This window comes from Anas acuta, chromosome 25 (genome assembly GCF_963932015.1).
Source record: "Anas acuta chromosome 25, bAnaAcu1.1, whole genome shotgun sequence".
In the NCBI taxonomy this organism is placed as follows: Eukaryota; Metazoa; Chordata; class Aves; order Anseriformes; family Anatidae; genus Anas; species Anas acuta.
The window spans coordinates 4,280,602-4,421,641 of record NC_089003.1 but is presented as its reverse complement, the minus strand read 5'-3'; the positions used below and the strand labels follow the sequence as shown (position 1 = coordinate 4,421,641).

The window sequence follows — 141,040 nt, the reverse complement described above, 5'->3', positions numbered from 1 at the left end:
TTAAGCTCTCTTCCAATCCAAATATATGATTCTATGCCTCCCATAAGACCATGACGACATTGCCTTTGATTTTCACTTAACAATTTCAGTGGACCAGCTATGTTGGATGAGAAGCAAAAGCCTGCCTACAAACTAGATGATCCAGCAGTATACACAATGTCCCTTTGTGAGGAAGCAATCAACTCATTCAAAGGCAGCGATGGAAGAGGGGAGGCAGTCGTGCCTCCAGGGAGGCAGCATCAACGTTCAAAGTTCAACTATAAACTGAAATCTTGAATTAACATGCTTGCAACCGTTTTGACTCTCTGCATCAGAATCTCAAGTCCATTAATAATTCTAGAAAGTCTCAACACCTACCAGATTATTTCTCAAAAAATAAAAAAAAAAAAAAAGAAAAAAAGGAAAGAAAATAAGAAAGATTTTTAAGAGTAACTTCATAGCACAACTGATCTGATTCCTTTACACAGCTTGGTTCTCCTCTAAATGATTCCATTCAGTAATTAGTATCACCCTATGGCTTTTTTGATGGAAGAAAATTTCTTAAAGATTACTGATTATATATTATGCTCTTACATAATGTACATCATGGAGTTGCTCCTAAGAGAACTTTATTAACAAACAAAACAACAACAGCAACAAAAACAGTTTTATTTACTTCAAAATACTTAACTATTTCTTTATTATATTTTTCCACACGTAAGAATGTATTTGGTGACCAGCTTCCACACTGAGCTTCTGATCTCCTTGTTACACAGGGTATAGATTATGGGATTAGTCAGGGGGAAGATGACTGTATGGAAAAGAGCAACAACCTTTTCCATTGGGACAGCTTGGAAGGGTAAGACATAGATATACATAGCTGGGCCACACATGACAAAAACCACAATGATGTGGGAAACACAGGTGGAGGCAATTTTGCTCTTTGCCTTGGAGGGCTGTGTCCGGAGCTTCAGCAGCAGGACAGCGTAGGAGATGAGCAGAAGTGCAGAACACATGACAATGACAACTCCATTGTTGAGAAATATCAAAAGTTCCACTATGTGAGTATCAGCACAGGCCAATTTAACCAGCTGATGGACATCACAGAAGAAGTTGTCCAGGATGTTGGGGCCACAGAAGGGGAGAGCAATGGTAAGAGCAAATAGAGTGATGCCATGGATGAAGCCCCCTGCCCATGAAGCTCCAACCAGGACATAGCACGCTGCCTTGTTCACAAGCCTGGTGTAGTGAAAAGGTTTGCAAATGGCTACATAACGGTCATAGGCCATGGCCACGAGCAGGAAAGCTTCAGCTGCTCCCAGGAAGTGGAGGAAGAAAAGCTGGGCCATGCAAGCATTATAGCAGATTGTCTTCTGGTGTGAGAAAAAGTCAGCCAACATTTTAGGTGGGGTCACGCAACAGTAACAGATGTCCAAGAATGCCAAATTGGCCAGGAAAAAATACATGGGTGTTCCCAGTTGGGACTCTCCTTGAATTGTGAGAATGATAAGGACGTTGCCTGGGAGAATTATCATATAGAACAGCAGGAAGAAGAAGAAGAGAATCATCTGGACTTTGTGGGTTTGAGAAAATCCTAACAGAACAAACTCTTTAACTACTGTGTTGTTCTCATACTCCATTTGGACTCTGTAAAACCCTGAAAAACAGTAATCAAAGAAAAATGAACAAATACCAGTGTAAATATACTAAAATATTTAATCAACTTCAGGTATACTTAGACTGCCTAATAAGCACATCCTTTGACCATTGCCTAGTTTTAAGGCACTTCTTATGGTGAAATACTTGAAAGCTAGTGATTGAGATTCCCATTAACCTGGGCATTGTACTGGAAATATAAACTGAAAACATCCACACGTCATCAGGTATTCCACATTTTCTCTACACCCCGTGAACGGGCACCAGGATTAAGCGTAAGTCATAAAGTATCAGTCCAGTCTCCTATAGTAAGCTATTTTTTGTGGTTTACAGTGTAATTGTCTATCTGAACTACTCCTGTATACATCCTTTCCAAATGACAAAAGTAGGCCCTTCCAGGGTACTATACAATTCATTCTAATGTAGAAAGTCAAACAAGTCTAGATGAATTGCACTCCAATAACTCAGTAAACCTAACAATCACATCCACGGATTATGAAAGAAAGCTAAGTATAGATCACTCATATCTGAAGTGTATTACAATTGAACAATTTAAAATCACTTTACAGTCAATGATATCCATACAACCAGCCCAAGGAATAAAGAATTCCATCATAATTTTTTTCAATTCAAGCACTTTTTAAAAGAATATATTTTCCTCAATTGTCTTTCAAGGGAGCCGAGATCACATACTGACTTCCATCTTTCCTCAAAGAAATCCCTCAGCAGTGTCTAATTTTCCAAAGAAATCATCAGACCATTGGAACCATGAAGAAAATTCAATTATCTAAATATCTCTCTGAAATTAATCCACCAAGAATTGACTTGAAGAGAGATTTTGAAAACATATTGAGCTTTTCCATGGAATGTGTCAAGTCATTTAAATTTCCATACATTTTGAATGAAATTGTGGATTTCAACTCCTCTCTCACAAAGACAGACATTAAAAAAAAAAAAAAAAAAAAAAAGAACTGTCAACTTTAGTTAAATAGAAAGACTTGTAAAATAAGTTCTGTCATTCCTCCCAATTCCAGTTCTGTTTCTTCTGCGTCAGAAGAAAGTTACATGAAATTTTGTCTCCCTTTCTTCTCTAATAGCTTTCTTTCGTTTTGCTGCAAAGATGGTATGTTTGTATGCATGACTATGTCTGCCTGTTACTGCATTAATTACAATAAAATAATGAAATAAAGGAATATAAGGAAGGAAAAAAGAGAGAAAAATACCCTTTAAGACACTTTTTGATGTTTCTGTCAAATATCAAAATTTCTCATCAAGCCTTGAAATAAACAAACCAAAACAACAACAACAACAACAACAACAACAAAAAACACATTATTGACATTTTGGGTTTTCTTTATTTCCTCTTTTGCTACATGGACAGTTGAAAGGCTCATTGTGCTAGATGTGTGTATAAATAGGTCGATAATTGTCCACTATTTAATTTCTCAGCTACCTGCAAATCCATGCCGACAGGCATCTGGAGCTAAGTGTCTCTTTGCCTCACTTTAAATTTCCTCTCATTGATTTGGTCGGCTCTGGAACTAACCTAACAACCCTTCCCATCCCATCACGTGTCAGGAAGATTCCTGTAGGAATCTATTGCTCCACACTGCTGTCCTTTATCTGACCCCACACACCCATCCAATGCAGTAACACTCACCTCTGCTTGCCTATAGATACATCTGTGGTTGCACTTGACTTTCATGACTTCACATCTCTACCACCTAGGTTGCTCATCCCTAACTGGTGTAGAAGCAACTGAAGCTACATCCTCTTGTGCCATTTTATGTGCTCTGCTCTGCAGTTTCAGATCTAATAGATCTGACAGCACTGAATACTATGTTCAACTGTTTGAATTCTGCTTTACATGTCTACCTCAGACTTGCATTTTTTTCTTTGGACAGATCAAAATTATAGATAATCTCTGAATTTATTCCTTGGTTCTGACTGGCATTCTTGAACCTAAATGTCTGTGAAACTACAGTTCTCACCCTTCTTGTCATCCACCGTTCAAGGCAGAATGTCCTTCCTCCTCAGGCAAGGTTAGCAGTCAACATCCCCATACTGGGAGGAGAACAGTATTGCCTGTAATTCTTTTCTTCCTTATTGGTTGTGATAGTTCATTGATTTGGGGTAATTCTCACTGACATCAATTTTATGCAAGACAGCTAAAACCTGAACACCCCTAATTCTTCCGTCTCTTATCTACTGTTTTCCCAAGTGCTTCCCAGGTACCAACAGATCTCCAGCTACCAAATTCTTAGCTTCTCTCCAAGCTGTGACTTTATTTCTGAAGCAATCCCAGCTTTAAAATCCTACAAAAGCTAAAATGCATAAAAGCTTCAATACATTATCTCACTTTCAGGATCTCTGTTGGTAGTCCATCATCTCCGCTTGAAGTCTTCTTTCTCTTCCTCTCCCCCACACTCCTATGTTTAGCACTGCTGTGCATGCACCACAGGTTCGGTTCTGTTAAATTCCATGCCCGTTTTCAGTGATTTTTTCCCTGTCTGCTTGTCAGCACTAGCATGACAGAATGCAACCGGATTGCCTATGACCTTAGATGCTTCACTCACCTCCTGCTGATAAAGGATGAATGGTGCATGCCAGAGGATGAAGAAGATTTTGTTTCTTTGCATCCTCTGTATGTTACTTTCTTTGTCTCTTTAAGAGACAACTGGGGCTGCAGGTGGATTCTTGTTCCAAGTGTGGAGGTTACACAATTATAGAAAGCAGCCATTCTTCCAGAGTGCTAACTGAGATGCCCAGGGGTCTTAATAAAAGCCCTAAGGTATGTGATTATTTAAGAGCAGGAACGAGTGATAGTCCTCTGGCTTGAGCAAGCTCAGTAGCCTCTCTGTGATGTCGTGAATGTGGGTTCAAGGTAGGCAGCAAACCTCTTGAGAGATTGTGTGGGTGGCAAATAGGTCCCTCAGTGCCTCTCAGAGAGGAATCTCCAATTACCAAGAGCTAAACTTAGCGAGGGATTCAAAGAATAATACGAAGAGGTTCTATAGGTACATTGGCCACAGAAGAAAGACTAAGGGGAGTGTACCACCTCTGACAAATGAAGACAGAGATCTGGTAATGACAGATGTGGAGAAGGCAGAGATACTTGACAATTTCTTTGCCTCGGTGTCTTTACTAATGGTCAGGCTTCCCATATCTCTTGAGTCCCGAACCTCTAGGCAGGGGCTGGGAATATTCCTGAGGGAATTGGCTGATGTAGTTGTCAAGCCTGTCTCCATCATATTTGAAAAATCAAGGCACTCAGGCCAAAGTTCCCAGTGACTGGAAAAAGGGAAATATCACTCTCATTTTTATAAATGGTATAAAGGAAGAGCTGGGGAACTATAGACCAGTAGTTGCTCTCCTCTCCTACTTTTGTAGCCCTTCTCTGGACATGCTCCAAGGTCTCAATGTCCTTCTTGTAGTGAGGAGCCCAACACTGAACACTATTCAAGGTGTGGCCTCACCAGAGCAGATCACATCCCTGGTCCCACTGGCTACACTATTCCTGATACAAGTGAGGATGCCGGTGGCCTTCTTCGCCACCTGGGCACACTGCTGGCTCATGGTCAAGCAAGCATCAATCAGCACCCTCAGATCCTTTTCCTCTGCACATCTTTTGAGCCACTTTGCCCCAAGCCTGTAGCGTTACATTAGGTTGTTGGGACCAAAGTGCAGGACCCGCCACTTAGACTTGTTGAGCCTCATCCCATTGGCCTCTGCCCATTGATCCAACCTGTTCAGGTCCCTCTGCAGGGCCATCCCGTCCTCCAGCAGATTGACATTTCCCCCCAGCTTGGTGTTGTCTACAAACTTACTTGGGGGTGCACTCAATTCCCTCTTCCAAATCATCAGTAAAGATATTAAAGATATAATCTGGGTGACTCGTACTGTAATACTGCTGATGTGGCATATAGCAACCATAGTGGTGATGGCATATTGTATTATATAGCAATTAACATAATACAATTCAAATCATTGGTTTTTCTCAACTGAAATTAACTCCCTTTGAGCAAAATATGGGGCTTCCCCATGCTTACGCATTACCATCAAGAGCACCCAGGTACTTGAGCAAAAGCAGTCCCACAAATGGGTTTGCCTTTACCTGAGGCAGGAATAACCCAGACTGTCTTCCCCAGTAAGTTTTTTATACAGGGCTATTATCTCCTTCTACGCTGCATAAGAGTTTTGAGTGTGCAAAGACAGTTTGGTTGGCAGATACCCTAGTGTTGAGTAACCAGGTGGCCTTTCCAAGTGTCCATGGTCAGGCCTCAAGGAGCCTATCCACATGCTGGCCTGTATATTCCTGACTCCAAAACTCTAGGGGATGACTTGGGGTCTCCCTTGGTACTTTCTGAAAGATGTCGCAGGTGGGGACATTCTTCCCCAGCTGCAGTGTAGAGCATGTTTTTTAGATTATTGTCCTTCCTGGACTGGCCCAATGGCTACAGCATGATGAATATCCTGATTAATTTGTTCTAAGGCTTGTTGTTGGTCAGGGCCCAATTTGAAATTGTTCTTCTTCTGGGTCACTTGATAGAGACAACATACAATCAGACTGTAGTTTGGAATTTGCGTTCTCCAAAAACCCACAAAGTCTAAGAAAGCTTTTCTTAGGCCAAAAAATCCTAAGAAAGCTGTTTCCTTTTTGCTAGCTGGTGGAGACATAGCTGTTATTTTGTTGATCATATCCACTGGAATTTGACAATATCCAATTTGCCATTTATTTCTAAAAACCGGATCTGCTTTGCAGGTCCCTTGATATCACTTTGGTCTATAGCAAAACCAGCTTTCAGAAGGACTTGGGAGTATTTTCTTCCCTTTCTCAAATACTCCTTCTGCTGTATCGTCCCACTTGATGATGTCATCAATGTATTGCAGGTGCTCTGGAGCTTCCCCCTGTTCCAGTGCAGCCTGGATCAGTCTATGGCAAATGGTAGGGCTGTATTTCCACCCTGGGGCAGTTGATTCCAGGTGTACTGGACACCACTCCAAGTGAAAGCCACATGTGGCCTGCACTCTGCTGCTAAAGGGATTGCGAAAAAATGCATTAGCAATATTAGCTGTTCTTCAGCCCTCTTCAGTCCCATAACAGAAGGGTCTTCTGAGAGACTGGGCAAGGTAGACAGCTGTTTAATTTCCTCTGTCTCCAAGGCAGCTATGCCAAAAGCCCACTAGTACCCTTTGGCATCCTTAAAATACCATACCACGAGGTAGTCTATGACAAAGATGCACCAGAGCCTCCAGACTTGTCACCAAGTGCTTTTGCCACTCAATTCCTGTTAGACTCACCTCAGCCTCCAATGCAACCAGCTGTCCCTGTCACTCCAGTAACAAAGATGGGTTCTGCCCCTTTCTAACTTGATGGCATTAAGTTACACAGTGTATTAGTGTCCACTAGAGCCTAATACTTCTGTGGGTCTGATGTGCCAAGCCTTTGAATCCACACAGTCCAATAAACCTGATTGCTCCTTTCCTCTGCCTGGCTGGAGGCAGGGCCCTTCCAATCAGTTGTGGTCACTGTGTTGAAATTCATTACTCACGTCATGTAAATGTGGATCAAATGTCCCTTCATTGAAGCCAGGAGTAAACTCAACTCATCTGTTCTGGAGATCTGCTCACTGGATACTGGAGCAGTCATTTTCTTAGCAGTCCCTTTTTCAGTCCCTTTTTCCATTGTTTTTCCTTGTAATTTGTGTATCTATGTGTTAGTGTTGAGGTAGATTTTCCATTCCACTTCCTCATGTCCTCCCTGTGGTTGCACAGGTAAAACCACAGCATGGCACATGGTGTGTACCCGCTATGTCCTCTCTTGGGCAGAGGAGCACTTGCTCCTAATAGGTGAGACACTGGTTCATATAGATAAGGATTAGGGCATAACTCTTTGATTTGCTGGACCTCTTGGGAAAGTTTCCTCACAGCTGAGACACAGGCCCATAGAGCGGAAGAGAGGCTTTCTTCATACTTCTGAAGTTGGACAGACAATGCATCCACCTTGTGTTCCTCTCCATCTTTCCAGGTTATTACTGCCAATGAGTTGGCATACAAAAAGAAATGAAAAAGAAGGAAACAAACAAACAAAAAACCATCATTTGGACATGTTGGAATCAATAGTTCATGTATGGGAGTTAGAGACATGAATCCAACCATAAGCTGCTGCCTAGGTCTATTTTGGCTACATCCTGTGAAGCTATGATCTACTAAATGGCACAATTTGACCAGAACGTCTGTTCTTTATGAAGGAGACAGGATGACATGTGTGAGTGAGGTAGACTGTAGCAAAATCAATAGCTGTGTTTCTTAGACACAAAAAAACAGTATTTATTATTAGAGGTGAAATTCTGATTTACGCTAGCTGAAGACCAATCTCACTATCAACCACATAAGTTCCTGTTTGTGTGAGCTATTCATTTGGGGTTTGTTTCATGCACATGTGGCATATAGAAACAAGGAGCAGGAGAGGTGAGTTCAGGGAACATGATATATTGCTGGTAGAGTCTAATGGGTGGGCTCATATAAACAATGTTTAGAATTAATGGATGAATTATTTTGAATGTTTATTTCATCTTGGAGCACAATCTGAATCATCTTTAAAAGAGGCAAAAGTAAAATCTGTAGCCATTTGAAAGGCATGTTCCGTTGAAGTGATTCAGGCTGATCACTCTAGTGTTACTGTATTAGAGTAAATAATCTTTTTACAAAATAAAACAAAAAGTCACTTTAGATCTTACCTTGCCCGTTTTGGAAATAAAATTAAAAAAATCAAAATTTCTAACTCATTTCATAGAGGTAAAAGTAGATCAGCTTTCAGAAGCAAAGTTAGCTGAAGCTTAAATGAAGTTTCCTTAACTTTGTTTCTCCAGCGTTTTAATTAGGCTTCCAATGTTGCACAGGGAAGTTAATTTCCCTGGGCACATCTAAACAACAACAACAAAAAAATGCTAAATATAATTAACCATTTTGCCATTAGTTAGTTGTTGTGAAGATTCTGAAGTCAGGCAAACAAGATGAGATGCCCTGAGATGGCTTATGTTACCTTTCTCTTTAAAAAGCAAACTAAAAAATTAATGTTTTGTAGGCCAGTCAGCAGAGTTTGCATTTCATTCTGTCAGTGTTCCTCATCCAATCTTTCCTTCCTTCCTTCCTTCCTTCCTTCCTTCCTTCCTTCCTTCCTTCCTTCCTTCCTTCCTTCCTTCCTTCCTTCCTTCCTTCCTTCCTTCCTTCCTTCCTTCCTTCCTTCCTTCCTTCCTTCCTTCCTTCCTTCCTTTTTCAAGGCTGCTCTGTGTTCTAGCCATGTATGTATATTTGTACATACATATGGTGTGTAGGTTTGTTCTGTGTGTGTGTGCCAACTGGAGATAGATGTTCAGCCTTGGTTCTGGCTGGTCCTGGAGACATGGAGCTGCATCAGCCTCATCTTCATTGCTAACACGATGTATTTATCTGTAATACAAAGAGGTGTCCTATGGAGTTATTTTTTTTCCCTTCTAAAAAACATCTTGCAGTGCAGCTCAAGCTCACTGCTTAAGACTGGCTGTGTTTATGTTACGATCAGTTAAGCTAGACCTCTCTCAGAGACCAATAAAGCATCTTAAAATGTAATTGTTATTATTACATGCTGAAGTGCCTGAACCATTACCCAGAAGGTTTGAAACATGAATGCCAAAGTGCCATTGTTACATGCAATAAGGTAAGGTCATCTAGGAATGTTTGAGAGTGCAGCAAAAGCCAGGATAGCTTTACAGATTATTTCTGGTGAAAAAAAAGTCAAAGTTTATGTGGTGTCAACCTTACTACCAATAGAAAACAGAAAATGGAGTGAGCTCTCCTCAGAACTGCACCAGTCTTCAGAACATCCTGAAGAGGTTGGATTTGAAGCAAGAGTAAACCCAGATGAGTAATCACAGGAGGTACCGAGGGCAAATTGTACAGGTAACTTAATTGGCAAAGTGAAGATATTTCCTAAGGAGGCAAAAATTAAAAAAAAAACAAGGCGGTGAAGTAACAATAGAAACAACCCTTTCCGTTCCCGTACACTAGACAAAGAATAGCTTGTCTCCTAGACTAGGCCTGGAAAAATATGAGCACCAGCTCCCTTACTCCTTTTCTGATCAATGGATATTACTCCCCTTTTGAAATTGTATCAGCAGCTGTGGTGATTCATCTGACCAGTTTGGGACAACAATAATGAGATAAATTCTGCTTATAGATAACTATCTTGTCCCACTGCTTACAGATAGGAACTGGATGATATGTGTAGACTTAGTCAATTAAATTTTAGGCAGCTATGTTTAAGTGAGATGAATCCTATTATCCTATCTGTCTACATTATGCTACCTAGCAGATCTCATTGCCTGGAAAAAAAAAAAATCTTATTTGTTTGCTTGCATGCTTGCACGCTTGCTCACTCCTAATTAAAGTGTCTAAATGCTTAAATTTATGTGGAATACACCCCCTTCACTCATGCGTTAAAGCAGCCAATCACATACTCAATTATGACAGTTTTACTAAGCAACTACCTGTTGCAGTGCTGCAATCACTGACAAGCCCTTAGTTGAAATTATTCAGAAACTCATCGGAGATAGACATTAAGATTGTATAGTCTAAGGAGAAAGCAATACTACTGAACTTGATTTCATTTACTTTGGGGTAAACACCTGAAAGGTCTTTTTAAAGCTGTGCTGTGAAAAGAATTGTTTCTTTGTGTTTAGTGTGAAATCAGTGTAGACAACTAGCTAAGATGAATCTTGTAAATTGCAACTATCAAAATTTGGATAGACAATTTGCATCTTTAAAGAGAAGGGTAAAACCCTGAGACTAGCTCTTTTATACTGAGCATGCATACTGAAGAAACACTTCTGTTTTTCCAAAAGGTACAAGTAACACTGAGAACACATACCTTGTAGATTCTACAATATTTTTAAAGCCTCTGAAGATATTTATATATATTTTTTTTTTATTTTAGTGTATGTCACATGAAAGTGAAGTGTTATCTGCAACAATCTTTTTACCCACTGGCAGGAAGCTTGAGCCTCCACCAAACTGCACAAGGAATAACAGACATCTTTAGAATACAACTGGCTCTTGTGTATCTGAAGAATCCATACCTCACGTCATCTTTGCTGATTTCAAAGCTAGCTATTCCAAGAAGTTTCCCATCACAACTCTTCATCATCCATACCACAGACAAGGATTCAGGCCACTTTTGGAGAAGAAGAAACTCCAGAATCTGCTAGGTATGTCATTTTACCTGCCTATTGACATGCGAAAAAGGATCAAAGTATTTCTCTAACTTTTCTGAGGTCTTCTTGGTGTGATTAAAAAAGTAGCTATATTGCAATACGGGAAATAAATACAGCAGGTCTGCAGTTGCATGCAGAGTCATTAGAATGAGGGAATAAATGAAGAAGATGAAGAAGGGAGGAAGGGAAAAAGGGAGGAAGGGAAGAAGGGAGGAAGGAAGGGAGGGAGGAAGGAAGGGAGGGAGGAAGGAAAAAAGGAATGAAGGAGGAAAGGAGGGAAAGAAGGAAGGAGGACACATCTGTGGAAATTCAACTTGAATCCCACACATAGACTGAACATTTGGAACATGGACAGCTGAAAGAATAAGTTTTCTTTTATGGAGAGTATTTTGATGGTCTAGTTTTTGTTTGAATTTACTGACCAAAGCCCAACGATGGAATTCAGCTGACTAAACACATATATCTATGCTATATGAGATCTCCTGGTGATACACGCCAGCTATCTCTAGAACAGCATGATGCCAAGGTTTTACATAGATACTATGTCACATCTCCCAGTTCTGTGATTATATCTGGATTACCTAGGGATATCTAAAATGACACTGAGCACTTACATTTAGTCAAATCATGCCCACCTACTTTAACTATAGCAAAAGCTTAGAAGTGTAGTTTACATGAAGATGGATAAAATGCAGATATGCAAAATTAGGTGCCAAAATTCTGAATTGAAACCTGCATTTAGAGTCAAATGACATGAATCCTATGGCCGATCATTTTCAAGGATGTACTGGAAGACTTTGTAGGAAGAGGACTTCTAGAGATTAAAACTGCAGTGCAAGAAAAGCTAAAGAAATACAATGGCCTATCACATTTGAGGCAGAACAATAGAATAGCTAATAGACTACTCTTAGTAAGTATATTTATGAATAATAACTACTTCACCTAATCTTCTCTCTGTTGGTTGCATCCTATAGGGTAGTAATGGAGCTGGAGAATTGCACCACCACTGTGAAAAATATTTTCTTTGTTGGTTTTACTGAAAGTGCCACGTTACAGTATGTACTTTTTGCAACTTTCCTCATAATTTACACAATGACTTGGCTTGGAAATGTCACTATCATCACCACAGTAATCATAGATCAAGAGCTTCACAAGCCTATGTACTTTTTTCTAGGAAATTTAGCCCTCACAGACCTCAGCGAATCCTCAGTGACTCTGCCCAAGATGCTATGGGACTTCCTGTCTGAGTATAAGTCCATTAGTTTTGGAGGATGCATTGCACAGATTTTCTTCTTCCATTTCACAGGAGGTGCTGTGGCTTTCCTCCTCACAGTGATGACTCTGGATCGGTATGTGGCTGTTCATAAACCTTTGCAGTACTTAAATATCATGAATCACAATGTTTGCCTTGGCCTGGTTGCAGGAGCATGGATAGGGGGATTTGTTCATTCTATTGTGCAGGTAGCACTGATCATTCAGTTGCCATTCTGTGGACCAAATTTACTAGACAATTTCTACTGCGATTTCCCACAGGTAATCAAACTAGCCTGTACAGATATCTATGCGGTTGAGTTGCTCATGGTTTCCAACAGCGGACTGCTTATGATCCTCATATTTATTGTCCTGATTGTGTCACATGTTGTCATCTTGGTCAAAATCAGGGCACATATCACACAAGGGAAGCACAAAGCCTTTTCCACTTGTGGAGCCCAAGTTGCAGTGGTGAGCATCCATTTTGTACCCTGCATCTTCATCTATGCATGGCCATTCAAAAAGTTTGTGGCGGACAAAGCCATGTCGTCTCTTTATACTATCATCACCCCAATGCTGAATCCCGTAATCTACACATTAAGGAACACAGAGATGAAGAATGCCATCAAGAAATTTCTCAACAATGTCTTTCTCAGAATGAGAAATTCACAACTGTCATTCCTTTCTTAGATGGTTGTTTTCTTTTACAGAGAAATGTAAAAGCGAAGTTAGATAATGTGTTAATAACTGATTTTTGCTTTAGAAGAAGAATCATAGAATCATAGAAAGAAATTTAAATAACAATTGATGCAAGACTAAGATGCTGTCTCTGAAGGTAACAGCTGATAGGAAATCAAAGTGGTTGTAGACTAATAAAGCAATGAACCTGTATGAAAACTGAAAATCAACAACACGAATTAAACCAATGAAAACATCCCTTGTCCATTACAGTAGTTCATTTTACTAAGGTTCCAGTTATTTTTTAAGTTTCTATTTTTAAAAAATTCTAGGGAACTTATATATGGTTGTTCCAGATTTGTTTTTTGTTTGTTTCTTTGTTTTCGTTTTGATTTTCTTTTCATGTGGACTATTTGTGATCAGATGAAAAAATGCAGAACATAAGACTTGACAATAAGCATGAAAATATTTTTGATTGCTTTTGAAAGCATGTTCTATTTCAAAATTTTCAAAATCTCCAAACTTTCTTTTAAGAAATATTCTTTGTTCAGATCAATGCATTGCGTGAAATATTGGTAATTTATCGTTATCACAATAATATAGTAGTCCAGGAAATTAAGGAGTGATGAACACAGAACAAAGCTATTGCATAAGAATGGGAAAGTCTTACTCATTTAATATACAGGTATTTACCGCAATTTAGTTTAGTTTAATTTAGTTTATGCCACTGTGTTCCATCACAGAAGAGGCAAAGGTTCATCACAGACTTATTCAGATTTTAGGATTTTTCGCTGGGTACTTGAAGACCTGGACAGCCAGTGTGCTGTGGTTTAACCCAGCCAGCAGCTAAGTACCACACAGATAAAACTCATGGGTTGAGATAAAGACAGTTTAATAGGAAAGAAAATGGGGGAGAGGGGGAAGAATACAAAAAACAAGTGATACGCAACACAGTTTCTCGCTAACACCCAACTCATGCCAAACCTGTCCCCAGATAATGGTAGCCCCCTTGGTCAACTCCCTGCAGTTTTATCGCTCAGTGTGGTGTCATATGGTATGGAACACCCCTCTGCTCAGTTTGGGTCAGCTGTCTTGGCTGCGTCCCCTCACAATTTCTTGTGGATTCTAAGCTTCCTCACTACCAGGGCAGTATGAGAGGCTGAAAAGCCCTTGGCTTAGGGTAAGAACTGCTTAGCCACAACTGAAACACCAGTGTCTTACCAGCATTATTTTCCTCCTACATCCAAAACATGGCACCATAGCAGCCACTATGAAGAAAATTAACTCTGTCCTAGCCAAAACCAGGGCAATATCCACCTCTTATTCTATACCATTTATGTCATGGTCAGGTGTCACAGTTTCCAAAACATTCTCATTAATCATCACCGCCTTTCCAGCCTTTTGATATATACACACAGATATCCCTTGGTCTACGACCTATCCCTCTGTGGTTCAGCCCTCTATGCAAGGGCTGTAGCTTTCATGACTTTGGGCTCCATCAGACATAAAGGTCTTTCAGGGTAGAAGAGGTGGTGTGTGGTGTTAAATTTTTGCATGCAGAGACCAGCTCTGGTGCAATACTACGATACTTCTCCAGCTGTATCATTGCTGCACTTTACTTCCATCAAAATTCATTCTTCTTTGGTTTGCTCTTGCCTGAGGCAAGAATAACCAAGACTGTCTTTGTCAGCGTGTAGTTTGTTGTTGTTGTTTGTTTGCTTGTTTTGTTTTTATGTGCATTACAGGGACTTTATCCCATTCTACGTTAAATAAAACTTTGACTGGGCAGGGTCAGATCAACCGGCAGATTTCCTAGCGTTGACTGAGCAGGTGGCTTTTTCCAAATGCATATTCCAGTGTCTGAATGTCCCAGCACCCATTGCTCTTAGTGTAGTCTTTAACAGTCCATTGTATTTTTCCATTTTTTCCAGAGGCTTGTGCATGACAGGGGATGTGATATACCCACTCAATGCCGTAATCTTTGATACTGGTGTCTTTGAGGTTGTTTCAGAAATGAATTCTGATGTCTCAGTTCTTTCTGGGGGTAACATGTCATTGTAAAACTTGCCTTTCAAGTTTTTTTTTCTCTTTCAAGGGAAGGGAAGGGAAGGGAAGGGAAGGGAAGGGAAGGGAAGGGAAGGGAAGGGAAGGGAAGGGAAGGGAAGGGAAGGGAAGGGAAGGGAAGGGAAGGGAAGGGAAGGGAAGGGAAGGGAAGGGAAGGGAAGGGAAGGGAAGGGAAGGGAAGGGAAGGGAAGGGAAGGGAAGGGAAGGGAAGGGAAGGGAAGGGAAGGGAAGGGAAGGGAAGGGAAGGGAAGGGAAGGGAAGGGAAGGGAAGGGAAGGGAAGGGAAGGGAAGGGAAGGGAAGGGAAGGGGAGGGGAGGGGAGGGGAGGGGAGGGGAGGATTCAAAGTTAAAAAGTAGGTAAGACTGAAGATTCAAAATAATTAGCTAGAAATGAATGAAATGTCAGCTACAGCCCCTAAAAGCATCCAGTCCAAATAGACAAAGACAGCAGACTAGATCAGTGGTTAAGGTAGGGCTAAAACAAAGCTTTCTCTCCCATAGTTATATCACATGAATCACACATCTTTTGACGTTTTCAGCTATTTTTCACACCCTCTTGGTTAACAATGATCATCAACTCTTTCAGGATGCACAATTCATAGCATTAAACATGTAAAACATGATATGCTTAAGTCTGAAGAAGTCACTCTGATGCCCCTTTACAGACAAGTAAGAGAAGTTTGCCACTCAAAATAGCATTTAATCTACTATTAGAAGTATGGAATTGGCTCGCTCCCTCCCATTGTCTACAGAGGGAGCCTCAAGTTCAGATCAACCAACTTCTACAGTTCCAAAGTCATCTGAAATACATCCCACCCAAAAGGGAAATAGGGATTTCAAGAGAGTCTACTTAAACTCGGAGTAAATGATGACTCAGAGGTAGTTCAGATGTTCTCTTGGCCAAGAAACAAACCAAACCAAACCAAACCAACAAAAATGTAAGCTTTGTGAGGGGACACTGCAATGTAAGCTGGCCGTAGGCATCATCGGTCCAATACTGTCTGTAATGTAAGAAGAAAAAAAAAAAGGAAATTCTTCTAGTGAAAATCACCTAACCCGTTTTGGAGACACTGTACGGCAGGGCTGCCGAAGGTAAGACACTTACTTCAAAATGCCTATTGTTATTATACAAAGGAAGTACTAAGGAAGTACTAAGACCAAAAAGAAGTATTAAGACCAAAACTTGTAAGTCCTCATAGATACTAAAAAAGAAGTACACAAAGTAAGAGTTGTTCTTCACAGGTGTTTTTCATTAGGTAATAAAACACTAACCTATCAGTAAAGCAATGACTGCCACGAGTTTAATTAACTTTAATTAAAAGCTAAACCAAGGCAATAGGTTAAAACTTTGTACCAAGGCAATAGGTTAAAACTTTGTAAATGATCAAAGAGCTTAGGCAGATTCTACTTCAGCTACTTGGACCTCAAAAGTTAAGAAAAGTATTGTAAATACGTGTCCTTACAGTCTAAGGGTAACTTTTAAAGTTCTTCTCTATTCTGAGTAGGCTATATTGAGGTCTCTCTCAAAACTGGAACTTCAGTAATGTACTATTCTTTCATTTCCATGCCAATAGAAACAATGAAAACCACAAAGATTCCCTTCAAATACATTAGATTTTTAAATGCCTGAAGATATTAAGAGTTCCCTTATTTTATATATAAATTAAAATCATCTGTGGCTCCCACGTCCACAACTTTGACTTCCTTGTTCATGTTAGAAAACCCACAGACAAAAGGGCAGCAAAAGGGTAAGATACAGCAGACAGAGAAATTGGATTAAGTATTTACAAAAGGTGGCTGAATCATGACAGGGTTGTGAGCATTGCTCTTGTTTTGATAATGTATTATTCCCTTTTGTTGTGATCTCTTGACAAGGTCCCTATATGTATTGTGGAAAATGTACTTCCGCACCACTCTCTCCATATAAGGATACACTTCTGCCACCAAAGAACATTCTGTGCCTTGAGATTCACTAGTGTAGTCCAATGCTGGGTTCCCCCCTAGGTAACAGAACTTGAGCCTGGAGAATGCAGAGTTAATGACCATTTGCTCTGCTGTGGCAGTCTAATCTCTTCTCTCTCTTTCTCTCAGTTTCCCCTTCTGGGCAGTAACAAAACATGAAGCTGCCACAGTTGGCACAGTACTGCATAGTGCTCCATCTGCATCACACACATAGAGGCACTCTTCAGGATAATGAATCAATGTGACTAATGAGGCAGACAGCACTGAACTTCACTCTTTATGCCGTATTGTTGTTCTCTGTGGGTATCTTTATTATCCCTTCTTTCGTTAACAGAAAAATAGACAAAGGCTACTTGGTTTTGCTTTGTTGTATTCATTTTCTTTCTTTCTTTCCTTCTTTCCTTCCTTCCTTCCTTCCTTCCTTCCTTCCTTCTTTCTTTCTTTCTTTCTTTCTTTCTTTCTTTCTTTCTTTCTTTCTTTCTTTCTTTCTTTCTTTCTTCTTTCTTTCTTTCTTTCTTTCTTTCTTTCTTTCTTTCTTTCTTTCTTTCTTTCTTTCTTTCTTTCTTTCTTTCTTTCTTTCGTCAGTGTTTTCGTTGCCAGCTGGGCTTTGTCTTTAGTGCAGGGAATTCCCATGGAACCATTTGGGACCACTAACCTGACATCTGGGGGAGCACATGTTCTTGGCAATTAACCCTACGCCTGTAAAGAAGCAAACCCTTAAATACCAACTACTAATAGTTGTATGTTTGGGTCAGTCTCCCACACTATGAAACTTAGTGAACACCAGTGTTACACTCTTACAGCACACACAGCAATTGCTTCTTTGTTCTGCAAAGCCATCTCCAGAGTGGTAACCCTCAATCCAATGCCTCCCCAGGGATTCCCAGAGGCTCCTTGCTTCAGTAACTGGCTGAAATGCTCTGATCTCATTGCAGTGACTACTCCTCTGACACCCTGTCCATTTGATTCCTCCCAGATGAAGCCAGCAGAAAGACCAGAACTAGGAAACCATACTCTTCTGACAGAATTTGTCCTCTCTGGATTGTCCAACCACCCAGAACTGCAGAACCTGCTGTTCTTCACATTCCTGCTTGACTTATACATTCACTATCACTGGAAATCTTCTCTTCTTCATTGCCACAGTGCATCCCAACCTCCACATGCCCATGTACTTCTTCCTCCGGGTCTTATCCTTCCTGGATGTTTCTACAGCATCCATTGTTGTTCCCAAGATGTTAGTAAACTTCCTGTCAGAGGAGAGGAGAATTTCCTATGTGGGCTGTGCCACACAACTCTACTTTGTGATTTTCTTAGGAGCTACCGAATGCTACCTGTTGGCAGCCATGGCCTATGACCACTATGTGGCCATATGCAACCCCCTTAGATATGCAATCATCATGAACAGCAGAGCTTGTTTTTTCCTAGTCCTGCTGTCATGTGCTAGTGGTAATGTTGTGTCTGTGGTGCAGACAGTTTGGGTGTTCACATTGCCATTTTGTGGGCCCCAACAAGATTAACTACTTCTTCTGTGATATTCCCCCAATCATTATGCTCTCCTGCACTGACACCTCCTTCTATGAGAAACAGACAATACAGCCACAGTGCTGGTCATCTTTACACCGTTTTGTCTCATCCTGGTATCCTATGCCTGCATCATCTCCAGCATTCTGAAGATTTCCTCTGCAGAGGGAAGATGCAAGACTTTCTCCACCTGCTTTTCACACCTTATTGTTGTAACACTGTATTATGGTAGTGGGACCTTGATTTACTTACAGCCCAAGTCCAGTAATTCACAAGGACACTAAGAAAATCATAGCTCTCTTTTACACAGTCATAATTCCCTACATTAAACCCCTTGATTTACAGCCTGAGGAACAAAGAAGTGAAAGGAGCACTAGTCAAAATTATAGCTGAGCTGAGTAAGATATAAACTTATGCTGCTTGAAAGGAATCTTTCTTCTCCTCTGCATATTTGGATTGTATGTTCTTTTATGTTCAACTGTTTTTAAATGTCCTGACAACTTGAAACACTAGGAAATTGGATGTATCTCAAAGTGCACTCAGGAAGTTTTTGCTTCTTTTGTCCAATATGAGTGTATATGAAACTTACTAATTCAGTATTCATAATGCATCACCTTGTATCAGATGCTAGAGATGAAGATTTTTCTCTCTATTTTTTTTTTTTTGAATTTTATTGCTTTATGAAAGAAATATTCTTTATTTCATAGATAAACAAAAATTCTCCACCCCCCACATGCTCCCAGCATCTTGTAATAGATCATACAATCATTCAGGTTGGAAAAGACCTCTAAGATCATCTAGTCCAACCTTTAACTTAGTACTAAAGTCCACCACTAAACCATACTACTGAGGTTTGTATCTACACGTTTCTTGAAGACCTCCAAGGATGGTGACTCAACCACTTTCGTGGATAGCCTATTCCAATGATGCACAACCCTTGCAGTAGGTAAATTTCTCCTAATATCCAATATAAACCTTCCCTGGCACAGCTTGAGTTCATTTCCCCTCATCTTACCACTTGGGGCTTGGGTAATGAGCATCGCATTATTTGACAGGGGAGGAAAGGGAAGAGAGAAGAAAAAACAATACTTGTTTTGAGAAGAGAAAAGAGAAGAGAAGAAAGAGAAGAGAAGGAGAAGAGAAGAGAAGAGAAGAGAAGAGAAGAGAAGAGAAGAGAAGAGAAGAGAAGAGAAGAGAAGAGAAGAGAAGAGAAGAGAAGAGAAGAGAAGAGAAGAGAAGAGAAGAGAAGAGAAGAGAAGAGAAGAGAAGAGAAGAGAAGAGAAGAGAAGAGAAGAGAAGAGAAGAGAAGAGAAGAGAAGAGAAGAGAAGAGAAGAGAAGAGAAGAGAAGAGAAGAGAAGAGAAGAGAAGAGGAACACAGTAAAGTCACTGTAGCAGAGACTGCAATGCGTCTTAGACAATTATCTTGCTACCCAGGCCATACTGTCATTTGTATTTTGCATCTCTCTGCTACTTGTTCTTTATGCCATGGATAATAGCTTTGGGCAAAGTGACTGAGAGGTTTGTAGAAGCAATTGCAGATATGTGACTCCAGGACATTAGAGTATTCATTCAGGAGGAGGGAAGAAAACAGCCCTAGCTTTCTCAGAGGGGGAAGGAAACTGGAATCAGTCTCATCCACGGTCAATGAATGCTCTAAGTCCATAAGTGATGACTGTATGTGCCATTTTACCTGGTAAATCAGGGCATCTTGGCCAGATTTCCCGTAATTCTTCTGCCTCATATTTTTGTACACCACACAAAGTTTCTCTTTGAACAAACTCCAGAAACCAAGACACATCATTTAGTCTTCCAAGAGCAAGTAATGTGTTATTTCCAAGAGCAAAATGTATTATTTGATTGATTTTCAAAAAGTACCGTAACGGGAAAGAAGAAACCTGTTGGGATTCATCTCCTCTGAGCTTTGTGTGTTGCCTTGTAGGGACAAATATTAGAGACAAGCATGATTGTAGGTCTATAAGCTGCCACGTTTAGCAGTACAGATATTGTTGATCACCTGGTCAAAGCTAAGGGTTTTAAACTGACCCTAACTCATGGGACTGCATGGGGAAGCTGATGTGTCAGAGCTGATGTGTGGAGACATTACAGATTGTCACTCCGCAGAGGCAGCTGCCAGAAACTCCAACAAGTGGAATAGAACCTTACATGCTCCTCCCAGGTGGGTCACAGATTTGAGTTGTTATATTACCTTATATACACCTTATCAGCTTATTCTACCAATATCTGGCCCACCAATAATCATAGGATCTTGTCATGGTCCTCTTCTTGGGTCACTTTTTTCAGGTATATTTAGCCAGTGTTGAGAGTCTGCTAGCAAAAATATGTTGTTTAAAAGAATAAAACAATTGTTTATTGTTTAATGCATACAAAAGATTATTGGAATGTACCAAGCTCTAAGGCTAAGCATTTGTGTGTTTTTCACTTCTGGCAAAGCACCCAAAGAGCCTTGGATGGCCAAGCAGGAATCCGTCAGGAAGGGAAGTAGAAGTCCCATAAATCCTGATGGCAGCTGCAAAGGTGTCTGAGTCATCAAGAGATGTGTGGGACTGCAATGCTTACTAGCATTTAAACAGAGAATTACTGAAGTTGGAAGGAAGCTCTTAAGATCTCTAGTCCAACTCACTCACTCAAAGTAAGTCAACTACAGCAGTATGCTGAGGGTCTTGCCTAGTTCAGTTCTGAACATCTTCAAGGATGGAGACACCACAGCACCTCCTGGCAACCTGTTCCATTGTTTGACTACCTCTGAAGTTAGAATGTTTTTCTTACATGTAATCAGAATTTCCTGTATTTTACCTTGTTCCCATTGCGTCTCATCCTATCACTGGATGCCAATGAGTAGAGTATAGCTCCATCTGCTATGATCCATATTATTTACTTTTTTGTCATTCAGTTGTATGCACTCAACATAGCCCAAATACTCGATCATGGATGAGTTTCATACGTTGCAACTGCAAGCCCAGCAGCAGAACTTCTGTATGGTGCATCTAGTGGGGAATTAAAATCTCTTTCCCATAGCTCAGAAACAGAAAGCCAACAGAAAGTATGGTACAAACACCATCTTAAAATGATGGACCCTGTCTGTCATTTTCAGTGCCAACTTACTATTTCCTTGGCAGCAAGAATCCACTGCTGCAGGATGGGAGCAACTTAGCGCACTTTGGTGACTCCAGCCCGCAATTAAAATAGACTTTGCCTTGGGGAACAACGAGGTCTAAGTGGTCCTCAAAACAGTACCCCACCTCTGGATATAGGCTCACCCATTACCGAGCCATTTCCAGCTTTGGCAATCAATTCTCTGTGGGTGTGTGCCTTCAAGCAAGCTCAGCAATGTCTACAAGAAAGATCCAAGATGCCCATGTCTTCTTCCAAGGCTTCTTCACTGCTCCAAAATTGGCTCCCTACCTGTATCCTGTTGGACCCAATGAGGCATGTTGGCAAAGCAAAAGGTGTAGTGGGTTTAGGTGGCAAGGTTTTGGTAGCAGGGGGGCCATAGGGGTGGTTTCTGTGAGAAGGATCTAGAAGCTGCCCCATGTTTGGTAAGGGCCCCACTGCTGACCAGAGCTGAGCCAATAAGCGATGTTGTTTTGCACCTCTGTTAGAGCATATTTAAGACAGGAAAAAAAGAAAACAAAACACTACGCCACACAGCAGCTGGGAGAGTGAGAGGAATGAACAGCCTTGCAGGTACCAAGGTCAGTGAAGAAGGAGGGGGAGAGGTGCTCCAGGTGCCGGAGCAGAAGTCCCCTGTGGCCTGTGGTGAAGACCATGGTGAAGCAGGATGTCCCCCTGCAGCCCATGGAGTACCACGGTGGAGAAGCGTTCCAAGCTGCAGCCCATGGAGGAGACCACGGTGGAGCAGGTGGACCTGCACCGATGGAGGCTGCCGCCTGTGGAAGACCCCTGCCGGAGCAGATTCTGGGCCGGACCTGTAGCCCGTGGAGAGGAGACCACGCAGGAGCAGGTGATCTGGCAGGAGCTGCTGCCCGTGGGGGAGCCAAGTTGGAGCAGTTTTCTCCTGAGGGATGGACCCCGTGGTACGGACCCATATCTGGAAGAGCTGCTGCCTGTGGGAAGCCCATGCCGGATCAGTTCATCAAGGACTGTATCCTGTGGGTGGGACCCTACAGCACAGGGGATGAGAGTGACCGAGAAGGAATGGCAGAGAAGAAGTGCTGTAGACTGACCATAACCCCCATTCCCCAGTTCCCCTGCGCCGCTCGGGGGGAGGAGGTGGAAGAGGGTGGAAGGGGGGGGGGGGGGGGGGGGGGGGAAGGTGCTCTTGGTTTCTTTCCTTTGTTTCTCACTTCTCTAGCTTGTTAGTAATGAGCAATAAATCTTACTATCTCCCTATGCCGAGTCTATTTTGCCCATTACAATAATTACTGTGTGATCTTCTTGTCCTTATCTCAACCTTTGAGCCCTTTTCATCATATTTTCTCCCCATTCCTCTTTGAGGAGGGGGAGTGAGAGAGTGGCTGTGGTGGAGCTCAGCTGCTCACTCGAGCGGAACCAAAACAAAAGGCAGAGAAGAGCGTCAGGAAGGCCAGCTGATGAACTTGTTTGAAGTACTTGTGTGGGTGCAGGGTAAACTGAGGTGGCCATTTGGAGACACTACCTGATCAGCACCCACTTTTGCTTCTGGCTGTGGGGTGCTTCCTGAGGGGAACACATGAGCCTGCCCCCATCCCCTGAGCCCAGTCCCTCAGCAGAGTGGGCAGTACTGGGCAGACACCCCACCCTGTGCATCGCTGCTGTAGGTTGCTCCCTGATAGCCCTGGCTGTACACAACAAGCCTTTTGCAAGTGGCATCCCTGGCTTGGAGTCCCCGGAAGGTGGCCAACACATTACATGGTCTCTGTCAGTGCCTTTCCTGGCCTCTTTCCTCCATCCAGGCCCAAAAAGCACTTCCCATTCAGATACCCCATGGCCTTGTTTTCTTTATGGCTCCACTGACATCTCAGAACAGCCCAAAGACCCTGAGCATCCATACACCCAGTGCCTTCCACCCATCCCAACAGGCAGGGCTGGTAGTATCTCCAGTCCCCCTAGCCCATCCCATCAGGAAGGACTGGCAGCATCTTCAGTTCCCAGCCCTGAGTGCACATTTGTCTGCATTCCAGGCAGCCACACAGGCACTGTAACAGGGAACTCAGTTCCTATCTGTCCCTCCCACTTCCTGCAGATATCAGCCCTCCTCCTCCTCCTCCTCTTCCTCCTCCTCCTGCTGCAGCTAACAGTGTTCAGTCACAGAACCATTCCTGTGTCTGTCTGCTCGTTGGTCCTGCTGCAGCATCCTGTTCCATGGTGAGTGTGTGCCTCTATATCCATCCTTACATCTGTTCCATGCACATGCGCACGTTTGTTTGTGCTTGCTGTACTGCTGCAAAGGTTAGGAAGCTTCTCCATGTCTGTCTGTTTTTTATTGCTCATTCCTGCCAGGCTGAGGGGCATGGAACTTGTGTTGCTGTTCATTTCTGTTGCTCTGTGCAATGAGTCTCTCCATTTCTTGTTACTTACAGGGCTTTTGCATGAGACTAAGAACAACTTATGCCCTCAGTGAGAGTGCAGAAATAGAACTGGTTTGAGTAAGTTAGTTTAAATGTTGTCTATATATTTAGGCTCTTCATGGCTGAGGACAGAAAGTGTGCAAGCTAAGATTCAAATTGCCAATGAGCCATACACGCAGTGATCATGAGATCATACACACAGAGATCATGATATTCATAAATTCATATTAACACAGAATAAGTGAATAAGCATACATATTTTGTTACTAGATTTCTTAAAATTGGTTGCTGATAAAACAAAATTTCTACTATGATCACAGAATTATATCCTTAGTCAGATCTTTACTAATTTAGCAGCACTCAGTTTTATCAAATAGAAATGGTCTTCACAGGAATCCCTCTGACAATGGGGTCCTCCAGCAACTGGAGGTTTATCCATGTACAGCTTAAAGAAACTGGCAACAAGGATGGCCGACTGGAGACAGGGGTCTCTGGCAACACCAGGGACAAAGATGATGTGTATATGAGAGTATCGCTTTCTTATATGAGTAAGGTGCAGACACTTATACCTACCCTTACTTTTTGTGGTGAATGGTCCCTGATGGCAGGTTTGGACATAGTCATTTTCCTTCCTTTCTTCTTTTCTACTTTTGTCATTCTGTACTTTTGCTATGTGAAGACCCCAAACCCAGATGAAAAACTGTCTGATTTTTATGAGGTCCTTTCAAATTTACATGTGTTAAAATCCCCTTAACTTGGTAACTGTTTGGGGCAGTACTGGCAGAGAATACAAGACTGCCATTAATGCTGAGCTGAGTCAGGGTTGCTGGAGGCTCTCCATCTCCTGGGAACAAAAGGGTGGTTCCCAAAACCGTTCCCTCAGAAATCTCACCATGACTGCAGATGATCATCAAGAGCTAACAGTTCTGAGCTCTGTCTAGGTGCTGCATCATTATGCCTGGAATGGAACTGCATGGTCATGCATCACATCTTCCTGGCTGAGAGCTTAGAATGACTTTGCAAGACAGTTCATCCCCTTCCCGCTCTCACCCTGCTTGTGTTAACATTCATGTTTACTCCTGGGACAATGGGATGGATTTCCATTCATTAGGCTGACTTCTGCTCCTGTATGTAGGACAGTCATAGCCCATTGCGTATTACACCATCTGCCCAGTGTTACAAGCAGAGCACATGGGAGACACTCATCCCTCCCACCCCCGCACGCCCCAGCCTCTCAGCCTTCACTGTGAGCCGTGCTGCAGACGGGTCCCCCCTTGCCTGGTCTCATTTGCAAGGAGGGGGGACACAATTCAGCAAGATGCCTCTTCCTCATCGACTGGGGAGAGGCGAGCAGGGCCGATGCCCCAGTGCTCCAAGCTTCCTTTCAGCCCCTCTCCTTTGCCTTTGTCATCTCCAATGGCCAGATAGAAATGCTGTTGCCATACTTGTCCACCTACCCCGCTCTCCACTCCTTATCCCAGGGTCACCAAGGTCTCCAATCCCCATTCTCCCCAACAAGAAGCTCATACCTCAGAGGTGCCCAAGCCACCCCGCCCTTCCTCCCCACTGTTTGCAACCTGTCACCCAGGTGCTACTGCACAGGCAGCTCAGGCAGAGCCACTTTAGCTCCAAATATCCCTGTGGCTTCTTCAAGCACTTAGGTACCAACCAAACACAGTGCAAATTTTCCTTCTTTACACCTTACTCCTTGAAATGAGTTAATACTTCAGCTGGACTGGAACATTGAGGCACTTCCTTTTCCCTTGCCAAAAGCACCAGGGAAGTCCCCTGAGCAAATAAATGCCTTTCACCTGCCCCCACACTTTCATGCAGGCTAGCTGGGCACTCATTCTGTCTTCCTCCTTTTTCCAGAAAGGCATTTCTCACTGGGATCTGATGCCTGCATCAAATGTTTTGCACCAGGATTTGCTGGTTTACTATGATCCCATTAAAAAGGACACTCAGATGCTGTAAAATATCATTTAAAATGACATTCTATGTTGTAGGACAGTAAAGAAATATGAGACATATAGAAAGAGGATAGCATAGATAATCACATCCCCATCAATGTTGGGAACCCCAGGCTGTGCAACATCAAATGATGATCTACCTGATCAGCATGCAATATGTTACAGTGAGCAGGCTACAGTGTCAGCCCTGTTACAGTGATCTGGCTGAGGTTGTCTTGCAGCCAAGGCATTTGTGCAGCCCAGCACAATCCCGAAGGTGAAGCCAGATGTGCAGCACAACACAGAGCAGGCCTGTGCTTCCTCAGGTTAACTATTGTGTGGACCACCAACTCCTTCGTGTGTGAGGATTCTCCAGCCAAGATCACTACGGCACATTCTGGGTATTTACCATAAGCATGCGCTAGGTGATGCTCCTTGCCCACTTAACCATCACTCAGCCACCTACTGGCAATCCTGAACAAACCTACAGGACAAAGCAGCCAATAAATGCAGTGCCAATTCTTCTACTGTGTGGTGGTTTTACCGTACTGGGCAGCTAAACCCCACAACCGCTCTCTCACTCCCCCTCCTTTAGATGAGGAGGGGGAGAAGTAAAGCGAAGAACAACTCACGGGTTGAGATAAGGATAATTTAATTAAAGGGAAATAATTATAATAGTTAAATAAAGACTACCATGAACTAACAATTTAACTAAGGGGAAAATAAAAAGGGAAAGGGGAAAGGGAGGGGAAAAAAAGGAAAATAAAAAGAAGGGAGGAAAACAAACAAACAAAATAAATGAAGGCTATATGGAAGTGCAGAGGAAAGAAATTACTCTCTACTTCCCACAAATGAGCGATGATTGACCACGTCCTTGAAGCAAGGCCTCAACGCACGCAGCCGGTGTTCGAGAGCAGGACCGACGTCTTCCAAACGAGAGCCCACCCCTCCCCTCTTCTTCCTGTTTCCCCCTTTTATTGCTGAGTGTGACATCACATGGTATGGAATATCCCTTTGATTGGTTTAGGCCAGCTGCCCTGGTGATGTTTCTCTCCTCACCTTTTGCCCACCCCCTAGGAGGGTTAGAGAAAGGCCTAATACTGTGCCACTGCTGCTCAGCAGCAGACACAACACTGGTGTGATAACACTGCTGTTCCAGCTACAAGTACAGCGTACGGCACTGTATGGGCTGCTGCTGGGAAAGTTAACATTCCAGCCAGACCCAATACATACTGATACGAAAAAGGACATCTGCTATGATATGACATCACTTGGGGAGCGTATGAAGCATTTTCTGTTACTGGAAAATGTGAAGCATTAGGTAATGAAGAAAGAAACTTGGGACTCTATGAAGAACATGCTTAATGATCTTTAACAGCTTACATAAACCACGGCACATTGGTGTTATAATCACAGCAATAACAAGTACATTTAGGTCAGTTAAGTCTGATGAAATCTGTCAGCATGTGACTACAATCTAACTGTGCTGTGATTAATTCTGATAATTGTCAGTGAATACCTACCAGAAATGTAGCTGCACACAATCATGGTTACTGATAGCAGTATAATGTTGAAGGTATGCAGACCTTTTCACATTCCTTTAGGACAAGCATTTGCACATCCCTGAGATCTACTAACCTGCTGAGGTCCACAGGACCTGTGTATTAGCCCTTGGAGTCAACATTCACAGCACAAGGGCTTCAAGATCCTCCCTCCTGACATGTTGAGCAGGCCCGGAGAAGATGTTTGCATCATGTTTTGCATTAAGAAGAAAAAAAAAAAAAAATAGCACTCAGACTTTGTAAAGTATCATTTAATATGCTCTTTATTAAAGCTAACCCAAAAGAGAGGATGGTACAGAAAATGTTACCTTTCTTCGATGCTGGGAACTAGAAGCTGTAAAGCAGCTAGGGAAGGGGGAGAAAAAGAAACAGAAACAGTAAGTCCGCGCGGAAGCACAGAGAGAAGGAAAAAAATTATTCTCTACTTCCTATCAACGAGTGGTGTTTGGCCATGTCCTGCAAAGCAGGGCCTCAAAACGCGTAGTGGTTGTTCAGGAGGAACAGCCCTCTCCCCCACGAGAGCCCCCCTTTTATTGCTGAGTGTGACATCAGGTGTTATGGAATATCCCTTCGATTGGTTTAGGTCAGCTTTCCTGGCGATGTCCCCTCCCCATCCTTTGCACACCCCCAGCCTGCTGGCTCTTGGGGCCTTGGAAGGAGTACTGATGCTGTGCCAGCACTATGCAGCAATAGACACAACACCGGAGTGATACCAGTGTTGTTCCAGCTATGAGTGCAGAGCACAGCACTGTGTGGGCTGCTGCAGGGAAAGGTGACTCCATCCCAGACAGACCCAACACATCAGGTTAACTAATATGTGGATCAACAGCTCCTCTGTGTGCAATGTTCACTTGGTCAAGATTGCTGCGTACTTACAGCAATTTACTAGACCCACTAGTTTACAGTGTGTTCTTCACTGGTAATTTTCTTCCTAATGACACCACATAGACCCTGATCTGTCTTTTATCTCCTCTAAATTCAATGGCCTGTAGCTTTCTGTACTTCCTCAATTTCTTCAGGCAGATTGTTTATCATCCTTGCTAAGCCAGTTCTGTCTTTTTGAAGAGTCAGTTGAAACTGACCCAGAAGCAGCCACTTTGTCCTTATTCTGGAGCTTTCCTATTAGTGATGTTATTATATTATACATCACATGGACTAATAATTAATTATATACGCTCATGCAGCAATTCTGCAAGCAATGGTTAACTTCTGCCATTCCATAATCAAAGTTAAATATAGTTGTGCTGGATCATGATTTAATTCTATGCTCTAATGGTCCCTCTTTCATTTCCTGTGAATCCAAGATTTACATCTCCTCATACACACTTTCCAAGCTGTCTTTCTCCTGCCTGATAGCAAAAGGAACTCTGTCCTTAACACTTGTGAAGAGCATGCTGGGAATAACTTCAGGCCTAGTAACTGGACTGTTGAAGTCTAAGCAAATACCCTTCATGGAACAACTTCATGGGGTAACCCAACTGTTTTGTTGGAGGGAACTGTCTTAGGACAAGCTCTCACTGAGAACCTGTGCCTCTTCTTCCAGTAAGTATGGAGCCCCTGAATGGAATCTGAACACTGACTGATGTGTGTTCAGCCCTGCTTTCTCTCTGATAGTACTTTCTTTCACAAATATTCTCTCTCCTAAGGGCTCTTTGTGAAGGGAGGGGAAGAGAAAACCAACAACATAGCATGGAGAAAGAATGGGAAAATGTTGGCATTTGGGAGCACACCTGATTCTAGGTGCTTTGATTCCTCCTCCCTCTCTTTTTGCAGACTGTGCTTAGGAAAACCTTCATTGCTGATGGTGACAGATCAGCATCTGCACAAACTGATGTGCTGGTGTATTTGTCCAGCTTGGAGACCTGCTACACTTCCACCACAATGCTCAGGCTGCTGGCCAGCTTCCTGACTGGGGACTGGACCACCTCTGCTCAGGGCTGTTTGGCTAAGCTCTATTTCTTTAGCTCTCTTACAGCTTCTTAGTGCTGCTAGCTGGCAACCGTGTCCTACCATTGGTACTTGGTCAAACTGATATCAAAACAAAAGGACATATGTTTTCTCCCTTTTGATAGAGCAATGGAGCAAAATTTGAAATGCATTATGAGCAGATAGGTCTAACCTTTGCTATGATTAGTTATATAGGAGGAAGTTTAGAAACATTGTATTACTTAGCCAGCTTCATCTGTAAGCAAATACAGACTTGAACCTCAAAGTGAAGGCAAGATGATGCAGGCCTGGAGGATGTGTCAAAAGAAGATGAGATGAGGACTAATGCTATGCATATGTTCTTGGATGGGTAAATGACTAAGCTCAGTATATGCAGGCCGAACATGAAATAATAAGAAAAGAAAGAACAAGATGTCTAGCTCATGCACAAGAGCCAGGTCCAAGCAGCGAACACAGTGAGGAAGACTATTGATGTCCACCAGAAAACCCTAAAAGACCACCGGTAGAAACAAATGTGCATGTTTCAGGGACATTTGAATATTTTAATGACTTCTGAGATGATGATAATTATCCAATAGAAATCTAATGATTTCTAATGATATCTAATGATTTTGAATGATGATCTAAAGTTTTGGTAGTGGGGGGCTGCACAGGTGGCCTCTGTGAGAAGAGTCCAGAAGCTGCCCAGTGTTAGATAAGGGCCAGTTTCATTAGCCCCAGAGGGACCCAACCCTGGCCAGAGTGGAGCCAATAATCGATGTTGTTTGTGCCTTTGTAAGAACAGATTTAAGAAAGGGATAATCTGCTGCACACAGCAGCTGGGAGTGAGAGGACTGAGAAACATAGAATCCTAGAATATCCTGAGTTGGAAGGGACCCATAAGGATCATCAAGTCCAACTCCTGGTGCTACACAGGTGTGCCCAAAAGTTTAGACCATGTGACTAAGTGCACAGTCCAATCGCTTTTTAAATTCAGACAGGCTTGGTGCAGTGACTGTACCCTGAGGAGCCTGTTCCAGTGTGCAACCACCCTCTCGGTGAAGAACCTCTTCCTGATGTCCAGCCTAAATTTCCCCTGCCTCAGCTTAACACCATTCCTGCGGGTCCTATCACTGGTGTTTACAGAGAATAGGTCACCTGCCTCTCCACTCCCCCTCGAGAGGAAGCTGTAGACCACAATGAGGTCCCCCTCAGCCTCCTCTTCTCCAGGCTGAACAGGCCCAGTGCCCTCAGCCGCTCCTCATACGTCTTCCCCTCTAGGCCCTTCACCATCTTCATTGCCCTCCTCTGGACACTCTCCAACAGTTTAATGTCCTTATTGTACTGTGGTGCCCAGAACTGCACACAGTATTCGAGGTGAGGTCGGACCAGGCATAATTTTACCATAATTTTACCATAATTTTACCAGGCACTGACATGAGACTGACAGCCCTGTAATTGCTAGGTCTTACCCTTCTTGAAAACTGGGACAACATTTGCCAGCTTCCAGTCCACTGGGACCTCTCCAGATTCCCAAGATCATTGAAAAATAATTGAGAGAGGACCTGTGATGACATCAGCTGGCTCTTTAAGCACCCTGGGATGGATCCCATCCAGACCCATGGACTTGTATGGATCCAGGTGGAGTAGCAAATTCCGCACACGTTCAGGGTCGGTTGGGTTTTTGTTATTCCCACCGTCATGGTCCTCCCACTCAGGGCAACCAGGGTCCCGAAGCCCACCATCAGCATTGAAGACAGAGGTGAAGAAGGCATTAAATGTCTCTGCTTTGCATATGTCATTGTCTGTGAGGAGACCTTCCCCGTCAAGTAGCGGATCTACTACATCCCTGAAGACACCAAGGTCAGTGAAGGAGAGCAGGAGGTGCTCCAGGAGCTGGAACAAAGTTCCCCTGCGGCCTGTGGAGAGGCCCCTGCTGGAGCAGGCTGTCCCCCTGCAGCCCATGGGTCCCACAGCAGAGCAGATCTACATGCTGCAGACCGTGGAGAACGGGGTCCCACCATGGGTTCCACAGTGGGGCAGGGGATTTGGGGTGTGCTGCCACCCATGGGGGACTCACGCTGGAGCAGTCTGCTTCAGACAGGTGGACCCTGTGGTACAGACCCATATTGGAACAGTTCTTGAAGAGCTGCTGCCTGTGGGAAGCCCACACAGGATCAGTTCAGGAAGATGGCATCCCATGTGAGGGACCCCATGTGGAGCAGGGACAGAGTGACTGTGAAGGAGTAGCAGAGATGAAGTGCTATATAGTGACTGCAGCCCCCATTTCCCCATTCCCCTGCGCCACTCAGGGGGAGGAATTGGAAGAGGGTGGATGAGGGGAAGGTATTTTTTTTAGTTTCTCATTCCTCTGTTTTGTTAGTAATAGGTCATAAATTTCTCTAGCCTACCTATGCTGAGTCTGTTTTGCCTGTCACAATAATTACTGAATGCTTGCCATGTCCTTATCTCAGCCCTTAGGCCCTTTTCATCTTATGTTCTCCCTCTTTCCCTTTGAGGAGGGATAGTGAGAGAGCAGTTGAGGTGGAGCTTAGCTGTCCAGCTGGGTAAAACCACCACAGACTCATCTTCCCCCCACTGGCCTGGATGGCCATCCTTGCATCCAACCACAAATTCCATCCTCCTGCCCAACTTCCCATACATTCATATTTTTCTGCCATTCACTCCTCCTGCCACTAAATACTGCCCTCTTCAACCAACAGCTTTGCCACTCTCCTCCCACAAATCCATATATGCATCCACCCATCTGCCCAGACTATGTTTCATCTGCTCTTTGTCCACCCCTCCTCTGTCCATTTCTTCCTGTCATTGGTGCTGGTTTCCTCCATGTGCAGTTGCCATCGCTCAGGCCCAAACCCATGCTCTGCCTTGTTTCTCAGTCTCTGACCATTATTTCTGCCACCTTCCCTTCCCTGTCTAGTGTAAATTAAGTGCACACACACACACCCCTTGAGGCAACAGATTTTTTGGACATCTGCAGTTCCTATTGCAGGCCTCTCTCCTACCAATCTACTACCAGGCTAGTGAAAAACAATCTTGAGATAAGGATATGAGGAAGCAAGAGTCATCTTGTACACTGGTGGGAGCTTCCTGTCTTAGAGGAAGGGAAGATGGAGGTGCCCAGTTTCTTTCATGAGGTCCTCATAACTCACTTTATGCTCTTTCCCACACAGAACCTGTCTTCAACCTCAACCTTCAAGTCAAGATGAGGCCAAGTGGCATGCTGAGAAAGCGTCGTATGTACAGGGGTGAGTTGGGGCCAGGAGTGTGGTGTCTGTGAACAGTGGGGAGGATTTTTACTGGAAAATCAATGTGGAAAGGAACTGATTTCTTGAATGGTTGAGAGGGAAGCACATATCTTTGTGTTCTGGGAACTCAGAGGCATGCCCTGTAGTCAGTATTTACTTTTTCTGAGTTGCATAGGAAAAAAGAGGTTGCTGTACATGTGATTCATTTCACCCATAGTGCTTAGGGCTTTCCAGGGAAGCCATCAAGAAATGGGACGATGATGTGGACCTCCTGTGACTACTTTTTATGTTATGCTATGGTCCCTCCTTCCTTTTCAGTAGTGCAAAATGAGTCGTATACGCACTTAAGTTAATCTCTCTGGAACATTAGTCTCAAAACAGGAGGTAGGACTTGCTTCTTGTCTCTGAGATACAGCATGAAGGTTTGAAGAGCTGCAGAGAATTTCCTGCCATTTGCATGAAGCTTGCTGTGGGGTTATCTCCACATATATCTCCATATATTGAAGGACAGACTTGTCACAGTGCCATGATAGGTCTGAATTAAGGTGAAGCATGGAACAATTAGGTGATCTGAGGTCTATGTGAGACAGAACGGGGCTTAGAGAGATGAGGAAATGTGGTCCAAGTGACACATACTGGCAGCCTTAGAGACCTTTCATTGCTGTTTGTCAGCTTTTGCAAATTGTATTTCTGTGGCAAGTTTGGACACACAAATGTTGCCTATTGCTAGCAGACACTTTAAATGTAAAATACTCTACAGTCAACCAGTGAGTCTGACAACTGTTATGTCTTCCTCAGGATTATTTGACAGGGGAATATGGTTCTTTTCAATATGTCAAGAAATACAGCTGGAATCTGTGGCAGTAAATGTAAACATCCAGGACTTTGTGGCTGATGTGGAGTCTAAGCTGTTTTTCCGCAATAAGCAGCAAGTCTCTGAGGAGATCATGTTCGTCTTTCCTGTGGACCCTGACACTGTTGTATACACCTTCTATGCTACAATGGGGGACACCCGTATTGAAGCAATGCTCTGGGACAAGGAGGAGGTACTCTGATTCTTTGGGGGGGAGTGGGGGTGGGGGATTGATGGGGCAGGGAGAGGGGTTCAGGTTGAAGTGAAGTGTGGAAGTGAGAGAATAAAATTCTGCTGAGACCTCAGTAACACATTTTTCTCGCTTTGTGGTAGGCCCAGAAGCTGCACAAAGCCACTTCAGGCATGGAGAATTTGAGATACCTGCAAGATCAGCCAGATATTTGGGGTCCAGTGTTTGCCTGTTTCTTGGGGACCCTGCCTCCTAACAGGGATGTGGCCATCAACCTGTGCTATATCCAGGAGCTGCCGCTGCATACTGATGGAGCTGCCTTGTTTTGCTGGTCACGATACCTTCTCCCCCAACATATGCACTTTAGTGAGTGATCCCACGGGTGCCTATACCAGGGAGGAGCACACTCCTCCTCACCATCTCTGTGGGGCAGGACCCCATAGCTGCACACATGCCACACCTATAGAATCTGAAAATAACCCCTCATACCTCACAGCCAGAAGCCCCCCAGGTCTCCCCACATATTCCACAGCAAAAGAACCCCACAAATTCCTATACAGTCCACACTGTGAGACTACAGATCCCCCCATACAAGCATTGCAGTGAGAAAATCTCAGATTCCACATCTGACCCACCACCACCACCCATGACAGATAGTACTCCACAATCACTGTCTGCTGCCCAAATTCTCTCCTTTCACTTTCTCACATCTTTTTGTCCCTACAGACTGGCAGATTTCTGAGGACGAGATACTGGAAAACCTGCACTTTAGAATCTGCCTGCAGTCAGCCTGTGGTGTGTCTCATGTAGACATTAACAGCAGCCACACCCCTCTGCAATACACAGCTCCAGATCAGACATCTGCTGAGGTATGGCCCTGTCAGATGCCAGAGTCCCAAAGTGGCAAAGTAGGGAAGGGTCTGTGATGTACTGATGATACTAAGGACTCCTTGGTCCTTTTATTTGGTTCTCTTTCCTCCCCACACCCTACTTGTCCTCAGGTTTCCTTGAAATCAACACCTTGGCACTTTGATGATTTGCAATTGCTTGTGTATTATAAAGGGCCTCACAATCTCAGTGCTGTGGTGGAGAGCAGAGATCCCAAAGCTGCACCTGGTGAGTGTGGATGGCAGACTGGGCACCAGGGAGACTGGGGAAATCTGAGGAATTTTCAGGCAATAGCTTCATCAAATTAGAGAATCACAGAATATCACAAGTTGGAAGGGTCCCACTTGGATCATGAAGTCCAAATCATGGTTTCACTCAGGATTACCTAAGGTTAAACCATATGCCTAAGAGAATTTTCCAAATGCTTCTCAAAGTCCAACAGGTGTGGTGCTATGACCGCTTCCCAGGGCAGCCTGTTCCAGTGCCCGATTGCTCTCTCAGTGAAGAACCCTTTCCTAATATTCAATCTGAACCTCTCTGGACACAGCTTTATACTATTCCCCAGGTCCTGCCATTGGTCACCAAAGAGAAGAGATCTGCACTTTCTCCTCTACTCCCCTTCATGAGGAAGCTGTAGGCCACAGTGAGGTCTCCCCTCAGTCTACTCTTCTCTAGAACAAACCAACCAACCGACTTCAGCTGCTCCTCATAAGTCTCCCCCTCTAGACCCATCTAGAATTTGGCACTTGGTCTTGTTAAAGGTCATGTTGTTGGTGATTGCCTAGCCCTCTAATTTGTTAAGATCTCTTTGAAAGGCCTCTCTATCCTTGAGGGAGTCAACAGTTCCTTCTAAGTTAATATCATAGGTTGGAGCTAAGGGCAATATGTAGGACAAAAGCAAAGAGACAGAGAAGGGGGTTCCAACCTAAAAATGCTCCTTGCTTCTCCCCCATGCTCCAGGATCCCTGCTGGGAGACCCTGTGGTGATGGTGACACTGAAGCCCAGCATTCCTGAAGTGGTGCCCAGTACAGGCCAACTTGGGGAATTCCTCTTTCTCATAGACTGCAGCCTCTTCCAGGATGCACAGGTACCATCTGAGGAGGTCTTCAGTGTGGACTTTTCACAATACTTCTGCTCAGGTGGTGGGGATAGAGGCAAGCTGCTTCGTGGGAGTGGATGTTCTGCCTAGCTTTCCCATCTAAGCTCTTCCCATCGTTCTGTCTGTCCCTAGAACACACTGCTCTTCCTCCTCAAGAGTTTGCCTGTGGGCTGCTATTTCAACATCTACAGTTTTGGGGCCACTTTCAAAGCCTTCTATCCGTGAGTTGGGGGTGATGTTGCGGCAGGGCCAAGGGGCAAGTTGAGTATGACTCTTCTAAGTGAAACTAGGGACAAGCTCTAGCTGGATGGCAGCTGTTGGGTTGGATCTGTTAGAGGCACTGATAGAGTAAGTTCTCCTTTCAGGCTGCTTCTAGAACACTGGTAGTGAGGTAGGGCTTTCCTGGGAAGTGGTCATGTGGGGATAGCTGTGGACCAGGTTCTCTCCCTCTGACATTCTGCTTGCTCTCCCATAGGCAAAGTGTGGAATACACGCAAGAAAGCATGGACAATGCTGTGAGACGCCTCTCTTCCATCTGCCCTGATCTAGGGGGCTGTGACCTCTTGGGCCTCCTAAAGTCAATCTACAGCACACCACTCCTTCATGAGCATCCCCGCCAGGTATCAGGGCACAAAGTGTAACGGGGAAGTGAAAGAATGTAAACAGTGGGGCAAAGGCAGATTTCAGTATGCATCATGAGTCATGCTGCTGGCGCTTGCATTGAGAGTTGCCATGTAGGGGGGCATTCTAATGTCAGAACGTGACACCGTCATTGGGGAGAGCAGCTTAGGAGGGCTTCTGTGGAATTTGCCTTTGGAGAAAGTGGATATTCCTTGTGGCGTGCCACTTTGTACTAGCAGATGTCTTGGTGTTCCTGAAAGGAAACACACAATCTCTTTCCCTCCCTCTTTCAAGGTGGAAGAGGGTAAGGCTGCCTGCATTTTAGGACAGTGTCTTTCCTCTGTGAGGGTTCACAGCCCTAAAAATCTTTGTTTCCCCTCCTGTCTGCCTCAGCTCTTCATATTCATCCAGAGGAAGATCTCCAGTGAAGAGGAAGCTATCATGGCTGAGGTCCACCGCTACCGTGATGACCAACGGTAATGGGGGAGCCCTGTTCCTGTCCCCCAACATGGTCACTTGCCCTGACTGTCAGTCTTTCAAAAATTCTCTCAGGTCCTAGTCTGTCCTACATCTTCTCTTTGGTGGAACTTCAGCAATGACCTCCACACACACTTTCCTTACCTCACTAAGACTGCCTATACTCTTCTTGTAGTGGGCCTTCTCTCACAATTTTTCCAGGCTGTTCTCAGCACTTTTCTTTTTCCCCTCACCATGCAATACCTCAGTATGCTCTGAGGGCCCAAAATCCATTCCCATGACCTCTATACCCAAAAAAAGTTTAACCTCTCCCTACACAGCAGGCAAACTCTCTCACTCCAGGGTGAGAGAATGCTGAATCACAGTTTCATTCCTACAATTAAAAACAGTCTTACCTTTCCTTTATACCAATCTTGCCATTCTTACCTCTCACCTTTGTCCACTCTCTAACCTTTCTCTCTTTTCTTGTACAGGTGTTTCTGTTTTCCTGTTAACAGCTGTGACAGCTTCAAACTTTGCCAGGCCATTTCCCTGGAGACGAAGGGTGAATGTGTGTGCATCCACTCCAAACTGGACATGACATCTGAGGTAACTCCCCAGGCACCTGTGCTTCCAGCATTCCCACTGCTCTATACAGCACTTCCAATGGTTCTCCTAGATATGCAAGGCGATCCAAATGCCATCATCCACGCCAACTCAGAGACCCCCTCCAGCAGTCTGTGCTCTCTGTGTCCCCTCACCAGGCAGTGAAATGCCTGCAGCAGGCCCTGAAGCCTCTGGCAAGTGAGATCTCACTGCACTGGGACCTTCCACCAGGCCTGGAGGTGACAATGATTAGAAAAGCTCCCGAGTCGATCTTCCAGGGACATCAGAGCATCATCTATGCCCAGATCCATGGACAAGCACAGGTGAGAGATCAGATCCAGGAGCAAGGCTTTCTGGAAGGTATAGGAAACACTCCCAGTTTCATGTTCTCAACACAGGGAGTTGTTCACCTCTACTAGACCTGGGAAAGACCAGTGTTATGTCTCTGTGAACCCTGTCTTTTCCCTCCGAGATGCCACTGCCTCTGCTCCAACTACGGACATCTATCTACTACTTTAGCAGAGCAGAGATGGACGCTAAGTGGCCAGCCTCCCTGTGCTTTGCAGATAAACTTTTCTGTCTGATTCTTTCCCTTGTGTCCCCAGGATCCAGAGGCAGATGTGGCAGCTGTGACCCTAAAGTACCTTGTAGGCAGTCAGTCCTTCGATTACACACTCAGGTTCTCACTGCTCCCATCAGCAGATGACAGGTGAGAGGATAACATAATGGCCCACAAAGACAAAGGGATATTATCAAGGTCTCAAGGAGGGACAACAGGTGTCCTTTGCTTGCATACCTTGAGATGGGAAGACAATATAGGTTTCCAGTGCTCCCAACTTATCTCCTCTGCCTTGACATGGGGAGAGGATTTGGGTGACCATTGCCCCACTGCCCCCTCATCTTTACTCCTGCTGCTCCTCCACAGCAGCCTTGGTTGAGGGAAACACTGTTGACGTAGTCTACCTAGACTTCAGCGAGGCCTTTGACATGGTCTCCCACAATATTCTCCTGGAGAAGGTGGAAGCCCATGGATTGGACAGGTACGCTTTTTGCTGGGTTAAAAACTGGCTGGACGGCTGGGCCCAGAGAGTGGTGGTGAACAGATTGAAATCCAGCTGGTGACTGGTCACCAGTGATGTTCCCCAGGGGTCAGTGTTGGGGTCCATCCTCTTTAATATCTTTATTAATGATTTGGATGAGGGAATTAAGTGCACCCTCAGTAAGTCTGCAGACAACACCAAGCTGGGGAGAAGCGACAATCTGCTGCAGGGCAGGAAGGCCCTGCAGAGAGACCTGGACAGGTCAGATCAGTGGGCAGAGGATAATGGGATGATGTTCAACAAGTCTAAGTGGTGGGTCCTGCACTTTGGTCCCAACAACCTCATGCAGCATTACAGGCTTGGGGCAGAGTGGTTCAAAAGCTGTGCAGAAGAAAAGGATCTGAGGGCGCCGATTGATGCTCGCCTGACCATGAGCCGGCAGTGTGCCCAGGTGGCCAAGAAGGCCACTGGCATCCTCGCTTGTATCAGGAATAATGTAGCCAGTGGGACCAGGGATGTGATCTGTATTCTGCTCTGGTGAGGCCACACCTTGAATAGTGTTCAGTGTTGGGCTCCTTGCTACAAGAAGGACATTGAGACCCTGGAGCATGTCCAGAGAAGGGCTACAAAGCTGGTGAAGGGTCTGGAGCACAAGTCTTATGAGGAGCAGCTGAGGGAACTAGGGTTGTTCAGTCTGAAGAAGAGGAGGCTCGGGGGAGATCTTACTGCTTCTCTACAGCTACCTGAAAGGAAGGTGTGGGGAGCTGGGTGTTGGCCTCTTCTTGCAGATAGCCAGTGATAGGACAAGAGGGAATGGCCTCAAGTTGCACCAGGGGAGGTTTAGGTTGGAAGTGAGGAGACATTTCTTCTCAGAAAGAGTAGTCAGGCATTGGGATGGGTTGCCCAGGGAGGTGGTGGCGTCACTGTCCCTGGGGGTTTTTAAGGAAAGGTTGGACATAGTGCTTAGGGACATGGCTTAGTGTAGCTTTTTTGAAATTCTTTTGCAAACACAGATGCAGAACCCTGGTAATCGTTTCTTTCACTCAGATTTTGGAAAAATGAGATTTGAAACACTCTTAGTGCAAGTCCTAGGAAACCTGACCAGGGATCCCAGTTGTGTTTCCTTGGTTCTGATAGTCCCTGGAAATGAGTGCTGGGACTCATTTGTCGCTTTAACACCGTCTCTGGGAGTGTTTAAGGAAAGGTTGGACGTGGTGCTTAAGGACATGATTTAGTGGGCAATATTGGTGGTAGGGGGATGGTTGGACCAGATGATCTTGGAGGTCTTTTCCAACCTTAATCGTTCTATGATTCTATGATCTCATCCCCCTACCCACAGTGGAAACAAGGACTAACCCCCTTTCTCTGCAGGCTGCCTGTGCACCGTATGGCCATGATGCATCTGCTGTGGAAACTGTCCCGGGATGGGACAAGCAGGTCAGAGAAGGACATCTGGCAGAATGCAGTTACGTTCAGCCTCAGCCTGGGGGTCCAATCCCCCTTCACATCCAGCATAGCTGTACGCATGGAACTGATGGATACCTGGCACCATGGTAAGGCCAAGAATAGTGGGGATAGGATTGTAAGGGGAAAGTGGAACTTGCTGGTCTGATGCCTCCTCACCATCACCAGCCCCATATCCTGTGGGCCTGAATAACCGTTTGCCTATCTCTTAAATACATTAGTCTAACCCTCACTCCCCATCTTCCTGCCTCTCTCTCAGATTCTTTGCCTCTAGACTCCCCTATGCTGCTTCCTCCCTCTCACAACCTGGTTCCCTGCCAGCTTCTCTGGTGTGGCTTCAGGCCTGTGTGGTTCAACTCCACCAAGTTTTGGATGGTCCAAAAGTTCCAGTTCTGTCTTGAGATGCTTCATCCCAAAGCCTCTGATGCTGTAGTACTGACCAAGCTCTCATCCCCCCGTAAAGGTAAGTAGAAAATTCTCAACTGTGGATCCTCGGATGTGTTGCATAACAGTTGAACTCTCCTTTCAGTATTTATTTTCTCACCAGACTTCCTGATTATCACTGTGCTGGTGACGGATGGAGAAATAGGCAAAGCAAATTTGCCCTTAGTGCATTGGAAGCCTCAGTCCAGACAGAACATGAAAGGAAGAGACTGCTGTCTAGGTCTTGAGCTGAAGAGAGAGGCTAGTGCTTCTCTCTGGTGCTGGGGCAGAAGTGCCCTCCTCTGTGAGAGGTATACTCTAGACAAGGCCTGGAGCTGCTATCTGAAGGAACGAAAAGTAAAGAGCACACTGCACACCATCAGGGTGAATGAAGAGGAGATTGCTGTGGTCTTTGTGGAAAGTCTGCAGAGAGAAGATTTTGAGTGACCTGAAGCAAGGACATCTGGAATTCACAGTCAGAATGGAGAAAGCTGGAGGCTTGTGACTTCTGGCACCAATAGGAAGGCTCCTGCTCAACCTGCAGACCTGCAGCTCCAGAATAAGTATAGTGCCCAGGCACTGGTGAGAACAAACTAGGACTTTCAGCGGAGGCATCCAGAGTCAGCTGAGCCTGACTCTAGTGTCCAAACAGAAAGAAAAGGCATGTGAATTACTGGAAACTCTCTCATTACGATAAAGGCATTGATACACTAGAATGAATCTAGAGGAAGGCCACTAAAATGAGGGGGCTGAACTACATGGCATGCAAAAAGAAGTTGAAGGAACTCGTTTTGTTATTAAGGATACCTTATTTTTGTCTATAATTACCTGACTGGAGGAAGATCCAAAGAATACAGAGACTTGGAGGTACATGGCCTTAGGATAAGAGGCAATTGATACAAGTTGGAACAAGGGAAATATTGAATGGGTATAAGGAAGTTTTTGTTTTGTTTTGTTTTGTTTTAAATCATAATAACCAAGAACTGTTGGAATCCTCAACCTTGGAGATGTTCATGATAAGTTCCTGGGTAAGCTGATCGAAATGAAAACTTCCTTGAATTATGGCATTGGACTAGATGACCTCCAGAGATTCCTGCCAACCTAAATTACATTGTATACATTTAGGCTAGCTTTACATGATCCCTGGTTCTGCCCCCAACTTCTTTGTTCCCCAATACTTCTTCTGCCCATAAAAGCTGTTAATTCTGCTGCAGAACTTGGACATGCCTAGAACATTAATATCCTATGGTCTGTGCTTGACCCTCCTCACCTTCACACTCACGTATTGCAGTGCTGTTGTAGCTTCAAAGAAGTCTTATATCCCAGAATGTGGAAAGGAGCAGCTCATGTTGAGACTGGGTTCAAGAATTGATGGTGGAGAAGGATGAAGTGAGGTTTTAAATGCTGTATAATCATAGAATGGTTTGGATTGGAAGGAACCTTTAATGATCATAGAATCATTTAGGTTGGAAAAGACCTATAAGATCAGCAGTGTCAGTATACCTGTGGGGGACTGGGAAAATTTGAGGGTGCTCTGGGAGTTCTGGAAAAGTCCAGGATGCCTTTGGAGGTCTGGGAAAACTTTGGAAAGCCCAGAAAGGATGTAGGACAGTTGAGGATATCTGGAGAAGGTAGAATTTAAGGTTACTAACCATTGCTTATTTCATAGGAGCTATGTGAATATTTCTGTCTTCCAGAGCAGGAATCTCCTCCTGAAGAGCTGGTGATGGAGGAACCACCACCATTTCACATAAGTTGGGACTGGAAAATTTCACCGTTGTCAACAAGACTGTGTGACTTCTCCAGTCTCAGGGCAGTAGTGGCACTCCAGAAAGCAAATGGCTCATGGGACCTGACCTCAGCCCTGACCTCAGCCTTGGGGCTCAGCAAGGCTGAAGTTAAGGGCCAAAGGCCCAGTAAGGTAAGCAGATCAGGGGCGGGTGGGGGGAAATATCATGAGCTGAACTTTTATCTTCTCCAAGTTTCCAGTCTGAGCTGAACCAGCAGGAGAAGATCAGAACAGTCAGGATATTGAGGCTGTCTGCTTGTAGAAAGGAGAGATGTAATCAACACAGGTATCTGGGAACTTTCTTGCACTGAGGATTTCAGAAGCTCAGAGAGTTTGTGTGTGTGTATAGTCCTCCTTTCAGGCAAAGATTTGTCCAAAGGTTTGTGCTATTTTAGGTTTGGTCTTTCTTTTCCCCCTGACTGTTCCATTTTCCTCCACAGCATGTGAAGCCAACTGCCTGGGCCACAGTGTTGGCCTTAGTCTGGTTGCACCGGTATAAATGGAGGGTATCTTGGTCAGAACTTCTGGAGGCCAAGTCTTGTAGGTGGCTACGGGACCAAACTGGTAAGTAGATTTTGCTAGGAGGAGTCATACTCTAGGCATTTCCCACAAACTTGCACAGCAAACAGCCATGTTCTTCTTTCCCTGTGCTCCTGTGTGGCAGTCTATGAGACTGTCAGTACACACTGTCTTCCCTTTCTGAGTTGTGTCCATCCTCTACCTTTTCTCTCTACTTGCAGAGATCCATCTGGATGAATGTCTGGAAGCAGCAAATTCCCTCTTAGGTTGCTTGGTAGAGCCCATCAGCTTCAGGATGTGAACTTCCCCATACTACTGGGAGTGAGCAAAAAGTTGGTCAGGGAAGCAGCCAGGATTAGTGACCTAAACTGTCTGAAAGGATATTCAATATCATTAATACAATGCTAAAAATAAAATATGAAAAGGAGAAAGGGAGGGGAGAGGAGAAGAGAGGGCAGGGCAGGGCAGGGCAGGGGGAGGGGGAAACTGGGGCAAGTTGAGGCTGGGGTAGGGAACATTGTCTTCCAGAGAAGGCATTGCTTAGAGATTGGATGGGCATCAGTTTACTTGTAGGAGATGGTGAGTGCCTTTGCATCAGAACTGGTTGCCTACGCATTATTTGTTTTTTCCCCTCTTTTCTTCATTTATTAAAGTGTCTATATCTTGACATGAGTCCTCTTGCTTTTGCTCTTTTGTGTGCACCTGATCCTTCAACCAATAGCCCCAAAGCCCTAAAGTCCCTTTCGGTCACTTTTGGTCTTCTCTTTTCTATCTTATCAGTGCCAACATGAAAAACCAATAAAGGGTAATAATCAGAGGGATGTACCAGGTGAGCAGCTTTCCAAGTGATGTCTCTTACCAGAGCCCCAGGGAGACAACAGATTTGCCTATAGGTTGGGTCTGGATGGCAAATCAGGCCTTCCATTCCCTTCAGAAGGGAGTCCCCTATGACAGTAACCCTTCTTTTTTTTTCTTGGTGGGAGTTGTTGTGATGTGGGGCATAGATTGACTTGCCCTTGGCAACTCCCCCAATGTGGATGGACCTTTGTCCACATTGCCATTTGCTTGCCCATTAAGTTCCAGAGCCTCATAACTGTTGTGTAGGGGCACCTGGGAAGGTGAGGTAGGCAACAGGGGGGTTCACCTGCTGTGCTGAACAAGAACCTGCTTTCACTCACCTGGTTCTTAGGTCACATTCCTCTGCCTAGTGGCAAGGGGGTAGGGGAGTCTTCATTTCTTGTGTAGTGGCTGGCTGAGCACTACCCTTCTCCCCCCCCCCCCTCAAGTCAATCTCTTTTTCTCTCTGATGCTCCTCAGCCTGCCCACTTCCTCCCCAGTCTCTGCCAGCAGGTGAAGCTATTCTTCAACTTCCTCCCACAGCTGTGTTCGCTACTGCCATCCTGTACTGACATAAGAGTAGGGCACACCCAGCAGCCTGACACCAGGGTGACAGCATATTCCCCCCGGAGCTCATGGAAGAGAAAAAAATCATCTAATTATTACTGAAAAATAGAAACCACATCTGGCTTATACTATAAGTCCCTTATACTATATGTCCCTTAAACACTGTCCCTGGGAGTGTTTAAGGAAAGGTTGGACGTGGTGCTTAAGGACATGATTTAGTGGGTGATGTTGGTGGTAGGGGACCAGATGATCTTGGAGGTCTTTTCAGACCTTTATCATTCTATGATTCTATGATCACGTCCCTTCACCTGTTGCCCTTCTTTAAGCAGGGATATATGACCTTCAGCCCAAACCTAATCTATGCTATGATTCCATGATTTTGTGATTCTAAGTGTCTCCCGAGTAAGAAAACAGAGACCAATGTCTTATAGCTTGATAACAGTCTCATGTTTGAACTCTGCCTCAATACATTGCATGGAAGAACTGAGCTCATACAGTTTAGATGAAAAAGCTAAAGAACAAACTTCATCAAAACTTGTCTAGGCAGATATAAATGCTGGTTCTTGACAATGATATTTTAGGCACATAAATGGAATGCATAAGGTCCTACCCAAAGGCAATACATACAGAAATCTGTCTTGCACGTCTTACTCAATGCCCACATCATCATAACACCACATATTTTGAAAAGTTGGGAGGAGGTATTTTAATCCCCAGAGGAAATGTAAAACTTGATTAAGTGGATGTGTGACTGCAGTAGGTTAGACATACACACTTTGCAACTCTTTTTAAGCCTCATTTATTTCTACCTGGTTTAGCTATAAAGAAAATAAACATACTGGTCGGGGGAAGTACAGATGTCGGTGCATTCAAGTTTCCCGTTTTCATTCCTAGATATTTTTTCCCCTGACTAATTGTATGCTGTGACCAACAAAGGTGAAGCTATCCTAAAGTATGGACTCATACACTGACAGTGTGGTTGCCTTGACTTACAGCTCCTGGTAAAAGTATAGGAGGTGCTTTTCTTTTCTTACCAGACTTTCAAAAAAATTGTAACCTGATCTGTCCTTGCTGGTATAGGTGACAGAGGTACAAGCCCTTTTTGGTCTTGGCTCAGCAAACCATGTTGAGAATATGCAGTTCCATTGCAAAACAGCACTGAAGATGTTTAGCATGTCAGTTATCAAATGCATAAGGATTTGCAAAATGCTTCTCTGTTGTGGCAAGCTGCGCATCTGCCTGTCTCTGTGTGTGTGTTGACAACTCATTGCCAACAAAACCTTTGTTTTCATAGTGTTTGGATACTCTTTACCACTGATCTGGCAAGCAAACATGCGTAAACCAAAATCCATGGAGTACTAGCTTAAGCACATCTACATACCACAACGAAGATGCCTGAATTCCAACTGGAACTCGTTCAAAAGAAATTATTCTGAGTTTAATGAAATAGCATTTTTCCTGTAGTGCTATTGTTGATTTACCAACCTGGTTACACATAATCACACAGAATTGTTCATGTTTGACAGGCTCTCTTGAGATCCTGTAATCCAACCCACTGCATAAACGGGGTCAGCTCAAACAAGCTGTCCAGAACCTTGTCTGATTGGGGTTTCAGTATCTCCACAGATGGAGAATCCACAGGTTGTCTGGGCAACCTGTTTCCGTGTCTGACCAACCTCTCACTAAAACATTTTTTCTTGAGCTCAGATTCAATTTCCTAATTCTTTAAACTCGGTCTGAACAAAAGAAAACACAGGAAAACACTAGTAAATTAAACACAGGACAGCTCTGAGGACTTTGACATTTTTTAATATCACAGGCATACTCGTCTAATGCCAGGATGTTATAGGCAATATTATTTGACTGGGACTATTCAGTGCACCATGGGACAAAGTCAAATACTTCTGCTATTGTGAACAATCTATAGGTCAGATATTTAATATTTGATCAGTTTTAAATTTTATACACAAGAAATGCAGAAAAATGAGCAGGTGAGAAATACAGAGTCATAAATTCATTATTCTGCACAGAAGAGAAAACAATCAAACAAACAAAAACTACCTTTGCATTCAGAACTTGTTTGTATGAGAGGAAGATAGAAGCCGTTGTATCTCTTGCAAAATTCTCTTACGATTATTGGACACATTCAGCTTTGCTTTTGCAAGGAGATCTTTGATGTTAGTCTCGGAGTAGGACATGTTAAAAGTAGAGAAATTACTTCTGTATTCTTCAATTTTATCTAGAAAACAGAAAACACTGTGTAAGTAAATGCCAAATATAAAGCTACAAGATCATCCAAGAAAAGCACGGACTTGTGGAAAATATTAATCCCTGAAGACCCACAAGTTTCACATAAAAAAATTTTATCACATTAAGATAATGCTGGAGCCAGCAACATGAGAAAGCAGAAGTTCAATCACAATTTCAGAGCTACTTATTCGATCACCAGCTTTATCAGTTATCTAAGAGAGAGAGATAAATCTGCACCAACCTGTTCCTCATCAGTAACTATAAGGGAAACAGTAATAAATATCCCCAATTTGGATAGTCTAGCTTCTAAATGTGATATCTCCTCAACTTCTTTTTAATGGGACGTCCACAATTTAATTAAAATGATCACAGAATCACAGTGGCCGAGGTTGCAATGAACCTCTGAAGACCATTTAGTCCAACCCCCCTGCTGAGCAAGATCACCTAGAGCACACTGCACAGGATGGCATCCAGGTAGTTTTTAAATATTTCCAGAGAAGGAGATTCCACAACCTCTCTGGGCAACCTGTTCCAGCGCTCTCTCACCTTCACAGTAAAGAAGTGCCCCCTCATATTCAGACGGAACCTCCTGTTCTTCAGTTTGTGCCTGTTGCCTCTTGTCCTGTCACTGGGCACAACTGAAAAGAGACCGTCTCCATCCTCATTAAACCCTTTCCTCAGGTATTTATATACGTTATTGAGGTCTCCTCTCAGTCTTCTCTTTTCCAGGCTAAGCAGGCCACGTTCTCTCAGCCTGTCCTCATATGACAGGTACTCCAGTCCTCTAATCATCTTTGTAGCCCTTCTCTGAACTCACTTCAGTAGTTCTATGTTCCTCTTGTACTGGGGAGCCCAGAACTGGACACAATATTCCAGGTTTGGCCTCACCAGGGCTGAGTAGAGGGGGACGATCACCTCCCTTGACCTGTTGGCAACACTTCTGAATGCAGTCCAGGATACCATTGGCCTTCTTGGCCACAAGGGCACATTACAGAATCACAGAATCACAGAATTTCTAGGTTGGAAGAGACCTCAAGATCATTGAGTCCAACCTCTGACCTAACGCTAACAGTCCCCACTAAACCATATCCCTAAGCTCTATATCTAAACGTCTTTTAAAGACTTCCAGGGATGGTGACTCCACCACCTCCCTGGGCAGCCTGTTCCAATGTCTAACAACCCTTTCAGTAAAGAAGTTCTTCCTAACGTCTAACCGAAAACTCCCCTGGCGCAACTCTAGCCTATTCCCCCTCGTCCTGTCACAAGGCACGTGGGAGAACAGGCCAACCCCCACCTCACTACAGCCTCCTTTAAGGTATTTGTAGAGAGCAATAAGGTCACCCCTGAGCCAACTCTTCTCCAGGCTGAACAAGCCCAGCTCCCTCAGCCGCTCCTCATAGGACTTGCTCTCCAGACCCCTCACCAGCTTCGTCACCCTTCTCTGGACCCACTCAAGCACCTCGATGTCCTTCTTGTAGCGAGAGACCCAAAACTGAACACAGTACTCGAGGTGCGGCCTCACCAGAGCCGAGTACAGGGGGATGATCATCTCCCTAGCCCTGCTGGTCACACTGTTTCTGATACAAGCCAGGATGCCATTGGCCTTCTTGGCCCCCTGAGCACACTGCTGGCTCATATTCAGCCGACTATCAACCATCACTCCCAGGTCCTTCTCTGCCTGGCAGCTCTCCAACCACTCATTTCCCAGCCTGTAGCTCTGCTTGGGGTTATTGCACCCCAGGTGCAGGACCCGGCACTTGGCCTTGTTGAACTTCATGGAGTTGACCTCAGCCCATCGGTGCAGCCTATCCAGATCCTCCTGCAGAGCCTTCCTACCCTTGAGCAGATTGACACACACACCTAGCTTGGTGTCATCTGCGAACTTACTGAGGGTGCACTCAATGCCCTCGTCCAGATCATCGATGAAGATATTAAAGAGGACTGGCCCCAGCACCGAGCCCTGGGGAATGCCACTAGTGACTGGCCTCCAGCTGGACTCGACTCCATTTACCACGACTCTTTGGGCCCGGCCATCCAGCCATTTTCCAACCCAATGAAGTGTGCGCCAGTCCAAGCCTAGGGCAGCCAGTTTCTTGAGGAGAATGCTGTGGGAGATGGTGTTAAAAGCCTTGCTGAAGTCAAGGTAGACCACATCCACAGCCTTTCCCTCATCCACCCAGTGCGTCACTTTGTCATAGAAGATCAGGTTTACTGCCACCCAGTCAGCCTGCTGTCCAGTAGGACTCCTGCGTCCCCCTCGGCAGAGCTGATCTTCAGCAGGTCAGCCTCCAGCCTGTACTGGTGCTTGTGGTTTTTCCTCCCTAGGTGCAGTACCCTGAACTTGTCCTTGTTGAACTAAATGAGGTTCCTCTTGGCCCATCCCTGCAGCCTGTCAAGGTCCCTCTGAATGGCAGCACAGCCCTTTGGGGTATCAGCCACTCTTCCGAGCTTTGTGTCATCGGCCAACTTGCTGAGGGTGCACTCTGTTCCACCTCCAGGTCATTGATGAATAAATCAAACAACAGTGGACCCAGCACTGACACCTGGGAGACACCACTAGCTACAGGCCTCCAACTAGATTCTGCACTACTGAGCACAAACCTCTGAGCTCTACCATCCAGCCAAGTGCCAGTCCAACTCGCTGTCCACTCATCTAGGCTGCACTTCCTGAGCTTGATATAGAGAACAAACCAAAGATTACATAAAATCTTTTAGCCATGAGTACAGACACATTTATCTGAGGGAGTGAGGATAAATCCTACATATTAACACCTGCACAAGCATCTGTTGATTATGACTAGAGCCTCCTCTCTTCCTTTTCTTCTGTGTCCATTTACAACAGCACTAGGTAAAAGAGGACTCTCAAATGCTTGGCACCAGAGGTTGAAGATATGAAATGCAAGTACATAGAGGCAAAATAGCATCAAATATACGTTACCAGAACAATTCACTTTGTTAAAGAGTGGAAAGTGCATGACTGTAGGGCACGACTTGTCTCCTTGAAAGATATAACAATCAGAAGGGCTTTTCTTGTCCATTTCCTGCTTCTCTATCTTGGGAAATGGAATACCATTTTTCTGGCAGTAGTCAGCTGCTTTCTCGACAGTCTGAGACACAAACAAGATAAAAGATGTATACAATTTCTCTGTTTGTTTTTGAAAACCTAGAAAAAATCAATCCTATCTCCAGTAATAAAATTAATTTGTACCAAATGATGATAGTTTCTTAGACAACAATAAATTATAACCTAAGTTATGTATAAAAAGCGAAGTTTTCTTCAGTTCTCTGAGGAACTGACTGAATCAAGAATACAAATGAAAATCCATCACTTGCTTCTGGAGTCACTTCTAGCAAGAATCTTTGTTTAACAAATTACAGCTATGTCCAGAAAGGCTGACACTGAAAGATATCAAAATTAAAGGGTCTTGACATCTATACAACAGTCTAAAGATATGACCAGGTTCACAAACTTTCAGAACAAATTTTGCTTTCCAAAGCAGTCCTCCCATGCTTGCACTCTAGCAAAATTAAAAGGACCAGGTCTTTTCCCTGGGCCCATGAGCTTCATTTAATCTCAGGACTGGACCTTCAGCCCCTGTCTGAGCTATCTCCTAGGTGCACTGGTCTCCTATTCATACTCAGCCATGCCTGTACCTTAGCTCTTTTGATCTGGACCCTGACCCATAGACTGACTTCCCAGCTTGACCTTGGAACAGTGTCATTGCTATGGACCTGCCCAACAGTAACTAGGCTGGTTACTGGCACCAGAGCTGATACTTTTCTGCCACCAGTCCTGATCCATACTGACTCTCCAGACTGACAATGCCCTCAGAAATATGTTTTATCTTCTGGGTAGCTCTGGAGTGGTTCGGCAGCTGGACTAGATTCTACTCTGTTCTGTTCTGATCTGTTCTATTCTAATTTCTATTCTGTATTTCTGCTCTACTCCTACTCTACTCTACTCTACTCTACTCTACTCTACTCTACTCTACTCTACTCTACTCTACTCTACTCTACTCTACTCTACTCTACTCTATACTCCACTCCACTCCACTCCACTCCACTCCACTCCACTCCACTCCACTCCACTCCACTCCACTCCACTCTATTCTCAATGCCTACTGTAATATATGGCAATCCAAAGCAGCCAGTGCTTCCTGGTGCATTTACCTCCACTGTCCCTGAAGTGACCACACTGAAAAGAGCCAGAGAAGCAGAGTTAGAAATATAAAATAATAGAAATAAAAATAAATGTCAACCATATCTTCCCTGCTCACTGAGAAAGGAGTTTTTGTTTAGTTTAGTATTCTTCTCCCTCCTCGTTCCCCCCACAAAATAGAATAAAACAGAGTTAGAAACATAAAATAATAGAAATAAAAATAATTGAAAATAATATCTTTCATGATCTTTCAGTTTTAATTTTGTTTTTGTTTGTTTCACTGAGAGTGTAACAACTTCATATTGTTTTAATTGTTTCAAAAAACAGCACAAAAATCTCTAGGAAATACCCTTGCTGTGTCATCTTTGAAACTGGTTGAATTTCTTCTCCTTTCTCTTCTCCGAGAATTTTCAGCCTCTGCAGTTGCTGCAGACTTTTTTGCTGGTGTAACTATTAATACCACATTTCCTCACGCTGCATACCTGAAGGATCTCTTTGAAGAATGTCATCAATTACTCTTAAGGAAGGAGTAGTATCAGTTACCCACACAAAAGTTCTGACCAGCCTTAAGGAAAAAAGGGAGACTAAGAAATTTGTGAGTGCTCTCTTTGTTGCTTTTATGCACCTTTGATAACCTGATAGCTTGATAACCTGAGAGCATATCATCAAATACCTGTGAACAAGACAGATAAAGTGCCTCAAGTTCTAAAAATATATGTTTCTGCCAACTGCCTTGAAAAAAAGTCCACGCAATCAACCCCAAAGTAGTCTCTCCAAAGAGATAACCACATATGTACCTCAAAAGGATCTCCAGAGCTGAAGTCAAAGGAAAGGATAAGATCTGTCTGACGCTGCTTTTTAAGTACCAGAGGATAGGCAGAATTTATTGCCAGGCCAGCATCAATCAAGGAGATGGTTTTGTTTTCGAACAAGTGAGAGGACTGAATGTTAGCTAGTCCAATGGAAAAAAAAAAAAAAGGAAAAAAAAAAGCAATGAGATTCATGAAGACAAATATGAATATATATATATATAGATAGATAGATATATGACCAACCCCAAAAGAGTACATCAGACTTTATTGATTATGCATCCCAAAAATATATAGGAACCTGCATCTCATGCTCAACCAGATGACCAATGTAGATTCTGACAGGAGGAATCTACATCCATTTGAGCCACCTCTTTCTCTGACTGTGATCAGTTTTAGACCAAAATTCCTGATGATCTTTTAGAAGAGATTATGCCCCTAGAAATATGCACTAGTCATTTGAAGATAAGATCTTTGAGGGAAAAATGAACAGATGAGCTAGCTCAAGATCATGACACTTAAATATATCTGTCTAAATGAAGGTTTCTGCTTTTAAGCTAGGTGCCCAAACTTCCATTATTTTAAGTGAGCATTCAGTTAGTGCAGGCGATAGAATCTAGAGACCCATGTTACTGTCCATGTGCCAGGAACACAACTCATTTTCATTAAGTTAGTTGTCTAGTTCCACCTCCTTAGTCTCCTTTCTGTGTCCTCCAGGTTCTCCTGCAAATGGGCACAGGGGTTCTGTAGGTTTTCTTTTGTACTTTTCACCCTAATGTTGTAGTCCCCTGAACTCAGGGCAGTTTGTGTGATTTTGGATGCCTGTGATTATGTGACTGAATTGAGCTAGTATCTTATGTGTCTGCAATGATATTGCAGGTCTGGATTCCAGTAGTGTGAAATAAAATTCTGTTTTTGACTTGTTTACTTGCTGCCCACAATGGGATGCTGTTAAGAGAAGGTGGATCTTGGAAAGGAAAGTTATCTAATTTGCTGTATTAAAAAAATAAATAAATGGCAAAAACAGTTTTATTGGTTTAACATCACACAACCACAGCCTAAAAGCTCTACCAGATCCCATGCATTCTGCTCCACCAATCAATTCAGATAACATAACCAGTTTGTATTTTTTGAATCTTAAATAAAAAAAGATTTCATTGGAGTTTCTTACGGCACTTGTAAAGGAAGTTATTAGTTGTTCCCCACATCCAGTTAAAAATACACTGCATTGTTTTAGTCAGGATCCTGCAGATACTCTGCGAGTCATCTAAGAAGAGATAAAACAATTTAGAACATAGTTGAATCTAGACAACTTCACTTTTTGACTGGTGCAACAAAATCTGGTGAAGATGCATCATGTCAGAAGAACATACGTGCTGATAGTATACAGCCAGCCTTAGTGCCAAGGCCCAAGTGCTTCCAAAGAAAAAGAACCATACTTTTCACTAGTTCAGATAATTAACATCAGTCAGTGGAATCTTAGCCCACTTGAAACAGATTTGAATAAGTCAGTCAAGGCCTGATCTTTTCTGGGCCCCTTGCAACATTCTTGTGGCTCAGAGAGTGTTTTTCTTTTAATTTTCTTTCCAGCTGAAAGTCCCATGGATAAAGTGAGAGCCAGGTTACAGCCCAGTAGAACAAACTGTGCAAGGTGGGGAATATTGGCAGAAAACCATGAGAAATCCAAGTGATCATGTGAGAAAATGTGAGAAAACCAGCTCAATGTGATAATTTGGAGGACTGTATTGGGCAAAGACAGGCCAGGTGTGATCTGTGTACACAGTCCTTGGAACAAGCACCGGAGATTAAAGAAACAATGGCCATATTTAATCTCGTAACACCAACCAATTTGCTCCAGAAGGAGTTGGCAAAAGGCCGCCCATACACAGTGGGTGATGGAACTAGCAGAGCCCTGGGTCTACACATGTGATATATCAGCTTAACATTGCAAACGTATTCTAGGAACTTCAACGTGAAATTCTTATTTGAAATTTACTTGTGTCTTGCTTAGACCTCTTCTTGGTCTTTTTTAAAATAAATCCAAATAATCTTCATTCGACTCATAGTCCAATAAATATTGTAGATATAAGCTAAATGAGTTCAGTTACTTAAAACTTTAGTGCTAAAAGTAACTAAAAGTTACTCCTATCTAAGCAGATAAAAGAGTGGAGATTTTGATTAGCTGCCAAAAATGCTTGCTATAGGATTTCTTATTTCATGACTTTTTATTTCAAAATGTCTCTAGTGATGCATGTTGCAAATAATACTTGAGAGTACGTCATGCTAAGTAGCTAACAGAAAACCACTGAGAAATCCACTCTTCAACATATACTTCATCAGTTTTGAATGCCTGAGAAGTACAGGCTCACTCAGGAACAAGAATAAATGGGAAACTGATTGTTCAGAATTAGGCCTCCTAATTTATTTACTCAGGAAGGCAGATTCTAATTACTTTCACGAGAACAGAAAGCTTTATGAACATTGAAAACTGGAATATCATTGATACATTCTATAGTATAATTTTCACTAGATCATCCCACAATGACCTTACATAAGATTTACACTGGAATTTATGTTCACAATCCTCCAAAGATGGATTTTTTTGAAAGCACATACGATATAAAGAGCAATAAAAGATATTAAAAATGAAATAAACTTGCCATGCAATAATCGTAATATTTCTTCTAGAGTACCTTCTAGTCCAAGACACTCTGAAAAAATGAAATTGTGAAAAAATGAAAAAATGAAAGGAAAATGAAGTGGAGAAAAAGCTAAAAGCCAGTGACATTAAAGAAACAAATACACATCAACTTACATGACAACTTTTTCCAACAAATGCATGTGGGCTTTTGTAATAAATCACAGGATTTGTAGAAAAACCTGTGAATTTTTCTAAATGGGGTGGGGAGAGCATCACCATTACAGTAAGCATTAATGTGCAATACTTGCCTCTAAATTCCTTTTCTATTTCTTTGCACAGATTAACACAGCTCTCTATTCTTCCCTCCTTTGTTTTCATCACACAAGTCTTATGTACTTTAAGGCACATTTATTAGGATGCACATTCACTTGCCTGACAATATTTTCAACAATTTATTGAAGACTTCTTCAGGATCTCTCCCACTTACGGCACACGGCTGAAGTTCTAGTAGAAGCAAAGCAGCCTGAGAAAACTCGGTGGTATTTGACATACTTTCTAAAAAAGACAAGATAGAAGTTACATCAGGGTGGAATTTATCTTAACAGGCATCAGCATGGTGGTATTGATCTAAGTAGATGGTAACTAACATGAATTAGTGAAGATGTAGTCATTGTATCAGATGGAATCTGTAGAAAGCATGCCCTCATTTGTCTTATCCTAAAGAAGTTTAAACTGGTGAGAGGAACCATGTAGCAAAGTGAATATTTCTCCCTGCTGACAATAAAAACATCTAACACTGAGCTTTTCACATCTGGATGGCTATACAATCATACCAGTATAGAAATAGTCTTTGTTTTCATTCTGGAAGAAAAGCTCCATGAAACACAACAGCAGGAGGAGTAGCAAAAGTTGGAGTAAATGGGAATTAGTTACGTGTTGAAGACCTTACAAATTATTACATGTGTGAGAGGGGGGAAAAGGCCTGGATTTCCTTGTACCTTGCCTGACAATCCTAACAGTCCCCTAAGGGATTACATGTGGAAAGCAAATCAGAGTGTTTAATTTAAAAAAAAAAAAAAAGGCGAAAAAGCACAAAGACTCACAATAACCTACCATGACCATATCCACATGGGCTGCATGTCCTCGTCTCACAGGAACTTAGTAACCTTTGTAACAACCCCTTGATATAGTCTAGAAAGAAATAAAAAAAAAATAAATAAAAAAGATAATTAAAATAAGAATACCCCTTCTCATAAAATAGTCATTGTCTTTCAGTAAAAGACAGCAAGAAATCTAGCCTTGCACTTAAATGTAAATATAAGTACAGTTCCATTTTAAATTCCTTGAAAGATCTCCCCTGTCTTCTGGCTGGCACTCTAGAAGAGCACTATTCTCCTACTGATTCTGTTCATCACTCATAGATCTGTGTTTTAAGTGCCAGATAAAGAGTGAAGCAAAGAAGGACCAAGTAACTCAACTTTATGCATGTCCTTTGCCACCAGGATTCCTGCCTGCCTCCATTTCAGCAGCAGGTCCACATTTTACCTAGTCTTCCTTTTGATGATTATGTACCTACAAAGCCCTTCTTGTTGCCCTTAACATCCCGCACCAGATGTAGTCATGACTGACACTTCAGGTCTCAATTAGCGGTATCTTCAATGCCCATGCGTAATTTGAAGTGCCCAAGGGTAATTTGAAGTATATGCTCAATTTGTAATTTGAACATAGAGGCAACGGAAAAAAACAGAGTACCTCGTATAGCCTTTAGAATTTCTTCCATGCTTCCCAAAGCACTCCCCCATAAGCCTGAAAGAAAAGAAAAAAAAAAAAAAGTGGTTAAAATACTTGTTTTATGTTTGTCTTACTAAGAATCCAATCCAAGATTGCCTTTCAATAGTACACTCCTCTTACCTAACTTTCAAAACCTGTAAGGTAGAAGTCTAAATCAAAACTACTTGCATAGTTTTCCCTTATTGTCCACTGAAACGATTATACAGCTTAAAATCTGATTTATTCCTTCTTCCTCATGCCAGGTCTACAGTTCAGTGGGCTATTTTTTATTTTTTTTTATTTTTGACATTAAGGCCAGTATCCCATAGCAAACACTGAATACTCTCGCACTGTAGAACTCTTGGTTGAACACTTCGCTGTGCAGACCCCACACATGAGCCCAGAACCATAAGTACTCTTCATTTCTTCACTGTATTTTGATTATTATTATTTTTTTCTGTCTGAATTAATTAAATAGCCAGAATTAGAGTGGATTTTCTGTTTGTTTGTTGAGTTTATGTTTTGTTTTGTTTTGTTTTTCCTAGAGGGAATGATGCCAAGCACATGTTTTGAGGAGACCGGGGCATGAAGTGATTAAATGCAAGATGTGTTTAAGGGTGATACATATATCTAGATGTGTCATAGACAAGTGAGATGAGATTTGCAGCTGTAGGTAGGGAATAAAAAGATTTGGCACCTGGACTGAAACAGAGTGAAACAAATTGAAATAATAGGAGGAACCAGTCCTCACAGGGTGCATCTGATTTGGGAAGCATCACTCCCTGTAAAGTAAATATGCTGAGATTATAAAACATTTAGACAGTTAGGCTGGGAATATTTTACTAACTTTACTAACCTAGGATGGAGGTCTCTAATTTTCCTTAATGACCACATAAAACCGGTCAGTTTAGGTAGTGGAGAGTAGGGAGGTATTCAGATGTTCCCATCTGGACGTTTAAAGAGAGACAAACTGGTCTCCAGAATTCTCCATTATTATACATGCATACGTAATATATATACACACACAAAATACAATAATAGCTACATTATTATAACCTGCAGAAAGATACAGAATAGTACACCTGTTTATATATATATATATATATATATGTATATATGTATATATCCATATATACCTGTATATATATACAGAATACAAATATAGATAGATAGATATTCTACAAAGAAGAATCAGGAAGATTTACCTTGCATGTAAAAAATGCTTTTTTCCTTTTTCTTCTCCATCAGTTTACCATTTTCAAATTTACTTCCAAAGTTCTCCGTACTCACAAAAGCACCCAAGGCAGTATATCCAGCCTCATGTGGAGTGAATTCAAACCAGGTCCCTGAGAAAATCAAAGAATATTGTGTTTTGTCACACAATATTCAGAAGTATAGCTGACCTCACCATCCCAAGATAGCACTCAGGTTGTTTTTCTTTTCCTTTCTTAAATCACCTGACTTTATCTGACAAAGATGAATTTTCATATGGGAAACAAAGATAGTCATAGCATGCTATGCCTGCTGCTTGTTATGCTCTTGGTATCCTTTATAACCTGGCCTCCAACTGCTACACCTGAAAGGTCTGGGATTCCTGCAGATCATCTGTCAAATTGTACAGCTCTGAATAAATCTCTCAGATGTGCTCATAGGCCTCTCAATGCTTATCAACTAAGAGAGTCCTTCTGCTCATGTGGCGTGACTGCCCTAATACACTTTACATGTAGTGTCAGTGAAGAGAAGAGAAAGGGTTTGATTCAAGTACCCACATATATGTTACCAGGGACTTATGGTACCAGGGACCTATCCTGAACTGAGTCATCTGCCTGCATCTGACTGTTATGATGTAGGATGGAAAGGAAGCCCATACTGTTATAGAGGAGTAGGTGAAGTAGGCAGAGTATGGTAAGACTGAGGCAGGGGTTAACCACTCTGCCTGCTCTGTGCTACGTGTTCTGCAATGAAAGGGTTAACTTTTCTGCCTAGAATTTAGGACCTAACCACTTTGTCTCTGCCCAGAGCTATAAACATTGGCCTGAGAACTTTCATCTGATGGGCTGGGAACAACAAACAGATTATTTGAGAGAAACACCAAAATTCCTGTTTTGAGAAAAAATCAGCTTCAGAGAAGATCAAGACCTCAGGAACACATAACAAAGGATTGGTGCCAACCCAAGGCCCACACCTGTCCTGTGCCAAAGCTCTGTTTTGCATGGAATAAGGGAAGATGTTTTGCAGAGGTGGGACTGCTGTAACAATATGATTGTATATGTTTGCAGAGTGCCTTATTGCAAATTGTATATAAACTACTGCAAATTTTGTGTGTGTGCTCTCTCCCTCTCATTTCCCTAATTGAGCAGCTGTCTGATGATCATGACTAAATCTTACTAAAAACGTTTACTAAAAGGACGTACAAATTCCCCCTTTGTCACAGAACATCCCGAGTCACTTTTGTGACAAAAGGATTCTCAAATGTGAATAGAGAGAACTTTACAAAAGAACTGAGCCCCTCTGAATACTCAGATGGAGGCCAAGGAGTTCTATGATGGCACCAGAAGTCTATATTCCAGCTTCCACATTGTGGTGGTGCAGACCCTCCCTCCACCTCACCCCCCCACCTCCAGCAACTCTTCAATGTCAGGATTGCCATTGTTACAAGTGCAGTGAGTTGGGATGATTAGGCACTCCCTAACTTAACCTGGAACTCCTGCTACCTGGCTACTTGAACTGTACAATCTGGAAAGTACTGGAATTGTATGGTTGGTTTGGCAACACAAGGATTACCTAACATGACTTGTGGCCAGAATGGAAAAATACTGACCAAAGCCATTCATCTCACAGTCCTATAAATACCGGTCCTAAGCAAAAAGCCCCCTTGAGCTCTCCAGGACCACAGTGGGCTGTGACCTAGGATCTTTCCCTTAGGAGGGATGCCTATTAGGGCAGACTCCTTGAGGTTCAATGATTGTCTGCTGAATAAGCTGAGTCAGGCGAAGGTGAGTACTTCAACAAAAGAAAAGTTCTTGATCGTGAAACTCAATAGGTTGAGTTTAGAAATCCCCCAATCCCTTGTTGTATAGAAATCACCAGTCCCTTGCTCTACAGAAATTACTAATACCTTGTGTGTGAGCAGTGCTATTTACAAATCTTTAACTAAGTCACTGTATGGATTGCAGCAAACGCTACTGACTTCTTGTATTAAATATGATAATGATTAACTAATGATAAAAAGCTGCTAAGGAAAAAAACAAACAAACAAACATACAAACTAATTTGTGATTTACCGTAAAGGAATTCATACATCTTAAATTGCTGCTACATGAGACCTGCATAAAATTTCATCTACAACCTACATTTTGAAGATCTATTTTATTGATGTCTTATCTAATCTGTTTAGTCTATTCTGTTCTGGAGTTGTCTCACTCTCCTATCACGCAAGTGACCTTTACAGAATATGATTCAGCCCCTGGAAGTGCCTCTTTTTCTCCATCATTTGTCAAAATGGGGTTGGGTATAAGCACAGTTTCTGTCTGCCATTGCCTTAAAGGAACCTAATCGTATTTAAGATATCTGATGGTATTTAAAATACTGTAAGATGAACCCATATTTACCTGGAGAGCTTGCACCCGCTTCACTCAGTTTTTTCTTATCCACTGCTGCATAAATTGGGTAAGGGTTTATTCCACTCTCTGAGGCATCCCTGTAATCAGTCAGCTTGTTCTCATCAAACTGGAAAATAAGTATGAACATCAGTTGTTGTTCCTCCCTTCTGTACTACTGGGGATAACCCCACTTTGGAGAATAGAGTTGGATTAACCTCTCTACCTTTACATATCCAGAGATTAGACATAATGCTCTAAAATTTTGCTTCAACTTATACAACTCCTCAAAACATTCACAAAAGTCAAATTCAGTTGCAATTACTTTGAGATGTTCAAAACATTCAAAAGGTGTTTGCAATTAGTTTCTTACCTGATGCAGTATTCCGTATACAACACAGGCCCAGACATCAGTGAGTGAGTAATGTTCATCTTCTGATGACTCCTCTAAATATTTTATTTCCTTCCCAATGTCACAACTGTCCACTGTGAGAATTTTGATTAGATTCTCTTCCAGGGACTTCAATTTTTCTGACCATTTTGACTCTGTATACAGCATGGACATGCACCTTTTAAGGAGAAAGAAAAATCCGTTCTATAGTAAAGAGGGAAATGAATAGAGCTTTGATTTTTTTTTCCTTCCAATCTGCATGCAGATATTGGAATGATTTAAAATATGTATGGGAAGAAAAAGAACTCATAGGCTTCTCCACAAGCAAGGAACTTTGCAGCATAGAAGGATGTCATTGTTCATTGATAATTTGCTTCCCACTTGCATTCTGATAAAGTCATTTAATTAGTTAGATGACATGAAGCTGAATTTCAGGTGGTTACATGCCATTTATTTAGGGTAAATTGCTGTAGGAATACAGATTTTGCATAAATCTTTAGTGGGAAAGATGTGAAGCCTGCTAAGAAACAGATAATCCATTAAAGAACATGGAACAAACTTAAGTAAAACGAATTACATCATGTCACCATTTTTACAAACTTGTGAAATTTTTAGTCTGTTATCAGGTCCAATAAATTTGGTATATTTGCAGTGTGGCATCATATCCTACTAAAATATCATCTCTGCTAACTACTTGCAGAGATGTGAAGGGCTCAGACTGTTCCAAGACCAACTCTATGGCCCTAATAACACCTAATAAATTAAGGTGTATAGAATTACTTTCTTCATCAAGAGCAGCCTGTTGTCTGTGTATTGACTCTGTACAATGAAGATCATAAAATCATAGAGTCATAAAATAGTTTGAGGTGGAAGTGACCCTAAAGATAATCTAGTTCAATCTCTCCCTTTAATGGGCACAGACAACTCCCATTTGATCAGGTTGCCCAAAGTCCAATCTGGCCTTGAACATCTGCAGGGATGGGGCATCCACAACTTCTCTGGGAAATCTGTTCCAGTGCCTCACTACTGTAATAGTCAAGCACTTCATAGAATCATAGAATTATTCAAGTTGGAAAAGACCTCTAAGGTCATCTAGTCCAACATTTAACCTAGTACCGACAAGTTCACCACTAAGCCATGTTTCTAATTCTACATCAAAATGTTTTTTGAAGACCTCCAGAGATGGTGACTCAACCACTTCCCTGGGCAGCCTATTCCAATGCCACACAACCCTTTCAGTAAAGAGATTTCTCCTAATAACCAACCTAAATCTCCTCTGGCAAAGCTTGAGGCCATTTCCCCTCATCTTATCACTTGGTGTTTGGGAGAAGAGACTGATCCCCACTTCATTACAACCTCTTTTAAGGTAATTGTAAAGTACCATAAGGTCTCCCTGAGCCTTTTTTTCTATAAGCTAAATAACCCCAGCTCCTTCAGCTGCTCCTCATAAGACTTGTTCTCTAGACCCTTCACCGGATTTGTTGCCCTTCTTTGGGTTCTCCAGAGCCTTCACCAGTTTTGTTGCCTTTCTTTGGACATGCTCCAGCACCTCGATGCCCTTCTTGTAGTGGGGGGCCCAAAACTGAACACTATGTTCATGGTGTTCATACCAGAGATAGGTACAAGGGGAAAATCACTTCCCTAGTCCTGCTGACCACACTGTTTCTGATACAAGCCAGGATGCTTTTGGCCTTCTTAGCCACCTGAGCACATTGCTGGCTTGTATTCAGCTGGCTAGTGACCAATACCCCCAGGCCCCTATCTGCCGGGCAGTTCTCCAGCCACTCTCCCCCAAGCCTGTAGCACTGGTTGGAGTTGTTGTGCCCCAAGTGCAGGACCCAGCACTTAGACTTGTTGAACCTCATACAGTTGGCCTCAGCCCACCAGTCCAGCCTATCCAGATCCTCCTGCAGAGCTCTCCTACCCTTGAGCAGATCAACACTCATGCCTAACTTGGTGTCATCTGAAAACTTACTGAGGGTACACTCGATTCCCTCATCCAGACCACTGATAAAGATATTGAAGACAACTAGCCCCAATATTGAGCCCTGGAGGACACCACGAGTGACCAGCCTCCAACTGGATTTAACTCCATTCACCACAACTCTTTGGGCCCAGCTACCCAGCCAGTTTTTAATCCAACAAAGCATACACCTGTCCAAGCCTTGAGTAGCCAACTTCTTCAGAAGAATGCTGTGGGAAACAGTGTCAAAAGCCTTACTGAAGGTGAAGGTGATGTGGTAGACCACATCTACAGCCTTTCCTTGTCCACTGAGCACATCACCTTGTCATAGAAGGAGATCAGGTTTGTCAAGCAGGATCTGCCTTTGATAAACCCATGCTGACTGGACCTTGTCAGGGCCTGATCAACCCTGGGCCAGGGTTGTCCTGCAAGTTCTGTGTGATGGCACTCAGGATAAGCTGCTCCACAAGCTTTCCCAGCACCAAACTCAGACTGACATTTCTTCTTAATATATCTAATTTAAACCTGCTTCTTTTAGTTTAAAAACATTATGCTTTGTCCTATCACTACACTCTCTGTTAAAGAGTTCCTCTTCAGCTTTCTCATGAGGCCCTCTTTAAATACTGGAAGGCTGCTGTAAGAACTCCCTGGAGCCATTTCTTCTCCAGGCTGAACAACCACAACTCCCTCACCCTGTCTTTGTAGAAGAGGTGCTCCGGCCCTCTGATCATCTTCGTGACTCTCTTCTAGACCTGATCTAACAGGTCCATGTCTTTCTTATGTTGGAGCTGAATACTGTTCTCTAGATGGGGTCTCATGAGAGCAGAGAAGAGGGAGAGAATCACCTCCTTCAACCTACTGGCCATGCTTGTTTTGATGCAGCCCAGGATATGGGCTTGACTTTCTGGGTTACCAGCACACATTGCCAGCTCCTGTTGAGTTTTTCATCCAGCAACACTGCCAACTCCTCCTCAGGGCTATTATCAGTCCATTCACAGCACAGCCTGTATTTGTGCTTAGGGTTGCCCCAGACCAGAAGCAGGACCGTACACTTGGCCTTGTTGAACTTCATGAGGTTCAAAGAGGCCCACCTGTCAAGTCTGTCTAGGTCGTTCTAGATGGCATCCTATCCGTCTACTGTGAGGATGTTTGGGATTACTGCAGACACCACATAGGGCTCCTAACCACAGATAGTGACACTTGTGGTGTAAAGTGTCCAAGACTTCCACAGGACCTGTATACCTGTGTCCTTGTGAACCACCTGAAGAAAACCAGAATTTTCTTCTATAACATCTAAGCTGTTGCTACAAGTCTATCTTTACAGATCATAAACCTATCCCCTTAAATAAAAGAGAAGGCTAGGTGTATATAGGTGTACATACAGGCACATGTATTTAGTTGTCTAAATCAAGTGTGCAACAATCCATGCATGTCGCTGACAATGGTGCACACAGACTTTAAAGTAAAATGGCTCCTGTTCCCAAATGTCGTTTCTTTCCATTGCATAAAAGATACATCTGAAAAGTAAATCAAGTACAAAATTCAAGAGAATAACCATGCATATATATAATGTTATTTAACGTGTCGTGTGTGTGAGACATCACTACAAATTTAGTGAATTTGATGGAGTATATGTAGGAGACCCAGTGCTTTTTCCAACAGGCAAGGGGCAGGCAAAGTAGGTAAAATGGTACTAGGTGTTTACATTTATGCACCTTGAGTCATTCCCATACACTTGAAAGATGTAGCTAAGTTTTATAGGCCCTTTCTAAACATTACATAGCCTCTATTAAACAAGCCCCTTTACTTCTGAGTAGTATGGTACCCAGAAGTTTTCAACATTTTCCTGGCTGGTTGTCACTTTTCTGCTCTCCTCATCGCCATGAACCTGTAAATAAGGGGAATTATAGCTTCAAGAAGGTAAGACAGAGTTAGCTTAATTGAGAGGTTCTTCCTCTCTAGGGATGACAGATCAGTCTTGCTGGACTGTAGGTGATATTATAAGTATTTCCTGTGCCTCCCACCCCTTTACAGGCCACATCTCACCTGTTCATCAGTTCATCAGGTTCATCAGTTGTGAGCCCCATACAGGGTTCTGAACAGTGAAGAAAGGTCAGATTGCTACTGAATCTTTGAAGCAGTTCACTACTATCACACCAGTCAACAGGTACCTACCAAGTGGATCCTGACACCCCACACAGATACATGACAGCATCCAAGATATTCTGATTTTTCAGCTCCACCAAGGTTCCCAGCAGGGCTATCATAGCACGCAGGCCTCCTCCTGATCCCAGAACAACAATGTTAGGTACTTTTTCCTGAGGAGAGGAAGACAGAAAACACCAGTACATAAAGGTTAATCTTGATGCACTCTTTTTAGAGCAAAGGCTTAACAAACAGTCAGGGATAAGGGCCCTTGAAGTTCTCACCTCACCTGTTAGTTTTGTTTAGGACACATTCCATAATCTACCTGCTTTTCCCTATTTCTCTTTTCCCTTTACATAACAGTCACAAATTATATTCTCCTTTATATTGTCCCACCATGAATGAACCGTACTTGTCTTTCTGATACGTAATTTTGTTCTGGCTATGTTTCTGTGATGTTGCTTCAAAATATAACTGTATCTTGAGAAGTATGTACTGTGTTTCTCTGTTCCCTTTCCGTCTCCAAGACCTTTATTTTTTTTTTTTTTCCAAAAGTGAAAGATAGAACTATTATAGCCAGCCAAGACATTTCTAAAGAAGCATGCTGTACTGCATTTGACTAGATTAGAGTTAACTTTCTTTATAGCAGCCAATATGGTGCTGTATTTTGGATTTGAGGCTAGACTGGTACTAATAACACACCAATAATTTGACTGTTACTGAACAGTGCTGCCACAGCATCAAGACTCTCTCTTTCGCACTCCACCCCCCGAAAGCAGGCTGTGGGTGAGCAGGAGGCTAGGAGGCAGGAGGCTAGAAGGCAATATAATAGGTATGGGACAACTGACCCAGATGGACTAAAGGAATATTTCATACCATGTGATGTTGTGCTGGTTTTGGCTGATACACAGTTAATTTTCTTGAGGTCAATAATTTGACCTCACTTCAAATGACAGTCTGTGTTACATCATGGGAGTGTTATCCTTTTTACCTTAACATGATTGTCAGTGCTTACCTCCTCAAAATGAACATCAAGTAATTCATGCAGGCACGTCTTCACTCTTTCTCTTCTGTTCTGAATGGCTTTTATCTCACCTTCTGAGAGATCGCTAGACACACGAACTTCATTATCATCCTGGCACAAAAAGTGAAACACATTCAGGGTAAAACCATTTCTCACTACATAAAAATTAATATACGGTATCCATACATATGATCCAGCTCTCCACAGACTAACCAATGTTTACCCTGATTTAATACCTAACATCATCAAAAAGAAGATCAGAGAACTCATTTTTCTAGTATACTTTAAATAGAGGATAGAAGGGGCAGAATTCTTGTTGAAACAATTTATCAACTGCAGCCGAATTCAACAATTGATTTCCTTGAGTCAATGATATATCTTTCAGTTAAAAACAAATGTCTAACTGGAACTAATGATCATAAAGGCCTAAAGAAATATAACTTTCCCAGGTTTCTCTTATAGATCTGATATATGTTTGTGGCGGCATTCATTTCACTTAATTTCACTTCATTTCACTTAGATTTCACCCTGAATACCTGAACATAATAGAGTCATAGAATCGCACAAACACTGAACAGTTTTGGTTGGAAGGGGCCTTTAAAGATCATCTAGTTCCAACACTCCTGGCATGTCTGGGAAGACATACCTTCCACTAGACCATGTTGCTCAAAGCCCCATCTAAGCTGGCCATAAACACTTCCAGGGAGGGGGCATCCACAATTTCTCTAGACAACCTGTCCCAGTGTTTCACCACCCTCATTGTGAAGGATTACTTCCTTATATCCAATCTAAATTTACTCTTTCTTAGTTTGAAAACCTTGCCCCTTGTCCTCTCATTACACACCATGGTAAAGCATCTCCCAATCTTTCCTGGAGGCTTTCTGTAAGTATTGGAAGACCTCTATAAGGTCTCCCTTTATTGCTCTCTCCTCTTCCTTAGAGAAGGAGACATCTTTAATTTAAATAACCCCAGCTCTCTCAACCTATCTTCATAGGAGAAGTGTTCCATGCTCTGATCATTTTTGTGGTTCCCCTCTGGACCGACTGTAATAGGTCCATGTCTCTCTTGTGCTGGGGGCCACAGAGCTGGATGCAGTATACCTAGCAGGATATCATGAAAGCAGAAGAGATTGGGAGAATCATCCCCCTTGATCTGCTGGCCATGGGCTTTTGATGCAGCCCAGAATAAAATTGGCTTTCTGGGTTGTAAGCACACATTACCAGTTCATGTCAAGTGTTTCATCCACCAGTACCCCCAACTCCTTTTCTGCAGGGCTGCTCTCAATCAATTCATCACATAGTCTGTATTGATATTTGTGATTGCCTGAACCCAGGTGCAGAACCTTACACTTGGCTTGGCTGAATTCCCAAAATAGAACCCTAAGGGGTTGAGACACCACTGGTCTCCACCTGGACATTGAGATATTGACTGCAACTGTTTTAATGTGACCATCCAGCCAATTCCTTATACACTTAGCAACTCCATCTCCCAGTTCCCTCAGCATCCCTGGATGCAACTCATCAGGCCCCATCAACTTGTACATATTCAGATTCTGGTATCGAACCTTGCTTTCTCCTACAGAGGTGGGACTTCATTCCCCAGGCCTGCCCTGAGATTCTGTGACCTGGCAGGTATTGAATGAGCAGTTGCCTGTGAAGACTGAGGCAAAATGTTGTTGAGTACCTCAGCCTTCTCCATGTCAGTTATAGCCGTTAACATTTCTTGACATTAACACTAATGTTCCTTAACATCAATGGAGAGAAACAACCTCTTCTAGAATACCACTCCTAAACCATATTTCATACACCCCAGAGATACTGTTGCACTGTTCCACTTCACTATGAAATGCATTCGTGATTAGCTCATATGTAGAAATCTATATTGCAGATGTTTGCAGTCAGTGAGATGAATCCTATCCTTACTCTCATTCATGTTTTGGAGGTTTATCTTTTGATATTATCTAGACAGGAAGACTCAAAAAATTGAAGTTAGTCCCTACAAATACTTTGCAGAGTAACATATGCATGAAGTACATAGGACATCCATTTTCAAAGTCATTATTACGTAAGTGTCATAGAATATGGACAATGAAACAGACAGAAGAAGAATTAGAAAATAGAGAGGGAAACTAGGGTAAGGGAAAGAGCATACCTTGGTAGCCATTGAGATGTCTGTCTTGGTATCCTATAGATCTTTGAAAAAGGTATGAAGAGCAATGTTTTAGTTCAGAGTAAATTTGCAACTGGAAAGGAGCTGAATTTATTACTTCCAAGTGTGCTGGGGGGGGGGGGGGGGGGGGGCTGGGAAGGGGCGGGGGTTGGAGGAAGAAGAAAAGTAATGTTTAACACAAGGACTGGTGGCTTTGGTTGCTCCACCTTAGCAACACTGCCCATATTCCCATAATTGCCATCGAATGTTATCATTTGAACAAGACTTCTTATGCTAAAAACATTCATAAATACTGTGTACATCCAAAGGCAACAAAAAGACCAATGTTAGCCTAAATATGTGTACAAGTAGTATACTGCTACTGTATAACTGATTAGGATAACATTGGTCTTTTACTAGCTATTAATGGTTAGTTGACTCAGATTGATTTGATAATTTAAATCAGAAAACTGATTTAAATTATTATGAATTCCCAGCATTCTGCTTCTTAAAAAGAGAATGGAAGTTTTATGATAAAGCATGAATAACCCTTTGGTATAACACCCAAATTTAACTACCTAATTTCAAACTTAATCAAAAGGTAACAAACAGGTGTGCACATGTGTACACAAAACAAACTGAAATATTCATAGAATCATAGAATGGCTTGGGTTAGAAGGGACATTGAAGATCATCTAATTACAACCTTCTTGTCATAAACTGAAATGCCACCCATTAGATCAGGTTGCTCAGGGCCTCATCTAACGTAGTCTAGAATACATCCAGAGATGGGGCATCCACAACCTCTCTAGGCAACCTGTTACAGTGCCTCAACATGCTCTAAGTGAATAATTTCCTCCTGATCTCTAATCTAAATCTCCCCTCTTTTACTTAAAGACAAACAAACAAACCAACAATCAAACAAAAACTCTTACCCTGTCATTATCTCATTCGGCAAAAAGTTGCTCTCCACATTTCCTGTAAGTTCCTATTCTACCCTTTCTAAAAATGGGAGTGATGTTTCCCTTTTTCCAGTCACCATCAAATTCTCCTGACTGCCAGGACTTTTCAAATATGATGGAGAGAGGCTTGGCACCTACATCAGCTGATTCCTTCAGTACCCTAGGATGTTTGTATCAGGCTCCATAGACTTCTACTTGTTTAGTTTCATCAGGTGGTCTCAAACCTGTTCTTTGCTTACAGTGGGTAGGACTTTCTCTCCCAGCCTCCATCTATAGGTTCAGGGAAACGAGAGTCTTGGGAAGCCTGACTGGCAGTGAAGACTGAGTCAAAGAAGTTATTGAGTACCTCAGCCTTCTCCGCGTCTGTTGTTACCAGTTCACCCTTCTCATCCATCAGAGATGGTACACTCCCCTTGGGTTTTCTTTTCTGAGCAATGTACCCATAGAATCCCTTCCTGTTATTCTTTGCATCCCTTGCCAGTCTCGGTTCCATCTGTGCCTTGGCTTTCCTTATCCCATCCCTGCTCATTTGGACTGCATCCCTGTACTCTTCCCAGGCCATGTGTCCTATCCTATATATTCTAGTTCCATGAATCATTATTAGAGAATGCGAAGTGGGATATCACTATGTTCCTGCCTACTTCTTAATTATCTCCATCAGGATCTACAAGGCCACTACCGGTATCCAGTAGAGAATTAGTATGTCCTAGTATGGCCATGCTTCAATATTCATTTTTGCCTGGTATCATGACTCATTTTTCCAGCAGCAAATACGGTTTTTCATTAATATGAGAAGTATAACACTTTGTCAACCAGTATATAGCATACTATACTGATCACTGCCAAATCCTAGGATAACAACATTGTAAAAGAGAGGTCACCGTTTAACAAACTGTATAAAACATAATCATGTATTAAGTCAGTAGTTTCTGTGTTGGCATGTCTATGCATAGACAGATGTACTCATAGAATAACAAAATGGATGATCACTGCAGAGCATTCAGCACTGTCAAGGTCCTGCAACCAAAGGTTGTAAAGCCCTGGGTTTTGCAATGCAGACATGGTAAGCAATAAGCATCATTTTATTGATTCTTCAAGATGTCCAAGCATAAGATGTAACTTGGCACATCAGTCTTTTCCAACACTCAAAATGAGTCCTGGCATCCTTTTTTAAAAATTAGGGAGGAAATTAAGCATGTGCCCACTGTTACCGCTGTAACTGTCTGCACAAAACTCATTGCTTGCTTCTCCAGTTACTTTCATCTGGTCTTGTTAAAAAGCACATGTGGAGAAGCAGTTTCTGAGGTTCTTCCTAAGAAGGAAACAGGAAATTCAGCTGCAGTTAAAAATATTTTATGTACCAGTGTCCATCAAGGGAGGGGCTCCACCTTTCCGTACAGCACGACATCTTCCAGCCGCCAGACCCTAACTACCCACAACCAGGAAGCTGTGAATGAGCTGACCATAACAGAAAAATCAAGGCTGTTTTCAACACACTTTATTTCAACACCCTCATACTGGGATGTTGTTTGTGGTTTTGCTTTGCACATTCTTGGTCCCTTTCACTTGGAAAAGCAAGTTCACAAATATCACACCCTACATTGCAAAGATTTTCTATTTTTTCACATTAAGCAAAAAGTTGCTTTCCATCTTTTTTATAAGTTCCCTTTAAGTATTGAAAGGCCACAACGAGGTCACCCCAGAGCCTTCTCTTCTGTAGGCTGAACTCAGCCTTCCTTCAAGGAGAGGCGCTCTGGCCCTCTGATCAACTTCGTGATCCTCCTCTGGAACCGTTCTAACAGATCAACATCTTTCTTGTACTGAGGGCTCCAGAACTGGACACAGTACTCCAAGAGGAGCCTCATGAGGGCAGGGTAGAAGGAGACAATCCCCTTCCTCCACCTGCTGGCCACTCCTCTTTTGATTCAGCCCAGGACGCAGTTGGCCTCCTGGGCTTCAACCACGCACCACCAGCTCATGTCGAGACTTTCATCCACCAGAACCCCCAAGTCCTTTTCTGCAGGGCTGCTCTCAATGAGTTCTGCTCCCAGTCTGTACTCCTGTCTGGGTTTGCCCCGACCCAGGTGCAGCACCTTGCACTTAGACTTGTTGAACCTCGTTAGGTTCACATGGGCCCACTTCTCAAGCTTGCCCAAGTCCCTTTGGATGGCATCCCTTCCTTCTGTTGTATCGACTGTTCCACTCAGCTTGGTGTCACCTGCAAACATGCTGAGGGTTCATGCGATCCCACTATGTCATTGATAAAAATATTAAACAGTACTGGTCCCAGGACATTGCAAAGATTTCCTGGATGTTACATTTCATCTTATAACAGCTACATAGTAATTAGAAATGTGTTCATGTCTTTTCCACCCCTCATATTTCTTATACACACATATATGTGTATATTTCTTATGTATGTTTCTTATGTGTTATCAGCAGACTTCAGACTTTTTTTTTGTTTGTTTGTTTTGTGTGTGTGTGTGTTGTGTTTTTTTTTGACATATGTAATGTAAGTCCAAGGGGCCCTGATGGGATGCACATATATGTGCTGAGGGAGCTGGAAGATGTTATTGTGAGGCCACTCTTGATAACCCTTGATTAATCATGATGACTAGGAGAGGTGCCCAAAGACTGGAGGAAAACAAAAGTCACTCCTATATTCAAAAAGGGCAAGAAGGTTTTAAAGCCAAAGGAATTAGCAATAATTCATTGCAAAGTTGATGAAAAGGGACAAGGAGAAGTGATTCAAGGACATAGAAAGACCAATTTGGCAGCTAAAAAAGTGGCCTTACAAGAATATGTGGCAGGAGCCTTAATACTGTGTGAACTGAATATGGATCCTCCTTAATATTCTGGAAAGTATTATCAGCTGGCAGAAACATTTCAGTTTTTAAAAAATGCAGAGGGATTGTAGGTAAGTCCTAACTGGCAGGTTCTTACAACAACCAAAATGATAGAAAACCTCCTTAAGAAGTTAAATGAAGAAATCTGCATGGGAGTGGATGCAAAGATCAGCAATATCAAAAGATATACTATAGGAACAAACACAGAAATAATACTGAAAAGGTGTGAGATTTGCCATGTAAACAATCTTAAAATACAATGGTGGCCTCCTGCAGGTGAAATGAAAAGGGGTATTACTCCTCGGGAACAGTGGCAAACAGATTTTTCTGAACTGCCAAAATGCAGACAATACAAATATTTATTTGTTTTAGTAGATACCTTTTCAGTATGGCAACAGGTTTTTCACTGCTGCACCAGTCAGGCTAGACAAGTAATAAAAGCTCTGCTAAAAGAAAATAATTCCTAGATATCCAGAGTACTGTGTTCAGCACTGGGGCCCCCAGCACAAGAAGGACATGGAAGTATTAGAATGAGTCCAGAGGAGGGCCATGAAGGTGATCAAGGGTCTGGAGCACCTCTCCTACAAAGACAGGATGAGAGAGTTGGAGTTCTTCAGTCTGTGGAAGAGTAGGCTTCAGGGACACCTTACAACAACCTTACAATACCTATAGAGCCTACAGGAAAGCAGGGGAGGGATTCTTTATCAGGGAGTGTAGTGATAGGACGAGTAATGGCTTCAAAGCAAAAGAGGGGAGATTTAGATTAGATATTAGGAAAAAAATATTTTCTGTGGGGGTGGTGAGGCACTGGAACAGGTTGTCCAAAGTAGTTGTAGATGCCCTCTCCCTAGAAGTGTTCAAGGCCAGGTTGGATGGAGCTTTGAACAACCTGGTCTAGTGGGAGGTGTCCTTACTCATAGCAGGTGGGTTGGAATTAGATGATCTTTAGGATCCCTTCCAACCCAAACCATTCTAAGATTCTATGATTCCATGATTTGGACTTCTTGAAGGGTTATCGTCAGATGATGGGCCTCATTTCCCTTGGGAGGTGGTTCTGAAGGGCAAAGGAGTCCAGGAAGGCTGGGCACTCTTCAAGAAGGAAATCTTAATGGCACAGGAGCAGTCTGTCCCCACGTGCCCAAAGATGAGCTGGTGCGGAAGAAGACTGGCCTGGCTGAACAGAGAATTGTGGCTTGAGCTTAGGAGAAAAAAGAGGGTTTATAATCTTTGGAAAAGAGGGCAGGCCACTAGGGAGGACTATAAGGATGTTGCGAGGACTATAAGGATATGCAGGGACAAAATTAGAAAGGGCAAAGATCATCTGGAGATCAATCTGGCTACTGCCGTTAAAGATAAAAAAAATGTTTTTTTAAATACATCAACACGAAAAGGAGGACTAAGGAGAATCTCCATCCTTTACTGGATGCGGGGGGAAACTTAGTTACAAGAGATGAGGAAAAGGCGGAGGTGCTTAATGCCTTTTTTGCCTCAGTCTTTAGCGGCAATACCGGTTGTTCTCTGGATACCCAGTACCCTGAGCTGCTGGAAGGAGATGGGGAGCAGGATGTGGCCCTCACTATCCACGAAGAACTGGTTGGTGACCTACTACAGCACTTGGATGCATACAAGTCGATGGGGCAGGATGGGATCCACCCAAGAGTACTGAGAGAACTGGCAGAGGAGCTGGCCAAGTCGCTTACCATCATTTACCAACAGTCCTGGCTATCGGGGGAGGTCCCAGTTGACTGGCGGCTAGCAAATGTGACGCCCATCTACAAGAAGGGCTGGAGGGCAGATTGGGGAAACTACAGGCCTGTCAGTTTGACCTCAGTACCAGGGAAGCTCATGGAGCAGATTCTCTTGAGAGTCATCACGCAGCGCTTGCAGGGCAAGCAGGCGATCAGGCCCAGTCAACATGGGTTTATGAAAGGCAGGTCCTGTTTGATGAACCTGATCTCCTTCTATGACAAAGTGACACACTGGGTGGATGAGGGAAAGGCTGGGGATATGGTCTACCTTGACTTTACACAGACACCGGTCTACATTTTTTCCTTAGATTGAAGGGAAAAATTCAGACACCTCTGGTTTCATGTTGAAATCATAGTTTCACATTGCATCAGGAGTAAATATCCCAGGTGACTTAGACTATGTTATTTTAATGATTTGAACTCAGTGTCTGGGATATCAGAGCTAGGAGAGTAATTTTTGGAAATGGCACAAAGCTATCTATCTGTGATCCCAAGTAAGTTATCTGATTAAAAGTGAATTAAATAGAGTGATTAAATAGAGTGATTAGGGAAGGTTATTATTTAGGTGTGAAATACACATCTATATGTGAGGCATCCACAAATATAAGATTGAAAATTCTTCTGACTCTCTGGTAACAACATAAAAAATTATCTTCTACCTGTGTTTAGGCAGGGATTTTCGGCTGATACTTTTTTCTTACTTACTAAACATTTTTTTTTCCTGATACTACATATATAGTTATTCTCTAATTCAATAATGTACTTGTTTGGAGTTGACATTTGATTTTTCTTCCAGAAACTACATCTCTAGAATATAAAATTGAAAACAGTTTCCAACAATTAAAATTCATGCTGGCTTTGAAAGAAAAGGCATGAAAAGTATATGGTGAAAATGACAGAGGCTCTCAGGAAGTTAATGAAAGCCTCTTCAAGTCTTCATGTTTTCAAAGACAATTATTACACAGATGGGCTAAGCCATTGCATTCACTTGTGAGCTTTAAATGATCAAAGACTCTCTGTCAAACTAATTCCAGTCTGGTCAGCAATTGAGAGAGTCTGCAAGGGAATGGGTAATTAGATAATTCTCTATACACAATAGTGTGTTAAACCAGTTCAGGATTTCTAATGCATCCTGTTTGGAAAAAGAGGCATAGGTCTTTGTCTGATTGGAACAGGCTTCTGCTGCTCTCTCCCTGAAATCTCCCGATTTCTGGAGTTGGCTATCTGAGTAGACTGGGTGGGAATAGTACTCCTGATATCTCCTGTTCTTCCACACAGAAGATATCCTTCAGTAAGGATGAAATTAGGCAGGGTGGACAGCTCGGAATATCATTATTTACTTCTCAATATTTTCTGCAAATAAAGGTAATAGACATCAATGCAACGTTTTCAACATATCCACCAATGCATTAAGACAATGACATGAAACATATATCACAGTGCTGCGGTTATAATAGCTTATATTTACCAAGACTGCTATCTGCAAACTTTCATAATGGTGAGCAAATATGCAAAGGAACATATTGGGAAAAAGCCTCCAGTTACGGAACAAAGTGAGCAACCTCTCTGAGCAAGAATGAGAAATGAGCATTTTGCAAAGTTGGTGCTGAAGCTGCCAGCAGAAACAGATGTGCTTTTCATAATCTGCTCAAGATAAAAGCATAACACAGATAGTGAGAAAAAAAAAAAAAAAAAAAAGCAGTAATTTGGAGAGTAGAGCATAAGTAGCTCTTCAGAAAGCAGAGCACTCACTATGAGAGAGAAGAACATCTATCAGTTCCTCTTTTCTTTTGTATCCCTGTACTCCATGGTCATGATATATCCTGGTTCATCTGTATTATTATTATTATTATTATTATTATTATTATTATTATTATTATTATTATTATTATTATTATTATTATTATTATTATTATAAACAGTAGTCTCCCATACAGCTTTTTATTTGATTCTATCACTGAAATTTATTTTCAAAAGAATAACTGTATTGCACGGGGATTATTGGGGCAGGTGAGTTGAGCTGGGGAAGTCAGAGTATACACTAGACCATATTCTGCACTGCTGGGAAAGAGACAGTCTCATTGGGTTTTTCAAAGCCTGGACAAAGCCAGGATAGATGAACTGCAATTCAGGAGAAGACTCGGAGAAAAATACCACTGGGATTTCTGGATAAGGTTTTTCTGAGGTGATATTAATAAAGTATGGACATTTCTTTAAGGTGCTGCCAGCTGGCAGTTGAACAGATCAGAACAGTTTCTCTCAGTGGTGGAACAAGGGCCTGTGCTTGGATAAGATTTTGAGGTGGTTTCTAAAAGCCAAGATTTTAGTCTAGATTTCCCCAGAGGGAAGAAATTAAAACTTCTTCATGTGGGACTAATCTATCTTTGCTATTTCTACAATACTTAACAGTGTGGTGTGAGAGCAGGGACTAAGCAAATGTTAATCTAAACTCTGAACCTTACCCAGTAACCCTTTCTCAGTTTACAGATGTGGTATGAAGCTCAGGTTCAAACTTGTGGTCATAGAGTCCAACAGAAAATGCAGTCAGAGGGCTACTGAGAGACCCATATTTACATGTTGGCTACAGTATCTCTTTAATGATGTTTTACTTGTTCATCACTAGAGTACTGCAATACTATTAATATTTTATTATTATGATTACTCCTCCCCAGACACATAACTTCTCATAGCAGTGAAGCAATAAGAGAGAGAGTGCACTCTGCCTGTTCCCAGAACACATCCTCTGGTGCGTTCAGGCCAAGATCCTAAAGGAATCCCAGGCTGCAGAGTAGAGTTGAACAAGCTGTTACAGGGAGGAATGCCTAGGTTAGATATCAACATCTAGGCTGTGGGTGGCCACATGAGTATCATTTGAGATGCTCTAAAGATCCTGTCTGACTCCCCATCCGTGGCTCTCAGACAGCATAAGTCTCATGTAGCTCCTGCATTACCTACTACGGATGCCTTCATTTTCTATAGATGTCCTAGCGCAAGGTCCTTATGATCAATCTCCCAATGGAATCATGTAGTGACCTCCATACTTATGTCTGTACATCAAGTCAAAGAACTATGACTGTGTAATCTCACCTAATGTCTCTTCTATTCTCCACTTTCAGAGGTTGTTCCATCTCCTTCGGTCTACAGGTTGACCACTAAAGATGATGAGGATTTGGAAATGTGCCTTATCACAGATTATGCCCCTAAAAACCTTAATGTTAAATCAGACTCAGCTGATAGTAAGACTGAAGCTGTTGTGGAGGTGGCAACATCTGAGAATAAACAGGAAGCCAGCTACCTGACAACCTACTGGGCCAAGAAAGATAAAATGGAGTGCGGTGCAGAGGATGAGAACGCTGGAAAATTAGAAGGAAAGGATCCTGAAAGCGGTAATGTCACTGTTGGGTGTGCATTCAGGGTTAGAGGCAATCTTGTCTCTGTCTCTCCAGTATGAACAGGACTTGTTCACATCTCCCAACCCTGCAAGCAGTACTGAACTATGCTCCCTTGCTCTAGAGGAATCTTGTCTTGTTGCATCTCTTTTCTTTTGCCTTCTTGGTAGAAACAAGATTAAAGCTCAGTAGGCTGGTACAGTCACAACAGAGAGATTTCAAAATCATGCCATGGGGGATATAAAGCTTGAAATTCTTTTGTCTGGTGGGACACTAAACTTTAGATCATATTAAATGCTAACCCTGAAAATAGCAGACATTAATATTTATTGGATGGTTTAAAGGCTAGAAACTATAATTCAGTTCTTCTAAGTAGAGATATCTTTACGAACTTCTGAAGGCAATTCCTGTTATTAATTAAATATATTGTTACTATTTGCAGGTGCCAGCACTGTCTGTGTAACAGGGATGTCACCACACTTCAAGACAGGTATGAACACAATATTTTAGGAGTAAAATTTAATTAAAGGAACTGTCTTCCTCCTTCCCCACCCCCCCTTTTTTTTTTTTTGAATGTTCCCTGTTTTCAGAATTCCTGTTGGAGCAAAAATCAAACACTGGGAATTTTCTAAAGGGCTACACAGGATTTAAATACAAAGGCTGGAAGTCATTGGGTTGATGTAGACTTCCAGATCTGAATCGGTAATTTAAAGTGACCTCTGTAGCTGGCACCTACATGGTCTAGCAAGGTATTGCCAAACAGACACTGCTCACCCTATAATGGTTTAAGGCACAGATACATCAGCTTCACCGAAAGTCTGCTGCATTTCAGATTTCAAAAGAGCTGTTTGTATTTTTGGGTGTGCAAACGCCTAATGATCCAAAAGATAAGCAAGTGGTTTCTGCAGTATGCGTGCACTGAGCAGGCTCTGCTTCAGCTTGTGGCTATGGGAGTATGCTACGCTGCACTGGAGCCCAAGCAATTGCTGTTTGTGCTAGTTCAAAGGACCTGAGCCTGCCTCTGCTCTGCTCTAGCCTTGTTTGCAGAATAGCTGTACTTTTGCAAATATGCAGCCTTGCTGAAAGAGAGGGAGAGGAAAAACAAAACGACAGGAAAAAAAATAATAAAAAACCACCAAAAAACAGCTAGCCAAATGTTTCCAAAACACTACTTCAGAAAAATACTCATCAGTAAACTTGGCTGATTTGACAAGTTTTTCAGAGAGGTTTTCAAATGACTTTTTGATAATAACTCCTTGCTTTTCCAATATAGAACAATATTTTTTTTTTCTGATGAAAATGACTTTGTAACTATGAATAACAGAACATTCAGATAGACTCTTTTTTTCTATGGATAAAATTTAACTTGTTTTCCTACTGCCCTCTTAGAAAATTGGGAGAGGAAGGAGGAACTCTTCCTGCATCTGTGGTTCATAACACGCTGTTATTTAAAAACAACTAGATGGTTAGCAGTCTTCCTTACTGGAGAATTAATGTTTGCTGAATGAAAGCCTGGCCCTTGAAACAGTCTGTCAGTGAGGTAGTCCTGCTCACTGTCTCATTAGGTGTCCTATAAGCTAACTCAATCATGCAAAGTAGAACAGCTTCATTAAGAAGTATTTTCATGTCTGTCTGGAAGTCAGGATGTCCCAGTGCTCTTTTGACTCTCATTCCTGGTTTTACAGATGAAAACCTGAACATGCTGTCTTTCACACAGCTGGGCCTGAAAATAATTTTAATGAAAGGAGTAATTTTTAATGTGGTGATGACAATCCTTATGTGGAAGAAAAAAGTGAGTGTGCAAGGGAGGTGGTAAGACCTCTGACAGAAAATACCTGTATCAGTTCATTAGCTATGAATGTTCCCTCTGTATTTTACATATTCTGTTCATACACCTTTTATCTATCACCAGTAAAATCCCTCCAATTCTTTACAAGTCATTACTTGGACCTATCATTGTTTTCTCCACTACATGAGTCTATTTACCCTTCCTTATCCACACACAAATTTAACTTTTGTCTTCTTTCTAGACATCTCTCTCTCCTGTTCCTACAATCTTTTCTTCCCTTGTCTGCACTCATCCATCAGATTCATCACCTGACCATTCTCCAGCAGTGAAAGTTTGATGGTCATTGACTTTAAGACCTAATATGTTGCTTCAGATCTACAATTATGTAGTTGTGACTGTACCCCAAATTTAATATACCTTTATTTTTTTTTACAGGAATGAATGTAACCAGTGAAGACATAAGTACCAAAAAAATCTGCTGAGAATCTTTACAGGAGCATCGGGTGCAAGAGGGAACACAGGCCAGCGTTCCTGTTGCAACATATATCACATTGTGTTTTCTGTACATGAAAAAAGTCATTATAGTCTAAATTGCTTTATTTGCATTTTTAAAAGCTGCGCAGAGATATGCTTACAATTCTCAGCATTGTGCTCTCCCACAGATCTGATTCATTTAGCATGACGATGACTTTCTTTTTTTTTTTTTTTGGCTGAAGAGCAGATTGCTTCTCAGAGTATTCATTTGCAACTGAAATGGCAAAGGGAGTCTTAGTCAGGGTGCTATGCACCATTTCTTTTCTGACTTTTGCTGTCCGAGCAGGGTGCTATGCACCATTTCTTTTCTGACTTTTGCTGTCCAAGCAAGGTGTTCCTCCCTCTAACCCCACCCCATCCCCCCCAAAAGAAAAAAAAAAATGCTGCTAGGTCTCCCAGAAGTCCTTACATTAGTAAAATTCTTGCTTCTCTATCACAGAAGAATGCTTTTTGCCATTTTTTTAAAGTCCACATGGCCTTTGGATGCTATTAAATAATCATTACCAATAATAAGAAACTTGTTTGTCTTTTGTATCTCTTGTTGGAGGAATTTGTTTTGCCCTTCAGATGAGTTTTAGGATCAGAGATGGCCTTTGGGGTGAAGGAGGGAAGGGGTGCCAGGAAGAGCAGAACACAGCTTAGCCCCCAGGGACTGCTTGCAATAATAGGCTTGATCCACTCCGGAGGAGCATCTACAACCTCCCTTTTCAGGACATCCACTTCCCTGCTGTGTTGGAGGAGAATATCATGGCTGGCTTAGAGGTGTGTGGGGGGGAACAGAAGCGTGCACATCCCCTCCAAACCTAGGCACTGTGCTATGTGAAGACAATGGTGAAATACAGCTTTCCAACAGTGAGAGGACTAGGAAGTGGACCAGGTTCCTGAAGGCAGTTGTCTACTCCTACGGGAAGCACAGCAGTCTGTAATATCCTGCCCCTAAATGTCCTCTGTTCTCAAGTTTCATGGTAGAACAAGGTATCTGCTTTGCATTAATGACATTACTGACATTGGTCTGAGTCTCCAAATTCGGGCTCTCAAAGTCAAGACTGGAAAGACTGTTGTCCTGTGACAACGGTCTCTCCATATTCTAAAGCAGCAAAGATTCCTCTGGAGAAAGAGACAAGAAAGGTGCTTGGAAGGAAACATAACCTCCCTGCAAATCTTGAGCTTTGCTTGTACCTCACACTAAGCCCAAACTAAGTGGCAGGGAAAAGCCTTGCTATGCTGGGTGGCATGATTCTCTCTTAGAATATTTCTCACCTCAGTGGATTCACAGTCATTACAAGGACCTCTGATTTTGGGAAGGTTCATACTTAAATGCATTTAGTCAAAAGTCCTGGTGCTTCGTATGTTAAGGGCCTCTCTGTGCAGATGGTGTTAGCACTCCTGCCATGGTATCTGAATCCACAGTTCCGAGCAGCAGCAAAACAAAGTCTCCCTGAGCTCCTGCTGTGGTGCTGCCACCTGACCACTTTGCAGACGGCCTGTTGCTGGGTGACCACTACTGACCTCTCCTGTCCAGGAACAACTTCCAATATTGCAGGTCTAAAACTCTGATTATCTTATAGAAGAGATGTTCAGGGACTCATTTGTTTGACTCCTTGACAGAACAGTCATTCTCATTTTTAACCAGCTGTAAAAAGCCTACAGCTATTTAAATCCCAGCCATGCCTTGAACATTGCATTTTACTTATGATGAAAGCTGCTGCATCACAGAGAAACAGCACTTAATGAAGCTGCCTAAACCATTTTTGAATTACAGAGCAAGACCAGTACCATGTTCACACATTTCCAATTGACTAACCTCATTCTAAAACCTTTAGGGATGTGGAAAATAAATTCTCCACACTCCTTTACCTTTAACATCACTTTAAAAAATATTAATATTTGTCTCAAATCTTTTGCATTGCATTTCAAACCCTTTCCTAGCTGTAAGGTGAGGGGATGAGCATATAGCTAAAGCTGTGTTTTGACTGAAGTGACCCTTAGCATGTGATCTCCAAAGCACTGAATTTGTAGGTCTTGTTCAAAGATGCTCTCTGAGATTAGGGTTTTGATCCTCTTCCACCACTGATGCTTACACCCTTTCCCCCGTGTGGTTTCTTGTTTATTTCAAGAAAGAAAAACCACAGTGCAAAGCAAAAGCAGGAAATAACATGGTAAGTAACAGGATGTGGAAGAGGGGGGAGGTGATAATGGTCTCCACCAGGCACGGAGCGCTCTGCAGGAGGTCCGTACACACCCAGACCGACTGCCCGTCAAAGAATGCAGCGGTTCAGGTCACCGGATGCAGGGAGTGTCAGAGCCTGCTGCTGCCATCGGCGGGAGGCAGAGACGCTGCGTGCGTGAGGTGTGAGCAGGTGGATGACCTGATCCGCATGGTGGCGGAGCTCAAGGAGGAGGTGGAGAGGCTGAGGGCCATCAGGGATTGTGAGCGGGAGATAGACTTCTGGAGCAACTCCCTGCAGGGCCTCAAGGAGAGGTACCGGGGTGAGACACCCCAAACGGGGGTGGACCCCCTGCCCTGTCACCGTCGGGCAGAGGGAGGGGATCTGGGAGTTGAGGAGGAGTGGAGACAGGTCCCTGCGCTGACGTGGCAGGCAATGCCCTCCCCTTCCGGCCCCACCCTCCCAGGTGCCCTTACGAAACAGATTTGAGGTCCTGGAGATTGAGAGACCAGCAACTGAGGAAGAGATAGAAAGTGTTCCCAGGAGGATGCCTAGGGCGAGGAGGTCGACTCCACGCATCAGGACTGCCTCCACCAAGAAAGAAAGAAGGGTGATTGTCGTGGGAGACTCTATCCTTAGGGGGACAGAGGGCCCTATTTGTCGGCCTGACCCTACCCGTAGGGAAGTCTGCTGCCTCCCTGGGGCCAGGGTCAGGGACGTTGCCAGGAAGCTCCCCAACCTGGTACGCCCCTCTGATTATTATCCTCTCCTGATAGTCCAGGCGGGCAGTGACGACATTGACGACAGAAGCCTGAAGGCTATCAAAAGAGACTTTAGGGGGCTGGGACGGTTAGTGGACGGAGCAGGAGTGCAGGTAGTATTTTCGTCCATCCCTACGTTGACAGGGAGGGGTACGGAGAGGACAAGGAAAGCCCACCTGTTAAACACATGGCTCCGGGGCTGGTGCCAATGCAGAAATCTTGGGTTTTTTGACCATGGGGCAGTTTACTCAGCACCTGGTCTGATGGCCGTAGACGGGTCCCTATCCTTTAGGGGAAAAAGGATCCTGGTCCAGGAGCTGGCGGGGCTCATTGATAGGGCTTTAAACTAGGTAAGAAGGGGGATGGGGCTGAAGCAAGGACTGTTGGGGCTGTGCCAGGGGGAGCAATGGCAAGGCCGGAGGTTAAGGTAAAGGCCCAGCTGAAGTGCATCTACACCAATGCACGCAGCATGGGTAACAAACAGGAGAAGCTGGAAGCCATCGTGCAGCGGGCAGGCTACGACTTGGTTGCCATCACGGAAACGTGGTGGGACCAGTCTCATGACTGGAGTGCTGCGATGCCTGGCTATAGGCTCTTCAGAAGGGACAGGCAGCACAGAAGGGGTGGCGGTGTGGCTCTCTATATTAGAGAGTCTTTCAATGTTGTAGAACTCGAGGCTAGGAATGACAAGATCGAGTCCCTTTGGGTTAGGATCGGCAGGGACAACAAGGCTAGTGTCCTGGTCGGGGTCTGCTATAGACCGCCGAACCAGGATGAGGAGACGGATGAGGAGTTCTACAGGCAGCTGACAGAAGTTGCGAAATCGTCAGCGCTTGTACTCGTGGGGGACTTCAACTTCCCTGACATATCCTGGAAGCACAACACAGCCCAGAGGAAGCAGTCTAGGAGGTTTCTGGAGAAAGTGGAAGATAGCTTCCTGACGCAGCTGATTAGTGAACCTACCAGGGGTGGTGCCCTACTAGACCTTCTCTTCACAAACAGAGAAGGACTGGTGGAGGATGTGATTGTCGGGAGCAGTCTTGGGCAGAGTGACCACGAAATGGTGGAGTTCACTATTCTTGGCGGGGCCAGGAAGGGAACCAGTAAAACCACTGTATTGGACTTTCGGAGGGCTGACTTTGGGCTGCTCAGGACACTAGTTGGTGGAGTCCCATGGGAGGCGGTTCTGAAGGGCAGAGGGGTCCAGAAAGGCTGGGCGCTCTTTAAGAGGCAAATCCTAATGGCGCAGGAGCGGTCTATTCCCATGCGCCCAAAGATGAGCCAGCGGGGAAGAAGACCAGCCTGGCTCAACAGAGAATTGTGGCTTGAGCTTAGGAGGAAAAAGAGGGTTTATAATCTTTGGAAAATTGGGCAGGCCACTAGGGAGGACTATAAGGATGTAGCGAGGCTGTGCAGGGACAAGATTAGGAAGGCCAAAGCTCATCTGGAGCTCAATCTGGCTACTGCTGTTAAAGATAACAAAAAACGCTTTTATAAATACATCAACACAAAAAGGAGGACTAGGGAGAATCTCCATCCTTTACTGGATGCGGGGGGAAACTTAGTTACAAGAGATGAGGAAAAGGCGGAGGTGCTTAATGCCTTCTTTGCCTCAGTCTTTAGCGGCAAAACCGGTTGCTCTCTGGATACCCAGTACCCAGAACTGGTGGAAGGGGACGGGGATCAGGATGTGGCCCTCACCATCCACGAAGAACTGGTTGGTGACCTACTACGGCACTTGGATGTGCACAAGTCGATGGGGCCGGATGGGATCCACCCAAGGGTACTGAGAGAACTGGCAGAGGAGCTGGCCAAGCCCCTATCCATCATTTATCAGCAGTCCTGGCTATCGGGGGAGGTCCCAGTTGACTGGCGGCTAGCAAACGTGACGCCCATCTACAAGAAGGGCCGGAGGGCAGACCCAGGGAACTACAGGCCTGTCAGTTTGACCTCAGTACCACGGAAGCTCATGGAGCAGATCCTCTTGGGAGTCATCATGCGGCACTTGAAGGGCAAGCAGGCGATCAGGCCCAGTCAGCATGGGTTTACGGAAGGCAGATCCTGCTTGACGAACCTGATCTCCTTCTACGACAAAGTGACTCGCTGGGTGGACGAGGGAACGGCTGTGGATGTGGTCTACCTTGACTTCAGCAAGGCTTTTGACACCGTCTCCCACAGCATTCTCCTCAAGAAACTGGCTGCTCTTGGCTTGGACTGGCGCACGCTTCGTTGGGTTAGAAACTGGCTGGATAGCCCGGCCCAAAGAGTTGTCGTGAATGGAGCCAAGTCCAGTTGGAGGCCAGTCACTAGTGGCGTCCCCCAGGGCTCGGTGCTGGGGCCGGTCCTCTTTAACATCTTCATCAATGATCTGGATGACGGCATTGAGTGCACCCTCAGTAAGTTTGCAGATGACACCAAGCTAGGTGCGTGTGTTGATCTGCTCGAGGGTAGGAAGGCTCTGCAGGAGGATCTGGATAGGCTGCACCGATGGGCTGAGGTCAACTGTATGAAGTTCAACAAGGCCAAGTGCCGGGTCCTGCACCTGGGGCGCAATAACCCCAAGCAGAGCTACAGGCTGGGAGAGGAATGGTTGGAGAGCTGCCAGGCAGAGAAGGACCTGGGAGTGATGGTGGACAGTTGGCTGAATATGAGCCAGCAGTGTGCTCAGGTGGCCAAGAAGGCCAACGGCATCCTGGCTTGTATCAGAAACAGTGTGACCAGCAGGGCTAGGGAGGTGATCGTCCCCCTGTACTCGGCTCTGGTGAGGCCGCACCTCGAGTACTGTGTTCAGTTTTGGGCCCCTCGCTACAAGAAGGACATCGAGGTGCTTGAGCGGGTCCAGAGAAGGGCGACGAAGCTGGTGAGGGGTCTGGAGAGCAAGTCCTATGAGGAGCGGCTGAAGGAGCTGGGCTTGTTCAGCCTGGAGAAGAGGAGGCTCAGGGGTGACCTTATTGCTCTGTATAAGTACATTAAAGGAGGCTGTAGCGAGGTGGGGGTTGGCCTGTTCTCCCATGTGCCTGGTGACAGGACGAGGGGGAATGGGCTAAAGTTACGCCAGGGGAGTTTTAGGTTAGATGTTAGGAAGAACTTCTTTACTGAAAGGGTTGTTAGGCACTGGAACGGGCTGCCCAGGGAGGTGGTGGAGTCACCATCCCTGGAAGTCTTCAAAAGACGTTTAGATGTAGAACTTAGGGATATGGTTTAGTGGGGACTGTTAGTGTTAGGTTAGAGGTTGGACTCGATGATCTTGAGGTCTCTTCCAACCTAGAAATTCTGTGATTCTGTGATTCATGGCCCATTTGCGGCAGGAAAGGACAAACCACTAGTTCCATGACGCCAGTGCTGAGATCTGGGTCACCTTTTGATACTCCCCTACACCTTACCGCAGAAACCTCTTCCTCTGTAAAGTAGAGTGCAAAACAGGGGTTGGGTGCAGGGGGGGCAATGCTAGTGTGGCACGTGGCAGGGAGGAGAAGCATGTGAAATAGGACAGCAGACGTTAGACCACAAACCAAAGTAGAATGAGGTTAAGACACCCTCCCTTCCTGCCCCCTCACTGTAACCTTATCTTGGGTGTGTGGAGGGAGTTCTGGGTACAACAGGAAAGACTGAGCTATGCAGAGCACAGGAAGGGGAGAAAATAAATAATTGGGGGAGGGGTGGGTGAGGAGGGAAGGCAGCAGCAGGGAAAGATCTTACAAGCATATAAGATTTCAGAATGTGCTGATATGATACATCTCTGCACCCTCTTATACAGGCAGTGACTCAGTGCAGGAAAATCCTTCCACTTCTGACCCAAAAGACAAAGGCGGAACATGGCAGAGGCCAGAATCTTCTCATATTGTCAGAGAAGATGGTGCCATGGTCCACCTACGCCCTCCTCTGTGCCAGCTGCTGCCCCCTACTATCTACTGATGGGTAGGACATGAATTTGTATCTTTTCTTGGGATCTTGTTGGAGAAAACACCCTGCCCTGTGCTTCTCATCCCTCACTAAACATAGCCCTATATAAGAAGCAACTTTCTTTCTTGCCCTTTTCTACATAGTCCACAAGGACCTCTGGTATCATCTTTCTAAGGAGCAGAGTTTGAAGACACATACAGATTTGTTGAAGCTCATTCAGGCATGGAAGTACCTCTAATAGAACTTGAAATCTTGGGCTAGTTTATGGTAACTAGAGGCACTGAAAACCACTAACTCAGAGAAAAAAAAAAAACAAAAAACAAAAAACAAAAAACAAAAAACAAACAAAAAAAAAAACACAGAAGGTTTCTCTCTTTACACCACCATGTACTGACCACAGGAGGGCCCCAGCCTCAAGCTCTCCCTGAAGCCAAAGCATGGGTAGACCACTGCAAAGACCCCACAGGGAGGCACTCGTGCCTTGCGAACAGCAGCAGCTGCTCCAGTATGTTCCCTGCGCGCGTTCCTCCTTCTGTGAACTCGTTGGCTCTGTCTGCCACAGGCCTGTTTCAGAGAGGGCTCTTCTTACACGAAAAAGAGCCCAGTGGCTCATTTAAAATTCCCACATACTTCCGAGTCTTCTGTGATCCCCATCACCCTAACATCAGAACATAGTTGGTATCATCACCATAAATAAGCCCAGCCTAATGCCTGGGGGGCTGTGGGTCAGAGCTGGCATGAATTGTTCCCACCACAGACCCAGACAACACCCTTCAAGACAGTAAAGACCCTGCTTCCTCACACCTGACTACTCAGGACTATTTGGAGGCCTGTACATCACACTTCTACTGTTTTAATGGCTGCAGCACAGCTGGAAATGCTAGATGGAAAAAGGTGGTAAACAGGTGCCATAATCCAGTGCTGAGTTGTTGAAGCTATTGAACCCCATGTTTTAACTCCTGGATGCCAGCAGTCAAGCATTCCTTTGTAACATCATCTTGTATGTGTTTTTGCTACTATTTCAGCTGCTGACCAGACAAGACAAGCATGAGGCAGGATCAGTAAAATGACAGAGCCTCAAGCTTGAAGGTAACCCGGGTTAATTCTTCATCCAATGATCAGGAAGGAATAGCTAGAGCTAACATCCTACCCTGTGCCTATAATTTGATTATCTCAGGGATCTAATTTCCATCACAACTAAAAAGCAATTGGCTTCAACCAGATGCTAGCTGAGGCTTGAGAAGGCAATGCTCGAGGGCTGGGGCTATTGAGATTAAACATTTCACAGTACCTCAAAAGAGAAAAGAATTTCAAGATTCAATCTGAGGAAAACCTTCTCCATTGAGCTAGGACAGCTCAAGTGCAGCTCTGTCCCAGACACTGACACAGCCTAGCATCGCCTTCCAACATCCTTGGGTTTATCAGCAATTCAGGTTGCAGAAAAACTAACTTTGTCTTAGGGTGGTTGTGTTACTACCAAGCCATAGTGAGCCTGTAAGCCCAGTTGGTGCATCAAGCTGTGCCCCATGTGATGCCGAGGGATATGGGAGGGCCCATGGGAATCACGGAATGGCCTGGGTTGAAAAGGACCTTAAAGATCATCTAGTTTAAACCCCTATGCACTGGGCAGGGTTGCCAAAATGGATACAGGTGGGGATGGCTGAATGACACCCCCAGCTTCCTTCCGTTCATCTCTAACCACAGTCTAAACAAAGTTTTCTGCAGCTTTGAAGCCTGGGGTTGTGTTGGCAACATACTTTCCATAAGATAAAGGGCAGATGACATCTGTGTTTCCATGACAACTTGCTTCCAGTTTCCCCCAGAAACTGGGGCACAAAATAAAAGCCTAGGGGGTAGAGAGGGAGAAATGGAGAGAGAGAGAAGGAGGGAAAAACAGGAAGCCATGACTGAGGGAACTTGGGCATAGGAAGAAACTCTGTATTTGTCTTCAGCAAGGAAAAGTGTGCAGTACTATGAAGGGCTTTATTGAAATAAACGATTACAGCAACTGAAATGAGGCAGTAGACCCTTCCATAGGACAGTCTGTAGCAAAAACTTTACTCCCTGCTTCCCCTTCCTCACCATGGAAGCAGTTACAAGTCTGATGGGGAACAACACTTCCCTATGACAGGTTTTAACATCAGAACCCCAGAGGAATTCGAGACCTGTAAAGAGAGAAAGACAACATGAAGAATGCATCTGCAAAGGGACAGAAAATGCACCACAAGTTCCAAACAGCTTGTGGCCTCTTTGCAACTATAATAGAACATGCTGTGCACTTTCTAGCATCAAACTCTCCCTATTCTGAACATTTTTCTCTGATCTGCTGAGAAATTTCAGACTTGCACACCAGCCATACTATGGCCTCCAAACAGACAACCATCAGGGACAGATACCAGAAGTCCCAGCCCGTAGAGACCCTCCTTCAAGAAATAAAGGCGTATTTCTCATATAAAAGAGAAATATGGGTAGATTTCTGTGGCACACCTAGCTAAGCTGCCTTTTAAATGTGGAAAGACAAAAAATAAATTCACAAAACCAAAAGGCACTAAATTCTTGCTCTATAGCACTGTAGAGAAAAATGGCTTAACCATTCCTGTCCTGGAAAAAGCCAGGAGGTAGACTTCTGGTTTCACTATCTATTTTTCCCTACTCTACAAAAATAGAGAAATCATGTGCTGGCGTTTCCCCTTCTGCAGCCCCACGGATCAGTACCTTACAGTCTCTTCAAGAGTTCAGCCAACAAAATTAATAACGACAAGATGCAGGATAGTGTTGGCAAAGAGGAAATCGGCGAATGCCCTCTCTGGAGAAATGCCTTGGAACTCGCCTTTGTTCTGCGGGTTTATCTGGATCCGGAGGCAAACTGCATAGTAGAGAGAAAATGAGAGATCAGAGATCACAAAGAGAAGCCATGGTAGGAAGCATAGCCTTGTTGGGGCAGTCCACAGGTCGCTGTTCCACCAGCGTACAAGAAAAGTCGACTCTATCTTTCTTATGAGACAAGATCACTGCCAGGGGATTTGCATAGGGCTGATATGCAGTCAGCTCTCACACAGAACTACAGGGGATGTCCAAATGAGACCTGAGTTGAACAGGCTTATAACAGGATGGGACAGGCACAAAAATGGGGAAAGCAACACTCTACTGGGTACACTGGGCAGGGCTGCAGGGAAGAAATGTGCTTTTTAGGGTGCATTATCAGAGAGCAACATTTTTAAGCAGTCATTGCTAGGTTTTGGTTCACCATAGGATGGTTGCTACAGAAAAATATCAGTACAAGAAAGCAACCCTGCAGAAAGGGACTTGGGGATTCTGGTGGACAAAAACCTCACCATGAGCCAGCAGTGCTGCAGCCCAAGAGGCCAACTGTATCCTGGGCTGCATCAGAGGAGTGGCCAACAGGTTGAGCGAGGTTACTGTCCCCTTCTACTCTGCTCTCACGAGGCCCCACTTAGAATCCTGAATTTAGGTTTGGGGCCCCGAAAGTGAGAAGGATGTGGATCTGTTAGAGCAGGTCCAGAGGAGGGCCATAAGGATGATCAGAGGATTGGAGCATCTCTCCTATGATTAAAGGCTGAGAGAGCTGCAGATGTTCAGCTTGCAGAAGAGAAGGCTCTGGGAAGATCTCACTGTAGCTTTTCAGTACTTAAAAGAGGCTTATATAAAAATTATGAACAACTTTTTGCTTATATGGATAGGACAAGGAGGGAAGGGTTTTAAACAAAAAGAGGAGAAATTTAAATAAGGATGAAATTCTTCACTCAGAATTCACTCAGGGTGGTGAGGCACTGGAACAGGTTGCCCAGAGATGTTGCGGATGCCCCATCCCTGGAGGTGTTCAAGGTCAGACTGGAAGAGGCCCTGGACAACCTCATCTAGTGGGTGACATCCCTGTCCATGGCAGGGGGGAGTGAAACTAGATGATCATAAAGGTCCTTTCCAACCCACTCCATCCTATGATTCTGTGATACAAGATGGTAAAAGGGATGCTTCCCTGATCAACATGGAGAACGAGGGACACCCTGTGGCTGGTGAGGAGCTGGACTTGTGGTGCCCATGGGCAGATCCGTGCAGGCTCATCATCTGCTGAAGAGCATCCTCCTGTGACGCACAGCATCAGGCCTGGCCCGCTGGGAGAGGTCACAGCTGAGGGTGCTCTCAAGATGCAGTAGCTGCAGGGGACAAGCCTGGAGGTTGCTAAGAGCAGAACTGTGTGCTTTAACATCAACAGGGTATACCCATGGCTGCTAAGCAGCATGGAGCTCTGCAGTTTTCAGATAGCTCAGAACATTTTTTTTTTTTTTTTTTGCTATAGCAACTTCCTGGTGGCCAGGAATAATTGATAGAAAAATACCAAGTACCAGGACTCGACGGCTGCCAGAAGAGGCTCAGGGGCTGCTGCAGAGGCTCCCTGGGCTGCCGGGGGTCATTTGGGGATCTCTAAGGGGCTACTACAGTCAATAAAAGAGATTTGTCCATTTCAAAGAGAACTCCAAGCTCCAGGGGGCTAGGCACATTGCTTGTGGCTCTCAGGTTGCTGAGGGATCTTAAAGGACCACCATGGTGAGTGAGCAGAATCACAGAAATATAGGGGTTGGAAAGGACCTCAAGAGATCATCGGGTCCAACCCCCCCTGCCAAAGCAGGTTCCCTAGAGCAGGCTGCCCAGGTAGGCATCCAGACAGGCCTTGAATACTTCCAGAGAAGAAGGTTCCACAACCTCCCCGGGCAGCCTGTTCCAGTGCTCCATCACCCTCACCGTGAAGAAGTTCTTTCGTGTATTGTTGCAGACCTTGCTGTGACCATTATGTGGCCATTGCCCCTTGTCCTGTCCTCAAAACCACTGAACAGAGGTTGCCCAAATCCCTCTGCCTCCCACGCTTAAGATATTTGTAAACATTATTAAGACCCCTCTCAGTCTTCTTTTCCCCAGGCTAAACAGACCTTTGTCTCTCAGCCTTTCCTCATAGGGAAGATGCTCCAGGCCCCATATCACCTTTGTGAACCTCCGCTGGACTCTTCCCAGGAGATCCCTGCCTTTTTAAGCAGTTAGAGACCTGCTGCTCCACCTGGACTGTCACAAGTCCATGGCGCCAGATGGGATCCATCTGAGGGTGCTTGAGGGAGTTGGTGGATGTGATTGCTGGGACACTTCCCATCATCTATCAGCAGACATGGTCATCTGGAGAGGTCCCAGATGACTGGAGACTTGCTAATGCAATGCCCATGTAGAAGAAGGCTCGTAAGGAGGACCTTAAAATTACAGGCCTGTCACCCTGACATCGGTGCCAGGAAGGGTGGTGGAACAGGTCATCTTGAATGCAATCTCACGGCATATGTGCGACAACCAGGGGATCAGGCCGAATCAGCATGTATTCATGAAAGGCAAGTCCTGCCTCACCAACCTCATCTCCTTCCATGGCTTGGACAGGTACACTTTTTGCTGGGTTAAAAAGTGATCAGGCCCAGAGAGTGGTGGTGAATGGAGTGAAATCCATCTGGTGACTGGTCACCAGTGGTGTTCCCCAGGGGTCATCATTGGAGCCCCTCCTCTTTACTATCTTAATTCATCGTTTGGACAAGGGAATTGAGCGCATCTTCAGTTTGTCTGCAGATGACACCAAGTTGGGGGAGAAGTGTCATTCTTCCAGAGGCTAGGAAGGCCCTGCAGAGGGACCTGGGCAGGGTGGATTGATGGGCAGAGGCCAATGGCATGAGGTTCAATAAGTCTAAGTGCTAGGTCCTGCACTTTGGTCACAACAACCCCATGCAATGCTACAGGCCCGGAGCAGAATGGCTGGAAAGCTGTGCAGAGGAAAAGGATCTGGGTGTGTTGGTCAATGCTCACCTGAATGTAAGCCAGCAGTGTGCCCAGATGGTCAAGGAGACCAATGGCTTCCTGGCTTGTATCAGGAATAGTGCAGCCAGCAGTACCAGGGAGGTGATCGTCCCATTGTACTCAGCTGTGGTTAGGCTGCACTTCAAGTAGTGTGTTCAGGTTTGGGCCCCTCACTACAAGAAGGACATTGAGGCCCTGGAGCATGTCCAGAGAAGGGCTATGAAGCTGGTGAAGGGTCTGGAACAAAAGTCCTGTGAGGAGCATCTGAGGGAACTGGGGTTGTTTAGTCTGGAGAAGAGGATCCCAGAGGAGACCATATTGCTCTCTACAGTTACCTGAAAGGATGTGTTGTAGAGCTGAGGGTCAGCCTCTTCTCTCAGTTAGCTAATGATAGTACAGGGAATGGCCTCAAGTTGCTCTAGGGGGAGGTTTAGGTTGGAAATGAGGAGACATTTCCTGTCAGAAAGAGTAGTCAGGTACTGTAACGGGTTGCCCAGGGAGATGGTGGAGTCACCATCCCTGTGGGTGTTTAAGGAAAGGTTGGACATGGTGCTTAGGGACATGGCTTAGTGGGTGATATTGGTGGTAGGGGGATGTTTGGACCAGATGATCTTGGAGGTCTTTACCAACACTAATGATTCTATGATTCTTGTTACAGATGACAAATATCAGCACTTGCCTCTAGTTACAACTACAATTTTATTTGTACTTGGGCCACCAGACTATTGGACTTTAAGTATTCGAATCACCAGAAATACAACCTCAACAAACTTTATTATTACCTTCCCGTCATAACATGGGGTGATGACCACGGGAGCTAGGCTACAAGGAGATACATTCTTTAACAACTACAGAGCATTCTAGAAATAATAAAAATAATAAGCCAAATCGATACCTAAACCAAAACATATGCGCATGGCTTGAGCCGGTGCTTGTGAAGTCACTTGTGGCTGAGGAGTCGATAGGGCAGGAGCGGTATCATAGCTTGTGTCTTTGGTTGTGAGGTGGCACAGACTGCATAGGTGCTGGAGATATCTGCTGCTGGTCTTCCTGCTCACTTCTATCATTTCTTCAGTTCTTTGATGGACTTTGTGTTGGGGCACTTGAAATAAGGAAACGGGCAGTCTTCTTATCAAAGGAATTCATGATGAGGAAAGGGGGATTCTTGGGAGAAAGGAGGATGAATAGGCTGTAACATGGTAATTTCAGGTTGGACTGGTAAAGAAATCTCTGCTCTCTGAACTGATCTCTTTTCTGCATAAGGTTCACCTCTGCATTAAACACTGCTCTCAGCAACTGTTTGCCCTCTGTTCCAACCAGCCACATTTGCATAGCTGGAGTCTGTTTGTTGTCAATGCCAAAATGACTGAAAAGGAGACAAGAACCAGTGCTGTAAGAGACTGCTTCACTGTGGTGCTCCTCTGCTCTGGGTCAGCTTAATTTTCATGAAGATGCAGCTATCATGGGCGATGGAAATGGGAGTGAGCTGACAGGTACAGGGGCTGAGGGAGTTTTGCCTTCCTGAAGCCAAGTCTGTTACAGAAGCAATGTAATAATTGTCTATTTTTAATTGACAATAAATAAGAGTAATCTTCCCCAAATCAGGTCTGTTTTGCCTGTTGCAGTAATGGGTAAGCCATCTCTCTCTCTTTCCCGCAGCCTCCAAGATTACGTATGCCTGTGCACAGTGCACAGTGAAAGAACAAGAGTCACGGCTGAAACAAGGAAACCTCCACTGGACAGAAGGAAATTACACCTCACAATGAAAATGGTGAAGCACGGGCAGTGCCCAGAGAAGCTGGGGAATCCCCATACTTGAAGATATCCAAGCTTATGTAGATAAAGTCATGACCAACCTTGTCCATCTTGGAAGTTAGCTTGCTTTTAGCAGGAGACTGGACCTCCAGGGGTGCTTTCCAACCTCATTTTCTCTATGGTACGACTATGTTCTTGCTGCTCTTTAAACTCTCAGAAGTGTTTTCCCAGAAGGTATTTGGCAGATTTCGATACCAAATTGGTCCCTGAGGTTTGACTCAGTGAGGAAGTACAACAGTGTATAATACTGACAGCATTATAAGAAGGAGCTCAGAAGTGGAAATTTATTTGCTGGAAGTCAGACTACATAGAGGAGAAACATCAGAATTAGACTTCTTTTTGAAGCATCCTGGCTTGCTGTGGATATATTGGTAACTCTTTGGAGCACTTCTTAGAGACTGGGTGTGATTGTTTTGGAGATAGGGAAAGAAGAAATGGATAAGGGCTTGGAAAACTGACTGGCTCATTTTTAAAACTCAAGTAAAAGCTTTAAGATGTTACTGAGGGAGTCTCTGGTTTTAAGGGACCAAGCTCAGCTTCCAGATAATGTCTGTCCATCTGTGGTATTAAAAAAGGATTTCCTGTACTTTATGTGATAATGTGGGGGAAGAGGGTGTTTTATTTGCATGTGTGCTTTTTTTTATTTTGTCTGTGTGTGTGTTTTGTGTCTTTTTTTGTTTGTTTGGAGAAACAGCCATGAGATGCAGCTAATAAACGCCATGTTTTGCTGACACCAAGTGCACCAAAGGAGAAAGAACTGATGGGAGTAGTGTGATCAGGATAGTCATAGTGTTCTCACTCAGATTTACCCTTTTCTTGAATATTTTGTAAGTTGCACTTGAAAAGAGAAAATCAGATGGCAAGTTTGGTATGGGCTATGTGTTGTCTAAGATGTGCTTGCCTTCCCCGGAAACTCATGTTGGTACTCCTTTTAATCATTCAGAAATAGCTGAAGTGAGTCTGAAATGAGTGTGAAACCAGATTCAAAGACACAAGATAAAATCTGGGAGATCTGAGTGCAAAACTAGCTCCACATCTCTTTTTAGGGCTAAGAGGCTTGGTATCTGGGAGAGAAGGGAGGGAGAGTGCAGCTGAAATGCCATAGATAGTATCTGGTAAGCCTGCAAGAAAACAGCGTGGTTGAATTGAAGGGCATCATCCAAGGTTTTGAGGCTCCCCTTCACTTCCACAGAGTAATGGCAACCACAGTGGTGACTGCTCCAGTAATATAGTACAGTAGTGCATTAGACACAGTGCATTGGACAAAGTACCTGTCTGAGTTTAGGGCAGGATGGTGTAGTGTGGCAGGATACTTGGAGACAGGTGCCACAAAGAAGAAACCATCGGCATCAGAGTTAATCCATTGGAGCTATAGTGCTGAGGTTAAATGAAAAATAAACAGATTTTTTTTCCTGTACTTTCCCCTTTCTCCCTCTTTTACTTTTGCTTAGTGTGGTATCCATCCATTCCTTGGTGCATTTTCCCTTTGCTCATTGGTAACCAGCTCTACAAACCTGTCTTTGGAGCACTGCTCCCATCTATCCAGCCTTTTCTTTGTAAAGTCTCTTTCCCTCTCTCTTTGCCTTTTAGCTCCTTATAACTGCAGCAAGTTCATTTTCTGCAATACTACTTTATCCATCACTACTGTGTCTAATCTGCTTCAGTCTCTGTCTACCGTTGATGGGGAATAAACACTGTCATTACCATTCAAACATTCATAGTCCCAAGGTCGAAAACAGTTCCCGCACATGTAGCCTTCTCAACTGTCCTGAGAGGGGACCCATATGTGTTGCCTGAACTGGAATGAGGACTAGGCATTACAAAAGGTGCTTGGGACCCTATCTACCTGAAAAAGATTGTTTAAATGTAGTTACTGCGGCTGCTCCAGTCTCTCCCAGGGGGTTACTTACTGGTATCTCCCCTATATGTTAACAAAACCATATTGACTTGTGTCCTGTTGTTTTCCACTAGTTCTCAAAACAGGTCTTTTCTTGTTCTGCTAGCAATGAAGATTCAATGAACCACACAACAGTAGTGGAATTTGTCCTCTTGGGGCTGACCAACAGCCGCCATTTGGAGATCATCCTCTTTCTGATTCTGGTGATTGCCTACTTCTTGATCCTGTTTGGAAACGTTACTGTCATCAGCATCACTCTAGTGGACCATTTTCTTCAGACTCCAATGTACTTCTTCCTCAGGAATTTTGCCATTTTGGAAATCACATTCACCTCCACATTCATTCCTAGCACCCTCTACAGCCTTCTGACAGAGAGGAAAATAATTTCCCTGCCTGGTTGCTTTCTTCAGATGCTGCTTTTCTTTTGCTTGGGTACCTGCACATTTTTCCACGTGGCGGCAATGTCCTTTGATCGGTATGTTGCCATCTGCCGCCCCTTGCATTACACGACTATTATGAACAACAGATTTTGCTTCCAACTGGTCCTAGCTTGCTGGGCAGTGAGTTTTCTCCTGATGTCTCCTCCCATCATTATGATTGCCCAGTTGCCTTTCTGTGGTCCCAATGTCCTGAACCACTTTTACTGTGATACTTCACAGTTGTTGCAGCTGTCCTGCACAGACACGTGGTTCATTGAAGGACTGCTGTTTATCCTATCAATTATCATTGTGCCAGGCACCTTAACAATAACTGTCATTTCATATGGTTGCATTATTATCACCATCCTACATATGCCATCTTCCTCAGGAAGGAAGAAAACATTTTCCACTTGCTCAGCTCACCTTGTGGTGGTGACTGTATTTTACAGCACGTCTATTTACAGGTATAACCGCACAGCACAACGGGGTGGGCAGGGCTCTGACAAAGTTCTTTCTTTCTTCTTCTCCGTGGTGACTCAGATGCTTAACCCATACATCTACTCACTCAGGAACAATCAAGTCAAACGAGCGTTGAAGGAGAGCATGTCAAAGGCATTTTCTAGCTCCCGGAGGCAACCATGAGAGCTGGAGTAGATCCTCCAAGTGACTGAATTGTTGCCCAGATGCATCAGCATTGTGCAAATGAATTAAAGACTCTGAATTCAAACGGTTTATGTTTTATAAATGTTACATAGTACCTTTTTCTGTTAGAAACCCAGACATTCCAACACAGGCAGGGTCTTCTAGTCCACCAGTACCTGCACTTGGGTTTGCCTGTGCGTTCTTTCCACTCGGTTCTGGTGGGTTAGCCTTGGCTAACAACCAAATTTGCTCCCAGCTGCCCAGTGTAGGGCAGAAGAATTTCTTCCTTATATCTAATCTAAACCTACCCTCTTTTGCTTTCAAGCCACTCCCCCGTGTTTTTTTGTCTGCACTCGCTGATAAAGAGATCATAACAATGTGTAACAACCACTGTGATGTAACATATAGACAAGTTAACACAGTGTGTTTGTATGTTTGAGGGTTGTTGTTTTTTTGTTTGTTTGTTTGTTTTTGTTGTTGTTGTTGTTTTGTTTTTGGTGGTGGAGGTGGGGATGGTGCTTTTTTGTTTGTTTATTTGGTTTTTGAGATATTTTTCCTGTTTGGTTCTTTAAATACAGCTAGGTGAGAAGGTAGATTTATGTTTGCCCTAACAAGAGCTGAATCCTTTTGGACTGGTAACATCAGTAATTTCTCCTGTAAAGCTTGTTTACTATCTTTACATTTCTTAGCCAGTGGATTTGGTTATCTTTACTGACTTTGATGTATCTTCTTTTTCTTTGTATGTTACTTCTATGGATAAGGATAAGGGAATGGCCAACAGGGCAGACATCCTACTGGGGGTCTGTTATAGAACAAGAGCCAAACAAGGATGAAGAGACAGATGAGGTGTTCTATAAGCAGCTGGCAGATGTTGTGCAATCACCAGCACTTCTTCTCATGGGGGAATTTAACTCCACGGACGTATGCTGGAAATACAATACAGCCCTGAGGAAGCAGTCTAGAAGATTCCTGGAGTGCATGGAAAATAGCTTCCTGACTCAGGTGGCTAGTGAGCCTAACAGAGGGGTTTCCTAGCTAGACCTACTGTTCACAAACATAGAAGAACTTCTGTAGTCAGACCAATTATCCTCGGGGTATTAAGCCTCCTGACCTAGAAGTCTGGAATGAGGAGTAGAAGAACCCCCACACACAGTACATTTGGAAACAGTTACAGAATAACACAGAATCACAGAATTATAGGAGTTGGAAGGGACCTCAAGAGATCATTGGGTCCAAACTGCCTGCCAAAGCAGGTTCCCTAGAGCAGGTTGCCCAGGTAGGTGTCCAGATGGGCCTTGAATATCTCCAAGAAGGAGATTCCACAACCTCCCTGGGCAGCCTGTTGCAGTGCTCCATCACCCTCACCGTGAAGAAGTTCTCTTGCGTATATTTGTGGACCTTCCTGTGATCCATTTTGTGGCCATTGCCCCTTGTCCTGTCCTCAAAACCACTGAACAGAGGTTGCCCAAATCCCTCTGTCTCCCATGCTTAAGATATTTGTAAACATTATTAAGACCCCTCTCAGTCTTTTCTCCAGGCTAAACAGACCCAGGTCTCTCAGTCTTTCCTCATAGGGAAGATGCTCCAGGCCCTGTATGATTTTTGTGGACCTCCACTGGACTTTTCAGAGGAGATCTCTGTCTTTTTAAGCAGTTAGAGACCTGCTGCTCCACCTGGACTGTCACAAGTCCATGGCGCCAGATGGGATCCATCTGAGGGTGCTTGAGGGAGTTGGCGGATGTGATTGCTGGGATGCTTTCCATCATCTATCAGCAGACATGGTCATCTGGAGAAGTCCCAGATGACTGAGACTTGCTAATTCAATGCCCTTAAAACTACAGGTATGTCACCCTGACCTCACTGCCAGGAAGGGTGGTGGAACAGGTCATCTTGAATGCAATCCCACGGCATATGTGCGACAGCCAGGGGATCAGGCCGAGTCAGCATGTATTCATGAAAGGCAAGTCCTGCCTCACCAACCTCATCTCCTTCCATGGCTTGGACAGGTACACTCTTTGCTGGGTTAAAAACTGATCAGGCCCAGAGAGTGGGGCCAGCTTTATTGCCATCTGCGACTAGGCAAGGCTTGGTCAGCCTTTTTTTGTACTGGAGTGGAACTTGGGTTCTCATGCTTTCACTTGGTAGCATTAGGACAGGACCTAATGCTTTTCCCTGTGAAAGCCTTAAGGCATCTGTAGAACCAAGTTGTCTAAGCAAGGATTCAGCTGAATCCCCCCATACATCTCCAGTTTTGCATTTCTGCTTCCTACGGGGTTTGAAGCTGCTGCAGGTTAGCATTTATGACAGACAGGAAGCTCCTTTCTATGCAGCCAGCTCAGTGCCTTGTTTGCTGGTGCATTTGATTCATGGCATTGCCATCTCAGCTGGAATACCAGCACATGCTGTTGAACCTGCAGAGTGCATTTGTAGTTCAAAACCTAGTGCTGTTCATATGAGGATGTCCCTGGAGACAGGGATAAGGGTTGGGGAGAAGAGGGCCAGCTGATGTTGGGATTCAACCCCAACCCACTTTTTGCTGTTATACCCACAGGCTATTACCGCCCTAGCCCCACAGCTGAGTATACTGAGGATAGCCCTGGAGGGAATTTTGACTTCTTCTCACGTCTGGTGAGCTCCTGGGAAGCTGCAGCTGTCATCCCTGATGGTCCAACTCGTAGTGTTCTGGTGAGATCTGGTAAGACAGGACATCATGCGTGTCTGGAGTGGCTCTGTTTTGGAGCTGGGGCAGTAGGGGAAGGGGTGGGAGAGGTGCATCAGATTATGTATCTTGTCTTGTTGGGGTGCGGTCCCAGGTCCTGCCCTCTAAGGATTGTCTCCTGGCTGTAGGTCTGGGGCTGGAGAGGGTCCCTGTCTCACTCTGTTCTTTCCACAGGTGTAGTTCTGGGCCGAGGTGGTGGCGCAATCTCTCAGATGCTCTGGCCATTCTGGCTAGGACTGGGAGGCCCCATAGGGTCTGGGCACCAGCCATTCCCGTGGATCCACATTCAGGACCTGGCTGGGATCATATGTCATGCCCTGGAGAATGAGTGCCTGCAAGGGGTCTTTAATGGTGTCTCCCCATCTTCTCCTGAAACCTCCAACAGCACCTTCACTCAGGAGTTTGCTGCAGCCCTGGGACGCCCAGCCCTACTGCCAGTGCCTGCCTGGGCCGTGCGAGCTGTCTTTGGGGTCGAGCGGGCTGTTATGTTGTTGGAGGGCCAGAAAGTGGTACCAAAGCGCACCCTGGAGAGCGGCTACCATTTCATCTTTCCTGACCTTTCTGCAGCTTTGAAGGACATTGTGGCTTGAGCATTTCTTGTTCAGGCTGTTTAGAGCCTTGTTTTTGTGGTTCCCTGGCTCATATACCTTCCCTTGGGTGAAAGAGGGTGTCTTTTCCTGTTCTGTCTTCTTTTGTGCATCTCCAGCTTAGGAGACATCCTTCCTATTTCCAACTGCAATCTCCACATCACCTGCTTTTGGTGAAGGGCACGGACCTCTAAGGATTGTGACCACTGAATCTGCCATCTCTTTTCCACAGCATTTATGTGAGCTGCTCACAGAGCACCTTGGGGGAAGGATGTCTCTGCCCCCTGCAAAAGAGGTATGGTAGTAGGGAAGATTTTCAGGTGTTGTAATTCTTCTCTATGTTACTGGAAGTCCCTCTTCCTGTTTTTCCCAATGTCTTTCACCATGTGATCACAAGAGACTTAGTTATGCTCTTCTGTTTTGCTTGTCTCAATCTCATAGGAAATTGTAATTAATTAATTGTAAGCTTGTAATTAAGCTAGGAGGGGATCCATTTGAGGGGATACAGAGAGTGATGGATATGGGTGACTTGGAGACCTTGCCTTCTCCTTTTTTTCAGGTAGATTCATGCTAGAGCAAAGGTGTCAGAACCTCCAGCTGACTCGGCCTGAGCATCATGCCCCTACAGGTGGATTTGCAGGATACCATAGTACACAAGGGTTTTTATTCATAGGTTTTCCTGCTTTATGACAAGTGTGGGGTTATTCTGGGTCGTGCCTGCGTGCACAAGGGGAAGGGTCTGGGGTGCCTGCGAGCACAGTGGGGGGGGTCCTGGGTTCCTGGGTGGGACGCTTTGGCACTATATAAGATACTGTCACGCAGCAATAAATTGGCTTACGGCACAGAACGCTGGTCGTTGTGTCCGTTTGTCCCGGGGTTTTTGGTCGGGGTATCCGACAACGAGTTACTACAAATCACTGCTAGCACGTACACATGTGTTTAATAACACAAGTATATTTATCGAGCAATTATGAATTATTATCAGGAAAACAAGTGTGTGTGTATTTATTTGTATGTGTTTATATATAAAAAGTCAACAGCAGTAGTCAGTAATAAAGCAGTAAGCATATATACTAATATTACAGTTTATTACAAACAATGCTAGTGAAATAGCAAGCATTCTCATTATTGGTTACTTATAGGCACATACATATATTCAAAACATAACCAGTGCCACTAGCTAACAAATCAATCCCCAAAGTGGGGATCAAGCTGTCTTCAAAGTGGTCTAACTAGGAAGACCACCCTCAGAAAGGGGTTAGTAAAGAAAGCTGACTTTAGAAAAGTCCATTTTCAACTTGACAGTTTTATTTTGCCAAACGGTATGCAGAAGATAGTTAAATGAGGGGATAAACAGCAACAACAAAATAAATCCTACTTCACAGGCAACTATATTTGGTTATTTAGAGCGTGCTACAGATGGTGTTACATAAGGACTGAGGACACTGTGACCTGTACAAGCACACGGAGGAGAATAAAGTGGTCAGGTAGTCATAGGTTCACCAAGGGAACATCACACTTGACTAAGCCAATAGCCTTCTATGATGGAATGACTAGCTGGGTGGATGAGTGGAGAGCAGTGGATGATGTCTACCTTGATATCAGTAAGGCTTTTGACTCTCTCCCATAACGTACTTGTAGGCAAGCTCAGGATGTATGGGGTGGATGAGTGGACAGTGAGGTACACTGGCTGGATGGAAGAGCTCAGAGGGTTGTGATCAGTGACACTGAGTCTAGTTGGAGGCCTGTAGCTAGTGGTGTCCTCCAGGGGTCCGTATCAAGTCCAGTCCTGTTCAATTTATTCATCAATGACCCGGTTGGTGGAATAGAGTGCACCTCAGCGAGGTGCAGCTGTTGTCAGTGAGTTTGCTGACAACACGAAGTTCAGAAGAGTGGCTGATATCCCAGAGAGCTGTGCTGCCATTCAGAGGGACCTTGGCAGGCTGGAGCCTGTCAAGGTTGAACATCATGAAGTTCAACAAGGGCAAGTTCAGGGTCCTGCACCAATGGAGGAATAACCCAAGGTGCCAGTACAGGTTGGGAGCTGACCTGCTAGAAAACAGGCCTGCGGAGAAGGATCTGGGAGTCCTGGTAGACAGCAAGTTAACTGAGCCAGCTATGTGCCCTTGTGGCCAAGAAGGCCAACGGTATCCTGGGGTGCATTAGGAAGAGTGTTGCTAGCAGGCTGAGGGAGGTGATCCTCCTCCTCTACTCAGCCCTGGTGAGGCCTCACCTGGAGTATTGCATCCAGTTATAGAAGGGGGACATAGAGCTCCTGGAGCAAGTCCAGCAGAAGGCTACAAAGATGATGAGGGGAGTGGAGTACCTCTCATTTGAGGAGAGGCTGAGAGAGCTGGGTCTCTTTAGCTTGGAGAAGACTGAGAGTGGGTCTTATTTCAATGAGTAGAAATACCTGAAGGGAGGGTGTCAAGAGCATGGGGTCAGATTCTTTTCAGTGGTGCCTCGCAACAGGACAAGAGACAATGGGCACAAGTTGAAACACAGAAATTTTCAGATATTAAGGAACATTTTTTTACTGTGAGGGTGACAGACCACTGGAACAGGTTGCCCAGAGAGGTTGTGGACTCTCTTTCTTTGGATAAATTCAAAACCTGCCTAGATGCCATCCCATGCAATGTGCTCTAGGTGATACTGCTTGGCAGGGGGGCCAGACCAGATGATCTCAAGAGGTCCCTTCCAACCTCAGCCATTCTGTGATTCTGTACGCTGTAGTGCAGTGCCTTCTTGCATATTAGTGGAGACTTTGTGGATGGAGCTATATTTACCATATTCTGCATCTACATTGTCTATGAAGTACACACTCCAGTAAGAAAACCATGTTCTCTGAAATCCTGGTTTTTCAACAAAAGGAATTAATTTTTCTCAACAAGGAATTATTTGGCCAATTCTACTTGAGAGGCAAAACAAGAGGTAAATTACAGGGCAAGTAAGGGCCAAGACAGAAAAAATGGCACAGTTTATTTCAACTCAAAGTAGAAACTGTGTTGGCTGAATCTCTCCCTAGAAATGCCTTTTGCAGGAATCCTTAGGAATCCATAGCATTCTATGTTGCAGATGCCTATAACTGTATAGACAAACACTACAATCAATGTGTGGTGAGGTATTGGAACAGGTTTCCCTGGAAAGTTGTGGATTTCCCATCCCTGGAAGTGTTCAAGGACAGGTTGGATGGGGCTTTGAGCAACTTGGTCTAGAGGGTGGCATCCCTGCCCATGGCAGAGGGTTTGAAGTTAGATGATCTTTAAGCTGTCTTCCAATCCAAATATATGATTCTATGCCTCCCATAAGACCATGACCACATTGCCTTTGATTTTCACTTAACAATTTCAGTGGACTAGCTATGTTGGATGAGAAGCAAAAGCCTGCCTACAAACTAGATGATCCAGCAGTATACACAATGTCCCTTTGTGAGGAAGCAATCAACTCATTCAAAGGCAGCGATGGAAGAGTGGAGGCAGTCATGCCTCCAGGGAGCCAGCATCAACGTTCAAAGTTCAACTATAAACTGAAATCTTGAATTAACATGCTTGCAACCATTTTGACTCTCTGCATCAGAATCTCAAGTCCATTAATAATTCTAGAAAGTCTCAACACCTACCAGATTATTTCTCAAAAATAAAAAAAAAAAAAGAAAAAAAGGAAAGAAAATAAGAAAGATTTTTAAGAGTAACTTCATAGCACAACTGATCTGATTCCTTTACACAGCTTGGTTCTCCTCTAAATGATTCCATTCAGTAATTAGTATCACCCTATGGCTTTTTTGATGGAAGAAAATTTCTTAAAGATTACTGATTATATATTATGCTCTTACATAATGTACATCATGGAGTTGCTCCTAAGAGAACTTTATTAACAAACAAAACAACAACAGCAACAAAAACAGTTTTATTTACTTCAAAATACTTAACTATTTCTTTATTATATTTTTCCACATGTAAGAATGTATTTGGTGACCAGCTTCCACACTGAGCTTCTGATCTCCTTGTTACACAGGGTATAGATTATGGGATTAGTCAGGGGGAAGATGACTGTATGGAAAAGAGCAACAACCTTTTCCATTGGGACAGCTTGGAAGGGTAAGACATAGATATACATAGCTGGGCCACACATGACAAAAACCACAATGATGTGGGAAACACAGGTGGAGGCAATTTTGCTCTTTGCCTTGGAGGGCTGTGTCCGGAGCTTCAGCAGCAGGACAGCGTAGGAGATGAGCAGAAGTGCAGAACACATGACAATGACAACTCCATTGTTGAGAAATATCAAAAGTTCCACTATGTGAGTATCAGCACAGGCCAATTTAACCAGCTGATGGACATCACAGAAGAAGTTGTCCAGGATGTTGGGGCCACAGAAGGGGAGAGCAATGGTAAGAGCAAATAGAGTGATGCCATGGATGAAGCCCCCGGCCCATGAAGCTCCAACCAGGACATAGCATACTGCCCTGTTCACAAGCCTGGTGTAGTGAAAAGGTTTGCAAATGGCTACATAACGGTCATAGGCCATGGCCACGAGCAGGAAAGCTTCAGCTGCTCCCAGGAAGTGGAGGAAGAAAAGCTGGGCCATGCAAGCATTGTAGCAGATTGTCTTACGGTGTGAGAAAAAGTCAGCCAACATTTTAGGTGGGGTCACGCAACAGTAACAGATGTCCAAGAACGCCAAATTGGCCAGGAAAAAATACATGGGTGTTCCCAGTTGGGACTCTCCTTGAATTGTGAGAATGATAAGGACGTTGCCTGGGAGAATTATCATATAGAACAGCAGGAAGAAGAAGAAGAGAATCATCTGGACTTTGTGGGTTTGAGAAAATCCTAACAGAACAAACTCTTTAACTACTGTGTTGTTCTCATACTCCATTTGGACTCTGTAAAACCCTGAAAAACAGTAATCAAAGAAAAATGAACAAATACCAGTGTAAATATACTAAAATATTTAATCAACTTCAGGTATACTTAGACTGCCTAATAAGCACATCCTTTGACCATTGCCTAGTTTTAAGGCACTTCTTATGGTGAAATACTTGAAAGCTAGTGATTTAGATTCCCATTAACCTGGGCATTGTACTGGAAATATAAACTGAAAACATCCACACGTCATCAGGTATTCCACATTTTCTCTACACCCCGTGAACAGGCACCAGGATTAAGTGTAAGTCATAAAGTATCAGTCCAGTCTCCTATAGTAAGCTATTTTTTGTGGTTTACAGTGTAATTGTCTATCTGAACTACTCCTGTATACATCCTTTCCAAATGACAAAAGTAGGCCCTTCCAGGGTACTATACAATTCATTCTAATGTAGAAAGTCAAACAAGTCTAGATGAATTGCACTCCAATAACTCAGTAAACCTAACAATCACATCCACGGATTATGAAAGAAAGCTAAGTATAGATCACTCATATCTGAAGTGTATTACAATTGAACAATTTAAAATCACTTTACAGTCAATGATATCCGTACAACCAGCCCAAGGAATAAAGAATTCCACCATAATTTTTTTCAATTCAAGCACTTTTTAAAAGAATATATTTTCCTCAATTGTCTTTCAAGGGAGCCGAGATCACATACTGACTTCCATCTTTCCTCAAAGAAATCCCTCAGCAGTGTCTAATTTTCCAAAGAAATCATCAGACCATTGGAACCATGAAGAAAATTCAATTATCTAAATATCTCTCTGAAATTAATCCACCAAGAATTGACTTGAAGAGAGATTTTGAAAACATATTGAGCTTCCCATGGAATGTGTCAAGTCATTTAAATTTCCATACATTTTGAATGAAATTGTGGATTTTAACTCCTCTCTCACAAAGACAGACATTAAAAAAAAAAAAAAGAAAGAAAGAAAAAAAGAAAACTAAAACAGTCAACTTTAGTTAAATAGAAAGACTTGTAAAATAAGTTCTGTCATTCCTCCCAATTCCAGTTCTGTTTCTTCTGCGTCAGAAGAAAGTTACATGAAATTTTGTCTCCCTTTCTTCTCTAATATCTTTCTTTCATTTTGCTGCAAAGATGGTATGTTTGTATGCATGACTATGTCTGCCTGTTACTGCATTAATTACAATAAAATAATGAAATAAAGGAATATAAGGAAGGAAAAAAGAGAGAAAAATACCCTTTAAGACACTTTTTGATGTTTCTGTCAAATATCAAAATTTCTCATCAAGCCTTGAAATAAACAAACCAAAACAACAACAACAACAACAACAACAACAAAACACATTATTGAGATTTTGGGTTTTCTTTATTTCCTCTTTTCTACATGGACAGTTGAAAGGCTCATTGTGCTAGATGCGTGTATAAATAGGTCAATAATTGTCCACTATTTAATTTCTCAGCTACCTGCAAATCCATGCCGACAGGCATCTGGAACGAAGTGTCTCTTTGCCTCACTTTAAATTTCCTCTCATTGATTTGGTCGTCTCTGGAACTAACCTAACAACCCTTCCCATCCCATCACGTGTCAGGAAGATTCCTGTAGGAATCTATTGCTCCACACTGCTGTCCTTTATCTGACCCCACACACCCATCCAATGCAGTAACACTCACCTCTGCTTGCCTATAGATACATCTGTGGTTGCACTTGACTTTCATGACTTCACATCTCTACCACCTAGGTTGCTCATCCCTAACTGGTGTAGAAGCAACTGAAGCTACATCCTCTTGTGCCATTTTATGTGCTCTGCTCTGCAGTTTCAGATCTAACAGAACTGACAGCACTGAATACTATGTTCAACTGTTTGAATTCTGCTTTACATGTCTACCTCAGACTTGCATTTTTTTCTTTGGACAGATCAAAATTATAGATAATCTCTGAATTTATTCCTTGGTTCTGACTGGCATTCTTGAACCTAAATGTCTGTGAAACTACAGTTCTCACCCTTCTTGTCATCCACCTTTCAAAGCAGAATGTCCTTCCTCCTCAGGCAAGGTTAGCAGTCAACATCCCCATACTGGGAGGAGAACAGTATTGTCTGTAATTCTTCTCTTCCTTATTGGTTGTGATAGTTCATTGATTTGGGTTAATTCTCACTGACATCAATTTTATGCAAGACAGCTAAAACCTGAACACCCCTAATTCTTCCGTCTCTTATCTACTGTTTTCCCAAGTGCTTCCCAGGTACCAACAGCTCTCCAGCTACCAAACTCTTAGCTTCTCTCCAAGCCGTGACTTTATTTCTGAAGCAATCCCAGCTTTAAAATCCTACAAAAGCTAAAATGCATAAAAGCTTCAATACATATCTCACTTTCAGGATCTCTGTTGGTAGTCCATCATCTCCGCTTGAAGTCTTCTTTCTCTCCCTCTCCCTCACACTCCTATGTTTAGCACTGCTGTGCATGCACCACAGGTTTCGTTCTGTTAAATTCCATGCCCATTTTCAGTGATTTTTTCCCTGTCTGCTTGTCAGCACTAGCACGACAGAATGCAACCAGATTGCCTATGACCTTAGATGCTTCACTCACCTCCTGCTGATAAAGGATGAATGGTGCATGCCAGAGGATGAAGAAGTTTTTGTTTCTTTGCATCCTCTGTATGTTACTTTCTTTGTCTCTTTAAGAGACAACTGGGGCTGCAGGTGGTTTCTTGTTCCAAGTGTGGAGGTTACACAATTATAGAAAGCAGCCATTCTTCCAGAGTGCTAACTGAGATGCCCAGGGGTCTTAATAAAAGCCCTAAGGTATGTGATTATTTAAGAGCAGGAACGAGTGATAGTCCTCTGGCTTGACCAAGCTCAGTAGCCTCTCTGTGATGTCGTGAATGTGGGTTCAAGGTAGGCAGCAAACCTCTTGAGAGATTGTGTGGGTGGCAAATAGGTCCCTCAGTGCCTCTCAGAGAGGAATCTCCAATTACCAAGAGCTAAACTTAGCGAGGGATTCAAAGAATAATACGAAGAGGTTCTATAGGTACATTGGCCACAGAAGAAAGACTAAGGGGAGTGTACCACCTCTGACAAATGAAGACAGAGATCTGGTAATGACAGATGTGGAGAAGGCAGAGATACTTGACAATTTCTTTGCCTCGGTGTCTTTACTAATGGTCAGGCTTCCCATATCTCTTGAGTCCCGAACCTCTAGGCAGGGGCTGGGAATTTTCCTGAGGGAATTGGCTGATGTAGTTGTCAAGCCTGTCCCCATCATATTTGAAAAATCAAGGCACTCAGGCCAAAGTTCCCAGTGACTGGAAAAAGGGAAATATCACTCTCATTTTTATAAATGGTATAAAGAAAGAGCTGGGGAACTATAGACCAGTAGTTGCTCTCCTCTCCTACTTTTGTAGCCCTTCTCTGGACATGCTCCAGGGTCTCAATGTCCTTCTTGTAGTGAGGAGCCCAACACTGAACACTATTCAAGGTGTGGCCTCACCAGAGCAGATCACATCCCTGGTCCCACTGGCTACACTATTCCTGATACAAGTGAGGATGCCAGTGGCCTTCTTGGCCACCTGGGCACACTGCTGGCTCATGGTCAAGCAAGCATCAATCAGCACCCTCAGATCCTTTTCCTCTGCACATCTTTTGAGCCACTTTGCCCCAAGCCTGTAGCGTTACATTAGGTTGTTGGGACCAAAGTGCAGGACCCGCCACTTAGACTTGTTGAGCCTCATCCCATTGGCCTCTGCCCATTGATCCAACCTGTTCAGGTCCCTCTGCAGGGCCTTCCCGCCCTCCAGCAGATTGACATTTCCCCCCAGCTTGGTGTTGTCTACAAACTTACTTGGGGGTGCATTCAATTCCCTCTTCCAAATCATCAGTAAAGATATTAAAGATATAATCTGGGTGACTCGTACTGTAATACTGCTGATGTGGCATATAGCAACCATAGTAGTGATGGCATATTGTATTATATAGCAATTAACATAATACAATTCAAATCATTGTTTTTTCTCAACTGAAATTAAATCCCTTTGAGCAAAATATGGGGCTTCCCCATGCTTACGCATTACCATCAAGAGCACCCAGGTACTTGAGCAAAAGCAGTCCCACAAATGGGTTTGCCTTTACCTGAGGCAGGAATAACCCAGACTGTCTTCCCCAGTAAGTTTTTTATACAGGGATATTATCTCCTTCTACGCTGCATAAGAGTTTTGAGTGTGCAAAGACAGTTTGGTTGGCAGATACCCTAGTGTTGAGTAACCAGGTGGCCTTTCCAAGTGTCCATGGTCAGGCCTACCCCTCAAGCAGCCTATCCACGTGCTGGCCTGTATATTCCTGACTCCAAAACTCTAGGGGATGACTTGGGGTCTCCCTTGGTACTTTCTGAAAGATGTCGCAGGTGGGGACATTCTTCCCCAGCTGCAGTGTAGAGCATGTTTTTTAGATTTTTGTCCTTCCTGGACTGGCCCAATGGCTACAGCATGATGAATATCCTGATTAATTTGTACTAAGACTTGTCGTTGGTCAGGGCCCAATTTGAAATTGTTCTTCTTCTGGGTCACTTGATAGAGACAACATACAATCAGACTGTAGTTTGGAATTTGCGTTCTCCAAAAACCCACAAAGTCTAAGAAAGCTTTTCTTAGGCCAAAAAAATCCTAAGAAAGCTGTTTCCTTTTTGCTAGCTGGTGGAGACATAGCTGTTATTTTGTTGATCACATCCACTGGAATTTGACCATATCCAATTTGCCATTTATTTCTAAAAACCGGATCTGCTTTGCAGGTCCCTTGATATCACTTTGGTCTATAGCAAAACCAGCTTTCAGAAGGACTTGGGAGTATTTTCTTCCGTTTCTCAAATACTCCTTCTGCTGTACCGTCCCACTTGATGATGTCATCAATGTATTGCAGGTGCTCTGGAGCTTCCCCCTGTTCCAGTGCAGCCTGGATCAGTCTATGGCAAATGGTAGGGCTGTATTTCCACCCTGGGGCAGTTGATTCCAGGTGTACTGGACACCACTCCAAGTGAAAGCCAAGAGTGGCCTGCCCTCTGCTGCCAAAGGGGTTGCAAAAAATGTATTAGCAATATCAGCTGTTCTTCAGCCCTCTTCAGTCCCATAACAGAAGGGTCTTCTGAGAGACTGGGCAAGGTAGACAGCTGTTTAATTTCCTCTGTCTCCAAGGCAGCTATGCCAAAAGCCCACTAGTACCCTTTGGCATCCTTAAAATACCATACCACGAGGTAGTCTATGACAAAGATGCACCAGAGCCTCCAGACTCGTCACCAAGTGCTTTTGCCACTCAATTCCTGTTAGACTCACCTCAGCCTCCAATGCAACCAGCTGTCCCTGTCACTCCAGTAACAAAGATGGGTTCTGCCCCTTTCTAACTTGATGGCATTAAGTTACACAGTGTATTAGTGTCCACTAGAGCCTAATACTTCTGTGGGTCTGATGTGCCAAGCCTTTGAATCCACACAGTCCAATAAACCTGATTGCTCCTTTCCTCTGCCTGGCTGGAGGCAGGGCCCTTCCACTGTGTTGAAATTCTTTACTCACATCATGTAAATGTGGATCAAATGTCCCTTCATTGAAGCCAGGAGTAAACTCAACTCATCTGTTCTGGAGATCTGCTCACTGGATACTGGAGCAGTCATTTTCTTAGCAGTCCCTTTTTCAGTCCCTTTTTCCATTGTTTTTCCTTGTAATTTGTGTATCTATGTGTTAGTGTTGAGGTAGATTTTCCATTCCACTTCCTCATGTCCTCCCTGTGGTTGCACAGGTAAAACCACAGCATGGCACATGGTGTGTACCTGCTATGTCCTCTCTTGGGCAGAGGAGCACTTGCTCCTAACAGGTGAGACACTGGTTCATATAGATAAGGATTAGGGCATAACTCTTTGATTTGCTGGACCTCTTGGGAAAGTTTCCTCACAGCTGAGACACAGGCCCATAGAGTGGAAGAGAGGCTTTCTTCATACTTCTGAAGTTGGACAGACAATGCATCCACCTTGTGTTCCTCTCCATCTTTCCAGGTTATTAATGCCAATGAGTTGGCATTCAAAAAGAAATGAAAAAGAAGGAAACAAACAAACAAACAAAAAACCATCATTTGGACATGTTGGAATCAATAGTTCATGTATGGGAGTTAGAGACATGAATCCAACCATAAGCTGCTGCCTAGGTCTATTTTGGCTACATCCTGTGAAGCTATGATCTACTAAATGGCACAATTTGACCAGAACGTCTGTTCTTTATGAAGGAGACAGGATGGCATGTGTGAGTGAGGTAGACTGTAGCAAAATCAATAGCTGTGTTTCTTAGACGCAAAAAAACAGTATTTATTATTAGAGGTGAAATTCTGATTTACGCTAGCTGAAGACCAATCTCACTATCAACCACATAAGTTCCTGTTTGTGTGAGCTATTCATTTGGGGTTTGTTTCATGCACATGTGGCATATAGAAACAAGGAGCAGGAGAGGTGAGTTCAGGGAACATGATATATTGCTGGTAGAGTCTAATGGGTGGGCTCATATAAACAATGTTTAGAATTAATGGATGAATTATTTTGAATGTTTATTTCCTCTTGGAGCGCCATCTGAATCATCTTTAAAAGAGGCAAAAGTAAAATCTGTAGCCATTTGAAAGGCATGTTCCGTTGAAGTGATTCAGGCTGATCACTCTAGTGTTACTGTATTAGAGTAAATAATCTTTTTACAAAATAAAACAAAAAGTCACTTTAGATCTTACCTTGCCCGTTTTGGAAATAAAATTAAAAAAATCAAAATTTCTAACTCATTTCATAGAGGTAAAAGTAGATCAGCTTTCAGAAGCAAAGTTAGCTGAAGCTTAAATGAAGTTTCCTTAACTTTGTTTCTCCAGCGTTTTAATTAGGCTTCCAATGTTGCACAGGGAAGTTAATTTCCCTGGGCACATCGAAACAACAACAACAAAAAAATGCTAAATATAATTAACCATTTTGCCATTAGTTAGTTGTTGTGAAGATTCTGAAGTCAGGCAAACAATGTACCCTGAGATGGCTTATGTTACCTTTCTCTTTAAAAAGCAAACTAAAAAATTAATGTTTTGTAGGCCAGTCAGCAGAGTTTGCATTTCATTCTGTCAGTGTTCCTCATCCAATCCTTCCTTCCTTCCTTCCTTCCTTCCTTCCTTCCTTCCTTCCTTCCTTCCTTCCTTCCTTCCTTCCTTCCTTCCTTCCCTCCTTCCTTCCTTCCTTCCTTCCTTCCTTCCTTCCTTCCTTCCTTCCTTCCTTCCTTCCTTCCTTCCTTCCTTCCTTCCTTCCTTCCTTCCTTCCTTCCTTCCTTCCTTCTTTTTTCAAGGCTGCTCTGTGTTCTAGCCATGTATGTATATTTGTACATACATATGGTGTGTAGGTTTGTTCTGTGTGTGTGTGCCAACTGGAGATAGATGTTCAGCCTTGGTTCTGGCTGGTCCTGGAGACATGGAGCTGCATCAGCCTCATCTTCATTGCTAACATGATGCATTTATCTGTAATACAAAGAGGTGTCCTATGGAGTTATTTTTTTTCCCTTCTAAAAAACATCTTGCAGTGCAGCTCAAGCTCACTGCTTAAGACTGGCTGTGTTTATGTTACGATCAGTTAAGCTAGACCTCTCTCAGAGACCAATAAAGCATCTTAAAATGTAATTGTTATTATTACATGCTGAAGTGCCTGAACCATTACCCAGAAGAAGGTTTGAAACATGAATGCCAAAGTGCCATTGTTACATGCAATAAGGTAAGGTCATCTAGGAATGTTTGAGAGTGCAGCAAAAGCCAGGATAGCTTTACAGATTATTTCTGGTGAAAAAAAAGTCAAAGTTTATGTGGTGTCAACCTTACTGCCAATAGAAAACAGAAAATGGAGTGAGCTCTCCTCAGAACTGCACCAGTCTTCAGAACATCCTGAAGAGGTTGGATTTGAAGCAAGAGTAATCCCGGATGAGTAATCACAGGAGGTACCGAGGGCAAATTGTACAGGTAACTTAATTGGCAAAGTGAAGATATTTCCTAAGGAGGCAAAAATTTAAAAAAAATCAAGGTGGTGAAGTAACAATAGAAACAACCCTTTCCGTTCCCGTACACTAGACGCTTGTCTCCTAGACTAGGCCTGGAAAAACATGAGCACCAGCTCCCTTACTCCTTTTCTGATAAATGGATATTACTTCCCTTTTGAAATTGTATCAGCAGCTGTGGTGATTCATCTGACCAGTTTGGGACAACAATAATGAGATAAATTCTGCTCATAAATAACTATCTTCTCCCACTGCTTACAGATAGGAACTGGATGATACGTGTAGACTTAGTCAATTAAATTTTAGGCACCTATGTTTAAGTGAGATGAATCCTATTATCCTATCTGTCTACATTACGCTACCTAGCAGATCTCATTGCCTGGAAAAAAAAAAATCTTATTTGTTTGCTTGCATGCTTGCACGCTTGCTCACTCCTAATTAAAGTGTCTAAATGCTTAAATTTATGTGGAATACACCCCCTTCACTCATGTGTTAATCCAGCCAATCACATACTCAATTATGACAGTTTTACTAAGCAACTACCTGTTGCAGTGCTGCAATCACTGACAAGCCCTTAGTTGAAATTATTCAGAAACTCATTGGAGATAGACATTAAGATTGTATAGTCTAAGGAGAAAGCAATACTACTGAACTTGATTTCATTTACTTTGGGGTAAACACCTGAAAGGTCTTTTTAAAGCTGTGCTGTGAAAGAATTGTTTCTTTGTGTTTAGTGTGAAATCAGTGTAGACAACTAGCTAAGATGAATCTTGTAAATTTCAACTATCAAAATTTGGATAGACAATTTGCATCTTTAAAGAGAAGGGTAAAACCCTGAGACTAGCTCTTTTATACTGAGCATGCAGACTGAAGAAACACTTCTGTTTTTCCAAAAGGTACAAGTAACACTGAGAACACATACCTTGTAGATTCTACAATATTTTTAAAGCCTCTGAAGATATTTATATATATTTTTTTTATTTTAGTGTATGTCACATGAAAGTGAAGTGTTATCTGCAACAATCTTTTTACCCACTGGCAGGAAGCTTGAGCCTCCACCAAACTGCACAAGGAATAACAGACATCTTTAGAATACAACTGGCTCTTGTGTATCTGAAGAATCCATACCTCACGTCATCTTTGCTGATTTCAAAGCTAGCTATCACGTCATCTTTGCTGATTTCAAAGCTAGCTATTCCAAGAAGTTTCCCATCACAACTCTTCATCATCCATACCACAGACAAGGATTCAGGCCACTTTTGGAGAAGAAGAAACTCCAGAATCTGCTAGGTATGTCATTTTCCCTGCCTATTGACCTGCGTACAAGGATCAAAGTATTTCTCTAACTTTTCTGAGGTCTTCTTGGTGTGATTAAAAAAGTAGCTATATTGCAATATGGGAAATAAATACAGCAGGTCTGCAGTTGCATGCAGAGTCATTAGAATGAGGGAATAAATGAGGAAGATGAAGAAGGGAGGAAGGGAAAAAGGGAGGAAGGGAAGAAGGGAGGAAGGAAGGGAGGGAGGAAGGAAGGGAGGGAGGAAGGAAAAAAGGAATGAAGGAGGAAAGGAGGGAAAGAAGGAAGGAGGACACATCTGTGGAAATTCAACTTGAATCCCACACATAGACCGAACATTTGGAACATGGACAGCTGAAGGAATAAGTTTTCTTTTATGGAGAGTATTTTGATACTCTAGTTTTTGTTTGAATTTACTGACCAAAGCCCAACGATGGAATTCAGCTGACTAAACACATATATCTATGCTATATGAGATCTCCTGTTGATACACGCCAGCTATCTCTAGAACAGCATGATGCCAAGGTTTTACATAGATACTATGTCACATCTCCCAGTTCTGTGATTATATCTGGATTACCTAGGGATATCTAAAATGACACTGAGCACTTACATTTAGTCAAATCATGCCCACCTACTTTAACTATAGCAAAAGCTTAGAAGTGTAGTTTACATGAAGATGGATAAAATGCAGATATGCAAAATTAGGTGCCAAAATTCCGAATTGAAACCTGCATTTAGAGTCAAATGACATGAATCCTATGGCCGATCATTTTCAAGGATGTACTGGAAGACTTTGTAGGAAGAGGACTTCTAGAGATTAAAACTGCAGTGCAAGAAAAGCTAAAGAAATACAATGGCCTATCACATTTGAGGCAGAACAATAGAATAGCTAATAGACTACTCTTAGTAAGTATATTTATGAATAATAACTACTTCACCTAATCTTCTCTCTGTTGGTTGCATCCTATAGGGTAGTAATGGAGCTGGAGAATTGCACCACCACTGTGAAAAATATTTTCTTTGTTGGTTTTACTGAAAGTGCCATGTTACAGTATGTACTTTTTGCAACTTTCCTCATAATTTACACAATGACTTGGCTTGGAAATGTCACTATCATCACCACAGTAATCATAGATCAAGAGCTTCACAAGCCTATGTACTTTTTTCTAGGAAATTTAGCCCTCCTAGACCTCAGTGAATCCTCAGTGACTCTGCCCAAGATGCTATGGGACTTCCTGTCTGAGTATAAGTCCATTAGTTTTGGAGGATGCATTGCACAGATTTTCTTCTTCCATTTCACAGGAGGTGTTGTGGTTTTCCTCCTCACAGTGATGACTCTGGATCGGTATGTGGCTGTTCATAAACCTTTGCAGTACTTAAATATCATGAATCACAATGTTTGCCTTGGCCTGGTTGCAGGAGCATGGGTAGGGGGATTTGTTCATTCTATTGCGCAGGTAGCACTGATCATTCAGTTGCCATTCTGTGGACCAAATTTACTAGACAATTTCTACTGCGATTTCCCACAGGTAATCAAACTAGCCTGTACAGATATCTATGCGGTTGAGTTGCTCATGGTTTCCAACAGCGGACTGCTTATGATCCTCATATTTATTGTCCTGATTGTGTCACATGTTGTCATCTTGGTCAAAATCAGGGCACATATCACACAAGGGAAGCACAAAGCCTTTTCCACTTGTGGAGCCCAAGTTGCAGTGGTGAGCATCCATTTTGTACCCTGCATCTTCATCTATGCATGGCCATTCAAAAAGTTTGTGGCGGACAAAGCCATGTCGTCTCTTTATACTATCATCACCCCAATGCTGAATCCCATAATCTACACATTAAGGAACACAGAGATGAAGAATGCCATCAAGAAATTTCTCAACAATGTCTTTCTCAGAATGAGAAATTCACAACTGTCATTCCTTTCTTAGATGGTTGTTTTCTTTTACAGAGAAATGTAAAAGCGAAGTTAGATAATGTGTTAATAACTGATTTTTGCTTTAGAAGAAGAATCATAGAATCATAGAAAGAAATTTAAATAACAATTGATGCAAGACTAAGATGCTGTCTCTGAAGGTAACAGCTGCTAGGAAATCAAAGTGGTTGTAGACTAATAAAGCAATGAACCTGTATGAAAACTGAAAATCAACAACACGAATTAAACCACTGAAAACATCCCTTGTCCATTACAGTAGTTCATTTTACTAAGGTTCCAGTTATTTTTTAAGTTTCTATTTTTTAAAAAATTCTAGGGAACTTATATATGGTTGTTCCAGATTTGTTTTTTGTTTGTTTCTTTGTTTTCGTTTTGATTTTCTTTTCATGTGGACTATTTGTGATCAGATGAAAAAATGCAGAACATAAGACTTGACAATAAGCATGAAAATATTTTTGATTGTTTTTGAAAGCATGTTCTATTTCAAAATTTTCAAAATCTCCAAACTTTCTTTTAAGAAATATTCTTTGTTCAGATCAATGCATTGCGTGAAATATTGGTAATTTATCGTTATCACAATAATATAGTAGTCCAGGAAATTAAGGAGTGATGAACAGAGAACAAAGCTATTGCATAAGAATGGGAGAGTCTTACTCATTTAATATACAGGTATTTACTGCAATTTAGTTTAGTTTAATTTAGTTTATGCAACTGTGTTCCATCACAGAAGAGGCAAAGGTTCATCACAGACTTATTCAGATTTTAGGATTTTTCGCTGGGTACTTGGAGACCTGGACAGCCAGTGTGCTGTGGTTTAACCCAGCCAGCAGCTAAGTACCACACAGATAAAACTCATGGGTTGAGATAAAGACAGTTTAATAGGAAAGAAAATGGGGGAGAGGGGGAAGAATACAAAAAACAAGTGATACGCAACACAGTTTCTCGCTAACACCCAACTCATGCCAAACCTGTCCCCAGATAATGGTAGCCCCCTTGGTCAACTCCCTGCAGTTTTATTGCTCAGTGTGGTGTCATATGGTATGGAACACCCCTCTGCTCAGTTTGGGTCAGCTGTCCTGGCTGCGTCCCCTCACAATTTCTTGTGGATTCTAAGCTTCCTCACTACCAGGGCAGTATGAGAAGCTGAAAAGCCCTTGGCTTAGGGTAAGAACTGCTTAGCCACAACTGAAACACCAGTGTCTTATCAGCATTATTTTCCTCCTACATCCAAAACATGGCACCATAGCAGCCACTATGAAGAAAATTAACTCTGTCCTAGCCAAAACCAGGGCAATATCCACCTCTTATTCTATACCATTTATGTCATGGTCAGGTGTCACAGTTTCCAAAACATTCTCATTAATCATCACCACCTTTCCAGCCTTTTGATATATACACACAGATATCGCTTGGTCTATGGACTATCCCTCTGTGGTTCAGCCCTCTATGCAAGGGCTGTAGCTTTCATGACTTTGGGCTCCATCAGACATAATGGTCTTTCAGGGTAGAAGAGGTGGTTTGTGGTGTTAAATTTTTGCATGCAGAGACCAGCTCTGGTGCAATACTACGATACTTCTCCACTTGTATCATTGCTGCACTTTAGTTCCATCAAAATTCATTCTTCTTTGGTTTGCTCTTGCCTGAGGCAGGAATAACCAAGACTGTCTTTGCCAGCGTGTAGTTTGTTGTTGTTGTTTGTTTGCTTGTTTTGTTTTTATGTGCATTACAGGGACTTTATCCCATTCTACGTTAAATAAAATTTTGACTGGGCAGGGTCAGATCAACTGGCAGATTTCCTAGCATTGACTGAGCAGGTGGCTTTTTCCAAATGCATATTCCAGTGTCTGAATGTCCCAGCACCCATTGCTCTTAGTGTAGTCTTTAACAGTCCATTGTATTTTTCCATTTTTTCCAGAGGCTTGTGCATGACAGGGGATGTGATATACCCACTCAATGCCGTAGTCTTTGATACTGGTGTCTTTGAGGTTGTTTCAGAAATGAATTCTGATGTCTCAGTTCTTTCTGGGAGTGACATGTCATTGTAAAACTTGCCTTTCAAGTTTTTTTTTGCCTGGGAAGGGAAGGGAAGGGAAGGGAAGGGAAGGGAAGGGAAGGGAAGGGAAGGGAAGGGAAGGGAAGGGAAGGGAAGGGAAGGGAAGGGAAGGGAAGGGAAGGGAAGGGAAGGGAAGGGAAGGGAAGGGAAGGGAAGGGAAGGATTCAAAGTTAAAAAGTAGGTAAGACTGAAGATTCAAAATAATTAGCTAGAACTGAATGAAATATCAGCTACAGCCCCTAAAAGCACCCAGTCCAAATAGACAAAGACAGCAGACTAGATCAGGAAGGAAGGAAGGAAGGGAAGGGAAGGGAAGGGAAGGGAAGGGAAGGGAAGGGAAGGGAAGGGAAGGGAAGGGAAGGGAAGGGAAGGGAAGGGAAGGGAAGGGAAGGGAAGGGAAGGGAAGGGAAGGGAAGGGAAGGGAAGGGAAGGGAAGGGAAGGGAAGGGAAGGGAAGGGAAGGGAAGGGAAGGGAAGGGAAGGGAAGGGAAGGGAAGGGAATGAGGAACAGCCTTGCAGGTACCAAGGTCAGTGAAGAAGGAGGGGGAGAGGTGCTCCAGGTGCCGGAGCAGAAGTCCCCTGTGGCCTGTGGTGAAGACCATGGTGAAGCAGGATGTCCCCCTGCAGCCCATGGAGTACCACGGTGGAGAAGGGTTCCAAGCTGCAGCCCATGGAGGAGACCACGGTGGAGCAGGTGGCCCTGCACCGATGGAGGCTGCCGCCTGTGGAAGACCCCTGCCGGAGCAGATTCTGGGCCGGACCTGTAGCCCGTGGAGAGGAGACCACACAGGAGCAGGTGACCTGGCCGGAGCTGCTGCCCGTGGGGGAGCCAAGTTGGAGCAGTTTTCTCCTGAGGGATGGACCCCATGGTACGGACCCATATCTGGAAGAGCTGCTGCCTGTGGGAACCCCACGCTGGATCAGTTCATCAAGGACTGTATCCCGTGGGTGGGACCCTACAGCACAGGGGATGAGAGTGACCGAGAAGGAGTGGCAGAGAAGAAGTGCTGTAGACTGACCATAACCCCCATTCCCCAGTTCCCCTGCGCCGCTCGGGGGGAGGAGGTGGAAGAGGGTGGATGGGGGGGGGGGGGGGGAAGGTGCTCTTGGTTTCTTTCCTTTGTTTCTCACTTCTCTAGCTTGTTAGTAATGAGCAATAAATCTTACTATCTCCCTATGCCGAGTCTATTTTGCCCATTACAATAATTACTGTGTGATCTTCTTGTCCTTATCTCAACCTTTGAGCCCTTTTCATCATATTTTCTCCCCATTCCTCTTTGAGGAGGGGGAGTGAGAGAGTGGCTGTGGTGGAGCTCAGCTGCTCACTCGAGCGGAACCAAAACAAAAGGCAGAGAAGAGCGTCAGGAAGGCCAGCTGATGAACTTGTTTGAAGTACTTGTGTGGGTGCAGGGTAAACTGAGGTGGCCATTTGGAGACACTACCTGATCAGCACCCACTTTTGCTTCTGGCTGTGGGGTGCTTCCTGAGGGGAACACATGAGCCTGCCCCCATCCCCTGAGCCCAGTCCCTCAGCAGAGTGGGCAGTACTGGGCAGACACCCCACCCTGTGCATCGCTGCTGTAGGTTGCTCCCTGATAGCCCTGGCTGTACACATCAAGCCTTTTGCAAGTGGCATCCCTGGCTCGGAGTCCCCGGAAGGTGGCCAACACATTACATGGTCTCTGTCAGTGCCTTTCCTGGCCTCTTTCCTCCATCCAGGCCCAAAAAGCACTTCCCATTCAGATTCCCCATGGCCTTGTTTTCTTTATGGCTCCACTGACATCTCAGAACAGCCTAAAGACCCTGAGCATCCATACACCCAGTGCCTTCCACCCATCCCAACAGGCAGGGCTGGTAGTATCTCCAGTCCCCCTAGCCCATCCCATCAGGAAGGACCGGCAGCATCTTCAGTTCCCAGCCCTGAGTGCACATTTGTCTGCATTCCAGGCAGCCACACAGGCACTGTAACAGGGAACTCAGTTCCTATCTGTCCCTCCCACTTCCTGCAGATATCAGCCCTCCTCCTCCTCCTCCTCTTCCTCCTCCTCCTGCTGCAGCTAACAGTGTTCAGTCACAGAACCATTCCTGTGTCTGTCTGCTCGTTGGTCCTGCTGCAGCATCCTGTTCCATGGTGAGTGTGTGCCTCTACCTCCATCCTTACATCTGTTCCATGCACATGCACACGTTTGTTTGTGCTTGCTGTACTGCTGCAAAGGTTAGGAGGCTTCTCCATGTCTGTCTGTTTTTTATTGCTCAGTCCTGCCAGGCTGAGGGGCATGGAACTTGTGTTGCTGTTCATTTCTGTTGCTCTGTGCAATGAGTCTCTCCATCTCTTGTTACTTACAGGGCTTTTGCATGAGACTAAGAACAACGTATGCCCTCAGGGAGAGTGCAGAAATAGAACTGGTTTGAGTAAGTTAGTTTAAATGTTGTCTATATATTTAGGCTCTTCATGGCCGAGGACAGAAAGTGTGCAAGCTAAGATTCAAATTGCCAATGAGCCATACACGCAGTGATCATGAGATCATACACACAGAGATCATGATATTCATAAATTCATATTAACACAGAATAAGTGAATAAGCATACATATTTTGTTACTAGATTTCTTAAAATTGGTTGCTGATAAAACAAAATTTCTACTATGATCACAGAATTATATCCTTAGTCAGATCTTTACTAATTTAGCAGCACTCAGTTTTATCAAATAGAAATGGTCTTCACAGGAATCCCTCTGACAATGGGGTCCTCCAGCAACTGGAGGTTTATCCATGTACAGCTTAAAGAAACTGGCAACAAGGATGGCCGACTGGAGACAGGGGTCTCTGGCAACACCAGGGACAAAGATGATGTGTATATGAGAGTATCGCTTTCTTATATGAGTAAGGTGCAGACACTTATACCTACCCTTACTTTTTGTGGTGAATGGTCCCTGATGGCAGGTTTGGACATAGTCATTTTCCTTCCTTTCTTCTTTTCTACTTTTCTCATTCTGTACTTTTGCTATGTGAAGACCCCAAACCCAGATGAAAAACTGTCTGATTTTTATGAGGTCCTTTCAAATTTACATGTGTTAAAATCCCCTTAACTTGGTAACTGTTTGGGGCAGTACTGGCAGAGAATACAAGACTGCCATTAATGCTGAGCTGAGTCAGGGTTGCTGGAGGCTCTCCATCTCCTGGGAACAAAAGGGTGGTTCCCAAAACCGTTCCCTCAGAAATCTCACCATGACTGCAGATGATCATCAAGAGCTAACAGTTCTGAGCTCTGTCTAGGTGCTGCATCATTATGCCTGGAATGGAACTGCATGGTCATGCATCACATCTTCCTGGCTGAGAGCTTAGAATGACTTTGCAAGACAGTTCATCCCCTTCCCGCTCTCACCCTGCTTGTGTTAACATTCATGTTTACTCCTGGGGCAATGGGATGGATTTCCATTCATTAGGCTGACTTCTGCTCCTGTATGTAGGACAGTCATAGCCCATTGCTTATTACACCATCTGCCCAGTGTTACAAGCAGAGCACATGGGAGACACTCATCCCTCCCACCCCCGCACGCCCCAGCCTCCCAGCCTTCACTGTGAGCCGTGCTGCAGACGGGTCCCCCCTTGCCTGGTCTCATTTGCAAGGAGGGGGGACACAATTCAGCAAGATGCCTCTTCCTCATCGACTGGGGAGAGGCGAGCAGGGCCGATGCCCCAGTGCTCCAAGCTTCCTTTCAGCCCCTCTCCTTTGCCTTTGTCATCTTCAATGGCCAGATAGAAATGCTGTTGCCATACTTGTCCACCTACCCCCCGCTCTCCACTCCTCATCCCAGGGTCACCAAGGTCTCCAATCCCCATTCTCCCCAACAAGAAGCTCATACCTCAGAGGTGCCCAAGCCACCCCGCCCTTCCTCCCCACTGTTTGCAACCTGTCACCCAGGTGCTACTGCACGGGCAGCTGAGGCAGAGCCACTTTAGCTCCAAATATCCCTGTGGCTTCTTCAAGCACTTAGGTACCAACCAAACACAGTGCAAATTTTCCTTCCTTACACCTTACTCCTTGAAATGAGTTAATACTTCAGCTGGACTGGAACATTGAGGCACTTCCTTTTCCCTTTCCAAAAGCACCAGGGAAGTCCCCTGAGCAAATAAATGCCTTTCACCTGCCCCCACACTTTCATGCAGGCTAGCCGGGCACTCATTCTGTCTTCCTCCTTTTTCCAGAAAGGCATTTCTCACTGGGATCTGATGCCTGCATCAAATGTTTTGCACCAGGATTTGCTGGTTTACTATGATCCCATTAAAAAGGACACTCAGATGCTGTAAAATATCATTTAAAATGACATTCTATGTTGTAGGACAGTAAAGAAATATGAGACATATAGAGAGAGGATAGCATAGATAATCACATCCCCATCAATGTTGGGAACCCCAGGCTGTGCAACATCAAATGATGATCTACCTGATCAGCATGCAATATGTTACAGTGAGCAGGCTACAGTGTCAGCCCTGTTACAGTGATCTGGCTGAGGTTGTCTTGCAGCCAAGGCATTTGTGCAGCCCAGCACAATCCCGAAGGTGAAGCCAGATGTGCAGCACAACACAGAGCAGGCCTGTGCTTCCTCAGGTTAACTATTGTGTGGACCACCAACTCCTTCGTGTGTGAGGATTCTCCAGCCAAGATCACTACGGCACATTCTGGGTATTTACCATAAGCATGCGCTAGGTGATGCTCCTTGCCCACTTAACCATCACTCAGCCACCTACTGGCAATCCTGAACAAACCTACAGGACAAAGCAGCCAATAAATGCAGTGCCAATTCTTCTACTGATACGAAAAAGGACATCTGCTATGATATGACATCACTTGGGGAGCGTATGAAGCATTTTCTGTTACTGGAAAATGTGAAGCATTAGGTAATGAAGAAAGAAACTTGGGACTCTATGAAGAACATGCTTAATGATCTTTAACAGCTTACATAAACCACGGCACATTGGTGTTATAATCACAGCAATAACAAGTACATTTAGGTCAGTTAAGTCTGATGAAATCTGTCAGCATGTGACTACAATCTAACTGTGCTGTGATTAATTCTGATAATTGTCAGTGAATACCTACCAGAAATGTAGCTGCACACAATCATGGTTACTGATAGCAGTATAATGTTGAAGGTATGCAGACCTTTTCACATTCCTTTAGGACAAGCATTTGCACATCCCTGAGATCTACTAACCTGCTGAGGTCCACAGGACCTGTGTATTAGCCCTTGGAGTCAACATTCACAGCACAAGGGCTTCAAGATCCTCCCTCCTGACATGTTGAGCAGGCCCGGAGAAGATGTTTGCATCATGTTTTGCATTAAGAAGAAAAAAAAAAAAAAAAATAGCACTCAGACTTTGTAAAGTATCATTTAATATGCTCTTTATTAAAGCTAACCCAAAAGAGAGGATGGTACAGAAAATGTTACCTTTCTTCGATGCTGGGAACTAGAAGCTGTAAAGCAGCTAGGGAAGGGGGAGAAAAAGAAACAGAAACAATAAGTCCGCGCGGAAGCACAGAGAGAAGGAAAAAAATTATTCTCTACTTCCCATCAACGAGTGGTGTTTGGCCATGTCCTGCAAAGCAGGGCCTCAAAACGCGTAGTGGTTGTTCAGGAGGAACAGCCCTCTCCCCCACGAGAGCCCCCCTTTTATTGCTGAGTGTGACATCAGGTGTTATGGAATATCCCTTCGATTGGTTTAGGTCAGCTTTCCTGGCGATGTCCCCTCCCCATCCTTTGCACACCCCCAGCCTGCTGGCTCTTGGGGCCTTGGAAGGAGTACTGATGCTGTGCCAGCACTATGCAGCAATAGACACAACACCGGAGTGATACCAGTGTTGTTCCAGCTATGAGTGCAGAGCACAGCACTGTGTGGGCTGCTGCAGGGAAAGGTGACTCCATCCCAGACAGACCCAACACATCAGGTTAACTAATATGTGGATCAACAGCTCCTCTGTGTGCAATGTTCACTTGGTCAAGATTGCTGCGTACTTACAGCAATTTACTAGACCCACTAGTTTACAGTGTGTTCTTCACTGGTAATTTTCTTCCTAATGACACCACATAGACCCTGACCTGTCTTTTATCTCCTCTAAATTCAATGGCCTGTAGCTTTCTGTACTTCCTCAATTTCTTCAGGCAGATTGTTTATCATCCTTGCTAAGCCAGTTCTGTCTTTTTGAAGAGTCAGTTGAAACTGACCCAGAAGCAGCCACTTTGTCCTTATTCTGGAGCTTTCCTATTAGTGATGTTATTATATTATACATCACATGGACTAATAATTAATTATATACGCTCATGCAGCAATTCTGCAAGCAATGGTTAACTTCTGCCATTCCATAATCAAAGTTAAATATATTTGTGCTGGATCATGATTTAATTCTATGCTCTAATGGTCCCTCTTTCATTTCCTGTGAATCCAAGATTTACATCTCCTCATACACACTTTCCAAGCTGTCTTTCTCCTGCCTGATAGCAAAAGGAACTCTGTCCTTAACACTTGTGAAGAGCATGCTGGGAATAACTTCAGGCCTAGTAATTGGACTGTTGAAGTCTAAGCAAATACCCTTCATGGAACAACTTCATGGGGTAACCCAACTGTTTTGTTGGAGGGAACTGTCTTAGGACAAGCTCTCACTGAGAACCTGTGCCTCTTCTTCCAGTAAGTATGGAGCCCCTGAATGGAATCTGAACACTGACTGATGTGTGTTCAGCCCTGCTTTCTCTCTGACAGTACTTTCTTTCACAAATATTCTCTCTCCTAAGGGCTCTTTGTGAAGGGAGGGGAAGAGAAAACCAACAACATAGCATGGAGAAAGAATGGGAAAATGTTGGCATTTGGGAGCACACCTGATTCTAGGTGCTTTGATTCCTCCTCCCTCTCTTTTTGCAGACTGTGCTTAGGAAAACCTTCATTGCTGATGGTGACAGATCAGCATCTGCACAAACTGATGTGCTGGTGTATTTGTCCAGCTTGGAGACCTGCTACACTTCCACCACAATGCTCAGGCTGCTGGCCAGCTTCCTGACTGGGGACTGGACCACCTCTGCTCAGGGCTGTTTGGCTAAGCTCTATTTCTTTAGCTCTCTTACAGCTTCTTAGTGCTGCTAGCTGGCAACCGTGTCCTACCATTGGTACTTGGTCAAACTGATATCAAAACAAAAGGACATATGTTTTCTCCCTTTTGATAGAGCAATGGAGCAAAATTTGAAATGCATTATGAGCAGATAGGTCTAACCTTTGCTATGATTAGTTATATAGGAGGAAGTTTAGAAACATTGTATTACTTAGCCAGCTTCATCTATAAGCAAATACAGACTTGAACCTCAAAGTGAAGGCAAGATGATGCAGGCCTGGAGGATGTGTCAAAAGAAGATGAGATGAGGACTCATGCTATGCGTATGTTCTTGGATGTGTAAATGACTAAGCTCAGTATATGCAGGCCGAACATGAAATAATAAGAAAAGAAAGAACAAGATGTCTAGCTCATGCACAAGAGCCGGGTCCAAGCAGTGAACACAGTGAGGAAGACTATTGATGTCCACCAGAAAACCCTAAAAGACCACCGGTAGAAACAAATGTGCATGTTTCAGGGACATTTGAATATTTTAATGACTTCTGAGATGATGATAATTATCCAATAGAAATCTAATGATTTCTAATGATATCTAATGATTTTGAATGATGATCTAAAGTTTTGGTAGTGGGGGGCTGCACAGGTGGCCTCTGTGAGAAGAGTCCAGAAGCTGCCCAGTGTTAGATAAGGGCCAGTTTCATTAGCCCCAGAGGGACCCAACCCTGGCCAGAGTGGAGCCAATAATCGATGTTGTTTGTGCCTTTGTAAGAACAGATTTAAGAAAGGGATGATCTGCTGCACACAGCAGCTGGGAGTGAGAGGACTGAGAAACATAGAATCCTAGAATATCCTGAGTTGGAAGGGACCCATAAGGATCATCAAGTCCAACTGCTGGTGCTACAGAGGTGTGCCCAAAAGTTTAGACCATGTGACTAAGTGCACAGTCCAATCGCTTTTTAAATTCAGACAGGCTTGGTGCAGTGACTGTACCCTGAGGAGCCTGTTCCAGTGTGCAACCACCCTCTCGGTGAAGAACCTCTTCCTGATGTCCAGCCTAAATTTCCCCTGCCTCAGCTTAACACCATTCCTGCGGGTCCTATCACTGGTGTTTACAGAGAATAGGTCACCTGCCTCTTCACTCCCCCTCACGAGGAAGCTGTAGACCACAATGAGGTCCCCCTCAGCCTCCTCTTCTCCAGGCTGAACAGGCCCAGTGCCCTCAGCCGCTCCTCATACGTCTTCCCCTCTAGGCCCTTCACCATCTTCATTGCCCTCCTCTGGACACTCTCCAACAGTTTAATGTCCTTCTTGTACTGTGGTGCCCAGAACTGCACACAGTACTCGAGGTGAAGTCGGACCAGCGCAGAGTAGAGTGGGACAATCACCTCCCTCGACCGACTAGCGATGCTGTGCTTGATGCACCCCAGGATACGGTTGGCCTTCCTGGTTGCCAGGGCACACTGCTGGCTCATATTCAACTTGCAGTCGACCACAACCCCCAGATCCCTCTCTGCGGGGCTGCTGTCCAGCATCTCATCGCCCAGTCTGTACATATAGCCAGGGTTGCCCTGTCCCAGGTGCAGGACCCAGCACTTGCTCTTGTTAAACTTCATGTGGTTGGTGATCGCTCAGCTCTCCAATCTGTCTAGATCTCTCTGCAAGGCCTTTCCACCCTCATCAGAGTCCATAACTCTCCAAGTTGGTGTCGTCAGCAAATTTCCTCAGAACACCTTCTAGTCCTATATCCAAATCATTTATAAAAACATTGAAGAGGACTGGCCCTAAAATGGAGCCTTGAGGGACCCCACTAGTGACCATCTGCCAGCCAGATGTGGCCCCATTAACACAACCCTTTGAGACCTGCCTGTCAGCCAATTGCTCACCCATCATTTGATGTTTTTGTTAAGTTGTATGCTGGACATTTTGTCCAGTAGGATCCTATGGGAAACCGTGTCAAAAGCCTTGCTGAAGTCCAAAAAGATCACATCAGCTGGTTTCCCTTGATCAACTAGATGGGTGATCTTATCATAAAAGGAAGTCAAATTTGTAAGGCAGGACCTATCCCTCATGAACCCATATCGGCTGGGACCAATGACCGCATTGTCCCCCAGGTGCGCTTCAATAACTTCAAGAATCATCTTCTCCATAATTTTACCAGGCACTGACGTGAGACTGACTGGCCTGTAATTGCTAGGTCTTACCCTTCTTGAAAACTGGGACAACATTTGCCAGCTTCCAGTCCACTGTGACCTCTCCAGATTCCCAAGATCATTGAAAAATAATTGAGAGAGGACCCGTGATGACATCAGCTGGCTCTTTAAGCACCCTGGGATGGATCCCATCCAGACACATGGACTTGTATGGATCCAGGTGGAGTAGCAAATTCCGCACATGTTCAGGGTTGGTTGGGTTTTTGTTATTCCCACCGTCATGGTCCTCCCACTCAGGTCAACCAGGGTCCCAAAGCCCACCATCAGCATTGAAGACAGAGGTGAAGAAGGCATTAAACGTCTCTGCTTTGCATATGTCATTGTCTGTGAGGAGACCTTCCCCGTCAAGTAGCGGATCTACTACATCCCTGAAGACACCAAGGTCAGTGAAGGAGAGCAGGAGGTGCTCCAGGAGCTGGAACAAAGTTCCCCTGCGGCCTGTGGAGAGGTCCCTGCTGGAGCAGGCTGTCCCCCTGCAGCCCATGGGTCCCACAGCAGAGCAGATCTCCATGCTGCAGACCGTAGAGAACGGGGTCCCACCATGGGTTCCACAGTGGGGCAGGGGATTTGGGGTGTGCTGCCACCCATGGGGGACTCATGCTGGAGCAGTCTGCTTCAGACAGGTGGACCCTGTGGTACAGACCCATATTGGAACAGTTCTTGAAGAGCTGCTGCCTGTGGGAAGCCCACACAGGATCAGTTCAGGAAGACGGCATCCCATGTGAGGGACCCTATGTGGAGCAGGGACAGAGTGACTGTGAAGGAGTGGCAGAGATGAAGTGCTATATAGTGACCACAGCCCCCATTTCCCCATTCCCCTGCGCCACTCAGGTGGAGGAATTGGAAGAGGGTGGATGAGGGGAAGGTATTTTTTTTTTTTAGTTTCTCATTCCTCTGTTTTGTTAGTAATAGGTCATAAATTTCTCTAGCCTACCTATGCTGAGTCTGTTTTGCCTGTCACAATAATTACTGAATGATTGCCATGTCCTTATCTCAGCCCTTAGGCCCTTTTCATCTTATGTTCTCCCTCTTTCCCTTTGAGGAGGGGTAGTGAGAGAGCAGTTGAGGTGGAGCTTAGCTGTCCAGCTGGGTAAAACCACCACAGACTCATCTTCCCCCCACTGGCCTGGATGGCCATCCTTGCATCCAACCACAAATTCCATCCTCCTGCCCAACTTCCCATACATTCATATTTTTCTGCCATTCACTCCTCCTGCCACTAAGTACTGCCCTCTTCAACCAACAGCTTTGCCACTCTCCTCCCACAAATCCATATATGCATCCACCCATCTGCCCAGACTATGTTTCATCTGCTCTTTGTCCACCCCTCCTCTGTCCATTTCTTCCTGTCATTGGTGCTGGTTTCCTCCATGTGCAGTTGCCATCGCTCAGGCCCAAACCCATGCTCTGCCTTGTTTCTCAGTCTCTGACCATTATTTCTGCCACCTTCCCTTCCCTGTCTAGTGTAAATTAAGCGCACACACACACACAACTTGAGGCAACAGATTTTTTGGACATCTGCAGTTCCTATTGCAGGCCTCTCTCCTACCAATCTACTACCAGGCTAGTGAAAAACAATCTTGAGATAAGGATATGAGGAAGCAAGAGTCATCTTGTACACTGGTGGGAGCTTCCTGTCTTAGAGGAAGGGAAGATGGAGGTGCCCAGTTTCTTTCATGAGGTCCTCATAACTCACTTTATGCTCTTTCCCACACAGAACCTGTCTTCAACCTCAACCTTCAAGTCAAGATGAGGCCAAGTGGCATGCTGAGAAAGCGTCGTATGTACAGGGGTGAGTTGGGGCCAGGAGTGTGGTGTCTGTGAACAGTGGGGAGGATTTTTACTGGAAAATCAATGTGGAAAGGAACTGATTTCTTGAATGGTTGAGAGGGAAGCACATATCCTTGTGTTCTGGAAACTCAGAGGCATGCCCTGTAGTCAGTATTTACTTTTTCTGAGTTGCATAGGAAAAAAGAGGTTGCTGTACATGTGATTCATTTCACCCATAGTGCTTAGGGCTTTCCAGGGAAGCCATCAAGAAATGGGACGATGATGTGGACCTCCTGTGACTACTTTTTATGTTATGCTATGGTCCCTCCTTCCTTTTCAGTAGTGCAAAATGAGTCGTATACGCACTTAAGTTAATCTCTCTGGAACATTAGTCTCAAAACAGGAGGTAGGACTTGCTTCTTGTCTCTGAGATACAGCATGAAGGTTTGAAGAGCTGCAGAGAATTTCCTGCCATTTGCATGAAGCTTGCTGTGGGGTTATCTCATTCCATATATTGAAGGACAGACTTGTCACAGTGCCATGATAGGTCTGAATTAAGGTGAAGCATGGAACAATTAGGTGATCTGAGGTCTATGCGAGACAGAACGGGGCTTAGAGAGATGAGGAAATGTGGTCCAAGTGACACATACTGGCAGCCTTAGGGACCTTTCATTGCTGTTTGTCAGCTTTTGCAAATTGTATTTCTGTGGCAAGTTTGGACACACAAATGTTGCCTATTGCTAGCAGACACTTTAAATGTAAAATACTCTACAGTCAACCAGTGAGTCTGACAACTGTTATGTCTTCCTCAGGATTATTTGACAGGGGAATATGGTTCTTTTCAATATATCAAGAAATACAGCTGGAATCTGTGGCAGTAAATGTAAACATCCAGGACTTTGTGGCTGATGTGGAGTCTAAGCTGTTTTTCCGCAATAAGCAGCAAGTCTCTGAGGAGATCATGTTCGTCTTTCCTGTGGACCCTGACACTGTTGTATACACCTTCTATGCTACAATGGGGGACACCCGTATTGAAGCAATGCTCTGGGACAAGGAGGAGGTACTCTGATTCTTTGGGGGGGAGTGGGGGTGGGGGATTGATGGGGCAGGGAGAGGGGTTCAGGTTGAAGTGAAGTGTGGAAGTGAGAGAATAAAATTCTGCTGAGACCTCAGTAACACATTTTTCTCGCTTTGTGGTAGGCCCAGAAGCTGCACAAAGCCACTTCAGGCATGGAGAATTTGAGATACCTGCAAGATCAGCCAGATATTTGGGGTCCAGTGTTTGCCTGTTTCTTGGGGACCCTGCCTCCTAACAGGGATGTGGCCATCAACCTGTGCTATATCCAGGAGCTGCCGCTGCATACTGATGGAGCTGCCTTGTTTTGCTGGTCACGATACCTTCTCCCCCAACATACGTGCTTTAGTGAGTGATCCCACGGGTGCCTATACCAGGGAGGAGCACACTCCTCCTCACCATCTCTGTGGGGCAGGACCCCATAGCTGCACACATGCCACACCTATAGAATCTGAAAATAACCCCTCATACCTCACAGCCAGAAGCCCCCCAGGTCTCCCCACATATTCCACAGCAAAAGAACCCCACAAATTCCTATACAGTCCACACTGTGAGACTACAGATCCCCCCATACAAGCATTGCAGTGAGAAAATCTCAGATTCCACATCTGACCCACCACCACCACCCATGACAGATAGTACTCCACAATCACTGTCTGCTGCCCAAATTCTCTCCTTTCACTTTCTCACATCTTTTTGTCCCTACAGACTGGCAGATTTCTGAGGACGAGATACTGGAAAACCTGCACTTTAGAATCTGCCTGCAGTCAGCCTGTGGTGTGTCTCATGTAGACATTAACAGCAGCCACACCCCTCTGCAATACACAGCTCCAGATCAGACATCTGCTGAGGTATGGCCCTGTCAGATGCCAGAGTCCCAAAGTGGCAAAGTAGGGAAGGGTCTGTGATGTACTGATGATACTAAGGACTCCTTGGTCCTTTTATTTGGTTCTCTTTCCTCCCCACACCCTACTTGTCCTCAGGTTTCCTTGAAATCAACACCTTGGCACTTTGATGATTTGCAATTGCTTGTGTATTATAAAGGGCCTCACAATCTCAGTGCTGTGGTGGAGAGCAGAGATCCCAAAGCTGCACCTGGTGAGTGTGGATGGCAGACTGGGCACCAGGGAGACTGGGGAAATCTGAGGAATTTTCAGGCAATAGCTTCATCAAATTAGAGAATCACAGAATATCACAAGTTGGAAGGGTCCCACTTGGATCATGAAGTCCAAATCATGGTTTCACTCAGGATTACCTAAGGTTAAACCATATGCCTAAGAGAATTTTCCAAATGCTTCTCAAAGTCCAACAGGTGTGGTGCTATGACCGCTTCCCAGGGCAGCCTGTTCCAGTGCCCGATTGCTCTCTCAGTGAAGAACCCTTTCCTAATATTCAATCTGAACCTCTCTGGACACAGCTTTATACTATTCCCCAGGTCCTGCCATTGGTCACCAAAGAGAAGAGATCTGCACTTTCTCCTCTACTCCCCTTCATGAGGAAGCTGTAGGCCACAGTGAGGTCTCCCCTCAGTCTCCTCTTCTCTAGAACAAACCAACCAACCGACTTCAGCTGCTCCTCATAAGTCTCCCCTCTAGACCCATCTAGAATTTGGCACTTGGTCTTGTTAAAGGTCATGTTGTTGGAGCTTGCCTAGCCCTCTAATTTGTTAAGATCTCTTTGAAAGGCCTCTCTATCCTTGAGGGAGTCAGCAGCTCCTTCTAAGTTAATATCGTAGGTTGGAGCTAAGGGCAATATGTAGGACAAAAGCAAAGAGACAGAGAAGGGGTTTCCAACCTAAAAATCCTCCTTGCTTCTCCCCCACGCTCCAGGATCCCTGCTGGGAGACCCTGTGGTGATGGTGACACTGAAGCCCAGCATTCCTGAAGTGGTGCCCAGTACAGGCCAACTTGGGGAATTCCTCTTTCTCATAGACTGCAGCCTCTTCCAGGATGCACAGGTACCATCTGAGGAGGTCTTCAGTGTGGACTTTTCACAATACTTCTGCTCAGGTGGTGGGGATAGAGGCAAGCTGCTTCGTGGGAGTGGATGTTCTGCCTAGCTTTCCCATCTAAGCTCTTCCCATCGTTCTGTCTGTCCCTAGAACACACTGCTCTTCCTCCTCAAGAGTTTGCCTGTGGGCTGCTATTTCAACATCTACAGTTTTGGGGCCACTTTCAAAGCCTTCTATCCGTGAGTTGGGGGTGATGTTGGGGCAGGGCCAAGGGGCAAGTTGAGTATGACTCTTCTAAGTGAAACTAGAGACAAGCTCTAGCTGGATGGCAGCTGTTGGGTTGGATCTGTTAGAGGCACTGATAGAGTAAGTTCTCCTTTCAGGCTGCTTCTAGAACACTGGTAGTGAGGTAGAGCTTTCCTGGGAAGTGGTCATGTGGATATCATGGGGATAGCTGTGGACCAGGTTCTCTCCCTCTGACATTCTGCTTGCTCTCCCATAGGCAAAGTGTGGAATACACGCAAGAAAGCATGGACAATGCTGTGAGACGCCTCTCTTCCATCTGCCCTGATCTAGGGGGCTGTGACCTCCTGGGCCTCCTAAAGACAATCTACAGCACACCACTCCTTCATGAGCATCCCCGCCAGGTATCAGGGCACAAAGTGTAACGGGGAAGTGAAAGAATGTAAACAGTGGGGCAAAGGCAGATTTCAGTATGCATCATGAGTCATGCTGCTGGCGCTTGCATTGAGAGTTGCCATGTAGGGGGGCATTCTAATGTCAGAACGTGACACCGTCATTGGGGAGAGCAGCTTAGGAGGGCTTCTGTGGAATTTGCCTTTGGAGAAAGTGGATATTCCTTGTGGCATGCCACTTTACTAGCAGATGTCTTGGTGTTCCTGAAAGGAAACACAATCCCTTTCTCTCCCTCTTTCAAGGTGGAAAAGGGTAAGGCTGCCTGCATTGTAGGACAGTATCTTTCCTCTGTGAGGGTTCACAGCCCTAAAAATCTTTGTTTCCCCTCCTCTCTGCCTCAGCTCTTCATATTCATCCAGAGGAAGGTCTCCAGTGAAGAGGAAGCTATCATGGCTGAGGTCCACCGCTACCGTGATGACCAACGGTAATGGGGGAGCCCTGTTCCTGTCCCCCAACATGGTCACTCGCCCTGACTGTCAGTCTTTCAAAAATTCTCTCAGGTCCTAGTCTGTCCTACATCTTCTCTTTGGTGGAACTTCAGCAATGACCTCCACACACTCTTTCCTTACCTCACTAAGACTGCCTATGCTCTTCTTGTAGTGGGCCTTCTCTCACAATTTTTCCAGGCTGTTCTCAGCACTTTTCTTTTTCCCCTCACCATGCAATACCTCAGTATGCTCTGAGGGCCCAAAATCCATTCCCATGACCTCTATAACCCCAAAAAGTTTAACCTCTCCCTACACAGCAGGCAAACTCTCTCACTCCAGGGTGAGAGAATGCTGAATCACAGTTTCATTCCTACAATTAAAAACAGTCTTACCTTTCCTTTATACCAATCTTGCCATTCTTACCTCTCACCTTTGTCCACTCTCTAACCTTTCTCTCTTTTCCTGTACAGGTGTTTCTGTTTTCCTGTTAACAGCTGTGACAGCTTCAACCTTTGCCAGGCTATTTCCCTGGAGACGAAGGGTGAATGTGTGTGCATCCACTCCAAACTGGACATGACATCTGAGGTAACTCCCCAGTCACCTGTGCTTCCAGCATTCCCACTGCTCTATACAGCACTTCCAATGGTTCTCCTAGATATGCAAGGCGATCCAAATGCCATCATCCACGCCAACTCAGAGACCCCCTCCAGCAGTCTGTGCTCTCTGTGTCCCCTCACCAGGCAGTGAAATGCCTGCAGCAGGCCCTGAAGCCTCTGGCAAGTGAGATCTCACTGCACTGGGACCTTCCACCAGGCCTGGAGGTGACAATGATTAGAAAAGCTCCCGAGTCGATCTTCCAGGGACATCAGAGCATCATCTATGCCCAGATCCATGGACAAGCACAGGTGAGAGATCAGATCCAGGAGCAAGGCTTTCTGGAAGGTATAGGAAACACTCCCAGTTTCATGTTCTCAACACAGGGAATTGTTCACCTCTACAAGACCTGGGAAAGACCAGTGTTATGTCTCTGTGAACCCTGTCTTTTCCCTCCGAGATGCCACTGCCTCTGCTCCAACTACGGACATCTATCTACTACTTTAGCAGAGCAGAGATGGACGCTAAGTGGCCAGCCTCCCTGTGCTTTGCAGGTAAACTTTTCTGTCTGATTCTTTCCCTTGTGTCCCCAGGATCCAGAGGCAGATGTGGCAGCTGTGACCCTAAAGTACCTTGTAGGCAGTCAGTCCTTCGATTACACACTCAGGTTCTCACTGCTCCCATCAGCAGATGACAGGTGAGAGGATAACATAATGGCCCACAAAGACAAAGGGATATTATCAAGGTCTCAAGGAGGGACAACAGGTGTCCTTTGCTTGCATACCTTGAGACGGGAAGACAATATAGGTTTCCAGTGCTCCCAACTTATCTCCTCTGCCTTGACATGGGGAGAGGATTTGGGTGACCATTGCCCCACTGCCCCCTCATCTTTACTCCTGCTGCTCCTCCACAGCAGCCTTGGTTGAGGGAAACACTGTTGACGTAGTCTACCTAGACTTCAGCGAGGCCTTTGACATGGTCTCCCACAATATTCTCCTGGAGAAGGTGGAAGCCCATGGCTTGGACAGGTACGCTTTTTGCTGGGTTAAAAACTGGCTGGACGGCTGGGCCCAGAGAGTGGTGGTGAACAGATTGAAATCCAGCTGGTGACTGGTCACCAGTGATGTTCCCCAGGGGTCAGTGTTGGGGTCCATCCTCTTTAATATCTTTATTAATGATTTGGATGAGGGAATTAAGTGCACCCTCAGTAAGTCTGCAGACAACACCAAGCTGGGGAGAAGCGACAATCTGCTGCAGGGCAGGAAGGCCCTGCAGAGAGACCTGGACAGGTCAGATCAATGGGCAGAGGATAATGGGATGATGTTCAACAAGTCTAAGTGGTGGGTCCTGCACTTTGGTCCCAACAACCTCATGCAGCATTACAGGCTTGGGGCAGAGTGGTTCAAAAGCTGTGCAGAAGAAAAGGATCTGAGGGTGCCGATTGATGCTCGCCTGACCACGAGCTGGCAGTGTGCCCAGGTGGCCAAGAAGGCCACCGGCATCCTCGCTTGTATCAGGAATAATGTAGCCAGTGGGACCAGGGATGTGATCTGTATTCTGCTCTGGTGAGGCCACACCTTGAATAGTGTTCAGTGTTGGGCTCCTCACTACAAGAAGGACATTGAGACCCTGGAGCATGTCCAGAGAAGGGCTACAAAGCTGGTGAAGGGTCTGGAGCACAAGTCTTATGAGGAGCAGCTGAGGGAACTAGGGTTGTTCAGTCTGAAGAAGAGGAGGCTCGGGGGAGATCTTACTGCTTCTCTACAGCTACCTGAAAGGAAGGTGTGGGGAGCTGGGTGTTGGCCTCTTCTTGCAGATAGCCAGTGATAGGACAAGAGGGAATGGCCTCAAGTTGCACCAGGGGAGGTTGGAAGTGAGGAGACATTTCTTCTCAGAAAGAGTAGTCAGGCATTGGGATGGGTTGCCCAGGGAGGTGGTGGCGTCACTGTCCCTGGGGGTTTTTAAGGAAAGGTTGGACATAGTGCTTAGGGACATGGCTTAGTGTAGCTTTTTTGAAATTCTTTTGCAAACACAGATGCAGAACCCTGGTAATCGTTTCTTTCACTCAGATTTTGGAAAAATGAGATTTGAAACACTCTTAGTGCAAGTCCTAGGAAACCTGACCAGGGATCCCAGTTGTGTTTCCTTGGTTCTGATAGTCCCTGGAAATGAGTGCTGGGACTCATTTGTCGCTTTAACACCGTCTCTGGGAGTGTTTAAGGAAAGGTTGGACGTGGTGCTTAAGGACATGATTTAGTGGGCAATATTGGTGGTAGGGGGATGGTTGGACCAGATGATCTTGGAGGTCTTTTCCAACCTTAATCGTTCTATGATTCTATGATCTCATCCCCCTACCCACAGTGGAAACAAGGACTAACCCCCTTTCTCTGCAGGCTGCCTGTGCACCGTATGGCCATGATGCATCTGCTGTGGAAACTGTCCCGGGATGGGACAAGCAGGTCAGAGAAGGACATCTGGCAGAATGCAGTTACGTTCAGCCTCAGCCTGGGGGTCCAATCCCCCTTCACATCCAGCATAGCTGTACGCATGGAACTGATGGATACCTGGCACCATGGTAAGGCCAAGAATAGTGGGGATAGGATTGTAAGGGGAAAGTGGAACTTGCTGGTCTGATGCCTCCTCACCATCACCAGCCCCATATCCTGTGGGCCTGAATAACCGTTTGCCTATCTCTTAAATACATTAGTCTAACCCTCACTCCCCATCTTCCTGCCTCTCTCTCAGATTCTTTGCCTCTAGACTCCCCTATGCTGCTTCCTCCCTCTCACAACCTGGTTCCCTGCCAGCTTCTCTGGTGTGGCTTCAGGCCTGTGTGGTTCAACTCCACCAAGTTTTGGATGGTCCAAAAGTTCCAGTTCTGTCTTGAGATGCTTCATCCCAAAGCCTCTGATGCTGTAGTACTGACCAAGCTCTCATCCCCCCGTAAAGGTAAGTAGAAAATTCTCAACTGTGGATCCTCGGATGTGTTGCATAACAGTTGAACTCTCCTTTCAGTATTTATTTTCTCACCAGACTTCCTGATTATCACTGTGCTGGTGACGGATGGAGAAATAGGCAAAGCAAATTTGCCCTTAGTGCATTGGAAGCCTCAGTCCAGACAGAACATGAAAGGAAGAGACTGCTGTCTAGGTCTTGAGCTGAAGAGAGAGGCTAGTGCTTCTCTCTGGTGCTGGGGCAGAAGTGCCCTCCTCTGTGAGAGGTATACTCTAGACAAGGCCTGGAGCTGCTATCTGAAGGAACGAAAAGTAAAGAGCACACTGCACACCATCAGGGTGAATGAAGAGGAGATTGCTGTGGTCTTTGTGGAAAGTCTGCAGAGAGAAGATTTTGAGTGACCTGAAGCAAGGACATCTGGAATTCACAGTCAGAATGGAGAAAGCTGGAGGCTTGTGACTTCTGGCACCAATAGGAAGGCTCCTGCTCAACCTGCAGACCTGCAGCTCCAGAATAAGTATAGTGCCCAGGCACTGGTGAGAACAAACTAGGACTTTCAGCGGAGGCATCCAGAGTCAGCTGAGCCTGACTCTAGTGTCCAAACAGAAAGAAAAGGCATGTGAATTACTGGAAACTCTCTCATTACGATAAAGGCATTGATACACTAGAATGAATCTAGAGGAAGGCCACTAAAATGAGGGGGCTGAACTACATGGCATGCAAAAAGAAGTTGAAGGAACTCGTTTTGTTATTAAGGATACCTTATTTTTGTCTATAATTACCTGACTGGAGGAAGATCCAAAGAATACAGAGACTTGGAGGTACATGGCCTTAGGATAAGAGGCAATTGATACAAGTTGGAACAAGGGAAATATTGAATGGGTATAAGGAAGTTTTTGTTTTGTTTTGTTTTGTTTTAAATCATAATAACCAAGAACTGTTGGAATCCTCAACCTTGGAGATGTTCATGATAAGTTCCTGGGTAAGCTGATCGAAATGAAAACTTCCTTGAATTATGGCATTGGACTAGATGACCTCCAGAGATTCCTGCCAACCTAAATTACATTGTATACATTTAGGCTAGCTTTACATGATCCCTGGTTCTGCCCCCAACTTCTTTGTTCCCCAATACTTCTTCTGCCCATAAAAGCTGTTAATTCTGCTGCAGAACTTGGACATGCCTAGAACATTAATATCCTATGGTCTGTGCTTGACCCTCCTCACCTTCACACTCACGTATTGCAGTGCTGTTGTAGCTTCAAAGAAGTCTTATATCCCAGAATGTGGAAAGGAGCAGCTCATGTTGAGACTGGGTTCAAGAATTGATGGTGGAGAAGGATGAAGTGAGGTTTTAAATGCTGTATAATCATAGAATGGTTTGGATTGGAAGGAACCTTTAATGATCATAGAATCATTTAGGTTGGAAAAGACCTATAAGATCAGCAGTGTCAGTATACCTGTGGGGGACTGGGAAAATTTGAGGGTGCTCTGGGAGTTCTGGAAAAGTCCAGGATGCCTTTGGAGGTCTGGGAAAACTTTGGAAAGCCCAGAAAGGATGTAGGACAGTTGAGGATATCTGGAGAAGGTAGAATTTAAGGTTACTAACCATTGCTTATTTCATAGGAGCTATGTGAATATTTCTGTCTTCCAGAGCAGGAATCTCCTCCTGAAGAGCTGGTGATGGAGGAACCACCACCATTTCACATAAGTTGGGACTGGAAAATTTCACCGTTGTCAACAAGACTGTGTGACTTCTCCAGTCTCAGGGCAGTAGTGGCACTCCAGAAAGCAAATGGCTCATGGGACCTGACCTCAGCCCTGACCTCAGCCTTGGGGCTCAGCAAGGCTGAAGTTAAGGGCCAAAGGCCCAGTAAGGTAAGCAGATCAGGGGCGGGTGGGGGGAAATATCATGAGCTGAACTTTTATCTTCTCCAAGTTTCCAGTCTGAGCTGAACCAGCAGGAGAAGATCAGAACAGTCAGGATATTGAGGCTGTCTGCTTGTAGAAAGGAGAGATGTAATCAACACAGGTATCTGGGAACTTTCTTGCACTGAGGATTTCAGAAGCTCAGAGAGTTTGTGTGTGTGTATAGTCCTCCTTTCAGGCAAAGATTTGTCCAAAGGTTTGTGCTATTTTAGGTTTGGTCTTTCTTTTCCCCCTGACTGTTCCATTTTCCTCCACAGCATGTGAAGCCAACTGCCTGGGCCACAGTGTTGGCCTTAGTCTGGTTGCACCGGTATAAATGGAGGGTATCTTGGTCAGAACTTCTGGAGGCCAAGTCTTGTAGGTGGCTACGGGACCAAACTGGTAAGTAGATTTTGCTAGGAGGAGTCATACTCTAGGCATTTCCCACAAACTTGCACAGCAAACAGCCATGTTCTTCTTTCCCTGTGCTCCTGTGTGGCAGTCTATGAGACTGTCAGTACACACTGTCTTCCCTTTCTGAGTTGTGTCCATCCTCTACCTTTTCTCTCTACTTGCAGAGATCCATCTGGATGAATGTCTGGAAGCAGCAAATTCCCTCTTAGGTTGCTTGGTAGAGCCCATCAGCTTCAGGATGTGAACTTCCCCATACTACTGGGAGTGAGCAAAAAGTTGGTCAGGGAAGCAGCCAGGATTAGTGACCTAAACTGTCTGAAAGGATATTCAATATCATTAATACAATGCTAAAAATAAAATATGAAAAGGAGAAAGGGAGGGGAGAGGAGAAGAGAGGGCAGGGCAGGGCAGGGGGAGGGGGAAACTGGGCCAAGGTGAGGCTGGGGCAGGGGACATTGTCTTCCAGAGAAGGCATTGCTTAGAGATTGGATGGGCATCAGTTTACTTGTAGGAGATGGTGAGTGCCTTTGCATCAGAACTGATTGCCTATGTGTTATTTGTTTTTTCCCCTCTTTTCTTCATTTATTAAACTGTCTATATCTTGACATGAGTCCTCTTGCTTTTGCTCTTTTGTGTGCACCTGATCCTTCAACCAATTGCCCCAAAGCCCTAAAGTCCCTTTCGGTCACTTTTGGTCTTCTCTTTTCTATCTTATCAGTGCCAACATGAAAAACCAATAAAGGGTAATAATCAGAGGGGTGTACCAGGTGAGTGGCTTTGATGTCTCTTACCTGAGCTCCAGGGAGACAACAGATTTCCCTATAGGTTGGGTCTGGATGGCAAATCAGGCCTTCCATTCCCTTCAGACGGGAGTTCCCTATGACAATAACCCTTCTTTTTTTTTTTCTTGGTGGGAGTTGTTGTGATGTGGGGCATAGATTGACTTGCCCTTGGCAACTCCCCCAGTGTGGATGGACCTTTGTCCACATTGCCATTTGCTTGCCCATTAAGTTCCAGAGCCTCATAACTGTTGTGTATGTAGAGGCACCTGGGAAGGTGAGTAGGCAACAGGGGGGTTCACCTGCTGTGCTGAACAAGAACCTGCTTCCACTCACCTGGTTCTTAGGTCACATTCCTCTGCCTAGTGGCAAGGGGGTAGGGGAGTCTTCATTTCTTGTGTAGTGGCTGGCTGAGCACTACCTTCCTCCCCACCCCCCCCCCAAGTCAATCTCTTTTTCTCTCTGATGCTCCTCAGCCTGCCCACTTCCTCCCCAGTCTCTGCCACCAGGTGAAGCTATTCTTCAACTTGGGCACACCTCCCACAGCTGTGTTCGCTACTGTCATCCTGTACTGACATAAGAGTAGGGCACACCCAGCAGCCTGACAACTGGGTGACAGCATATTCCCCCTGGAGCTCATGGAAGAGAAAAAAATCATCTAATTATTACTGAAAAATAGAAACCACATCTGGCTTATACTATCCCTGATCTGCAAATGATTGGAGATTGGGAGAGTAACCAGAGGAAAGCAGAGTATTCATGAGGGTTTGTCACATTCTTCCTGAGCATACATTTTTGTCCCTCTTGAAGACAGAACAGTAGTTTTTATGCATCTTTGATCACATTCATTGCAGCTTTTTTGAAATTCTTATGCAAACACAGTTGCAGAACCCCGGTAATCACTGGTAATCATTTCTTTCACTCAAATTTTTGGAAAAAATGAGATTTGAAACACTCTTAGTGCAAGTCCTAGGAAACCTGACCAGGGATCCCAGTTGTGTTTCCTTGGTTCTGATAGTCCATGGAAATGAGTGCTGGGACTCATTTGTTGCTTAAACACCGTCCCTGGGAGTGTTTAAGGAAAGGTTGGACGTGGTGCTTAAGGACGTGATTTAGTGGGTGATGTTGGTGGTAGGGGACCAGATGATCTTAGAGGTCATTTCCAACCTTTATCATTCTATGATTCTATGATCACGTCCCTTCACCTGTTGCCCTTCTTTAAGCAGGGATATATGACCTTCAGCCCAAACCTAATCTGTGCTATGATTCCATGATTTTGTGATTCTAAATGTCTCCTGAGTAAGAAAACAGAGACCAATGTCTTATAGCTTGATAACAGTCTCACGTTTGAACTCTGCCTCAATACATTGCATGGAAGAACTGAGCTCATACAGTTTAGATGAAAAAGCTAAAGAACAAACTTCATCAAAACTTGTCTAGGCAGATATAAATGCTGGTTCTTGATGATGATATTTTAGGCACATAAATGGGATGCATAAGGTCCTACCCAAAGGCAATACATACAGAAATCTGTCTTGCACGTCTTACTCAATGCCCACATCATGAGGACAAACACCACGTATTTTGAAAAGTTGGGAGGAGGTATTTTAATCCCCAGAGGAAATGTAAAACTTGATTAAGTGGATGTGTGGCTGCAGTAGGTTAGACATACACACTTTGTAACTTTTTAAGCCTCATTTATTTCTACCTGGTTTAGCTATAAAGAAAATATACATACTGGTCGGGGGAAGTACAGATGTCGGTGCATTCAAGTTTCCCATGTTCATTCCCAGATATTTTTTCCCCTGACTGATTGTATGCTGTGACCAACAAAGGTGAAGCTATCCTAAAGTATGGACTCATACACTGACAGTGTGGTTGCCTTGACTTACAGCTCCTGGTAAAAGTATAGGAGGTGCTTTTCTTTTCTTACCAGACTTTCAAAAAAATTGTGTTGTATCCTGATCTGTCCTTGCTGGTATAGGTGACAGGGGTACAAGCCCTTTTTGGTCTTGGCTCAGCAAACCATGTGGAGAATATGCAGTTCCATTGCAAAACAGCACTGAAGATGTT

General features: G+C 44.1%; 10 protein-coding genes, 1 long non-coding RNA gene, 1 pseudogene and 1 gene segment (V, D, J or C); 8 read left to right on the top strand and 5 right to left on the bottom strand.

Annotated features, from left to right (window-relative positions):
- Nucleotides 1-1,755, bottom strand: part of LOC137844564 (olfactory receptor 4N5-like) — a 1,963-nt gene extending 208 nt beyond the window's left edge. Inside the window, exon 1 of the mRNA XM_068661031.1 lies at nt 1-1,755. This exon is cut by the window's left edge and continues 208 nt beyond it. Within this exon, the coding sequence (XP_068517132.1) occupies nt 681-1,619 (939 nt within the window). The 5' untranslated portion in view covers nt 1,620-1,755 and the 3' untranslated portion in view covers nt 1-680.
- Nucleotides 1,756-11,867: 10,112 nt separating this feature from the next.
- Nucleotides 11,868-12,827, top strand: LOC137844263 (olfactory receptor 4D1-like). Its single transcript, XM_068660464.1, has one exon. The coding sequence runs from the start codon at nt 11,868-11,870 to the stop codon at nt 12,825-12,827; it is 960 nt and encodes a 319-aa protein (XP_068516565.1).
- Nucleotides 12,828-17,816: 4,989 nt separating this feature from the next.
- On the top strand, nt 17,817-18,770 carry LOC137844262 (olfactory receptor 10A7-like; annotated as a pseudogene).
- A 4,819-nt stretch (nt 18,771-23,589) lies between these two features.
- Nucleotides 23,590-42,872, top strand: LOC137844619 (von Willebrand factor A domain-containing protein 5A-like). The gene is made up of 18 exons (XM_068661092.1): nt 23,590-23,687; nt 32,522-32,596; nt 33,395-33,642; nt 33,783-34,005; nt 34,366-34,508; nt 34,641-34,755; nt 35,488-35,615; nt 35,760-35,848; nt 36,103-36,247; nt 36,642-36,724; nt 37,199-37,313; nt 37,469-37,633; nt 37,916-38,019; nt 39,722-39,903; nt 40,074-40,277; nt 41,935-42,158; nt 42,467-42,590; nt 42,767-42,872. Exons 2-18 carry the CDS (start codon nt 32,554-32,556, stop codon nt 42,844-42,846), a joined length of 2,415 nt encoding a protein of 804 aa, XP_068517193.1. The 5' UTR covers nt 23,590-23,687; nt 32,522-32,553; the 3' UTR covers nt 42,847-42,872.
- Nucleotides 42,873-45,746: 2,874 nt separating this feature from the next.
- On the bottom strand, nt 45,747-53,560 carry LOC137844647 (cytosolic phospholipase A2 gamma-like). The gene is made up of 4 exons (XM_068661125.1): nt 52,339-53,560; nt 51,156-51,310; nt 49,138-49,306; nt 45,747-46,188 (listed from the first exon to the last, which is right to left on the bottom strand). The coding sequence occupies exons 1-4, from the start codon at nt 52,394-52,396 to the stop codon at nt 46,019-46,021; spliced, it is 552 nt and encodes a 183-aa protein (XP_068517226.1). The 5' UTR covers nt 52,397-53,560; the 3' UTR covers nt 45,747-46,018.
- Nucleotides 53,561-54,125: 565 nt separating this feature from the next.
- LOC137844652 (cytosolic phospholipase A2 gamma-like) lies at nt 54,126-66,974 on the bottom strand. The gene is made up of 9 exons (XM_068661129.1): nt 66,853-66,974; nt 64,692-64,811; nt 63,707-63,849; nt 59,551-59,746; nt 59,190-59,307; nt 56,784-56,924; nt 55,561-55,614; nt 54,922-54,999; nt 54,126-54,363 (listed from the first exon to the last, which is right to left on the bottom strand). The coding sequence occupies exons 1-9, from the start codon at nt 66,862-66,864 to the stop codon at nt 54,233-54,235; spliced, it is 993 nt and encodes a 330-aa protein (XP_068517230.1). The 5' UTR covers nt 66,865-66,974; the 3' UTR covers nt 54,126-54,232.
- Nucleotides 66,975-75,488: 8,514 nt separating this feature from the next.
- On the top strand, nt 75,489-78,634 carry LOC137844600 (T cell receptor alpha chain constant-like). The segment is given in 4 exon segments: nt 75,489-75,791; nt 76,237-76,284; nt 77,480-77,586; nt 78,019-78,634. Coding segments are annotated over 4 exon segments (372 nt in total).
- An 8,279-nt stretch (nt 78,635-86,913) lies between these two features.
- LOC137844593 (uncharacterized) lies at nt 86,914-89,671 on the bottom strand. Its single transcript, XR_011089946.1, has 2 exons — nt 87,665-89,671; nt 86,914-87,114 (listed from the first exon to the last, which is right to left on the bottom strand). It is a non-coding gene; the product is annotated as an uncharacterized lncRNA (long non-coding RNA).
- A 4,950-nt stretch (nt 89,672-94,621) lies between these two features.
- Nucleotides 94,622-95,563, top strand: LOC137844397 (olfactory receptor 6E1-like). The gene has a single exon (XM_068660754.1). The coding sequence runs from the start codon at nt 94,622-94,624 to the stop codon at nt 95,561-95,563; it is 942 nt and encodes a 313-aa protein (XP_068516855.1).
- A 2,376-nt stretch (nt 95,564-97,939) lies between these two features.
- Nucleotides 97,940-99,716, top strand: LOC137844578 (epimerase family protein SDR39U1-like). 2 transcript variants are annotated; one of them, XR_011089942.1, is made up of 3 exons: nt 97,940-98,258; nt 98,457-99,164; nt 99,429-99,716. XR_011089942.1 is itself a non-coding variant. In XM_068661050.1 (2 exons), the coding sequence occupies exons 1-2, from the start codon at nt 98,069-98,071 to the stop codon at nt 98,870-98,872; spliced, it is 606 nt and encodes a 201-aa protein (XP_068517151.1). In that variant the 5' UTR covers nt 97,940-98,068; the 3' UTR covers nt 98,873-99,716. The 2 variants fall into 2 exon arrangements, 1 of the variants encoding a protein (XP_068517151.1); XM_068661050.1 differs by having other exon boundaries at nt 98,457-99,716.
- A 532-nt stretch (nt 99,717-100,248) lies between these two features.
- LOC137844644 (olfactory receptor 4N2-like) lies at nt 100,249-103,913 on the bottom strand. The gene has a single exon (XM_068661123.1). It carries the CDS (start codon nt 103,745-103,747, stop codon nt 102,809-102,811), a length of 939 nt encoding a protein of 312 aa, XP_068517224.1. The 5' UTR covers nt 103,748-103,913; the 3' UTR covers nt 100,249-102,808.
- Nucleotides 103,914-114,072: 10,159 nt separating this feature from the next.
- On the top strand, nt 114,073-115,032 carry LOC137844260 (olfactory receptor 4D1-like). The gene has a single exon (XM_068660463.1). The coding sequence runs from the start codon at nt 114,073-114,075 to the stop codon at nt 115,030-115,032; it is 960 nt and encodes a 319-aa protein (XP_068516564.1).
- A 4,090-nt stretch (nt 115,033-119,122) lies between these two features.
- Nucleotides 119,123-138,458, top strand: LOC137844613 (von Willebrand factor A domain-containing protein 5A-like). The gene is made up of 18 exons (XM_068661085.1): nt 119,123-119,220; nt 128,118-128,192; nt 128,983-129,230; nt 129,371-129,593; nt 129,954-130,096; nt 130,229-130,343; nt 131,075-131,202; nt 131,347-131,435; nt 131,699-131,843; nt 132,234-132,316; nt 132,791-132,905; nt 133,061-133,225; nt 133,508-133,611; nt 135,308-135,489; nt 135,660-135,863; nt 137,521-137,744; nt 138,053-138,176; nt 138,353-138,458. Exons 2-18 carry the CDS (start codon nt 128,150-128,152, stop codon nt 138,430-138,432), a joined length of 2,415 nt encoding a protein of 804 aa, XP_068517186.1. The 5' UTR covers nt 119,123-119,220; nt 128,118-128,149; the 3' UTR covers nt 138,433-138,458.
- The last annotated feature ends 2,582 nt before the right edge of the window (nt 138,459-141,040 follow it).

Excerpts from the sequence above, each read along its gene's own strand:
- LOC137844263 (XM_068660464.1), top strand. The coding sequence starts at position 11,868 with ATGGAGCTGGAGAATTGCACCACCACTGTGAAAAATATTTTCTTTGTT.
- LOC137844619 (XM_068661092.1), top strand. The coding sequence starts at position 32,554 with ATGAGGCCAAGTGGCATGCTGAGAAAGCGTCGTATGTACAGGG. Across the intron at positions 35,849-36,102 it reads ACTTTCAAAGCCTTCTATCC|GCAAAGTGTGGAATACACGC; the intron begins GTGAGTTGGGGG and ends GCTCTCCCATAG. Across the intron at positions 42,159-42,466 it reads AGGGCCAAAGGCCCAGTAAG|CATGTGAAGCCAACTGCCTG; the intron begins GTAAGCAGATCA and ends TTTCCTCCACAG.
- LOC137844647 (XM_068661125.1), bottom strand. The coding sequence starts at position 52,396 with ATGCAGTGTATTTTTAACTGGATGTGGGGAACAACTAATAACTTCCTT. Across the intron at positions 51,311-52,338 it reads TAACTTCCTTTACAAGTGCC|CTAACATTCAGTCCTCTCAC; the intron begins GTAAGAAACTCC and ends CCATTGGACTAG. Across the intron at positions 46,189-49,137 it reads TAACAAAGTGAATTGTTCTG|ATAAAATTGAAGAATACAGA; the intron begins GTAACGTATATT and ends TCTGTTTTCTAG.
- LOC137844652 (XM_068661129.1), bottom strand. Across the intron at positions 59,747-63,706 it reads GGGGTGTCAGGATCCACTTG|GTGCATGTCCATGCTGTATA; the intron begins GTAGGTACCTGT and ends TCTCCTTAAAAG. Across the intron at positions 56,925-59,189 it reads AGCGGGTGCAAGCTCTCCAG|GGACCTGGTTTGAATTCACT; the intron begins GTAAATATGGGT and ends TGATTTTCTCAG.
- LOC137844397 (XM_068660754.1), top strand. The coding sequence starts at position 94,622 with ATGAACCACACAACAGTAGTGGAATTTGTCCTCTTGGGGCTGACCAAC.
- LOC137844578 (XM_068661050.1), top strand. The coding sequence starts at position 98,069 with ATGTTGGGATTCAACCCCAACCCACTTTTTGCTGTTATACCCACAGGC. Across the intron at positions 98,259-98,456 it reads TAGTGTTCTGGTGAGATCTG|GTGTAGTTCTGGGCCGAGGT; the intron begins GTAAGACAGGAC and ends TTCTTTCCACAG.
- LOC137844644 (XM_068661123.1), bottom strand. The coding sequence starts at position 103,747 with ATGGAGTATGAGAACAACACAGTAGTTAAAGAGTTTGTTCTGTTAGGA.
- LOC137844260 (XM_068660463.1), top strand. The coding sequence starts at position 114,073 with ATGGAGCTGGAGAATTGCACCACCACTGTGAAAAATATTTTCTTTGTT.
- LOC137844613 (XM_068661085.1), top strand. The coding sequence starts at position 128,150 with ATGAGGCCAAGTGGCATGCTGAGAAAGCGTCGTATGTACAGGG. Across the intron at positions 133,612-135,307 it reads CTCCCATCAGCAGATGACAG|GCTGCCTGTGCACCGTATGG; the intron begins GTGAGAGGATAA and ends CTTTCTCTGCAG. Across the intron at positions 135,490-135,659 it reads GATGGATACCTGGCACCATG|ATTCTTTGCCTCTAGACTCC; the intron begins GTAAGGCCAAGA and ends CCTCTCTCTCAG.